The sequence below is a fragment of the Homo sapiens genome, chromosome 4, assembly GCF_000001405.40.
Source record: "Homo sapiens chromosome 4, GRCh38.p14 Primary Assembly".
Lineage (NCBI taxonomy): Eukaryota > Metazoa > Chordata > Mammalia > Primates > Hominidae > Homo > Homo sapiens.
The window spans coordinates 163,094,245-163,238,423 of NC_000004.12; the positions used below are offsets into that span (position 1 = coordinate 163,094,245).

Below are 144,179 nucleotides of genomic sequence, written 5' to 3' on the forward strand. Positions count from 1 at the left end.
CTTCTCCTTCACCCTTAGTGGCAAGTCCCGCTTTTCTAGGGGGCAAGAACCCCCAAACCCCTTCCCTCTGTGTCTCTACGCTCTCTTTTCTCTGGGTTTGCTTCCTTCACTATGGGCAACCTTCCACCCTCCATTCCTCCTTGTTCTCCCTTAGCCTGTGTGCTCAAGAATTTAAAACCTCTTCAACTTACACCTGACCTAAAACCTAAACGCCTTATTTTCTTCTGCAACACTGCTTGGCCCCAATACAAACTCGACAGTAGTTCCAAATAGCTGGAAAATGGCACTTTCAATTTTTCCATCCTACAAGATCTAAATAATTCTTGTCGTAAAAGGGGCAAATGGTCTGAGGTGCCTGACGTCCAGGCATTCTTTTACACATCAGTCCCTTCCTAGTCTCTGTGCCCAGTGCAACTCCTCCCAAATCTTCCTTCTTTCCCTCCCGCCTGTCCCCTCAGTCCCAACCCCAAGCGTCGCTGAGTCTTTCTAATCTTCCTTTTCTACAGACCCATCTGACCTCTCCCCTCCTCGCCAGCCCAAGCTAGGTCCCAATTCTTCCTCAGCCTCCACTCCTCCACCCTGTAATCTTTTTATCGCCTCCCCTCCTCACACCTGGTCTGGCTTACAGTTTCGTTCTGTGACTAGCCCTCCCCTACCTGCCCAGCAATTTATTCTTAAAAAGGTGGCTGGAGCTAAAGGCATAGTCAAGGTTAATGCTCCTTTTTCTTTATCCCAAATCAGATAGCGTTTAGGCTTTTTCATCAAATATAAAAACCCAGCCCAGTTCATGGCTCGTTCGGCAGCAACCCTGAGACGCTTTACAGCCCTAGACCCTAAAAGGTCAAAAGGCCATCTTATTCTCAATATACATTTTATTACCCAATCTGCTCCCGACATTAAATAAAACTCCAAAAATTAAATTCCGGCCCTCAAACCCCACAACAGGATTTAATTAACCTTGCCTACAAGGTGTACAATAATAGAAAAAAGTTGCAATTCCTTGCCTCCACTGTGAGACAAACCCCAGCCACATCTCCAGCACACAAGAACTTCCAAACGCCTGAACCACAGCGGCCAGGTGTTCCTCCAGAACCTCCTCCCCCAGGAGCTTGCTACAAGTGCCAGAAATCTGACCACCAGGCCAAGGAATGCCCGCAGCCCAGGATTCCTCCTAAGCCGTGTCCCATCTGTGCGGGACCCCACTGGAAATTGGACTGTTCAACTCACCTGGCAGCCACTCCCAGAGCCCCTGGAACTCTGGGCCAAGGCTCTCTGACTGACTCCTTCTCGGCTTAGCAGCTGAAGACTGATGCTGCCCGATCACCTCGGAAGCCCTGTAGACCATCACGGACTTTGGGTAACTCTCACAGTGGAAGGTAAACCCATCCCCTTCTTAATCAATACGGAGGCTACCCACTCCACATTACCTTCTTTTCAAGGGCCTGTTTCCCTTGCCTCCATAACTGTTGTGGGTATTGACAGCCAGGCTTCTAAACCTCTTAAAACTGCCCAACTCTGGTGCCAACTTAGACAATACTCTTTTAAGCACTCCTTTTTAGTTATCCCCACCTGCCCAGTTCCGTTATTAGGCTGAGACACTTTAACCAAATTATCTGCTTCCCTGACTATTCCTGGACTACAGCTGCATCTCATTGCTGCCCTTCTTCCCAGTCCAAAGCCTCCTTTGCGTCCTCCTCTTGTATTCCCCCACCTTAACCCACAAGTATAAGAGACCTCTACTCCCTCCTTGGCGACTGATCACGCACCCCTTACCATCTCATTAAAACCTAATCACCCTTACCCCGCTCAACGCCAATATCCTATCCCACAGCACGCTTTAAAAGGATTAAAGCCTGTTATCACTCGCCTGCTACAGCACGGGCTTCTAAAACCTATAAACTCTCCTTACCATGCCCCCATTTTACCTGTCCTAAAACCAGACAAGGCTTACAGGTTAGTTCAGATTCTGTGCCTTATCAACCAAATTGTTTTGCCTATCCACCCCATGGTGCCAAACCCATATACTCTCCTATCCTCAATACCTGCCTCTACAACCCATTATTCTGTTCTAGATCTCAAACATGCTTTGCTATTCCTTTGCACCCTTCATCGCAGCCTCTCTTTGCCTTCACTTAGACTGACCCTGACACCCATCAAGCTCAGCAAATTACCTGGGCTGTACTGCCGCAAGGCTTCACAGACAGCCCCCATTACTTCAGTCAAGCCCAGATTTCTTCCTCATCTGTTACCTATCTCAGCATAATTCTCATAAAAACACACGTGCTCTCCCTGCTGATCGTCTCTGATTAATCTCCCAAACCTCAATCCCTTACAAAAGAACAACTCCTTTCCTTCCTAGGCATAGTTAGTGCGGTCAGAATTCTTACTCAAGAGCCAGGACCACACCCTGTAGCCTTTCTGTCCAAACAACTTGACCTTACTGTTTTAGCCTAGCCCTCATGTCTGCGTGCAGTGGCTGCCACTGCTTTAATACTGTTAGAGGCCCTAAAAATCACAAAGTATGCTCAGCTCACTCTCTACATTTCTCATAACTTCCAAAATCTATTTTCTTCCTCATACCTGACGCATATACTTTCTGCTCCCCGGCTCCTTCAGCTGTACTCACTCTTTAAGTCCCACAATTACCATTGTTCCTGGCCCGGACTTCAATCCGGCCTCCCACATTATTCCTGATACCACACCTGACCCCCATGACTGTATCTCTCTGATCCACCTGATATTCACCCCCATTTCCCCATATTTCCTTCTTTCCTGTTCCTCACCCTGATCATGCTTGCCTCGTGCTATCCCCAAACTGCCATTCTTAACTCTTGAAGTAAATAAATAATCTTTGCTGGCAGGGCTATGCTGAATCTCCTTAGGCACTCTCTAATCAGATGTCCTGAGTAGTCCCAATTCTTAGACCTTTTATACCTGTTTTTCTCCTCCTCTTATTCCATTTAGTTTTTCAATTCATGCAAAACCGTATCCAGGCCATCACCAATCATTCTACACAACAAATGTTTCTTCTAACAACCCCACAATATCACCCCTTACCACAAAATCTTCCTTCAGCTTAATCTCTCCCACTTTAGGTTCCCACGCCGCCCCTAATCCCGCTCGAAGCAGCCCTGAGAAACATCGCCCATTCTCTCTCCACAACAACCCCCCAAAATTTTCGCCGCCCCTAGACTTCAACATTATTTTATTTTTCTTATTAATATAAGAAGGCAGGAATGTCAGGCCTCTGAGCCCAAGCCAAGCCATCGCATCCCCTGTGACTTGCACATATACATCCAGATGGCCTGAAGTAACTGAAGATCCACAAAAGAAGTAAAAATAGCCTTAACTGATGACATTCCACCATTGTGATTTGTTCCTGCCCCATCCTAACTAATCAATGTACTTAGTAATCTCCCCACCCTTAAGAAGGTTCTTTGTAATTCTCCCCACCCTTGAGAATGTACTTTGTGAGATCCACCCCTGCCCGCAAAACATTGCTCTTAACTTCATCGCCTATCCCAAAACCTATAAGAACTAATAATAATCCACCACTCTTTGCTGACTCTCTTTTCGGACTCAGCCCGCCTGCACCCAGGTGAAATAAACAGCTTTATTGCTCACACAAAGCCTGTTTGGTGGTCTCTTCACAGGGACGCACATGAAACTGATGGCTTCTGTACACTTAGTGAGAACTCAGGAAGAAGAAAATAATTTCCCTTTTATGGATTCATCTGAGCTGAGCACCAGATCCAGGACCTTCTAGTGAGCTTCAACAGTTTCATAACAAAATACATAAATGTGCTAACAATACTTGCCTCCTTTTCCTTTCGATCATTCTAAGACTTACTGGTGATCAAAGATAATTTTATATATATATATATTTTTTAAATGGCCCTTTTAGAGTTTTCCCGTAGTTCATTCAAATTGCTCTTATTGGCTTAACTATTCCCTGCATCAATGTATGATGATCGATCCTCTCATTTACCTAATATAGGAAGTCAAGGACCTAAATGAAAAATATTTATCTTACTGTTACAGTAAAACGGAATGACTTTCATTCCAAGTTCTACTTTGCTTTCTATACGTACGTGTTATTACATCTTGCGATTCCTTTTTTTATTCACCTGTGAAAAGTGAATCACATAAATATGTTATTTTTATTCATCTAGGAAAGTTAAATGTATTATTCACAGATAAGATTATGCAGCAAGACAATGGCCACACTGTCAGACTTGAGAGAAAATTTTAAAAATTAATGATTTTTCCCAACAGTATATCAACAACCAATTTTGAAGTACTTCGTTCATAGAAATTTTTATAGTGTAGAGAAAGAATCATTAAAATTTAGCTAGAGTCAGAAGGAAGAGGAGAGCAAGTCAGAAGATACGATGTAGAGAAAATCCTCCTACTGGGTGTTATGGGGAAGAGGGAGAGAGAGGTGGTACATGGTCGAATGTGTGCAAATTAATTTTAGGTTCTCTAGGCTCTATGTGTTTTGGGAGATGAGGGGTGGCGAGTGAGAGAAAGATACTTAGATACTATATGAGATAAGACCAAGGTGGGTTGGGCTGGGGGATCCAGGAGAAAGCAGCTCCCCAGCTGCCCCCTATCCACCTACTGGGGCACAGCCCCTGCAGAATAAACCTGGCAGCCTGAAGTTGAGCTTTCTTGAGTCATTCTGTACCATCTTTCAAGAGGTTTTGCCAAGAAAAATTTGGAACTTGGAAAAATTTTGGTACAACCAACGTGTGCCACCCATCAGCTGACAGAGGTACATTGGTCCCAGCCCCAGGAGTAGGGCAATGCCTATTTATTCTACTGAATGGTTTGTTTGAGTGAAAGTTAAGCAGGCTCTCTTCATTTTTCAAAACTAAACCTTTACTAAGGGCAACTTAAACATTCAACAGTTAAGTTTACTTTCTTATAGAAGAAGTCTTTCAAGTTAAACAAAAACTTAAATCAAAATCAATGCACTTATCACTTAACTTTTGTTTATGGTTCTTATTATTCATCACTTCTCTTTCTCGCTGCAGAGAAACACTCTTAATTTCTTTCAGATGCTTCAGTTCTGAGATATCAGGACTTTAACAGTACTGATCTCAGAGATTTCTTTTGGAGTAAACAACTAAGAAATTTCTTTTTGCTGCAGGCTGTGACTTCAAATTCAGTTTCTTTCTCTTTCATCTATCATAGGGTGAACTACCAAAAGAAAAAAGAAAACAGCCCGTTTTTTCTGATTGTTTCTCCCTGTTTTTATCTTCAACATAAGAAGCAGAAATAGGGCTGAAGGTAAAGAGAAAAAAAGAGGCTACATGTCTGTGTTTCAATGCTGAAAAGTCAAAAAAATGCCCAAGCCTAATCTCGTATAATATAAAATGACAAACTCACCGGGAGTTTACATTTTTTTTTATTCTACACTCCTGCTCACTTGAGTGTTTGTTGACTATTTATTATTAAAACAATGACAACAGAACTGATTAATTTTTATTGAACAAATTGTGATTGGTAAAGTTTTTATGTATGGACTTGAAATTTTTCTTTTTTCTTAGCTGTTTGTTTACAACTAAATTGTAAGCTTGTTGCAGACAGGGAATATATCTTCTATTTGCTTGTTCAAACTACTCTGTTTACCACAGTACAGGGTCTGCACTGGGTAATTTCAAGAGCTCCTTAGGCATATATATATATGTGTGACGTGCATCCGTGTGAAGAGACCACCAAACAGGCTTTATGTGAGCAACAAGGCTGTTTATTTCACCTGGGTGCAGGCGGGCTGAGTCCAAAAAGAGAGTCAGAGAAGGGAGATAGGGGTGGGGCCGTTTTATAGGATTTGGGTGGGTAGTGGAAAATTACAGTCAAAGGGGGTTGTTCTCTTGCGGGCAGGGGCGGAGGTCACAAGGTGCTCAGTGGGGGAGCTTCTGAGCCAGGAGAAGGAATTTCACAAGGTTAATCACTCAGTTAAGGTGGGACAGAAACAAATCACAATGGTGGAATGTCATCAGTTAAGGCAGGAACCGGCCATTTTCACTTCTTTTGTGATTCTTCACTTGCTTCAGGCCATCTGGATGTATACGTGTGGGTCGCAGGGGATATGATGGCTTAGCTTGGGCTCAGAGGCCTGACATTCCTGTCTTCTTATATTAACAAGAAAAATAACATAAAATAATATTTACGTGTTGGGGCAGCGAAAATTTTTTGGGGGTGGTATGGAGAGATAATGGGCGATGTTTCTCAGGGCTGCTTCGAGCGGGATTAGGGGCAGCGTGGGAACCTAGAGTGGGAGAGATTAAGCTGAAGGAAGATTTTGTGGTAAGGAGTGATATTGTGGGGTTGTTAGAAGCAGCATTTGTCATATACAATGATTGGTGATGGCCTGGATACGGTTTTGGATGGATTGAGAAACTAAATGGAAGACATAAGGTCGGAATAAGAGAAGGAGAAAAACAGATTAAAGGACTAAGAATTGGGAGAACACAGGACATCCAATTAGAGTGCCCAAGGGGGTTCAGTGTAATTACTTGCTTGGTTGGCAAGTTTAGGCTCTATCCTTGAGTTTTTTTTATGTTGTCATATACTAGGCCAGATTGATTTAGGTAAAAACAACACTTTTCATTTAAAAATATACAAAATATACAGAGTCCTTTTTTTTTTTTCTAGCAGTGAGTAAGTTGAGGCTTCCGAGATTTTGGAGGAAAGAGAAATACAAAGCCAACAATTGTCTGTTAAAGAAGGATTAGAAACCGCTAGGAGAGAGTGAGATTGATAGTGTGGAGATAGCTGGGGAGAGGTAGAGGGTGCCATAAGAACAGGAACAAGAATAAGAGTGAGTGTAAAAGTAAAGAATAGGACCTCATCAGGGTGAAAGTATTGGAGTGTACCCTGTTACCAAAGATCATCTATCCACTCTAAGAGGGAGTTAAGAGTGGCAGTTTGGGGATAGCACCAGGAAATACCAGCTGTGATGGCTTGGAGAAACAGTGTAAACTGGCAATGTAAACAAGAGCAGGACATTTATGAATAGTTGAGAACAGTGAATAGGAGCATGACTAGACAGAAGATAGTAGGGATGACAAGTTTTTGGGGTGCAGTCCAAGTTGGGCTGGTGTCTGGAATGAAACTGGGGCCAAATAGAAAGGAGTGTCCATACAGGAGCTCAAATGGGCTGTACCCTGTAGCATCCTGTGGACAGACTCGAATTCTTAGAAGGGCAAGTGGTAAAAGTATTGTCCAGTCCTTTTTAAGTTGGAGGCTGAACTTGGTGAGGTGTGTGTTTAAAAGACCATTAGTCCGTTTTACCTTTCCTGAAGATTGAGGATGGTAAGGGGTCTGAAGGTTCCACTGAATACCAAGAGCCTGAGAAACTGCTTGGGTGATTTGATTAGTAAAGGCCTGTCTGTTATCAGACTGTATGGAGGTGGGAAGGCTGAACCGAGGAATTACGTCTGACAGAAGGGAAGAAATGACCATGGTGGCCTTCTCAGACCCTGTGGAAAAGGCCTCTACCCAGCCAGTGAAAGTGTCTACCCAGACCAAGAGGTATTTTAGTTTCCTGACTCAGGGCATGTGAGTAAAATTAATTTGCCAGTCCTGCGCAGGGCCAAATCCCCAGGCTTGATGTGTAGGGAAGGGAGGGGGCCTGAACAATCCCTGAGGAGGAGTAGAATAGCAGATGGAACACTGAGAAGTGATTTCCTTGAGGAGAGATTTCCATGATGGAAAGGAAATGAGAGGTTCTAAGAGATGGGCTAGCGGCTTGTAACCTACATGGAAGAGGCTATGAAATGATGACAGAATAGAATGGGCCTGTGAGGCTGGAAGGAGATATTTTCCTTGGTCTAAGAATCATTTGCCTTGTGTGGGAAGAGATTGATAGGTGGAAGTTTCAGTGGGGGAGTAGGTGGGAGTGACCAATGAGAAGGAGAAAAACCAGCCGTGAGGGACAGAAGTTGGAATGCTACCTGCTTCTTTAGTTACCTTGTCAGCATAAGTGTTGCCCTGAACAATGGGATCTGACGCCTTTTGATGGCCCTTGCAGTGAATGACTCCAGCTTCCTTTGGAAGTAAAGCAGCCATGAGAAGAGTTTTTATTAAAGAGGCCTTAATGATGGAGGACCCTTGCGTAGTGAGGAAACCTCTTTTTGCCTATGTAACAGCATGGTGGTGTAGGATATGGAAGGCATATTTAGAGTCATTATAAATATTGACACATACTCCTTTTGCAAGAGTGAGGGCTTGAGTTAAGGCAATGAGTTTGGCTTGCTGAGAGATAGTGGAGGGGGGCAGAAAGTATATGCATCAGGTGTGAGGAAGAAAATAGATTTTGCAAGTTATAAGAACTGTAGAGAGTGAGTTGAGCATAGTTTGTGATTTTGAGGGCCTCTAAGTATCAGGGCGGTGGCAGCCACCGCACAGAGACATGATGGCCAGCCTAAAACAGTAAGGTCAAGTTGTTTGGACAAAAAGGCTACAGGGCGTGGTCTGGCTCTTGTGTAAGGATTTTGACTGCACAGCCCTGCACTTCCGCTGTGTGTAATCAAAAAAGGGTTGGGATGAGTTAGGGAGAGCTATTGTGGGAGCAGCTTTTAGGGCTATTTTTTAAGGAATGGAAAGGGGAGTGGGGAAAGGATTTAGGATTTATGGGGTCAGCTAGGTTTTTTGTGTGTGTGTGAGTTTATATAATGGTTTTGTAAGGATGGCAAAACCAGGTATCCAAAGGTCAAAGTATCCAACCATGCCCAGGAAGGAAAGGAGTTGTTTTGTAGAAGGGGTTGGGGTTTGAGAGATCAATTGGACACAATTGGCAGGGAGAGCACGTGTTTTCATCAAGAATTATGCCAAGATAGGTAATGGATGAGGAAGAAATTTGGGCTTGACTGAAGCAATGGGGGCTGTCTGCGAAGCCTTGCGGAAGTACAGCCCAGGTAAATTGCTGAGTCTGATGGGTGTCAGGGTCAGTCCAAGTGAAAGCGAAGAGAGGCTGGGATGAAGGGTGCAAAGGAATAGTAAAGAAATCATGTTTGAGATCCAGAACAGAATAATGGGTTGTGGAGGGGTTGCGGAGGGAGGTATTGGGGATAGGAAAGTATATGGGTTTGGCACCACAGGGTGGTTAGGCAAAACAATTTGGTTGATAAGGCACAGATCCTGAACTAACTTGTAAGACTTGTCTGGTTTTTGGACAGGTAAAATGGTGGAATTGTAAGGAGAGTTTATAGGCTTTAAAAGGCCATGCTGTAACAGGGGAGTGATAACAGGCTTTAATCCTTTTAAAGTGTGCTGTGGGATGGGATATTGTCATTGAGCAGGGTAAGGGTGATTAGGTTTTAATGGGATGGTAAGGGGTGCATGATCAGTCGCCAAGGAGGGAATAGAGGTTTCCCATACCTGTGGATTAAGGTGGGGAGATACAAGGGGAGGATGCGAAGGAGGCTGTGAACTGGGGAAAAGGGTGGCAACGAGGTGTGGCTGTAGCCTAGGAACAGTCAGGGAAGCAAAGGATTGATCTCCCAAGGGAGGTCCCCCAATCCGAGTCACGGCACCAAATGTCATGCACACCCGTGTAAAGAGACCACCAAACAGGCTTTGTGTAAGCAATAAAGCTTTTTAATCACCTGGGTGCAGGCGGGCTTCCACACCAAATGTCATGCGCGTCCGTGTGAAGAGACCACCCAACAGGCTATGTGTGAGCAATAAAGCTGTTTATTTCACCAGGGTGCAGGCGGACTGAGTCCAAAAAGAGAGTCAGAGAAGGGAGATAGGGGTGGGGCTGTTTTACAGGATTTGGGTGGGTAGTGGAAAATTACAGTCAAAGGGGGTTGTTCTCTTGCGGGTAGGGGTGGGGGTCCCAAGGTGCTCAGTGGGGGAGGTTCTGAGCCAGGAGAAGGAATTTCACAAGGTTAATCGCTCAGTTAAGGTGGGGCAGAAACAAATCACAATGGCGCAATGTCATCAGTTAAGGCAGGAACCGGCCGTTTCCACTTCTTTTGTGATTCTTCACTTGCTTCAGGCCATCTGGATGTATACATGCAGGTCACAGGGGATTATGATGGTTTAGCTTGGGCTCAGAGGCCTGACAATAAGCATGTAGTTAAGGCTGTAGTTCTATTAATGCCATATTTGGTGTACTTCGCAATTCATAAAAATAGGTTTTCAATAAATTTGAACATACATACTCACTGAAAAAAGATACTTTGTAAAAATGGCTATAAAAATATGGTTAATGTTGGGTTAATATTGGATTCTGATATATTTCATACCTATGATCTCATTTTGTTTCTAGTTTTACTGATATAACCAACCTTGGACACCCAAAGATGTTGTTTTTATTTCTGAAATTACTCAGCTATAGTAAAGTATCAAGAATAGATATTTATATTTAAGAAGACTCACCCATCCCAGACACTGAACTCACTAATTAGCCGGTCAGAAAGATCACTAAGGAACAATTTACAATGCAATAAAAGTGATACGCTTTACTTTCTGAGTAACAGCAGAGCAAGAGGTTCCATAAGAATCCTGGCAAAGCAATCTTTCCACTTTCAATGTTGATCACTTAGATCTTGTGAAATTCGTGGTGATTTTTAGTATAAATGACTAGGAAAGCTATTATTTGTGCATAAGAGAAACCTAACTTAATTATATCCATAACTCAACAATTTGCTCAGTGCTTTTTTGTGCATTGGGAAATTATGTTTCAGAAAACCAAACCAAAACAAAACCAGTCGTTGAAATTTTCTTTATTAGACTCAGTACAAATCTTTCTTCATCCTTTATTAAGTGTTATTCTTGCAGTATATAAGAAGGGATCAGCAGCCCTCTACTATTTAATCATTAGTTTGAAGTTTCTATTGTTGTTCCTGGTGTGTATTGTTATATGCTGGAAAATTCTTAAGATGCAGTTGGTGCAGAGGTTAAGATATCAGCCATGGGCTCTGGGTTAAGGCAGAGCCTGATGCAAATCTCAGCTCTGCAATTTGCTGGCTGTGTGAGCTTTGGTAAGTTAATCACTGTGAACTGCAGTTTACTTCATGATATAATTCAGATAATAACAGCTCTAATAGCATTATTATAAACATTAAGTAAGATAACATCTATCGAATTACCACTTAACACAATGCCTGGTGTATAGTTCAAAATGCTTAATAAATGTTACCTGTAAATAGTTCCTAAAGTAAAAACTGGAGGCAAATAGAATAATCACAAGCTGAAACATCACTTTTGAAGCTGTTATCTGTGACCCTTAACTAAAAATGCGTCAGCTATTTAATATTAAACCAATTAATATGAATATCCTATCTCATGCTGTCTCTAAACTTTAGAAGACAGTCTTTTATTATTGCATAAAAATCTGTTGGAAATAATTTCTTAAGATCATAAAGAGTGCATTACATTTTCATTATATTATAAGCAAAATTTCATCCCTACAAAATAGAATGCCTATTTAACTCAAATAAATTTGATATACTTCCTTTTGGTTAAACAAGTATATTGCATTTTATAAGTAAATTATTTGGACTTGTCTGGCTTGTATCTGTCTTAAATCTTTTAGCAGATGTGGAAAACATGTTTATTTTTGCAGTGTTCAATAATTGTCTGCTAGGTTTTGTCACTGAATGCAAGCTCTAATTCAACTTCTGCTGAGAATTAGGCTTAAGTTATGATTGAGAATAAGAAAATTATGAGCAAGTTGCCAATTATATCTTGAAAAATGTTTACTTCTAAACATTTTGTTCTAAGTTGCATATTTCATTTAAACATGTCAATATTCTTTAATATTAGTCTAATCATTTAAAGGATGTTAGTTTTTTTGTGTAAGAAACACACAATTAATCAATGCATTTTCATTAACCACACCTGTGGGAGGCCTCATTTGGATTTGAACCAGGAGACCACTATTGACAGTTATCCCAAACAAAGACATAATATTAACCTAGGAGCCCCAAATATGTGTAGTGAGGAAAACTCACAATGGTTTGCCAGTGTTCTTATTACATTATTTCAAACTAAGGAATTTGATTTTGTAAATTAAAGTATGCCAAACATCCTCAGAATCTAAGTGTTGCACTGACCAATATGGTAATGCACTAGCCCCAAGTGACTATATGCTAAATTTAATTAAAATTAAATGAAATTTAAATTTAATACTTCAGTCCCACTGCTATACTTCAAGAACTTAATCCCAAATAGCTAGCACTTTCATATTAGAAAGTGCCTATATAGTTCCTGTCCATCACAGCAGGGTATTTCATTGGACAACACTAGTCTAGCGTTTCCATTTTCTATAGTAATGAAAACTAAAGTGAAAAAGAACTACTGAAATAATATGAATAGTAAATAGTCATTTTTTTATTTCTGTATTTTTCTCTGCCCACTTGTTTCTTATATTAATACAGAATCATCCAATAAGATTTCAGCCTAAAAATGGAATAATTTATTTTAATTAATAAATAATTCAGAAAAACAATCAAGAGTTAATCTTATGTTTTCTGAGGTATGTTTTCTGAGAATATAGAAAAAAAACCTGAGTGTTAGATGAATATTAACTTATACAGAGAAATCTAAAATAAAGATCTATTTATCAGTGGCAAATTAGGCAAAACTAGTAGACAAAATTCACTTCAATTTATAGTACCACACATTTGAGAGAATCCTCCATTCTTTTCTCATATTTTCAAAGAATGATACATTTCAGGGTTATTTCTCCACGCCTACCTTTCTTAGAAAAAGTGGCTAATTTGAGGCTTTCTTTTTTTTTTTTGAGATGGAGTCTCGCTCTGTCAGCCAGGCTGGAGTGCAGTGGTGCAATCTCGGCTCACTGCAACCTCCGCCTCCTGGGTTCAAGTGATTCTCCTGCCTTAGCCTCCCGAGTAGCTGGGATTACAGGCACCTGCCACCACACCTGGCTAATTTTTGTACTTTTAGTACAGGCGGGGTTTCACCGTGTTGGCCAGGCTGGTCTTAAGCTCTGGACTTCAAGTGATCCGCCCGCCTTGGCCTCCCAAAGGGTTGGGATTACAGGCATGAGCCACTGTGCCTAGCACTTTGAGACTCTTGCTACTTACGTCATTTTGCTAGTAAAGGGGATCATTGGGCCCAAAAGCAAGTCTCTATGTGTACTTGCTGAGAGCAGCCTGTGCTCAGATACAGCAGGCTCCTTCAGCCTGCTCTTTCACTCTGTGTCCAGGTACACTGTGCTCTCGCTGTGCAATTTTCTCTCCAGGACAGAGCTTTCCCTCTTTCTGTTTCAGGTTTAGATCGTCTTGTAGGAATGACTTGACTACAATTCAAACAATATGGACCTCACTTCAGTCCCAGATCTAAGCACAGTCTGTAAAGAAGCTTTTACCTGAGAGTCCTACATTGCTCGACTATTTTAAAAAAATGGTTCCCATAGGACTATTAGTTCTCTATTATTTGTTCCATTAGCCTGAACCTGGGGAGAATAAGATTTTTTTAATAAATGGAAAGCACAATGTACAATAGTGTTTCTTAAGCTTTTTTGGTTATCCCCTCCACCCTGCTTGCCAAGGAGCCTTTTTAGATATTTTTTCCCTAATCCCCCACTATGAAATTATAATACCCCAGATATGCTGTATCTGTAATTACTGTATGTATGTCTGTGCTTAATATTGTACATTAAAAAGATAAGAACTTTCCACCTTCCAATAATGAAGTTTTATCCCCTTGGGGGCGATATTGCCCTCTTTGATAATGTTTGACATACAGGAATTGAAACATCAGAAATAGATACTACTTTCAATATTGCAGAACATTGTCAAGTATATTTCAAACCATTTAGCTTGCTAGAGTGTGGAAATTAAGAAAATTTTTTTTTCTTCCTGCATGCAACATAATTTGCATATATCAACAGCGATGTAAGTAAGGAAATAACTTATTTGGGCTTTCTGAAAAGTCATAGTATCTGAAATCACCTGGCCCTTGACCTTAAAAGATCTTATGTCATTCTACTCCAGCATTTTTCACTGTAATTGCTTATAGGCAGGGAAGGATTGTGGAAGAATGAGAGACAAGGATATGGAGAAAGAACAGAGAAATGGCTGTAGGTACCTAGATCATGGCATATGGTACATCTTTAACTTTCCAATAACCATTAATTCAAGCCCATTAGCCAATAGCTTGCTCATGTTTCTTTTGAAGCCTCCTAAAACAATAGTTGACACCTGGAGAACATCTCTTACTCCCCAACTTCAATTATGAAAAGAAAATAATATTCAAATGTTAAGCACTGAATTCAATAAGAGAAAGCCAGTCACAGATTAAAGAAATAATTGCTAAGATTTACACTAACCTGTTTTTTCACTTAGTCAAAAATGTCCTCCATATTGGTTGATAAATCAAGAAATCTTTACAATTAAAATAAATGGTGCTTCACTGATATTTTCTTCCATTATGCTTTATAAAACTAATAGAATATGGGTTTTCAAAGAGTAACATATTATTCTTAAAATGTATTCAATTAAAGTTAACACAGGCAAAAATACACTCTCTAATGTATTCTATCATGCATTCCCTCATTCAGTGAATACTCTCTGTGGGCCTACTATGTGCCAGGCATTATGCACCAGACGAAAACATATCTTCTTGAGAAGCCAGTGCTAAGTCACTGTTCTTGTTCATATTTGGATCCCTTCCCTTTTCAGGTGAGTTTCTTACAAGAAAAGGGCTTAGTGTCTTTTCCCTTTGTTAAGTTTCTTAATGAAATTAGGCTTAGGAAGACTGAGTTCCCTATTCCGTCCTTTCTCTTCCTAAATCTTTACTGTATGTTGAGAGTAAATATTAAAAACTTTCTGACTGTACTTATCATATTCCAAGGCATTTCAGTGAGGAGCAGAAACAAGCTTTTTATTAAATCATCTCCAGTCATGTAAGGTTTTGGTGCTCTCCTTTTCACCCTTTTTTTTTTTTTTTTCACATGGAAACTTAATCTTGGAGGGGCTAAGTGAATACAACTTCGATTAAATTACTACTTTCACAAACAACTCAAGAATACTTAGTTCTTCTCCCTCTTCATTAGCTTCTATCTTCGTATTTCTTATCAAATATAAAATTTATAGAGAATTTATACCATAAATTCTCTCAAATGATGCACTTAAAATAATTTCATGATTAAAAACTAATATTATCTACCTATGCTAATCTGAAACATTAGCCTACAATTGTTATTTATTCACTTTGGGGAAAGAAGAAAAAAGTTTTGAGTAGTTACACTCCATTTATTAAAAATCCTTTATTTTCTAGTGTCTAAAATATTTCAATGTCTAGGAAGAAAAAAAATCCTCTTGTGAGGTTAATAATGTATTCAAAGCATTTTTCTATTAGTTAGTGAATTTAAAAAGCACATACAGAAAGAACACAAGTGGTAACAGAAAAGTGAGGATGATCTAACCCTACCTCACAGCCTAAAAAAAGAATGCTATGACTTGTTTCTGTGAGGTCCCCAAGTGGCAAGGAGAGAGTGCTCCATGGGGAGCTAACACCTGACATTTTGCACAGAAAGGTGTCTCCTAGAATTACCTCACACTCTGCATAGATATAGAGATTACTGTCATCTTCAGTGAGTTTGAGAGGGGCCTATAAATAGGATCAGGTGAGGTCTGAATAAGCAATGATGTGTGTCTGATCTTCTGATCCAGAATGAAATGAAAACATAATTAGTTAACACGGAATGTGCTTTTAAAATGCAGATATGTAATCCTTATCTTACTTTTGTATGTCTCTCATTTTTACCTTTGTTTACTGCAAATGATATGTGAGGTAGCATCCTGCCCTATTAAGTATGCAGATATGGAGAACATTCAGTAAGATAGCTTTTCATTATTTATTTAGGCAGAACATACAGTACTTGAAATCTGTGGGTTGCCATGAGGTTCCCATGGCAACTCTTCTATGGATAAGAATGCTTGACTAGGCTGGTAGACTTGCTGTTACCATCACCAGCCATACCATCATTTGAGGATACAGTACTCTCCCCTCATCTGTGCTGTCACTTTTCGTGGTTTCAGTTACCTTCAGTCAACCATGGTCTGAAAATAGGTGAGGTAAAATCAGATATTTTGAGAGAGAAAGAATACATTCACATAACTGTTACTACAAAATATTGTTATAATTGTCCTATTGTATTATTAGTTGTTGTTAATCTCTTACTGTGCCTATTTCCTAAATTAATCTTTATCATAGGTATGTAAGTATAGGAAAAATCATGGTATATATAGGGTTCGCTACTATTTGTGATTTCAGGCATCCGCTGGTCTTGGAACATATCCCCCAAGGCTCAGGGGGAGCTACTGTATCATCATCTTAACTTTGAAAGTTAACTTGTAAATGAATTTTGCATATTCTCTTACTGATCTGGAAATCTAAGGTCAAGCAAAAGTGATGTTTATTTGCTTCAATACATTTCCACTGAAAGAGGACAGGAACTAGAGACAGATTTTAAGCTTTCAGTTTTGTTTTTGGTTTTCCTATTTTTGTTTCCATCAAGTTAAATTCTACTATGGATTTTTTTAACTCAAAATTGATGAGCTCTAGCACTTTGTAGCGTAGTTATTTACATATTTAGTCTTAGGAACCTGGAACTGTAATCTCTAGGGATTTATTTATATTTTTTAAAAATGGATTAAGGCCTACATCAAAACTGAGATAGAGCTGCTTGAGTTTTGTTTCTCCCTCTATAATAACTAGAAATTGTATTCCTTTTCACATATTAAACACCGGAAACATTTTAAAAAAGGTAAACCCCAAAAATTGCTTTTTGAAGGTTCCTCAGAAAACTCCTTACTAATTTATATCTCGCAAAAAAACTTTTTTGTAGATTTCTGGACATAACTTCAACTATTGCATAACTACCTTTTGTTTTTTTCAGAAGTGACAAGTGTTGAATATATACTTCTAGATACAAAGCTGAAGGACTGATTTGGTGTTAAAAAAATAGGTGAATATGAGTCAAGTTAGGAAGTAATTGAATACCAGAGGAGAGGGAGGAAGTAGTGGGAAAATGTCTTTGGTAGTTGTCAACCCATTTGAAACATTTAAATTCAGAGTGCTATCCCTAGAAAATTGGAAAGCAGGTTAATTCTTTAACCACCATTATTCCCTCCCCATCTCTGAGCATAAAGTAAAAGTAATATACAATCCTTATTGTTCTTCTATTTTGTTTTGAAACACAAAATAAAATGAAATAGAATGAGCTTGATCAACTGGAAGGATGGAGTTGTCATAAACTGAGGGAGCAGAAATGTCCAGTGGCGCAAGTTTGGGGTGAATTTAGAATTCATTTTGGACGTTAACATACCTATTAGTCATTTAAATAAAGATGTCAGGGAGTTTGTGCATTTCTGAGTCCAAGTGTCTGGAAGAGAAATGTGTACATAAAAAACATAAATGGATCAAGCATGAACTCTGTGACCCTCCTACCTTAAGAGACAGGGAAAAGAGAATCAATTAGAAAAGGGGACTGAGAAAGTAGAGCCACCGCTAGTGTTTTGTTCTAGGTAAATGGCATTTCTTCGAATTGTGCACTAGGTGGCCCATCTGAGAGTGAGCCGTGAACTAGGAGGAGAAAAAAGTAAAAGAGTTTGATGTCCTGGAAGCCAAGTGGGAAACATTTTAAGGAGTAGAAAATTTTATCAATCACGCAAAAAACGTTAAGTATGATGAAGACTGAGGTCAGACCATCATAGTTTGCACTGTAAAAGCCATTGATGACTTTGAAAAGGGCAGTTTCCACTAATGGAGGGGGAAGCCTGATTAGAATAAGCTACAGAGGAAATGGGAGAAGAGGAATTGGGAGTCTGAGATTATTAATAATTTTGCAAAAGAAAGCAGAACAGCTCAGTAGCTGGTGAAATGGGCCAAAGCAAGGATAAAAAAAATAAGATGAGAGAGATAATAGCGATTTTACAAAATGGAAAAAATGATTGGGGGGGGAGAAAAATTGCTAGAGTTCTCTCTCTCAGTAAGCAAAGACAGTACACAAATAAAGTGATTAGCTTTAAGTAAAAGTACTCTGTAAAGAAGGCAGTCATAGAATATTGAGGAAAAAAGTAGGTTGGTAGGTGAACATGGTGATGGAAATCTGAATGTATTTGAGCTATCACAGGTTGGATTCACTGGAAGCAAATACTGAGATGGAAATTGGAATACTGAACATGTGTTAGGGATCAACACTTAGGGAAGGGAGAGAGAGGAAACACATGGATGGAGGAGAAATTCAAACTGCAGTACATGCTTGGCAAAGCTTAACCAACCCAAAGAGAGCTCTGGATTTGTTCCTCCAGCCTTTATGCTGCCCTCAACCACTCCTTCTGGAAATGGACATTGGATTTGGGCTCCCCCTAGAAAGGTGCACTTAGGGCTCTCCATAAGTGAGATGGACTTTATAGTTGCTGAATGCTGGAAGATATCTGCTAACCCCAGCAGCTGGGGTATAAGGCTCTTTTTGTGAAGAGGGATGTGGATGATACAGCTCTATGTCCACCCAATAAAACTGTTTCCATTTTCTCAGTACAAAGAGGAAAACAAAACTGCTACTGAGGAGGGATAGTGAAATCAGGGAACAGAAGGCTTGAAGGTTGTAGAGGAGAGTTATGAAATTGTCACCTTGGTGAGTGACAAGTGAATGGACTAGGAAAAAAATATTGCAGCTTTAAGGCTCCCTTTTAGGTTTGGTAGTTATGAATCTCAAGTGATACCAGACAGCATGAGTGTTGGGTTTTCTCCGATCACGTTCAACTCTATATGTGTAGATGCAGGAGCAAAGGGAGACAAGAAGAAAAATTGAGACATCAAACCATTAGTAGGAGGCCAGATTATTTAGAGACTTGTCAGCCATTTAAGAATCTTGTCTTTTGTTTCCCAGTTAGATGGCAAGCACTTCAGGGTTCCTTTTAATCCTTTTGGTTTTGAGAAATAATACATATATAGATAGTTCCAGAATATAAGTGTACAGCTCAAAAAACTATCACAAAGCGATCCCCCTTGTTACCTTAGTCAATCCAAGGAAGAGAGTATGGCCAGCATGGAAACGGTCCCCTCTGGTCCTCTCCCAATTATTATTCACTTCTCCACTTTCATAATTCCTCTCCTAACATCTATGGTAATCCCTTGTTTTTATTTTTTTAATAGTTATGCCATCAAAACTTGTAAGGTTAGTTTTAATTTTTTCATCTTTTCAAAAATGCAATTAGACCGTATATCCTTTTTGTATCTGGAAGTTTTGCTCTCCATCATGTTTTTGAGATGCATCCACAATGCTGCATTTGTAAGTTCAGCCGCCCACAGGATCAGACTTCAAGCTTGGTTTTCAGAAATTTTAACCCTGCAGCTACAGGAGATATTTCTCTGTGTCTGTGTTTTCCAGGACAATTATAGAAGTTTCCTGGATCCCTACCCAGGTTGTGGATTAGGATTTAAAGCCATGAACTCATCTTTTCCTTCTTCCGTATCCTCCAGTACACTTAGTAGAAATCAAATCAATGCAAAAGCCTTTATTCTTTATTCCCACAATAATGTTTATTGCAGCAACTACTTGATCACTTAAAGTTATCTTCTCCAGACCATAGCTACCTGTTTAGTTATTGCATGCCATGGACTACTTGTGTTTTATTTACCATGGCAATGAGGTCACTAATGCCTTTAAATCTAGTAGGATTCTCATCCTTAAAATTCTATTGCTTCTACTCTAATTCACTTCTATTACCAAAAACTGTATTAGCCAAGATTCGGTCAGAAAAACAAAGCCACTACAAATATCATGTGAAAAGGAGGTTTACCACAGGAATTAGAGCATACACCAATGTGTGGGAAACTGGAAAAGGAAAGACTGGAAGAGAATGGAGAAATAACAGCATCACTAATATGACAGTTGTGGGTATGTAGGAGCATGAGGTAAAATTCAGGAAACTGCATGTATCTAGCCACTGAAGTAGAACCACAGAGGGGATTTGTGGAGAGGTCTGTGGAATCTACTGCCTCTGAGGAAATGGCAATAAAGCACTTAGTAGTCAGCAGGTCCAGAAGCTGGGCAGAGCTAGAAGCTAGAGCTACCTGTGTCTGTCACTAAGTCTGGGACCAGGAGCTTCCTCCTGGTATTTACCCCTCCTTTGCTTCTACCTGTCCAATCTTGTGAGTGCCTTCCTTGATCAACTCGAATCCAGAATTATGCTGAACACAGGATTCCAGAAAATTTATTTTCAAGGCTTACACAGGAGTGGGAGTGCCAAGTTGATAAATTCAGAACATTCTGTTCATGTGATGAATAATGATGGATAATCACGTGTTAAACCAATCTCGTATTCCTGGAATAAGTCCCACTTGGTAGTGTATCTTCTTTTTATATTTGCTGTTTCCATGTTGTTAATTCACTCTGTGAGTAGTATTTTTATATCTACATTTGTGAGATCTGCTTGCAATTTTTCTTCTTTATAATGTCCTTGTCAGATTTTGGCATCAAGTTTATGTTGTCCTCACAAATGGGTGACATTGTCTCTTATTTTTCTACTTTCTGGTAAAGTTTACGTAAAATTACATATTTTGTCCTAAAATATTTAGTAAAATTCACTGGTAAAGGTATCTGGACCTGGGGTATTTGCTGTGGGAAGATTCTTTTATTTTTCCATATGGTTTCTACTTAATAGAGGACTACTCTGATAATTTATTCCTTTTTGTATCCATTTTCATAAGTTTTTCTAGAAATTTGACTATTTCACTTACATTTTTACATTTTATTGGCATAAAGTTATTCATAATATCATCCTATTTCCTATGACGGTTATCTTAACTATAAAAATGTGACAGTCAATTAGACTTTCTTCATAATGTCATCATAAATAAATTTCAAAACGTAGGATCATTAGGACCACAGGCATGAAAGACTCTACATTTTTTCTGTTATTCTCAATAAAGTTTGATACTATTGGCGATATAGGACAATAATTTTTTTATTTATTTTTTTTTTTTTTTGAGACAGAGTCTCGCTCTGTCGCCCAGGCTGGAGTGCAGTGGCGCCATCTCGGCTCACTGCAAGCTCCGCCTCCCAGGTTCACGCCATTCTCCTGCCTCAGCCTCCCGAGTAGCTGGGACTACAGGCGCCCACCACCGCGCCAGGCTAATTTTTTGTATTTTTAGTAGAGACGGGGTTTCACCGTGGTCTCGATCTCCTGACCTCGTGATCCACCCGCCTCGGCCTCCCAAAGTGCTGGGATTACAGGCGTGAGCCACCACACCCAGCCAGGACAATAATTTTTTTGAAGCCGTTGCCATACTCAGTATGATAATCATGTTTCTATTTATTTTTTGCCAATCTGATACACTCAAAATAGTATTCTTAATTTTATTTTTATTTCTTTAATTAAGTTTATTTGGAAGGTTGGGCAGTATTTTTGCAAATTTTTATTGGTAGTTTTTTTGTGACTGGGCTGACACATCCTGTGGGTTACATTTTGATTTAAATGAGTAAACAGGAAAAATCTACAAACAGAAAAGAAGTCAAGTTCTTTCAATATGACCACTGACCAGTGTTACTAATAGGAAATTACTACTGAAAATACAAGTTGTACCCTTTATAATGTGTACAAATGCAACAAAATCTTGCAGCTGTTTTGCATAATTCTTCCCTATCAGTTTTATTTGTAGAGATCTATTTCTATGCACAATTTTAAAAGTAAAACAAAAAACTACATTTGCCAAATTATCATGTATACTAATATCATCATGACACTAAATTGCCTCTTGAAGCAAAATTGATTTAATAAACCAATAAAGATGCAACAGATGCATTCAATTCAACAGATTTTAGAAGTCTAAGTTCTTGCTAAACTTATTCTAAATAAATTCCTAAAACTGACACAATATGGCAATCTGATGACACATCATCAGTTTTTGATTGATATTGAGTTAATGCTAATAAACAACAATCCAGTTTCCAACTAATTAATAGGTCCAAAAATGTTATGAAGTTTTAACCCAGTGGTGTATACATAAGTGAAACCCTTGAAAATGTGTAGTTTAATTATGAAACTGCTACCACAAGTGTCCTTATTATGGAATTTTGAGAAAATTATAATTGGATGAATAGAAAAGTGTTATCACTGAGTTAACCTTGAATTATTTTTGTTCGTGTGTGTGTGTATGTCTGTGTGTGTGTGAGAGAGAGATCTGTATTAAGGCATATATGGGTATTAAATATATGCAGTTAGTTTCTAGCAGAATTTCTTAGCACTAATGTCTCCTTAAATATAAATTTAACAGTTTTTTTCCTTAGTCTTTGTTATAATATTTCTTCTTCTCTTCCTCAATTCCAACTTTGAAAATCTTGTGGTTTACTAGTGCCTTTGAGGAATCCTACAATAGTGGCTACAAGCTCAGATCCTGGGATCAGACAACTCCTGTGTTCCACATGATTTCATCAAGTACTAGCTGCAAGAAATCAAACAAAATCTTTAACCTATACAAGTCTTCACTTTTCTTCCTTATAAAATGTTAATGTTTACTACCTCACAAAATTGTTGTGAAGATGTAAACACATAAAAGATGCAAAATATATCCCTTTTTTCAGGGACGACCACCCTACCTAGCCATTCAAACCATCAATAAAGCCAAGAGTCATTCCAGACATCTTCCTTCTGCAGCACAATCCCTAACATTGCAGAGTCCTGTCAATTCATGTCCCATTACTTCCAGGATAAAATCCAAACTCCTCAGTAAGGCCCCAAAGGTCTCCTGTCACCTGACTTATGGTTACTTTCTAGCTCTAGGAATTGTTTTCTTCTATTCCATCCTTGTACACTCTTCATACCCGTCATACCTATCTACCTGCTGGTTTCAAAACATGCTGAGCTGTTTTACAGTTCTACGGCTTTTCTCAGGTTTATCTTTTATTTTTTAAGATTCAGCCCTAAGATCATGTTCTCTGTGAATTATTCCCTACCTTCCTCCTCTTCCCATCTGTACCCAAGGTGGAATAGACTTTTCTCACCTCTATGTTCCCACCATACCTTGTACAAACATATACTTGTATTATAGCACCTAGTGTCTTTATTCATCCATTTTCTAATATTGCACTTAGGATTGCATTCCCAGCATCAAATGACTGACCAATAATAAGCACAAAACAAATGTTCATTGAATAAATGAATATATTAAATTTCAATGGCTCTCTAATTTCACTAGGTTGGTTCATTAACGGAAATATTAACAGCAACTTATATGTACTTCTCCACTTGTTGCTCCAAGAGATTTACAGGTTTGTGCTTCTATTTTTTTTTTTCATACTTTCAAGTAAATCTAAGTACATGGCCTCAGATGGCTTTCTCATCCTGAACTATTTTACAAAGTAGAGAAAACCAGAAAGGGAAAGCAAATGTCTCCTAGGATACTAAGTCTTCTCTTATTATTTTTAAACTCCCTGGAAGCAATACACACACACACACACACACACACACACACACACACACGCATGAATACATCATCCATTATTCGTTGCTATCTGTAAAGGTCAGCACTCTGGTATGTTTATGGATAGAACAGCATGGATACACTCTTACTGAATGATCATATAAAGATCAACCCAAAAACCTTGCAGATTGATTAGCCTTAATCATTTGGTAGCCAAATTTTGGTGTCATCTGAAGTTGAATTTTTTTAAGCAAATTTTATTATCCTAGGGAAAAAATAATAATTTTTCTAAAATGCTATGATTTCCAAATTAGAGGTGATAGGGTCCTCTCAAAACCAGTTCCAAGAAAAAGAGAATTCATGTTCCATTTATCTTTCAGAGCCATTTTTGATGAACAACTGACCTGGAAATCTGTGCTAAAATAGGTTTATGATACCTTGTGAAATACTTTCAAGTCATTAAAAAAAAAGAATCCTCACTAATGCTTGTCACAATAATCTTGAATCCACACATATAAACCACTATACTCTAGAAACACAAAGGAGAATCCCAGGGGTGATGAATCAGAAAGCGGTATCTAGAAACAAGGTTTCAGTTACTGTCTCTCAAGTAGCTTCTCTGTACTAGAGTAGGGACAGGTGTAATAAAACAGTGCTGGCCCTCAGACAATACTTAAACAGAAAAGATGATTTAAGCAATCAATTACAATAAAATGTCATGAATATTATGACAAGTAGAGCACTGTATGAGAACTGAAGTCTATTCTCATATCTCATGTTACATTCACAGACAGAAATAAAACCTATTTTTGGCCAGGCACGGTGGCTCACGCCTGTAATCCCAGCACTTTGGGATGCCAAGGCAGGTGGATCACCCAAGGTCAGGAGTTTGAGACCAGCCTGGCCAACATGGCGAAACCCCGTCTCTACTAAAAACACAAAAATTAGCCGGGCGTGGTGGCACATGCCTGTAGTCCCAGCTACTTGGGAGGATGAGGCACAAGAATCACTTAAACCCGGGAGGTAGAGGCTGCAGTGAGCCAATATCGCACCATTGCACTCCAGGCTGGGCGACAGAGAGAGACGCTGTCTCAAAAAAAGAAAAAAAAAAGAAATAAAACTTATTTTATATGAGCATTTGTAACGGTCATTGCTACTTGCCCACATTAGGAACTGTCATGACATATCTATCCAGTCCAGCCAGCTATGTGAAAAAGTACCTGGATGGGTCCTTTGACTAGAACTCTATGAGAACTAACAAAATATTAACTAGCATGACTGAATCTACTTTTTTATAAGGGCAATTTATATATTTTGCTTTTCTATAACAAAAACAAATTATGCAACTATAAGACTTATATATAAACTTTCAGGTCCTCTAAGTAAATGGAGAGACACCTTAGCCTATTAGGCCTATGAGAATGGTCTCATTCTGGTCTTCATTTCTCTCCTTCCAGAAACCTCTCTGAATGATTTTCTACATTCCATTTGTATCTTATCCTTTTCTGTTGTTGTTGCGTATGGGCATTTTTTAACTATTTGTAGAATGTCCTTAGAATTTGTGTGGACTTGCTCAGATTTCACTGTTTATCACAATATGCCTGGAATCAGCTTCATAAAATAGGGACAGACCATTAAATTTGTTAAGCTGAATATAGTGCCCCTTCTTTTAATGTAAGAATGATTTCCTATTTATATCCTAAATGACGGACTCTTTGTCTCCAGCCTCTTTTTCTGTCTTCAGATACTACTTTGAAAACAAGATGAAAGCCATGGAATCTCCCGAGAAAAATGTACATCTTACAGACTTTCAGTGAGTTCTGGAATACCAGGAACCAGAGCCCACACTAATGAACAGCAGTTTCCTAACCTAATGCGAGAGATTTGAGATTTCTTCTGGCTCCCATGATCTTCTAATTGTCTTCTTAGCAAGACTAAACACATCTCCAAGAAATGTGCACTGCCATGAATGTCTTCCAGCTATCTTCTATGACAGCACTTCCCAGTGTGTTCTGTGGAATAATGGTACAGGGTGATATTCTATGAAGAAAAATACGGAAAGTAATATACTCCACAGTCCGTATATTAGATCGGACTAATAAAAATAAATATGGAAAGTAATATATTCCACAGTCATATATTAGATCGCCTACACAACAGCAATTTGATATAGTTTAATAGGATTTGAATGAATAAAATTAATGCCCACAGCTACTTTCTTCTGCCGGTAAATATTTTTCTGCCCATAATCTTGCTAAACAGAATTCATCTGAACTTACGTTGTTGCCAACAAATATACGAACAATTATACCTAATCAAAAACAAAAACCAAACTGATGTTAAAGAAAATTAATCATTTGCTTTGAATAAATCAACTATTAAGAAAGCTTATATAATTGAGCCTAACAGTGCCAAATCATGTCTGAGATGAAATGCTGCATGATACATAATCAAACAGACATTTGCAAGAGCTGTGGGTTGGGGGAGAGTGCAAATGTTTCCCAGCACTCCTGTATGTCATGGGAGCACACAATAAAACACTTGAAAAGCTGCAATAATAAAAGGTTTAAAGAGCTGCAATAATAGGTTTTGCACACTGTAGTGGCTACTGACACTGAGAACATTTTAGAAGTTCATCTCTATCATCCAAACACTACACACCACCATATCTATCTATTACGTTTTAATAGGAATTCTATACTAATATTTTATCCCTTTGCATCTGCTCTATTTTACTATTTGGGTCATATCTCTTGTTAGAAACAATGTTTGGCCCATCTATCCTCAATATAAATAAAAAGCTTTTACCACATAAACAAGGTCAGTTTGTTCTGTTTGAAAGATGGAGTAATGGAACTAACTGTAAGATATGCAATGTAAAATTTATTCCCATTTCACCTTTATATGAGTAGAAATGAAAGGGTACTCAACTAAAATATGCGTAACAATTAGGCTTTCTGTACTAGCCTTCAAATAAATATGTGTGTACTTATACAGATAATAGTGTAAATGTATGCTTTCTATAGAATGCACAGAAGAAAATATTTGATGTTTTTCTTCATGGCTTATTTTCATTATTAAGTATTTTACCATTTGATACATGAATCTGTACTTTGTTTTCAGGTAATTGCATATATCTAGTCTGCCAATGACAGCAATTTATCATTGCACAGAGTCAAAAATGAGATGTAATTTTATTGCTGCTAGTAGCTCAAAACAAGTCCTTTGGTCTGATTTATTTATTTTTTTTGAGACGGAGTCTCGCTTTGTCAACCAGGCTAGAGTGTAGTGGAGCGATCTAGGCTCACTGCAACCTCCGCCTCTCGGGTTCAAGCAATTCTCCTGCCTCAGACTCCCGAGTAGCTGGAATTACAGGGATGCACCACCACACCCAGCTAATTTTTGTGTTTTAGTAGAGATGGGATTTCACCATGTTGGCCAGGCTGGTCTCGAACTCCTGACCTCAAGTGATCTGCCTGCCTCAGCCTCCCAAAGTGTTGGGATTACAGGTGTGAGCCACCCCGCCCAGCCTGATAGGTAATATTAAGGGAATATTTCTCAACTTTAATTTCAGCCACACTATAGAAAATAGTCCCTTGGTTTCTGGAACATAATTGCATGTAGTCCATTTCCATACAGGATATTATCCATATCCTAATTTATATCCATATAAATTTAGGATTGGACTGGGTTACAAAATGAGAAGTAAAAAAAAACTTTTGAAATACTGGCAATTTATCTGCAGAAAAGGACACAAATATGTGCATTTTTTTCTTTTGTATCCCGAATGCACTAAATCATGAACAGTGTAGCTGCAACATTACCTGAAAATGAATTCTTGTGAATAATACTGTTCTTTATTTTTTATATTTTCCAGCTTGCATTACTAAAATTACCTACTTTTTAAACATTTAGACCTCAGAGATTATTATTGGTGTTAAACATGAAACGTCAGACTGAATATTTTATGAATGCATATTGTGTGAACATGAATTCATTCTACAAATTAGTTTTTAATTCTTTTTTTAAGATCTAATATTTAATAATACACTAATTTACTTTCCTTAGCACTTATAGAAGTACATGACTGCTTATTTCAAAAAATTCTAAATACCCTGAGCAGGTTAAGATAGTGTCCTAAGTAAAGAATTTCCTCAAGTCTGCTTTATGTGCCTCAGCCAGATTGGGAAAGACTGAGAAGTAAAGACACAGAAAGAATTGTTTATCTTCTTTTGCTTATATTTCCTGATTTGAGTCATCCAGAGGTGAAAGAGATTGCCTTTTCTGCAACAGAAAATAACTCAATAATGGCAAGTTGTGTAAAAGAACTAGTACGAAGCATTGAGCCAGTTTAACATACTGCCTAAAAACTTTTAAGTTAATAAAATCAAATCCAAATGCCAAACATTATCGTTGAAAGAAAATACATACAAATGACACATTATATTTGAGACTCTATGTCTCCCTAATTCAATGATTAGGACTTTAAGAAACTGTTCCTTAAAACATACAGTAAGATTTCCAATACCTGAGAATTTTAAATACCACTTCTTTATATTTAATAAATAGCTTAAAATTATAGCAAACTGGAATTCAGATTCTCATTTCTTTACCAAATTGGCCTCAATTTTTTTTAAATATAGTTGCTGTTCACCAGCTCTAAACAATCAACAAAAAATGCAGAACAAAAAGAAGTGGAGAGGAGTGACAAATCACAATTTGGTGGGAAAAGAGGAAAAGAATGAGAAAGCATTCGATATTCATTGCCCCAAAACAATGGAGACCTGTACACAGGCACCATGGTAATTACTTACATCTTCCCTATGTCCCACTAGTACATATTAATAATTTAGTTTCTATTACTAGTCACTTACCTACACAGAAGAAACTGATACATTTTGGAATTTATATGACTTAACTACATGGCTTTTAAGAAGTATCCTACTATAGTTTGACTGTCTGTCCCCTCCAAAACTCATGTTGCAATTTAGTTGCCACTGTAACAGTATTAAGAGATGGGACCTTTAACAGGTGAGTAGACCATGAGGGCTCCCCCCTCACTGGGGGACTTCTACCATTATAAGGGTGAGTTCAGCCACTCCTGTCCTCTCTTACCCTCCTGCCTTCACCATGTGATGACATAGCAAGAAGGCCTTCACAAGATGCCATGCCTTGATATTGGACTTCCCAGACTCCAGAAGTGTGAGCCAATAAATTTCTGTTCATTATACATTACCCAGTCTGTGATATTCTGATAAAAAAGCACAAAACAGAACATGTCCTTTGGTAAGTTATGAAACTGCACTCTATTCCAGGTTTCCCCTAGACAGTCTGTAATAGTCTGTTTTATATTGCTATAAAGAAATGCCTGAAGCTGAGTAATTTATTAAGAAAAGAGGTTTATTTAGCTCACAGTTCTACAGGTTGTAAAAGGAACATGACACCAACATCTGCCTCTGGTTAGAGCCTCAGGAAGCTTTCAATCACAGGGAAGGTGAAGTGGGAGCAGTTATGTCACACGGTGAGTGTGAGCAAGAGAGGTGCCATGCTCTTTTAAACAACAGCTCTTGTGTGAACTAACAGAGTGAGAACTCACACATTACCATGGGGACAGCACCAAACCATTCATAAGGGTTCCATCCCATGACCGAAACACCTCCACGAGGATCACATTTCAACACAAGATTTGGAGGGGACAAAGGTCCAAACTGTAGCACAGTCTCAACCCAGTTATTTCAATTATCTATTTCTAATAAGTAAACAAGTCACCCAATTACCATGGTGTGATCATAGCTCATTGGAGCCTCAACCTCCTGGGTTCAAGTGATCTTCCTGCCTCAGCCACTTGAGTAGCTGAGACTACAGGCATGCGTAACCATGCTCGGCTAATTTTTGTATTTTTTGTAGACAAGGTTTCACCATGTTGCCCAGGTTGGTGGTCTTGAACTCCTGGGCTCTAGCAATCCTCCTGCCTCAGCCTCCCAAAGTGTTGGGATTACAGGCATGAACCACCCTACCCGGCCTACAGCTACTCACCTTAATAAAACAAATATATTAGCTTAGGCAATGATTTTAATTTCATTCTATATTTGCAACTGTAGACATGCAAAGGGGTTATCCATACACAATCATGTGAATGTCAGCCTACCTTATTATATAGTAAAAGGCTAATATAAAGAATTCTCCATAGAAAGTGAGAAACTGTGTGAGTGGAACATTTTAAGTATTTGCCTTTACATCAGTTTAAAGATCTAGGGACACAATTTTAAAGAAGCACTGTAAGATTAAGGTGAGGATAATGACAACTGCATTATTTCTCTCTCCCCAATAAGAGACAGTTGGTGACTTAGTCCTTTTGTGCTGCTGTAACAAAATACCACAGGCTGAGTAATTTATAAAAACAATAGAAATTTATGCTGGGCATGGTGGCTTGCGCCTGTAATCTCAGCTACTCAAAAGGCTGAGACAAAGGGATTGCTTGAGGCCAGGTGTCCGAGGGCAGCTAAGACAACATAGCAAGACCCTGTCTCTAAAATAAATAAGTACGCCTTACAGTTCTGGATGCTGGGAAGTCAAGATGAAGGCATTAGCAGGTTTAGTGTCCGGTGATGGTTGCTCTCTGCTTACAAGATGGCACCCTGTTGCCACATCCTCCAGAGGGAGGAATACTGAGTCTTCTTCACATGGTGGATGAGACTGAAGAGCAAAATGGATCTAAGCCAGTTCCTTCCAGCCCCTTTTATAAGGCACTAATCCATACATAAGTGCAGAGCCCTCATGACTTAATCACTTCCCAATACTTTAAACAATTTCTTTAGATTATTTATAATGCCTAATACAACGTAAACCTTATATAAATAGTTATACTTTATTGTTTAGGGAATAATTACAAGAAAAAAAAAGTCTACCATGTTCAGTACAGGTGCAACCACACATTTTATTTTTTCTATATGTTTTCGATCCACAATTGGTTGAACCCACAGATGCAGAACCCACAGACATAGAGGGCCAATTTGTATAGAGAGGAAGGCAACCAGACCTAAGTGGTTAAGACACCAACTTAATTTAAAGCAAAGATCAAATGGTATAATTCAGATGTTTCTGTAGATAGTAAACATCCAGTCAGATAATACTACAGGCATACACTGTTTTATTGTACTTCATTGTACTATACTTCATATATATTGCATTTTTTACAAATCGAAGGTTTGTAGCAATCCCACACCTAGCAAGTGTATCAACTCCATTTTCCCAACAGCATATGCTCACTTCATGTATTCTGTCGCATTCTGGTAATTCTCCCAATATTCTGAACTTTTTCTTAACTGTTATTTGTGTTATAGCGATCTCAATCAGTGATCTTTGATGTTACTATTGTTTTGGAGGCACCATGAACTATGCCCATATAATATAGTGAACTTAATGGATACATGTGTATGTTCTGACTGCTCCACACATCTGCTGTTTCCTTTTCTCTCTCCTCAGGCCTTCCTATTTCGTGAAACAGCAACACTGAAATTAAACCAATCACTAGCCGTATAATGACCTCTAAGTATTCAAGTGAAAGGAAGAGTTGTACATCTCTCACTTTACATCAAAAGTTAGAAATGATTAAGCTTATTGAGGACAGCATGTTGACAGCTGAGGCAAACTAAAAGCTAGGCCTCTTGTGCCAAACAGCCAAGTTGCGAATGCAAAGAAAAAGTTCTTAAAAGAAACTAAAAGTACTACTCCAGTGAACACAGGAATAAGAAAGCAAAACAGCTTTACAGCAGATATGGAGTAAGTTTAAATGGTCTGGATAAAAGATCAAACCAGTTACAACATTCCCTTAAGCCAAAGCCTAATCCAGAGCGGGCCCTAACTCTCTTCGATTCTACGAAGGCTGAGAGAAACCGCAGAGGGAAACTGCAGTGGGAAACTGCAGTGGGAAGGTAGCAGAGGTTGGCTCATGAGGTTTAAGGAAAGAAGCCATCTCCATAACATAAAAGTGCAAGATGAAGCTGTAAGTTATCCAGAAGATCTAGATAAGATGGATGCACTAAACACTAAACAACAGATTTTCAGTGTACATAAAATAGCCTTATATTCAAAGAAGATGCCATCTAGGATTTTCATAGCTGTAGAACGGGAATCAATGCCTGGCTTCCAAGCTTCAAAGGACAGGCTATCTTGTTAGGGGTACTGCAGCTGGTGACTTAAAGTTGAAGCCAATGCTCATTTACAATTCCAAAAATCCTAGGGTCCTTAAGAATTTTGCTAAATGTACTCTGCCTGTGCTCTATAGACTCTATAGATAGAAAAACTATGCCTGGATGACAGCACATCTTTTAAAATCATGGTTTACTGAAGACGTTAAGTCCACCATTCAGTAAAAGATTTCTTTTGAAATGCTACTGATCATTAACAATGTACCTGGTCACCCAAGAACTCCAATGGAGATGTACAAGGAGTTGAATTTTTTTAATGCCTGCTAACACATCCATTCCATAGCCCATGGATCAAGGAATAGTTTTGACTTTCAAGTCTTATTATGCAAGAATATTTTTTGCAAGGCTATAGCTGTCACAGTGATTCCTCTGATGGATTTGGGCAAAGTAAACTGGAAACCTTCTGGAAAGGATTCACCATTTAAGATGTCATTAAGAACATTGATGATTTATGAGGGGGGTCAAAATACCAATATTAACAGGAGTTTGGGAGAAGTTGATTCCAACCCTCATTAATAATTTTGAGGTGTTTAAGACTTCACTGGAGGAAATAACTGAATATGTGGTAGAAATAGGAAGAGAACTAGAATTAGAAGTGGAACCTAAAGATGTGACTGAATTGCTGCAATCTCACGAAAAAACTTGAACAGATGAGGAGTTACTTCTTATGCATAAGCAAAAATGAGGTTTCTCAAGTAAAAGCTACTCATGGTGAAGACGCTATGAACACTGTTGAAATGATAACAAAGGACTTAGAATGCTACCTTCTTAGTTGATAAGGCAGTGGCAGGGTTTGAGAGGACTTGATCCCAAATTTCAAAGTTTTACAGAGAATAAAATGCTATCAAGTAGCATCACATGCTACACAGAAATCTTTGGTGAAAGGAAGAGCCAATTAATGTAGCACACTTCACTGCTATCTATTAGGAGAAACTGCCACTTTTAGCAACAACTACCCTGATTAGTCAGCGGCCAACAGCACTTGAGTCCAGACCTTCCAACAGCTAAAAGACTGTAACTCACTGCAGGCTCAAAGGGTCATTATTATTTTTTGAACAGTAAAGTATTCTCCAATTGAGATATGCACATTGGTTTTTTTAGACACAATGCTATTGCATACTTAATAAACTAAAGTAGCATGTAAACGTAACTTTTATATGCATTTGGAAACCAAAAAGTTTGTGTGACTCACTTGACTGCAATGGTCTGGATCCGAGGCCACAATATCTGTGAGATATACCTGTACCTGGGGTAAAGAAATGGACAGATTTTTACTTTGAGATGGAGTCTTGCTCTGCCACCCAGGCTGGAGTGCAATGGTGTGATCTCAGCTCATTGCAACCTCTGCCTCCCAGGTTCAAATAATTCTCCTGCCTCAGCCTCCCGAGTAGCTGGGATTACAGGCACGTGCCACCACGCTCGGCTAATTTTTGTATTTTTACTAGAGGCAGGGTTTCGTTATGTTGGCCAGGCTGGTCTCGAACTCCTGACCTCAGGTGATCCACCCACCTCAGCCTCCCAAAGCGCTGGGATTACAGGCATGAGCCACTGCACCCGGCCGAAATGGACAGGTTTTTAAATGCCATGATGATCAGAACAGCTTGATGACTAATAATAACATGTTACTGTTCCCATTCTTGTGGAAAAGGATTTGGGTTTTTCTTTTAGTGCTTTTAGATATAATCTCATGAACTCTTACAATATTCTAACAATCATAAAAAGACTGTGCTATAACCTGTGAAGGTAACTTCTAAAGAGAAGTTGCAAAAATATTTTTAAAAATAATGAAGAAAGTACTCATATGATAAAGTTAAGGTATACCAAGGCAGAGCCTCTCAACTTGTGTACTAGGAATGCTGCAAAGAGTCCCCTCAGCTCATGGGGAAGAAAAGTGGGGCCTTAGTGCAACCAGAGCGCATGGGCTTGTGCTAAGTGGTCTCCAGATTACTCCAATGTGCCATACAAATACTGTTTCCTAAGTGTGTAAAGGAATGTAAGATTGGGAAACATCTACTTAGTGGAAACTGCTAATAAGAAAACCAGAAGAACTAGGTTCAACTCCTTGTCAACTCACTAGCTGAGTGATCTTAGTTAAATTATTTTAACCTCTTTGGAACACTTAGGCTCCTCATTTACTAAATGAAAACTGGAGTATTTCAATGGTCTCTTCTAGTTCTAAAACTCATAATTTCCCTTACATTGACACTTCATAATATAAAGCAGTAGTCATTACTCATTTAATTAAAAACTCTTAATTCAGATATTCAATAACTATTTGTTATTTATGGAACCTAGTCTGCATGTGAGGATCTGGAAAACAAATATGGAAGACAAAATCCCTAAATAGATCTTATTGTGAATAATCTTTGCATCCCTTTTAGGAGGTTAAATAGTAAAGCCTTCTGAACAGTGCCCAAATAAAGGAATTATTTTGCACAGATAATGGAAGCTTGCCTATGCATAATAAATATTTTTTACTTTAGCTATAATCAGAGCTTCTACCAATATATAAGAATTTTCTCCTCTATATCCCTCAACTGCTTTAAAAAGAAAAATTATGGTCATTTAAACTTACTCACAAATTACATTTATAATTAAAATTGATTTCCAAAGTATAAATTTATAAAAATAGTTTAAAGACTCTCAAAAGGACTTCATCTTATATTCAGATTATAGCAAGAAAATCAATGTGCTCCATATATTTTACCCATGATGAAACTTGTCCCATATCCATTACTATATATATATATATATAGTTTAACTGGGTGGGGTTGGGAGGGAGAAGGCATGAATTCAAAATTTTAATTAAATATTACATAATTTAATGTTCTCCCAAGAATTTGAGCTGACATTTTCATATGAATACAATTTCACAAAGGTTACAAATATATATCAACTTACAACAGAAGGAATCATTTAGTATTTTACAGTGTTTTTAAAAATCTAGCTCCATAATCACTCTTGAAAAAAAAAAATCCTTACCACATAATATGAAAAGTCCACATTTCTCTGGAAATGCATAGTCACCTAATAGTAAGGTCCAAAATGAGAATTACTATCTCCAGAAGAGGGTGGAGGAGGCAGTGGTGGAGGGGGAGGGGGTGGGGGTAGGGAGTATGGTAAGTTAAGTAATGGATGAGCAGCCATGTTTGGTGTAGCCCAACCCATGTTTACAGGTGGGGGTGGTGGTGGGGGTGGAGGGCGGAGGGGAAAATTATGCATGTCAAACACTGGAAGAGGAAAGGGGTATTGTGGCATAATGGGATTATTTTGTCTCTGAGAAGGAAATCCTGAAGTCTCCTGAGATACCATATGTTCTGAGTTATAGAAATGCTGAGGTGGAGGCCTGCCATGGCAAGATCGAGGGTATCTGGCCCTGGAAAATCCTCGTGTGAATTCTCTGTTACGATATCCTTTTGCATGCTCTGAAGCAGAGCTATGAGCATTCCAATTCTGATGTACTTCAGTAAAATCTTCACCTTTGAGTGAGGGGAGGGAAAACATAAAAAGGAAAATAAGTTTAATATATCAAAAAGCATTGTTTGAAATTTCAATTATGATTTTTATTATCCAGTATATCTTGTGGCAGTTAAAAAAGTGTAAGACATAAAATGGTAAATTTGAAATGAACTGAAAAGACAAAACTTAATGCCAAAGAAAGAGAACCCAGCAAGTCAGAAAACACTTAGATGATAACCATTCTACTCTAGCCAAACACCACAGAAGAAAATGTGGCACCATCCCTACACACTCTCAAAGGCTGAGTACAGATCCTAGACTTCTATCCTTGACAGGCAGTAATGAGGTACTCCAACCCTTCCACCACAGTAGCATCAGGAACAGGCTGAACAGGGTGCCAGTAACAAGCCTCCCTGCAAACAATGAACATCACATGGGGAACCTGAACTTCCACCTCCACTGGCGGCAACCCAGTGTTCTTCCCTCTTTTACACTGGGGCAATGTCAGAGAAGATGGAGTAGAGTTAGGATTTTTGTCCCCAACCAGTGATAACAAGGCCATCCTCCACTGGTGTCAGTGCATACCATATGGGGAGGAGTGACAAAGTACTCCTGTCCCTACCAGGCATAAGACCTCGTGGGATGTCAGAACTTCTACCCTCATCCAGCAGTAACAAGGCACCCCTTGGCCAAAGGTGTCAACAGAGGCTAAGAGGAATACCTAGACTTCAATCTACCCTGTTCCTTTCGCTGCCAGAGTAGCATTTTTAAAAAGACAAAGAAACAATCACAACAAACCCAGCTAAATCAGAAGATTTACATAAGATCCATGGTCTTGTAATATAATACTCAATATACCCAGGTTGCAATAAAAGAAAATTGCTCATCACAAAAAGAACCAGGAAGACTTCAAATTCAATGAAAAAAATAAATCAAGCAAGGGTGTCACAAAGATGTTAGAATTATGAAAGGTATTAAAGCAGTCATAAAAATGCTTCAACAAGATATTATGAACATTCTAAAAAATTAAAATTACAAAGTTTTAGGAAAAAAAGAAGATATAAAATAAAGAACAAATTGCAATTTTAGAACTGAACATTACAATAACCAAAATTAAAAACTCAATGGAACAATATTGAAGGAGAAGAACAAAGCTGGAGGACGGAAACTACCCAACTTCAAGACGTATTATAAAGTTTAAGTAATCACAGCAGTGTGGTACTGGTGAAAGGACACACAAATAAATCAATGGGACAAAATAGAAGGTACAAAAATAGACCCACATAAACATACAAAAATAGACCCACATAAACATAATAAACGGATATTTAACGAAGGAGCAAAAGCAATACAACAGAGCATAAGTAGTGTTTTCAACAAATGGGGCTGGAACACCTGGACATCCACATGCAAAAAGAATAAATCTAGACAATAACCTTACACCGTTCACAAGAATTAATTCAAAATGGACCACAGACCTCAATGTAAAATGCAGAATTACAAAATTCCTAAAAGATAACATAGAAGAAAATTTAGACAACCTTGGGTTGATAATGACTCTTTTTTTAGAGACGGAGTCTCGCTCTGTAGCCCTGGCTGGAGTGCAGTGGCACGATCTCAGCTCACTGCAACCTCCGCTGCCCGGGTCCCAGCTGACGCAATTCTCCTGCCTCAGCCTCCCAAGTAGGAATGCGCCACCATGCCCAGCTAATTTTTGTATTTTTAGTAGAGATGGGGTTTCACCATGTTGACCAGGCTGGTCTTGAACTCCTGACTTCCTGATCTGCCTGCCTCGGCCTCCCAAAGTGCTGGGATTACAGGCATTGGGCCACTGCGCTCGGCCAATAATGACTTTTTAGATAATGACTTCTTAGATAGGACATCAAAGGCATGACCCATGAAAGAAATAATCAATATGCTGAATTTCATTAAACTTAACAATTTCTGCTCCACGAAAGATACTATCAGGAGAATGAAAGAAAAAAGCTCAGAAGTTCAAGGTTACAGTGAGCTATGATTGTACCACTGCATTCTAGCCTGGGCAACAGAGCAAGAATATCTCAAAAAACAGACAAAAACAAAAACAAAAACAAAAAAACCTCAGCAAGACATTTGTTGATGTAGAGAAGATTCTAAAATTTATACTGAAAGGTAAAGGACCTAGAATACCGATTATAATTTTGAAAAAGAGAAATAAAGTAGGAGTTATCACTCCACGCAATTTTAAGACTAACCTCACATTCTATACAAAATTTAACTCAAAATGAATCACAAGTGTACAATTTAAAACAGAAGACTACAAAACTTTTAGGGAAAAAATAGAAGAAAATCATTAGGATCTAAAGCTAAGCAGGAAGTTCTCAGATTCCATAAACAAAATTGATAAATTAGTTTTCCTCAAAACTAAAAACTTTAGTATTGCAAAAGGCCATCTTAAAAGAAGGAAAAGACTACAGACTAGAACAAATCATGAACGAACCAAATATTTGACAGAAAGCTAGTATCTAAAATATACATTTTTAAATTCTCGTAACTCGACAGTAAAAATCCAGCAATACAATTTAAAAGTTGGCAAAAGATAATGAACTGACATATCACTGAAGATACCGATAGTAAATGAACACATGGAAAGATGTTCAATGCCATTAGCCATTAGGAAAATGCAAATTAAAACCACAATTATATTAGCACTACAAACCTAGCAGAATGGCCAAAATTAAAAACAGTGATAACACCAAATGCTGGAGAAAATGCAAAGAAATTGTCACTCATACATCGCTGATAAAAATGTAAAATGGTATAGCCATGCTGAAGAACAGTATGGTAGTTTCTTAGGAAACTAAACATGTAATGCAACTATTATACAACCAAGCAATTATACTCTTGGGCATTTATTCCAGAAAAATGAAAACCTCTTTTCACAAAAAACCTGTATATAAATATTTATAGCTGCTTTATTCCTAATAACCCCAAAATGGAAACAACCTAGATGTCCTTCAATGGATGAATGGTTAGGTAATCTGGTAAATTCATGCCATGAAATGTTACTCTGTAATGAAGAGGAACAAACTATTATTGATACATGCAATAATGTGGGTGGATGCACAGATACTACGCTCAGTGGCAAAAGCCTTTCCCTAATCGTACTACAGTGTATAACTTCACTTATATAACTTTCTGGATATGACAAAATATATGAAAATGGAGAACACATTAATGGTTGCCATGAGTGAAGGAGGGGCTGAGAGGTAAGGACGTGGCTGTGACTATAAAGAGGCAACTGGGTAGCTCTCTGGTGATGGAAATGTTGTATAGCTTCATTGTATAACTGTCAATATCCTGGCTGGGACAGTGTTCCATATATAGTTATGCAAGATGTTGCAACTGGGGGAAACTGAATAAAGGGCATACAGCACCTCTCCTATTATTTTTACAACTGTATGTGAATCTATGGTTATCTCAGAAAGTTTAATTTTCAAAAAAGGTAAAGGGAATGCATGTTTAAAAATAAGACACTGTGATTTAGGGGTTCATCAAGTACTTGATCATAAAATCCTAAAAATGGAAGCAAATAGGTATCTTAAGAAAAAAGTGCTGACAAGCACGAGTAACAAGGTTTAGTCTCTCTGTTACCCCAGGAAGCCATTTTTACTGCTTAAGCTCATAAAACTACCACACCTCCTGCTATGTAATGGCTCTAAATGTTAGCAGGATGCTAGGAGGTAAACAGAGAGAACCCAGATGTTTCCTTCAGTTTTATTATTGATAAACTTATATAGATGTAAATGAAGATAAAGAACGAGTATATATATTGTATTCACTCACCAGGCTCATTAAATTCAGATTTGAGTTTTTTCCGGCCTTGAATCTGAGATTTTTTCCTCTGTTTGGCTTCCTTCTCTTTTTCATCATCACTAAAATCTAAGGCCTTGCAGAGAAAAGTATATAATAGGTTTATGTTACATGAATTTGCCAATTCAATAGTACATACTTGGAGGTGAAGAAAATAAGCCTATTATGCATCAATGACTCTAAAAAAAGTTGTCTTTTTGATACTTAATATTTTCTATATCTGAATTAGACATGGTATAAAAATAAAGCATTTTTTGATAAATGCTTAATGACTTTAATTAACACAGGCCAGTAATCAGCCTTCAGATATGAGTCTGACTTCCAGTTTAGACTTAAAATTCATCATAGTATCAGATGCAAAAGGGTGCCAAAGGTAAGAGTATCAAGGACTAAGCAAATTATATATATTATCAGAGCCAATAAAAAACAGAAGACAATGTTCCATAATTCATTCATTCAAAATACACACCCAAGCACTGTTCTAAACATTTCACAGGTTCATTCTTTACAGGTTTACCATCTTATTTTTTAAATATAATTTTAGGTACAGAGCAAGAGTTATAAATAAATAAGGCAAAATAAGGGTATACAAATCATGGGGAAGCTATTTAGATAAAACCATAGGCAAAAGCTTTTTTGTGTGTGTGTGTGCAGTGGTGCAATCTCAGCTCACTGCAACCTCTGCCTCCCAAGTTCAAGCGATTCTCCTGCCTTAGCCTCCTGAGTAGCTGGGATTACAGGCGCACGCCACCATGCCCAACTAATTTTTGTATTTTTAGTTTGAGGCCAGCCTGATCAACATGGCAAAGGCTTTTATAAGCAGATACATGAATGATCCAACTCCTAAGAGGAAATTATTTAAAAATTAAAGGTGGTAAAACTCACATTAACTAATTATTAGGATTCATTGTTATAGTCCACCAAGAAAACCAAGATTATGAGCTATATATATTATGACTGTCATCTATAGTTCAGGCATTTTATTATTCTATTAATTATTCTATTAATTTATTATTCTATTAATGCCAGAAAACGTCTATTATGTTTCATACAAAAAATATATGAAAGCAGGCCCACCATATATGGATGGATACACATTTAAAAAGAAGAAATAAAATGTATATGAAAGTCTTTGTATGTAATTTTCAGTATGGCTTCACTGGAATACATTCTAGATCAAATCCTCCATGAACCAGGAATCCATACACTTCAGATTCTGAAATCTAATTTGAAAACATGAACTAATTGTATGCCTTCCAATGCATAATTTCTTATTACTGATCTTAATACGATAAGATTTTAAAACTCAGGTTAAATCTGGTATCTGAAAGACACTAGAAAGTATGGAGATCAGATAGAAGACTCCTTTTTCTGAGAAAACAGATTAAATGTACAATGAACAAGTGCTACGACTTAATGCTATGTTATTATAGTGCTGGATAAAGAGAAAAAAGGAAAAGATAGACTTCTTGGTATGGATAACCCAACAGAAATACCTGAATGAGTTAGCTATGAAAATAAAGGGAATTTTCAGAAAATGTGAACAATACACACAGAGGCATGATAGAACAGTATATACAAAAAAGAAAAATGGTTCTGAAAGGCAAAGTGAAAGCTGCTGCTTCTTACATGGCAAAACCAGAAAAAATAAAATTGGAGAAGCTTACAAAGAACCTTATTGTGCCATTTTAAATAATTGAACATCATCTTAAGAGCAGGAGGGAGGAAGTAAGGATTTTAATTGGGAATAGTTTATTTCAGAGAGATTACTCTGGTAGTATTTTGCTATCACTCCTAAAATCAGAGAAAAATTCATGTTTCTTATATGCAAATTAATTCAAATTTCCATTCATTAAATACATTTATTCAACCATAAAGTATACGGTGGCATATTAAAAATGGCTATGAAGATGAACATGATACAACCGTAGGTAATTTTTAGGTCCTTTATGCAGCCCAACATTTCATAGCACATAATTTCTCTTATTTTCCTTTATGCAAGCTTTCTATTTTCACATCACGCAATGTTTCTCCTTTTTCTCTTTTTAAGTTTAAACCTCACAAATTTCTAATTTTAATCTATGATCAATACCAGGCAATAATTCTAGACTACAAAGTTTCACCAACAAATATTACAAAATTAAATCCCAAGATACTTAATGATCCAGTTCAAGCTACCTGGAAAAAACAAACACCATGAACTAGGTGAGATGTAATTTTGCAATTAACCTAGTCAAACCAATTTTACAAATAACTCGCATTGTTGTAATTGGTAACTTCAATGCTTAGGTCCGAAACAAGAGGGATTCATTAGAATATCTGGATTTTGGCCAGGTGCGGTGGCTCACGCCTGAAATCTCAGCACTTTGAGAGGCAGAGAGGGGTGGATTACTGGAGGTCAGGAGTTCAAGACTAGCCTGGACAACATTGTGAAACCCCGTCTCTAATAAAAATACAAAATTAGCTGGGCGTGGTGGCATGCGCCTGTAATCTCAGCTACTCAGGAGGCTGAGGCAGGAGAATTGCTTGAACCCGGAGGCAGAGTTTGCGGTGAGCTGAGACCGTGCCACTGCATTGCAGCCTGGGCAGAAAGAGCAAAACTCCATCCCCTACCCAAAAAAAGAAAAAAAGAATATCTGGATTTTAAAAGAAATATGATTTGAGATGTTTATGAATCTCTAAACACGTTTAAAACATGTAATTCCAGTAATAAGATGCTATAGATACTCTAAAACTTAATTCAGAACATTAAGTGAATATTCAGAGCCTTAACTGAAATCACATAAATACATAACATTAATTAGAAAACATAATTCCATTTCAATTCAGATACTAAGCAAGGATCATTCACTGGTTAAGTGATTCATACCTGTATAGAACCCTCCAAGTGGGCATAAACCTGATTCATACCTCAGTAAAATTAGAAACACAGATCATGATTTACGATTGCTTTAAACATCTAAAATGGCCAAGGTTAAATCGGTAAGTATCAAAAATCTGTAATACTGGCTGGGCAAGGGGCTCATGCCTGTAATCCCAGCACTTTGGGGAGCCAAGGCAGAAGCTTGCTTGAGGGCTGGAGAATCACTTGAGGCCAAGAGCTTGAGACCAGCCTGGGCAACACACTGAGACCCCCATGTCTATATTTGTTAAAAAAAAAAAAAACAAAAAAAAAACTGTAATACTGAGAAAACTTCATAAGAACTGCTGAGCAAGCTTTAAAAACTCTCATGTATAATTTTTACTTATAAAAATATTTATATACATTTTTATTTTATACTGTATAAATACATGCTATTTTTAAGAAATGAATATATTCATTGTTGTAATTCAAAAAAAAAACCCCTCAAGATAATCTGCTTAAACACTTTCATGGAATGTTAACCAAGTAATCCTATTAAATCATTAACTTATTTACATATTATTCCTAAATTTACTTCACATCTCTAGGAAGACTAGATTATCAAGTCACCTTGGGGCATAAAACTATTGTTTTGCTGACATAGATACAAAAAGAAAATCAAGGTCTCTTTTTAGAAAGGTAGTTATATCGTAAAAAGTAGAGAGGTAGGTAGCTTCCAATGATCTTGTGCTTCCAATGATTCTGTACTTCCAAAAGAAGGACAGCTATTAAAAGCACCATGTCTTCATGTCCCATATGGTGTATTTACTAAACTCAATTAAATTTTTAAAAAATAATGACAGCCTGCCTTTATCAGACATCAACAAAGTTGACAAAAATAGTAAACTACAATGTAAATGATAAGGTGATAATTATTAAAATACAACTAAATGTAACTGAAAAAAGTTTTTTTCCTAAATGATCAATCAAAACCTTTCACTGAAAGGTATGAAATAGTCATCTAGGACGGTGAGAGAATACATGCGCTAGGACAGGATAAGGCAGTATGGCTGCTAGCCAGTATTAATGACTTCCCTAACAGCAAGAATGATAAAATTTATAAGATTAAGTCCTGCCCTACTTTATAAAATGTTGCATAAAAAGACTTATACTTACCTCTGGTGGTGGTTCCTGATCATTCTTCCATGATGCATCTGATCCCTTATCCCTGAGTGGGGTGGGGATGGGAGTCAAAAAAGTATTCATCACAATTCTATTAAGTGCTCATAACTTAAAAGTACAGAAAATAATAAAGTAAAGGACATGAGTTCAACCTTTAATTTTGCAATACAGTTATGTGTCTTTTACCTTATTTCAAAAGATGTGGGAAGCTCCTAAGAAAAACACAAAAGTTGAGCAAGTAGAAATATTAGGATTAGGGAACTGGAATGAGAAGCCAAGGCTATGGTGTGCAGTGGAAAGCAGATGGACAGCTCTTTTGATTTTTGTTTTCATAATATTTGCAGTTTTCACAAAACTCAGTTTAAAAAAAATGCTTATTTCACGCCAACTGTAGATCAGAAGTTGTTCCATGTGCGAAGGACATAAAAATGACTATGAGGCATTCCCTTTTCACAGATTTTACAGGTTTAATGGCAGAGATATCAATATGAATTATTTTCTCCTCAGTTTACCTGAGGAATGTCAGCAATCCTCTATGAGTAACCAAGGCTTATTCCAACACTGATTCTCAAAGCAGTGAGGGTCAAACAAAGGCTAACTATGAATAGTTGGAGGAAGAGGAAGAGAAGCTGCTTTAAAGATTCTGAAGGACAATATAATGACTGGCATGTGTGAAATGTGTAATTGCAGCTGAAAATCAACAACTTTTGGTGGAGAGTTTTACACTTTACATCCAACAAAAGTACAGATATCTATTATGAGCAGTATAATTTGTGAAAGCTCATTTTTAATCTTTTTAATTTTGTTAATTTCATAGTTTCAGCTACTATTTTGTTATTCCATTATGTTAAAATATCACAAAGTAAAATATTACAAAGTATTAGGACTAGATGTCCTTATTGTTTTAAACTAGATCTCAAAAATAAATGAGATTCCCAGGAATTAAGGCCATTAAAATCAATGTACAGATGTCAGTTTGCTGGCACAACATGAAAGTTATTAAGTTTGCTTTAAATTTTTGATTCGGAACTTTGACATTATATATGAGCCATTATCAATGGCTTTTCCATCACTTAAAAGAAAAAAGCATTTCCTCAATTGTCATTTCACACATGGGCCTTAAATATATCTCTGGTATTCCTTTCTGCACATATGACATCTCATGATCTGGACTGCTGTTAGCCTGGAATCACAGACATAAATGGGAAAAATTCCCCAACTAGTGCGTCTATTACAAAAAATCAAAATCTACTAAAGGAAAGATCAAGCAACATTTCAAAAGGCACTTTTAACAAGACAGTAAGTACATGAGAAACTAAGATCAAAATAGCCTCATTAGAGAACAGTAAGCTGGAAAGGAGCTGAACTTCTCTACCTCAAAGACAAAGTACTCCACCAAGTTCCCATGACAGATGCCAAAATGAGGTCTAGAATACAACAGTTTTCCTGGGAGAGGGAGGTTTCTGCAATATAGGTCTAATTTCCCAATTCACTGATTTACTACTGCTTCTTAATAGAAGAACTGCAAATCAAAACCAAAGACTGAGTCTATTATCTAAAATCTATTTAAAAACCATCTTCAGAAAACCTCTTCAAATTTATCTGTTTTAAGCTAAAATACTCTATTTGTTAAAAAGCTAAATATATGGCATATCCACAGCAGTATCTTTATATTCAAAGCAGGATGAAATGCTAAATATTTAAAGCATTTTAGAACATATTAATATCTTGAAGACTTTATGTGTATTTAATTCATCTTTCTTGTCAGTGTTATTTAAGAAAATAACCTTATGCAATGTGAAGAATAACTTAGGCAAAATATTCCTCCAGATCTTTATGTAGATTCTTAAACATGAGTTAAATCAATTATCAGGATCAAAATTTTCATCTCTGAAATAAATGAAATTTGGTGACTTGAGACTTGATTTAACATGTAAGTGGTATAAGTAATCTTCTTATGCCATGCAACTGGGGTTGGTACCTTTGACATAATACCAAAGTTACTCAGTGACCAAAGTTCCTTTGTTTTCCTGCAAAAACAACATCTATAAAAATGTATCGCCTAGGTTTTAAGTCTCCAATAAAAGAAGAGCTAGAACTAAAAGGAACTTCTGTGTCAAACTGAGTGCAAAGTCTTTCTGGATTTAACCTTCCCCCAGTCTTTGGCAGTCTTTTCTTCCACTCCCAATTTGAAAATATTTTTAGTGGCTCATATTCATTACATCATTCGAAAGCATTCAAGTTATTTTTATTAAAAAAAAATCTTAAATTCATATGCTATTTGCTGATATAAAAAATTAAATAACATAATTATAACAAGTTTAGCTGATACAAACAGCTCTACAACTAACAGCTGGCAACAGCTAACATTTGAAAAATATTCAACCAATGGGAGCACAAATATAAAAAAATATTGCGGTCACATGCCACAGAAATCACTTAGCATTATTGATAGACAAAATGGAGAGCACTGGTTTGTTGGTTAGGTCAACTCCATACACCGTAACTTTCTACACAATTTTTCAGGGACACGTGTTAGTTGTCTCTTCTACAAACTTAAAATTTATAAGCAAAATAAAGAGATAACACTCATTTTTTTTCTCTTGAAAACTATTTTAAAGTTTTATTGAAGAGCAAGGCCCCTAAATAGAATCCAAAGAGAATTTTACTTAACTGAAAAAAAAGTTATTAAGAAATGATAATAATATTAGTACTAATACTAAAATAGTAAGTACATTAAAGAATGTACATAATGGAAAAAACACTGAACTAGAATCAGAAAGTGTACATGGCTCAAATGTGCTCTTAATGGCTGATCATCTCATTTTTTACAAAAGATATGAATTCTACGTACAAAATCTGAAAATAAATTGTAGGCTTCAAAGATATTATTAGGAAGATAAATGAACTCTTTGCAAGACACACACAATATAACTGTAAGAAATTACATCACTGAGAATTATTCTTAAAATATAAACGTTAGGTAAGTGAAGAACAACATGCCGGTAAAGTACTTACTGTTTTAGTTTTTCTGTGAATATATATTGAGTGAAATCTTTCATTGATGGAGCAAAATACATAGTCTCCTTTATTTTAATACCTTTACTCTCAATGTGATCTGAAGAATTAAACCGTAACACATAAAATGGATGTGCAACAGGTCCAAATATCTCGAATATCTGTAATAGAAACATAAAGGCCTCTTTTAACATGTAAAATAACTATTTGAAAAGTCAGCAGTGTTTTCTTTTAAAAATCCCACTGATAATTGCCAGAACAAGGTAATTTTGTCAGTGTTAGGGCAATAAAATAATTTTTTAGTTATATTTATGTCATTTTTACATATTCAGTCTTCATATATTGATTAAAATGCACTCGCTCATTCCAGATTTCCCTTCTATGAATGTGAAACAATAGTAACAAGTTTGTTCCTCACCAAATTCAAATCATTTTGATGGTACCAACTCGATGCAAATTATGATTTTTTTAAATTATTGCTCATTTAACTTGTAAAGTACACAGAAAAGGATTATAATTGGTAACTTTTGAGAAAACTGTATACATTTGGAATCATCAGATGGGAAATATAAAAGCAAGCTTCTGACTTCAATAGGAGTTAAATCACTTTTGCTGTTTCCACAGTGTTAGGAATTTTGTAAAATTACAGACTTTTTCTAATTTAACAACTAATAAAGTAGAAGTTATTTATGTTTAAAAAACACAAAGATGGTGCAGCCTTTAACATTTAACTAAAAGAACTGCTTTTAGCAGAACCACATATTTTACTTCTGAAAACGTTTTAAGAATAATGAAAGGAAACTTCTTGGTTTCAAATTGTACTTTCTTCTCAAAATACGTGAATTAAAAAATATATTTTCTGGCTGGGCGCAGTGGCTCACGCCTGTAATCCCAGCACTTTAGGAGGTGAGGCGGGCGGATCACCTGAGGTCAGGGGTTCAAGACCAGCCTGGCCAACATAGTGAAACTCTGTCTCTACTAAAAATACAAAAATTAGCCGGGTGTGGTGGCAGGCACCTGTAATCCCAGCCACTCAGGGGCTGAGGCAAGAGAATCACTTCAACCCAGGAGGCAGAGGTTGCAGTGAACCGAGATTGTGCCATCGCACTACAGCCTGGGGGACAAAAGCGAGATAATATATGTATATTATAGAGATAAGACCATGATCAATGCCAGTATAGATTTTTCCAGTCTTTTTTCTATAATACGTTATTTTTTTCTTTAAGACCATACTGTAGTTTTGTATACTGCCCCCTTTTAAAAACCTAAAGTTGTTCCATGTTATATTCTTTGTAAGTATAATTTTAGCTATCATAAAACACCCCTTTACAGACTCAGGACAACTTACTTAACTTCTTTCTTATTGTAGGACATTTAGGCAGCTTCCAATTTGTTCAACATAATACATGATGCCATGATAAACATATATAAATCACTATACTTCAGACTTCCTAAAAATTGATTTGTAAGGAGTGGAGGTATTGAAGCTGAAAGTACGATAATTAACACTAAGGCATAAAAGTTTTAATGGAAATTACTAAATAGCTTTCTAAATAGCTTGGACCAATTTATACCAACTGCATTGAACATGGCTGTTTTATCACATCCTCAGTTCTTGATTTTTGATAGTAAATGCTCTTCACATTTTATGATTTCAGTACAGCACTGAATCTTTCATTAATTTTCATTAAGGCGTAAAACAGCTCACCTATCAGGGCACCACCATTCTGAAGATATGTGTACTCTAAAAAGAAGTAGTGACATTAAAAACTATTAAAATGCCAATGTATTATGAAATAACACTAATAGCATCACAAATTTAAAGCTTTAAAAAAGTGTAAAAGCAAAAAACTTTAAGAAAATAGCAAGACATCTGCTTTGAAAAGGTTTAGATAAATCCAGTAGACCTCGTCCAGTAAGAACTGTGAAGGACAGAAGAGGTGCACTCAGCACCACTCTTACTGGCCTACATGACATATATTATTGTAGTCTTACTTTCACTTAAAATTGTCTTAAAAACAATTCACAAGTTTAATTCTCTCACATATACACAAACCCAATTCTTCATTTGGTCAGAGATTTAAAAATATCTTTTAAGTTTCCTGTGTATCCATTAATACAAGGTAAAATAATCATCGTTTGCAACCTGGTACACAGACTGTTTCCCAGGGATTTGTTTCCTAGATAGCATGAATCCATTTCCTAAGTGTGAAAAACAATTTCAGTGGAAAAATTCCTTGCCAACTTCAGGTCTGTGCAGTATGGTTTGAACTAAAATATAAGTGACATTCAAAATTCTTGGACAAAAGCAAAGCATAGTATTTTAGTTGACTGTTCCTAGGTTCTGAAGTGTTTATGAGCCACAACTATAATGAAATCATTATAAAGTTTTAAGTAAAACAACATCACAGGCAGTAGATAACAGGAAGCCATACAATAGACAGTATGTGGCATGAGCCAATACTAATAGGTATGTTACAGGAAAACTTGACCAAGTTCACATAAGCAATTTGGCTAATCCAGAGTAGAAAAGAGGAATTTAACAATATTTTAAATAACCATTAGCCTCTGAGTGTAGAGTTTAGATTGACTAACACCTGAGAGCTAAACTGTAAAGAGCAACTTAAGACACAGCAAGGCTCAGGCCGGCCCACTTCTCCTCATACAGCTCCATAGGAGGCACCCATATCCCTTCTTGGTCATTCCACCCAACTTAGGGGATTCTGGAACTTCCATACTACCTGATTCAAGATAAAAGCAAAGGAAGTAATAGATTGTAAGGAGAGTATAAGAAACTGAATTTGGAAAAGTAGCACCTGAGACCTTTACTATGAGGTGGGCAAGCAGCTTTCTTTATATCTTTAAAACTAGTATATATTCTGTAGGTGTTCATATAAAAATTTAATCCAACTGATGCTTTATACTTGCCCTGTCATTGAGAAGTGGTTTTCTAGGTATCCTTTCACTTGGCTCTAGGTGATAATACTCACCATTTTTTACTCAAAGTCATTATATTTTTGCTACAAGATCTCCAAGGATTCCTATCACACACAGAGGTTAACACACACTGTAACAACAACGTGGTACAGCTATAATGTAGGATCTGCTGGGAAAAATAACTGACAAGCAGAGAAGATATAGAGTGCATGCAGTTCCCCAAATTCCATCCCAGCGTAGGCTGGGCTTAAATGTTCTGTGTGCACCATGGCAAAAGTTTCAGCGGCGTAGAAGGCCTGTTTGAGCCAGCAGGCTGGAGGTGCACAGACAATACAGCAAAAGGGAGAATGAGCTGTACTCTCCTCCCCCTCTCCACACACATACCATGTCACAAACTTACTAAGTTATCTAGAGGGGGCTAGGTAACTCCCAGTTTTTCTATTATCTAGGAGGGGACTAGGTAAATCCTAGTTTCTCTAAGTAACAATAAATATATCAAGGATCTCCAGGCCTAGGAACAATGCTGGCAGGCTGTGCCTGTGAAGGGCCAAGGTCTGCATGCTGCCACCTGGGAACAGCCTTCAAACAATGTCTCTCTAGGTGAGCCAGCTTTGGGCTAAACTGCCAAAGGAGAAAGGAAATGAGGAAATGAACCTTTACAACTATTCAACATTGTCTTTTATCAATCACTTTGTGCTTTTTTCAATTCCCATCAACAAAAATGAAGAAAATACAGACGAATAGAGTATTCTAATCTATTAGTTAGGCAAACTGATCATTTCAATCACTGTGTGTATTACTGTATCATAAGTTACCTTGAAATATGTCATGAGAACTGAGGGGGTGGGGAACAACACTCCATCAATATAATACAGAGTCCTCTAGAAAATCATCACATCCTACCAAACAAGACAGTAATATAATCGTTTAAAAAGGAATCAGTAAAAATTTCCTACCCACTGATATATGAGAAGGAAACAGATTTCACTAGTTCATCAAGGGAACTAGCAATTCTTAGGATTAAAGGGCAAAGGTAGGAATAAAAATCTGAGACTGTCCTCCCTTAATCAGTGGGGAAGGCAAAGGGAGGTGGAAGGGAAATGAACCTGGGCTGTAAACTCATCCATTTCAGCTTTGTGACTTTTTAGCAAGGTTTCTCAAGTTTTAAAATAGAGGTAATTTTACTTCCTTGCAGGGTTTCAGTGAACTTAAAAAGATAACATAAATATCACTGTAGCTGATTACTATCGTGTTACTGAAGAAAAGAGGGAAAAGATGTTCGATGGCTTGCTACTGAAGGTAAAACTAATTTAGTATTTAGATAAGACATGCTAATAATCTAAAAGGTACTCAGTTTCATATTCTGGTTATTGGTTTGTTTAACAAATACTTTCTAATCTCTACTCCCACTACTATTTTGGAGAATCATTTCAAGGCACTTAGATTTATAATCAAGTATTTTTTAAAAACTTGTCACAAAGTCTTTCAAAAGCATTTATAAAGCATTCTATGTAAAATTTAGAAATAGATTTAATTTTTGCCAACAGGCTTATGCCATATAACTAAAGTTAGAGGTGTAAATGTTATATTTTATCTGACTCCTTTCAAATCTAAATGACAGCTGAATATTAATATTAGTCACATTTACAGGTCTAGAAATTCAAATGTAGTGGGAAATACAAAAAAAATGTCTGTTTAGAGGTTTTAATTTAGCAAAGTGTTGAGTATTTTCAGATTAAAATTGTCTAAGTTAGGTACTAAGAAAAAAAGACAACTGTCATGAAAATCACAAATAGCTCCTTTCTTATTTGTTTGTATTCAACTCAATACACATTTACTTGGCACAAATAATTTACAAAGAACTGTACTAGATACAATGGGGAATATCAAGGTGAATAAAACTGTCCCTATTGCCAGGAAATAAATACTTACTTAGTATTTACATTCTTGATTTTAGAATGTTTATGTCTTCTGCCAACCAGTCAGAATTGCCTAGTTGCTGAGTAAAGTGCACAGTTTTCTACATTAAGGTGGACATGCAGGGTTGTTCCATTAGAAAGATGTTAAAAGGGACCAAATCTTATAGTAATTACTTGAATGCACATATTTGTAATTCCCCAGGATGTGCCTACAGTGACAATTCATTGCTGTCAGTGAAATATTTTTCCACTTGGAAAAGATTCCACACCGAGCTTCCACCTGAGGAAGTCAAAGTCTGAAAAGTCTGAGAGCCACTATTCAAAGGAGCTCACAAAACAAAAATGCTTAAGAGCTACTATACTATGGGAAGTCTTCTTCACTCAGCTGAGTATCTGGACGGTAGGAAACGATGTGTTATGCATTACGTAGACTCACTGCCTAGCAAGTTATCTGACAAACACTAGGAAAGAATTCTATATATGTGTATTTAATAACTCATGTGGCAAAGAGTAATAATCAGTATTAAACCAATTTACAGACAGATATGAAGTACTAAAGGAAATCAAGAACGTACTGAAATTAGAGAGCTCTAGATTGTCCATCAATTAAAATAAATAAACTCTTCTGAGAACTGATGGGGAAAGTCAGAAAAAAACAATAAATAAATAGAATAATTTGTAAGATTTGAAATGTTTTACAAACCTTTCCTGCTGCTTGTCGATCACTTTTAAAAATTACAGTCTCCTCATTAACTGGAGGTAGGTTAGTCATAGATTCAATTATTACTGAAAAATAAAATAGATTACTTCAAGATTTACTTATAAGAGAATGTAGAATTTTAATGAAAATCTAAGCTTTAATTCCAACATAATTTAAAAAAAAATTGAAGGTGGGATTATTACCTCATTAACCATTTTCTCTTCAGTAAACAAAGTCTACTTATTACCAAATAGCACTGGGAAATGTTTTTATACCTATTTTTAATACAAAAAGCTATAATTCTAAGGGAAAAAAATTAAAATGCAAATCCCACAGAAAATCTGAATCATCCATTAAAGATTCAACAAATTCAAGCTATGTACATATTCTCAAGTAATTTTTACCAAAAATAGTGTAATCACGTTTAGTTGTAAAACTGTTTTAGAAGAAATTAGTCTTCTTTCTCACTCTTAAAAATTCTTTTCTACAAAGCACTGTTTAGTTACTGGTATATGAAAAAGTTAAATAAAAGGCTTCACAAAAGCATCTTCCTATGAACAGAAGAAGTAAAAGTGCTAGAGCTCACAGTAATTTTTATCATTACATGAAAATTCCCTCCTCAAAAAGCAAAAACATAATCTCCAAATCTCCAGTTCTTTTAAATGACACAAATATTAAAGAACTGATCTACCATAACAAAGAGAAAACACACGCACACACAAACACACTCTCAATAAGTTTTTAGAACATCAGAGCCACAAGTAAGAACACTGTTACATTACATAGATAATACCATGTCAACTAAGGGAATAAAATATATTACCTCAGATTATCAAAATTAATTCAAACAATTTCTTTTGTATCTCAATTAATTTTAACAGTGGATACTTCAGGCTGGGCACGGTGGCTCACGCCTGCAGCACTCTGGGAGGCTGGCGAGGAAGGACGGCTTGAGCCCAGGAGTTTGAGACCAGCCTGGGCAACGTAGCAAGACCTTGTCTCTATTAAAAATCTCTATTAAAAATCTGCAACAGTAGCATGTGCTGATTTTGACCCATTTACTCTTTATTCCCATTAGGTTGAGAATTTTTTCAGTCTATGTTAGTCAAAATAGTATTGTTAAAAATGCAAAAATGACATGCATTATTCCATGTACGTCAGAGTTTACATTTATTTTTTTGAGGATCAACATTATGACCTAAAATTTTTCTGTATACATCAAGTCTAATAAATGTTTAAATCATACCACATAATCAAGAAATTAGTTGCCTGTTTGATTTATCTATATATATTATTAAATACCATAACTCTAAAACTAGTAAATGTAATGATTCCAGAATCACGGAAAGAATTTTAATTATTATTTTTGAAAAGAAGGTTCATTTTAATCTACATTTTTATTAATAAACTGAAAAAGTACAAAATTATGTAAGTGTTAATTTTTAAAAATATCAATATAGACACTGTTAGAAAAAAGTCAAAAGAAAAAGGTCCTATTTCTACCACTGACTCACTATACAACTGGTCCTAAGAGCAACTGACTTGAATTTTTCTGTTTCCTCAGGTCCTGTGGAGGCTGGTGGGCAATCTAGGTCCTCTTCACAGTTCCAAAATCCTATTACTTTGTCAGTGCTGAGTTCTATTCTCCAGCATATCCTACTACGAGTTAATAGTACCTATATTAACAAGAATCTCACAGAACAAACTCACATGTTGGGGCTAAAGAAGTCTAAAATATTAAGTTCTCTTATAACTCAGCAACTTCATATTTCATGCCATTAATAACAGTATTAAATTACAAAACTTTCTCACATGTTTTTAAGACAAAATCAAAGGTGGTGAGCAGAATGGCTCCCCAAGAGATATCCACACTCTAAATACCTGAATCTGTAAATACATTACATTTTTAAGAGCCTTTGCAGATGTGATTAAAGTTAAGGACCACGAGATAGGGGAGATTATCCTGGATTATGCAGGTAAACTCAATCTAAAAAGTCTTTAAAAGCAGAGAACCTTTCCACATGTGGTTAGAGTGAGGTGAGATAATGGAAGAAGGCTCAGAGACAGACGTTACATTACTGGCCTTCAGGATGAAGAAAGAGAGCCAAAAGTCAAGGAATGTGGGCAGGCTCTAGAACCCAAAAAGAGCAAGGAAGTAAGATTCTCCCCTAGTACCTACAGAAAATAACTCAGCCCTGTTAACACCTTTGATTTTAAGCCCACTGAGACCCACATGAGAACTGTATGATAAAATTGTGCTGCTGTAAGTCACTAAGTTTGCAGTAATTTGGTATAGCAACATTAGAAAACTAATAAACCAAATCAAAGGAAATTCCGGAGGAAGTATGTCAGTAAAAGCAGACATTTAAATTTCTATAAATAAACTGTATTTATATATAATTTTAGTATATGAAAACTGAATTTTATCCCTTCAAACTTAATGACTATAAAATAAAGTGTTAATTACGTATGTCAAAGAAAATTTACTAGTCATAAAAGTCATTGATTCAATTATTAGTGTGTGTTTGGAAACAATTTTTATTAATAGAATTCTTAACATACCTAGTTGTTCAATAATACTTGAAACCATCCCAAGAGGCTTTAACTCAATATCTTCAGGCAGAATAATAGTGAGTTCTTCAACAGAAGGCAGTTCCTATAATTTAAAACAAAACAAAACATTAAACTTCCTCCAGCTTCAACAACTTAAAAAAAATAAATTTTCCATTTTAAGTGCTACACATCTCTGAAAATGCTTTAAGTGCTTAGAGCATCTCTTTAATGTTATCATTTTAGTGGTTGCAGACTTGTGATAGCACTTCTCTCCCTCCAACATTTCTCCACCTAAGTGACTCAACAGGTCTCAAGTATACACCCCAAATTCAGTTAGACTAAGAACACAGACATAAGTACTATTCTACATTCTTTCAGTCACACTTGAACAAGAGACTACCTACTTCCTGTAAAAAAGGCTATTATCAGGCAGAGACATTCCATTTGAAAAGAAATAATTCTACTAGTAACTATAATTTCTCCACATAAGTTCTTTTAGCTGTCTTGTTAAATTGGTTAGTTAATTAGTTTGACTGTGATTAAACAGAACACAGAAGCAGCAATCTTTTCTGCGACTGTGTCAAGAAGAGTTGAATGGCCTCTTCAGGAAAAAGGAAATGACACCTATCAGTGAAACATTGAAGTCCTGAAAAAAGAATATAGGCTTTAGCCTATAAAAACTATGAAGGTGTTGCCTGATACCTTCTCTCTCTAGGTTAAAAAATAAGTTTCTTTACACCTAAAGATTTCTCTTTTCTTACCCACCTGCAAACTGCATCTCAGTTGCTATGGAAACTAGATATTGAAGTACAGATGAATCTGAAGAGAAATCTAAGAATAAATCTGACCTTAGCCTTTAGATTAAAAACACAGCTTTCTGTTCTTGACCCTTGCCAAATGATCTAACTCTCAGAAGGAAGCTTTTCCTCAAGATGGCTTGAAGTGCAAAGACCCTACCAATGGCATTTTAGCAGTTAAACTGGGAGAAGGATAACTTTTGGAGAAATGTTGGAAAAGGTGGGAAAACCTACATAACATGAAGTATACTGCAGACGAATGCATCCTGAGTAATCATATTACCCCTACGGAAACTTAAACTAGGTTCTTAAAATCATTCAACCAGAGTTGATAAGCAGACATCTAAAATACACTTTGTTTCTGGGATATGCTATTTTCTGATACAGGATTACTTATGGAGAGCAACACTACGGGTCTCAACCAACTGATGCAGAAGGAAGTCAGCAACATGCCTTTGTATGGTTAGTCTGCCTGGTGTTAGAGGAAATTATTTTGTTTTATCCATCAGAATTCTTATGAGTACTTTCAAAGAGAGAATAACCACTTGCCCTTTCATCATATTAAACGTGGAAAGCCTTATCTTGGGAAGACCATGGTTTGAAAATGGTTCATGTGTGTATCAGAATGCAGAAGGGAGTTTAGTTGTTAGAACAAACTGTGACATTAAATAGCCTTTTTACAGAAGTTCTTAGCTAAAGCAATCTCAAACCTTGTTAAATACAAGACTGGATAACTATAATTTTGGGGGACTGCAGAGAAGAGGGCTTTAATGATATTTCAGAGGGCAATTGTGAGGGGAGTTTCACATTGACTCGGGTTCTGGGAGTGGCTCCTCTTGTTAAGTGGCAAATGTCATTTGCTAATCCAGAAGTACAGTGATAAAATCTGTCCCATTACCTAGCCAAATTATAAGATCTAAAACAAAAATTTGAGTACTTTTGGATTGGGATAAAGCCTACTGGTTAAATATTCTCAAATAAACAAGTGCTATTTAACCAGCAGGAAAGGCCCCTGGTTTTGTATTTTCTATTATGAGAAATAAAGGCCCATGTAATATAATAGTTATGCTTTGATATAAATCTAAACTGATACTGTTTTGCTTTTGTTGTTTGTTTAAAGTAAAAAAGTAAAACATGTTCCTATTTTTACAAAAGGAAAAATTCAAGCAGTTATGGAAGGATACAAAGTAAAAAGTGAAAATTCCCCTACTTTATTCCTTTCAACCACCCAGTGCCAAGCCCCATAGACAGCTAATGTTAACATGTATCTTTCAAATACCTTTACTATGCAGATATAAACTTTAATTCTAACTTCAAAATATTTTTTACTTAAATAAAATATCCATATTTTAATACAAGGTACCCTTTTTACTGATCATACCCTGCATATCTTTCTATAACAAACAAAAACATATATCTAATTTTACTTAAACACTTAGGATATTCCACTTTTATCAGTGGTACTATAATACACGAGCTGCCTGACACAACATATATCCTTAAACACTTAGGATATTCCACTTTTATCAGTGGTACTATAATACACTAGCTGCCTGACACAACATATATCTGCCCTTTCAAAACTTTTGCCACTACACACAATGATACAACATTCTTTTACATATATCTTTGTGTAACCCCTGTGATAAATTATTTTAAGTGGTCCTGATAGACTAAAACACATGCATATTTAAAATTTTGACAGTTACTGCTAAATTTCTTCTTAAAAAGTCACGTCAATTCACATTTCCACAATGTATGAGAGATTTCCCCACAACCTTGCCATTACTGATAAGTAAATTTTAAATCTTTGCCAGTCTTATGAATATAAAATAGTATCTTGCTTTAATTTGAATTTCTTCATTCATAAAGAAGAGTGAACATCCTTGCATGTATCCTGGCCATTTTTATGTGTGTTATGAATTGTTTCTTGTATAACTTTACATATTTTTTAAGGGCTTATCTTTTATTAATTTATAAAAAAAAAACCTTTGGATTTTCAAGGACATTTGTCTTTTATCAAATATGTAGCAAATATCCACTCCCTTACCCCACAGCATGTTTTTTAGCTAAAGAAACTAAACAATTTCAGTCATTTAGTTAACCTTTAGCATTTTAATTTTTATGTAGTCAAGTATATATACATATTTGGCTTTTGAAACTTGTGTCACATTTAGAAAGGTCCTCCCTATCCCAAAATCACTGAAAATTCACTATTGTTTTCTTTATTTCTCTAGTTTTTTTTTTTTAATATTTGTGTATTTGGTCCATTCACAATTTTATTCTTGTATAAAAGTGCAGCAGTGATTGGCTTTATCTTTATCCAAACTACTAGCCAGTTATCCTGACATGCTGTAGAATAATCCATCTTTTCTCTCACTGATTTGAAAAACAAACTTTAACATATACTAAGTACACTTATATATTTGGGTTTTTTACTGAATCTCCATTCAATTTCACTGATCTAGTTCAGTGTCAGTACTAAACTATTTTAACAACTGTGGTTTTCATAAAACATTTCAATATTTGAGATGACGGGCTAGTTCCTTTACCCAATCCATAAATATTTTTCCCCTTGGAATTTTTTTTAACTGTTCTCACATATTTATCTCACTACACTTCAGAACTATTTTGTCATATTAGTGTTATCAGTATTGATTGAGATCACATTTAATTACAGTTGTCTTCATAAAGGGTCCTATACAAATGCTTAGGCTTATTCCAAGCTATTTTATATATTACTTGCTATTATAAATTCCTATCTAATATATTTTATTGCTATTACAAATAGACCCTTTATAGGGTATTGCTTGAACATAAGAAAGCATCATGCTGAAATTTACTTTTAGTAATTTTCTTGTATATTTATTATACAACCATATTTTCAAAGAGTAAGTTGTCCTTCTTTTCAATATTAGTACATGGCTTTCATTTTTCAGATGATACTGGTTGACAATTCCAAATTCCAGAATCTCAAATATGAAACAATTGTGATGACAGTGGACATTGCTAATAGGAATGTTCCAAATCCTAAGCATAATGATGCATTTTTATCGGAATTTCTTTTTAATGGGTTAAGAAAGTATCCATCTATTCCAATTTTAATAAAATTTTTAAAATCAGAAATAAGTGTTGAGTTTCATCAAATATTCTTTTATCATTTTGAGATCATTATAACGTAATTTCCTGTAAGTTGAGCAGTTCAGTCTACAAGGTCTGATGAAGTCCTGATGTTCTGCTCTAAAGAGTACTAGGAGACATCCAGTATGACCAAGATAAGGGAAAATATATAAAGCCAGATTATTTGTAGTGAGTCAGGGTCTCACAATTTTGGTCAAAAACAGTGTCTGGCAGGCCCTCTTAGTTCCTGTTGCTGTTCCATGTTTCCAACCTATGTACTGGAAGAATGAAAAGTTTTGCCCACAAAGGTGAAGGTTCTCTGATTTTGCGTAGAACCAAACTTTGGGGAAAACAGACATAGACACTGTTATCTGAAATCACCACCATATTTCCAATACCAGTTCAGTGATCCTACTGAGAGGTGACAGCGTGCTGGCAGTCCTCACAGCCCTGGCTCACTCTCCGCGCCTCCTCTGCCTATGCTCCCACTTTGGCGGCACTTGAGGAGCCCTTCAGCCCACCGCTGCACTGTGGGAGCCCCTTTCTGGGCAGGCCAAGGCCAGAGCCGGCTCCCTCAGCTTGCAGAGAGGTGTGGAGGGAGAGGCGCGAGCGGGAACCGGGGCTGCGCGCGGCGCTTGCGGGCCAGCTGGAGTTCCGGGTGGGCATGGGCTTGGAGGGCCCCGCACTCAGAGCAGCCGGCCAGCCCTGCTGGCCCCCAGCAGTGAGGGGCTTAGCACCCGGGCCAGCAGCTGAGGAGGGTGAACTGGGTCCCCCAGCAGTGCCAGCCCAGCAGCACTGCGCTCGATTTCTCGCCGAGCCTTAGCTGCCTTCCTGCGGGGCAGGGCTCGGGACCTGCAGCCCGCCATGCCTGAGCCTTCCCCCGCCTCCGTGGGTTCCTGTGCAGCCCGAGCCTCCCGGACGAATACCACCCCCTGCTCCACGGCGCCGAGTCCCATCGACCACCCAAGGGCTGAGGAGTACGAGCGCATGGCGTGGGACTGGCAGGCAGCTCCACCTGCAGCCCCGGTGCAGTGCGGGATCCACTGGGTGAAGCCAGCTGGGCTCCTGAGTCTGGTGGGGATGTGGAGAGTCTCTATATCTAGCTCTGGGATTGTAAACACGCCAATCAGCACCCTGTGTTTAGCTCAAGGTTTGTAAGTGCACCAATCGACACTCTGTATCTAGCTGCTCTGGTGGGGCCTTGGAGAACCTTTATGTCTAGCTCAGGGATTGTAAATACACCAATCGGCACTCTGTATCTAGCTCAAGGTTTGTAAACACACCAATCAGCACCCTGTGTTTAGCTCAAGGTTTGTGAATGCACCAATCGACACTCTGTATCTAGCTGCTCTGGTGGGGCCTTGGAGAACTGGTGTGTCAAAACTCTGTATCTAACTAATCTGATGGGGACATGGAGAACCTTTGTATCTAGCTCAGGGATTGTAAACCCACCAATCAGCGCCCTGACAAAACAGGCCACTCGGCTCTACCAATCAGCAGGATGTGGGTGGGGCCAGATAAGAGAATAAAAGCAGGCTGCCCCAGCCAGCATTGGCAACCCGCTCGGGTCCCCTTCCACACCGTGGAAGCTTTGTTCTTTCGCTCTTTGCAATAAATCTTGCTACTGCTCACTCTTTGGGTCCACACTGCTTTTATGAGCCATAACACTCACCGCGAAGATCTGCAGCTTCACTCCTGAAGCCAGCGAGACCACGAGCCCACTGGGAGGAACAAACAACTCCAGACATGCCGCCTTAAGAGCTGTAACACTCACCGCGAAGGTCTGCAGCTTCACTCCTGAGCCAGCAAGACCACGAACCCACCAGAAGGAAGAAACTCCGAACACATCTGAACATCAGAAGGAACAAACTCCAGACGCACCACCTTAAGAGCTGTAACACTCACCGCGAAGGTCTGCGGCTTCATTCTTGAAGTCAGTGAGACCAAGAACCTACCAATTCCGGACACACTAGTACTCTGTAATATAGGAACGTACAGTTTCCTGTGCATTCCTAAAAAAGGCCAGTGATGGCATTAAGTTGCCTCTTGATAGTAACAACTCTACCTATAAAAGTGATGCACATGAAGTCTCGCCCCAAATACTCCACAAAACATAAAAGGTATATAAAAACTAAATAGTATATACAAAATATGTAAGAGGTAAGTGAAACCATCCTTGTATAATTCCAGGTTAAGATCCTGTTATAGAGTCTGCCTTTGAAAGTACAGTTAAATGAAGCAGTATATATTAATTTTGAAAAAGGCACATATGTGGAGGTCTGAATTAAGGGAAAACAGATCTATTTGTTTCTTTTAAATGAGCATGCTAAGAGAGGAGGACAGGCCAGGAATGGTGGCTCATGCCTGTAATCCCAGCACTTTGGGAGGCCAAGGCAGGCGGATCCTGAGGTCAGGAGTCTGAGACCAGCCTGGCCAACATGATGAAATCCCATCTCTACTAAAAATACAAAAATTAGCCAGGCATGGTGGCAGGCACCTGTAATCCCAGCTACTCAGGAGGCTGAGGCAGGAGAATCACTTGAACCTGGGAGATGGAGGTTGCAGTGAGCAGAGATCGCACCATTGCACTCCAGCCTGGGCGACAGAGCAAAAGACTCCATCTCAGAAAACAAAACAAAAACAAAAAAAAAAAAACAGAGCGAGAGAGGAGAACAAAGAGGAAAAATAACTCAAACGCCAACAGGAAGGCACCCAAGAGATGTGCTTTCCATGAAAATTTTTGGCAGGTTCAGAGAGAACTTTAGAAGGTTCAAAGGGGATAGATCTCTGAAAGGTACAAAAAGCGATTTCCTTTGGCAGCCATGTCAGACAAGGTAATATAAGATTTTTGTTTTGATGTATGAATGCCAAATGTCACCATCTCTTTTTCAACTAGCAAATTTAATCTACTGTATCACTACCAAGCCTAGTCATTCTTTATCAAACTATCCTGCTGCTTTGCTTTTTTCTAAACACATTGTTGTCCAATATTTCTGTATTTACTTAATGTCTATTTCTCTAACTACACAATAAATCCAACCATAACTAAGACCTTTTTAGTCCCAATCATAACGAGGACCCAGTCTTGCTCATTGCTATAGCACCCAAAAAGATGGCTAGCACATAGTAGGTATTTAGTATTAATATATATCTATTAGATGAACTAACCTACCTCTTCAGTCCAAGCTTAGCAAAAATCTCAAAAGTCAGTCTTTGTCTGAGCAGAAATCAGATAATGAAAATATAACCCGATATAGAATCCTCAAAGAATGAAAAAGACTTGAACCTAATCTTCTCAAAAATAAAATTTAAAAGCCAGGCTTCCAAGGAAGCTTAACTGCCTAGGATTGATGCATAGGTACCTCTGGGTTGCAGTAGCAAACATTATTACAATTATTAGATTAACACTTGGCTCCCTGAAAACACACCTGCTGCCCCTCCTAAGATAATGAATAAATCTCCTCAGATATAAAATCTCCTTTAAGGAAATAAAAATCAATCACTTTGCTTTTCCACGTTTCAGGGAAGGGTGTATATGTGTGACAGAGAAGAGAAACACAGACACACTCCAATAAAGGGGAAAATACGGCCAGAAAACATACTGTGGGACATTACCACTCTGGCAGTGCACAGAAGATACAAAGAATTAGATGTAAAAGGCATACTAATAAACTAAAAAAATTGAAGGTAGAGGTGATAGGAAAGGCCTGGGATAGAAAGACCTTCTTCATCACACATAAGCAACAACCAAGGGTACTAAAAATAAAAGACAAGGTGATTTAGTGCAGATTAGAAAGATTAAAGTATCTGCCTGGATACCAACAACCCCTGTTAAAAGAATGATGAGTAGATAGGAAAGACTTTTTGTTTTATTTACTCAATATTAGATACAAATTTAAATTTAATTAAAATTAAATAAAATTTAAAATTTGGTCTCAGAAAACATACTGTGGGACATTACCACTCTGGCAGTGCACAGAAGATACAAAGAATTAGATGTAAAAGGCATACTAATAAACTAAAAAAATTGAAGGTAGAGGTGATAGGAAAGGCCTGGGATAGAAAGACCTTCTTCATCACACATAAGCAACAACCAAGGGTACTAAAAATAAAAGACAAGGTGATTTAGTGCAGATTAGAAAGATTAAAGTATCTGCCTGGATACCAACAACCCCTGTTAAAAGAATGATGAGTAGATAGGAAAGACTTTTTGTTTTGTTTACTCAATATTAGATACAAATTTAAATTTAATTAAAATTAAATAAAATTTAAAATTTGGTCTTCAGTCACACTGGCCACATTTCAAGTAAGACAGCACAATATGGACATCCCCAACACTGTAGAAAGCTCTATTACACAGCACTGCTTTACATTCTCACACATCAAAAAAGCCCTCCATTACAAAACATATTCCCAGGCATTAACAATATCAATTTATTTCTGGCCATTAACACAGGTATAATTTTAAGACCACATTTTAACAGCATGCACCATATTACTAATGAAGTCTTAATGCTAACCTGAATACTCTACTTGGAAATGGAGATTTGTGATAAATCTATATTTTAATTTCATTGTTTCCCAAAATTAAAATGCAACTAAAAGCCTGTTCTGGATGTACATTATCTGCCATTAGAAATAACTATTTTATCATACAAATGAAATTTTTGTAAATGTTTACTAACAAAAAATCAAAGAACAGCAAAAAGTTTTTCTGGACTCATTTATTCAATACTTCTACACATAACAAAGAGTAGGAAAGGAAAGGAAGAAAACTATTTCATTCACATCATTAGCAAATGAAAAGCTTGCATGGAAATAAACATCCCCAAACACCACAGCATTTCGCAAATGAACTACTAAAATTCAACATACTAAAGAAGCTCCACCATTTATTTCCCACACACTACACAGTTCCAAGTCAAAAGCTTTATTGAGAGGCAATATAATCCAAGCAAATACAATTTTAAAAAGCTTACATTAGATGATACATTCATCCTTCACTTTGAGAAAATATGCTACATGATTATTCAGAAACCAAATAATGAGAAAGTCCAAACGACCAGATTCCAACGTTGCTATGCAGGTCTCCACAAATACTAAAAACACAGCAGTTTGGAATGTATCTATTACCAGTTCAGATCTGCTCCTCCCCACTAATATGACTTCAGACAAGTCTCTTTCTTTCTGGTTTCATTTTTCTTACCTACGAATAGTAAGGAAACTGAGCACAAGTTCTAAACAGTTACACAAATGGCTAACGACAATTTAAATGTCCAACTGCATGTAATCAAAAAGACAACACATTAATACAGAAATTATATACTAGATCCCAATAAAAAAATTACTGTGCTTCTGTGATAACAGATACTCGTAACGATGGCATTAAAGAAATGCAAGATCCTAACCACACTTCTGGAATATCCATGAAAGAGCAATTATTGTCTGTTTTGTAAGATTATTATATTTTAATTTTCTAACATCTGTATGGTCTACAAGGTTATTCAGTTAAGCAAAATATTCAAAAGAGTACCACATAACATTAAAAATCCATCCTATTAAAAATGAGGTTATAGACATACCAGTCAAAAAATGGGTGCCTAAAACTTTCAATGCAAAAATGGAAGAAGCTAATATGTCAAAAGTGGCCCTCTGAAAAGGTAACATTTATAATTTACAACACTGTTGACTTTTCAAGCATTTGTGAAGGCTTATTGAGCAAAAAAGAGTATCAGTAAATTGATGACTTTCTAAAGTAAAATTATATAAAGAACTTTCAGTAGGATTTTCACTCACAAATATGGAAAAAGGACAACAGAGGTTGGTGGGAGAAGGAATCAAACATTCCAAATGAAAACTAAACCTTTTTGGTGTCAGTTTGGGGAGAATTGAGAAAAGTGAGGAAGGTGGGATGAAATTATCTAACCACTTTTCTCATATTACCCAACACAGGACATGCACGTGGCAGCCAATTACCTGATGCTATTAGGTGAGCCTTCACTTTTCAGATATGGTTGGAAAGTAGGATCCAATCCCTGGAGTACTGAGAGCCATGACTGAATTTTTTTTTTCTCTATAGCTGGTAAAACATATTGGAAAAAGAATGGATTAGGTCTGTACACTTTGTGTCAACTATGACCATACTTAACATGTATTCTAATTCATTAACTTCTTCAGGGGAAGTAATTTTACAAGTTTCCATGAAACTCAGCTATTTATCACCAGTAAGCATTAGTCCCCTCATTAATTACCCTATTGTGTATGACACTAAACTTAAGACTCAGACAAGTCAATTAAAAAATGAGGGTCAACATTTCTTTGAAGTGTCTTGATATTTTTCTTTTTTAAATGAATACATTATTATCCTGTTTTTCTCTAAAATTACTGTTAAGAGAAACAAAGTTCATAATACTTTCAAAATTTAATTTGCTTAAATATAAAACTATAGTCCATCTCAATAAGAAACCTCCAACAATGAATATAACTTTAAGCCTATCTTTCATGTTAATTGAGTGCATATTTCATCAACTTTAAGACACTGATTTTATATCACTAAGATAAAAAGACTGCCAAATAATTGTAAAATGCCACAGAGTATTAGCCTAAATTTTTCAGAAATCCTTATTACCTCCCCTTCCACTCAATCCTATCACTTCTTATGTGCAGTACACCATTCATCTGACATTCAACCATTAACTCTCTGGTGCTACTTTGCTTTCAGCTAAAGTGTATATGCTCATTCTCTAGTTCCATTGCTCTTTAACAGATATTTGTCTTTATCTTCTAAAGCAATCAGCAGAATTCACTTATTAGAAACTACTGAGGAATGGGGGAATCTAAACAATTGAATGTTTCTGTGTAATAATAATTATATATGTATATACACAGGACATAAATGGATACTCTACTGAATAAAACAGTATTTATTTCATGTTTATGAAATCATTCATGCCTCATGTAAGCTTTATTGAAATATTCTGTAAGATATAAAACTTTAATTTAAAAAACCCTGAGTATTAATTATTTTTGAAGAACACTAGTGAATATTAATGAAAAATGATCTTAAGTATACAAACCATTGCTTAAATAACAAGCACTTTGGGAAGAATGTTAATAAGTGCTATCAAAGTGTATTCTAAAATAGAATTTAATAGTTCCAAATATACATATAGTAATAAAAACCTAAGTTAAAAGAGGCCTGCATTCAGGACAAAATTTATAAACCAACTTATGCCTAGAAAACAATATATTCAATTGATAATTACTAAGTGTAGACCAAGATGCAATACAATTTCATATATGATGGGAGATCAAACAGGCATGAAATATTCTACTGCAACTTCCAACCACTTGAGTGGTCCAGATATTTCCATACATTCACGTTAGGACATTTTAGAATGTGTCCACACTGCCACAATCAGGAGAATAGAGTGTACTCAACCTAACTACCAAACGTACTTATTTTATAAAATAAGCAGTCACCAAAGTATGACAGCTAAATTTCCCCCAAAATTGCCAATAAGCATTAATTTTTTTCTTGGTCATGCTACATTATATGCCTAAAGACACATTATTATCCCTACTGAAGTATTATCCATTTCTTATCTCCATAAACATTGTGCTAATAATTTTTAAATGTTATGTGAAGCCTTTCAGGTTTTCAGAAAACAATGGGCACTAATTTATAAAACTCATTTCTGATTAAGACTTTAAAAATTATAATCCCAAATATTTTTATGACCCTACATTTTTAATTACACTTGATACATTTGAATGAAGAGTTCAGAGCATCAACTGCTGATAAAATTGTTTAAAAAGAATCTCAATTTTCCAATTCATCAAAACACTAAATACATCCTATGTGGCTCAACGTAGTTCCAAAGCTGTAATATGTATGCTGCTTACAGTGACTGTGTAGGTTATATATAAACCTTCTGAGCATTAAAAAAGAATTTATGTTTAAAAGAATAATTTTATCTAGTTAAACTTATTAATTGTGACATTATGAAGAGAGCCACTTAAGACTCTCCTTTTTCATTGCCACTATAGCTCGCTAATTCCTCTTTTATTCTCTTCCCCCTTAACGTACCCTCACATTAAAAAACAAAAACAAAAACAAAAACAAAAAACTGGGTTATAACCACATCTTGGGATGGCAAGATTTGGTTATAACCTAATTTTAAAAATTATATCTTTCTAAGGTTTAAGAACAATCATAAAGTTATTTCACTGTAGTTCTCATCTACCTAAAGATCTGCATTGTACATAGTTAGATCGCAGAGATCGAACAACCCACAATGGAAAGATTTAAAGGGATAGATCCAGAGAGGCGACATTCCTGCTTGAAGCACAGACTAAATGGAGGTAAAAATTAAGCTAAGCATGCCTGAGTGACAATAGGAAACTGCTAGAAAACTCTTTAGAAAGTGGTTGGACATAAAATTGGGTTAAACTGGGCTAAATTGGGCATGTCTATGTCCAGATCCCTGAAGGTCCAGCACAAATTCTAAAATTGGTTTTAACTGTTTGGCACACTTTAATTTGTGTATATCTTTTGGCAGAAAAGTTCATTAATTTTCTTCAGAATTTCATTAGATAGTTAATAGACCACATAGAGCTTGAAGCTCCATCTAGCTAAGATACACAACCTCTGCTGCCTAAAAGTCTAAGTGACATATCAAGAGGCCTGAACAAAATGGCACATACCACACAAGCTAGGAATAGTTGTGGAGAGGAGATGCTTCCCAGAAAGAATGGACTGTCATTTTCCAAAAAAAAAAAAAAAAAAAAAATCTAAGCTAAATAACAGAATTGTCCCAAAAGCAAGCAAGGAAATACAACACTAATTAGCCAGTTCATGGGACACTGAAAGCAAAAGATGCCATTTTTAGAGCCAGAGATACTGAAATCCATGTATAAGCTAGAATTAAAAAGATCAATCTGTCCAGGCACGGTGGCTCACGCCTGTAATCCCAGCACTTTGGGAGGCCGAGGCAGGTGGATCACCTGAGGTAAGAAGTTTGAGACAAGCCTGGCCAACATGGCAAAACCCTGTCTCTACTAAAAATAAAAAAATTAGCAAGGCGTGGTGGTGGGCGCTTGTAATTCCAGTTACTTGGGAGGCTGAGGCAGAAGAATAGCTTGAGCCCAGGAGGTGGAGGTTACAGTGAGTCGAGATCGGCCACTGGGCTCCGGCCTGGGCGACAAGAGCGAAACTCTGTCCCCCCTCACCAAAAAAAAAAACCAAAAAACAAATCTATAGATAAACAGAGGAAGCCAACCAATAATGAAAGAATAAAATGCCAGAGAACTGTGAGACTATCCAGAGGCATGTAAAAGAAACAGTGTGACTAGCCTTCACAGCTGCCTTAGTTCCCAGCTGCTTTCGAATAAACTTCCATTTCTCCTGAGGTAATATGAGTCTCTGCTCCTCCTAACAATGAGTCCAACATAAGTCGTACATGATATCACTTCCAAGTATTTCCCTTTCCCTCTAGTGAGTATAATCCGTTGTTACTGTCTGCCCAGCATCCCCTTTTGGAATGGATATAAGCTCCCTTTCCTGTGAAAGATAAACCATTCCATGTGGTTTATATAGGGCTGATATTACACCCAACATCCCACCCTCCTCACAATACATACACATTCACACTCCCTTTCTGTCAACTGGCTGTTACGCACTCCCACCCTCTCGCACTAGCCCATGTGCTCTTTCAAGTGTTCATTTTCCTACACATGCTCTCCTCACTCTCTCCTACACACTCGCCTACACAAACAGGAGTGACTATGTGACTCACAGCCAAGCAATCTGAATACCCATTCCACTAGCCTCAATGATCTGTTCAAGGCTGTGTTAACAGACCATAAGCCAGCAAAAGTCAACTCCAAGACTTTCATGCAAGAGTCTATCAGTGGTAAAACTGCCAGCCCTGAGAAACGGACAAAGAGGCAGACTCCTAAACACACTACATACCTGTAACTATACACTATCCTTAGTACTCAGGACAAAGTCATTCTTTTCCCCCAAACTTAAGATTTGAAACCCCGAAGAAGTCCTTATATCTTCTTTCAGACCTGTAAGCCAGAGATTTAGGGCAGACTGGGAAACTCATCAATTCCTCTACCTATCTCTAGCAGCACAGTGGTCTGAAGGACTTCTAATAAGTTTCCCAAATAAAGACTATAATTGCCTCTTCCATCATTCCCAAAGATCCATTGAAATGGTCACAGAGAGGAACAGACCAACCCATCATTCCAAGTTTGAAAATCTAATAACATTCAAATGGAATTTTGTCTTTCGAGGCAAACATACACTTACACAATTCAATAGCATTTTTAGCAATTAAATTTATTTGTCTCCACTTTATTTACTGTCTGTGTCTCTCCATTAGACACTATGAGAGCAGAAACTGGACTGGTCTTGTTTACAGCACCTGGCAAATGGCAGGTGTGCTATAATAATTTCTTAAAGAATTAATAAATATAAAATGCCTATTCACACACTCATTCTATAATCATGTATTACTTTGGCCTGAGAACCCATTATCTATAAAGCACTCCACTGGGGACTATGGGAATTACAAGGATCACATATGAACTCAGTCCTCAAAGAACTTGTTCTTGGACTCCTTGTGGCCACAAATCCTTTTTGATCTTCTGATGAAAACAGGGACATTCTGTTCAGAAAAATACCTAAACAAATATGCTAAGACTTTGCATTAAATTGGAAGAAATTCCCAAGGTAAGAATTGCAAATCTAGTAAGACAATGATATGTATGCATTTACAGAAGTACTGTGGTCTTTTCTTTGTTCGTTATTATATTCTAATAAGGAAATTATGTAGAAAAATGATCAAGAGACAAGCAAGAAAGACCAAACAAGTCTCCTACTTTCAGAAAATAGTTATGCTGGGAGCCTTTGTGTACAAAGACCACTAAGAAATATTAACATATCTGTAGCATGAAAATATGAGCCACTGATGAAGCTGCATACAAATCCAAAGGTCTTCAAGTTATAAAGCATAAGCGAGACGAGAATTTCTTGTTATGAGTAGAGAAAAAGAGAAATAATTCAGACTGGCAGAATCCATTCATGAAAAAGGCTCCTGAGTGCCTGTAGGCTTTAATTTATTTTTTCAAATCTTGCATTAAACTATCTCATCAATTTAAGTGTTATATAAGAATTATGATTAGTGACCATTAAATATTTTTAAAGCATTAATAATTAAAACTACATGCAGGGGTAGAAAAAAAACAATGTGATAATATGGCCTACATTCTGAAATTCTGAGAAGGCTTTCCTCTTGGGTCATAGGTTTCAATCAGACTAACATCATCCTCCTAAGGATGTTTACAGCATAAGAGGAAATAACCTTGCAAGAGTTAACTTTGCAAACCAAACCTATCGAGTGCCAATAAATACCATTCTACAATTAACAAGTTTTCTCCAACTGTAATAATAAAAACACTCCAAAAACTTCAATAGGAATCCTAACAAGTTCAACCCTCTGAATTTCATCTTCTACTTCTCTAAATGCAGTCAATTAAAAAGTCAATTGCTATTGAGCAAAATTTTCTGACGTGCAGACCAAAAAAATTGATTTCAATTGCTATTGAAATTTCAATTGCTATTGAGCAAAATTTTCTGACGTGCAGACCAAAAAAAAAAGCAAATCTACATAAGAAATATCTTCTTCTAGGGAATGTAAAAAATGTAAAGTTCAAAGCTGAAGTTGATGCCATAATCGGAACAATTATCAAAGGTCAGCAGAGTTAGAAGCAACCTAAGAAATTATCCAGATCACTACTCTCTTTTACATAAGAAAGCCAAGGCATACCAAAAGCATGCCTATTAGGCTGAGAATAAATTTCAAATTTATGGAGCAGATATAGGCAAAATTAGATCAATACTGGTACCAGAATACGTTTTAAAACATGCAAACTAAGCTTAATAAATCTAAGTACTTACATTAAGAAGTAATTCATCTTTTGTTTTAAGAGGAAAATTCTTATTTTCCTTCTCAATTTGTAAATCATCATCTCCATCTGACAGCACTGGAGGAAGTGATATACAAGAGGAAGAAGACGACGATGAGGAAGATGAAGAGGAAGACGATGAACTTGAACTATCTGAATCTGTTTCACTGTAGGGAAGAAAACAGTTAAAAAAATAGTCCAGTATTATTATACTAATATTAAAATAAGATTATTCAATTAAGAAATATCAACTTTAATACAAGTTTACTATTGCTTATTCTAATATTAAAATAAGATTATGCAATTAAGAAATATCAACTTTACTACATGTTTACTACTGCTGTTCTAATTCAAAACTAGCACTTCAAAACTGATATGGTATTGGGAAAGTAGTATTTAGTTTACCAATAACATTTTCAAACCTTTGCCATAACCCAGATCCTCTTATTACAATACTCTCACATATCATACACCTGTCTGAATATAAGCAAGCATGTGACAAACCACTAAAAAAAGGGAATTCTGGGCATGGCACCTCTCTTAGTCACAACCACCAGATCGCTTAATTGCCAGATTGCTTAATGAGTTTCTTCTCAGGCTACAGACAACTTGGGAAATCCTCAGTTACGAAAGTATGTAGACCATTCTACTTTCTGAAAACTCACTTGGTCCTTATCTTCCACAGAAATTATCGTTAACAGCAACCACTGTCTCAGTTTAAATTTTGTTTGTTGGCTCCCCACTTGAAGCCCTTTTATATACTATTTTTAAGGGTTCCATCCTCACTTTCTCTTCTTTCGCTACTACTTTCATGGATAATCCCATACACATTAATGATTTCAGTCATCATCCATGTGAATTAACGCCTAAATCTTCAGCTATGACATCTCTAAACTCCATGTCCAATCTCTGACGGCATACTGGCCACCTTTGTACGAATGGCCTATACACCCACACTCATAGCAAGTTAAAACAAGAAAAAGTGCATTATACTAACTAAACCTGCTTCTTCAGTTTCCATTTGATTTCACTGCTGTTAACTGGCAAAAAGTTGTACCCCTTTTGACTTCTTCAAATATTTGGTATCCTCTGCCATCACCCACAGAGTCAGAAGTAGTATCCTGACACTAAGTTGGCCTATTATGACGCCATATCCCTTCTGCTTTCAAAACGTATCCCCAAATCATCTACCATTTACTTTTCTTTGCTAGTAAAATGAGCTCTGAAATCCCACAAGATGATTATACTGCAATCTTAGTACTGCCAAGAAATCCAACCTTGTTTACAGTTGTTACTTCCCCCTCCCAGTACATTTCATACCCTCTCCTTCTACTCAAATCCTTCAGCCTTCTTCACTTCCACTCTCCGCTGATGACTTCCCTGAAAACTAAACTTCTCACCTCCTCAACACGTGTCTATCTTGTTAACCTGTTCAGTACCCCACTCAACACACTCAACTATTTGTAGACAATGTTCAGTGTGGTTTAGTAACATCCCACATGCTGGAGTCCTCTCCAGCCCAGAGATTTCATATTTAAAAGACAGGTGTGGGGGCAAGGGGGAAAGGCTCTCACAAAACGTAAGAAGCATAAGATACTACTAAATAACACTGTTTGGCTACTTTCATAAACACGTGTTCCCTGCAAGGATTCTATAAATTAACGTAATCATCAAGAGCCAGCTTTGAAACACAAAAAATAATACTTTTCCTGATCCCCAATGTATGTGGTTCAAAAAACAAAGCCTAGATGTGATGATAAAAAAAAATCAGATCTGACACAAAACTCAACTATAACCACAAAAGTACAGCCTAAACTGAGTAGTTACGGAAATAACCTAAGATCCTCGGGTTTTCTAAAGTCTAACAAAAAATGATACGATCTATACATAGAACCCTTCAGGCCACCAAATTTAGGAAATAAGTCAGTACTAAGCTCAGATTCACAACGCGACCTGCTTTGAGAGGCAGCGAATAAGGGGCAGTCGGAGCCAATACTTCAACACGTGAGCCCGGAGCACCAACGACCTGCCCACCCTCCAGGGCCCACACAAGCAACCTCTAGGCTCCTAGGCCCCAGCCACCCCCGCCCGTCATACAAGACCTCTCCCCACAGCTCCGGGTCCCTTAGGCACCCGACCTGTCCGAGTCCGAATCCGAGTCCGAGGTCTCCAAGGAGTCCGGCGCCCGCGCAGGCTCTGCGGCTCCTGGGGAGGTGACGCAGTCTCCGCAGGCCGGCGATTCAGCCGGTGGCTGTGGCTGCGGCGCCGGGGTCCCGGCCGCGACGGCGTTCAGAACGGGCTGCAGAGGCTGCTCCCCGGCAGGCTTAACCTCCACGGTCTGCCCAGCGTCCGGGGACCCCTCAAACGACTGTAGCGGCGGCTGTGTCCCTGGCACAGGGGCAGAGCCCGGAGACGGAGCCGCCGGACCTTCCCCAACTCCAAAGTCGGTGCCATTGAATTTCAGAGTTTCCAGCTGAGCGGCGGCGGCCTCCACTACCTCCATCGCACCGCGCCAGAAACCGGGTCGGCCTCAGGATTGGGGCCCCTGGACAAGCTCACGGCTCTCTCCAGAAATAGAAAAACAACTTAGGCAACCGCAGCAACACTGCCTGGGCCCAACTTCCCGCGTTTCTCAGGTAACTACACGCGGAGGAGCCAAAAGACACGCCCCCGCCATTTACGCAGCAACGCTTTCCGAAGAGCGTGTGACGTATGTGGCGCGACGGCGCGACGGCGCTCGCGGGGGCAGGATACATGCGTCATATCTTCGAAAATCAGGATTAGGGGGTCGGGCGCCGTGGCTCACGCTCGTAATCCCAGCACTTTGGGAGACCGAGGTGGGCGGATCACAAGGTCAGGAGTTCACAGACCAGCCTGCCCAACATGGTGAAACCCCATCTCTACTAAAAATACAAAAATTAGCTGGGCATGGTGGCGCGTGCCTGTAATTCCCACTACTTGGGAGGCTGAGGCAGGAGAATCGCTTGAACCCAGCAGGCGGAAGTTGGAGTGAGCCGAGACCGCGCCACTGCACTCCAGCCTGGCGAGAAAGCGAGACTCCGTCTCAAAAAAAAATAATCAGGACTAGGGAGGCCCTAAATCGACCGTTTTCACTGCGTCATGTGAACCATTCAAGGCCTGAATGTCGGATTTTCCTATTGCTGCATGTGAACCAATTCTGCTTGAAGCGCCAAAATGAAGCAGGGATTATACAACAGGGGGGTGCCTGAAGAATGCTAAGTTCTGTACATCAGAAACTTGAGCCAGGAAGTCTTGACAAGACGCTAGTAACTTCATGAAAGTTAAATGAAGTTTATCCATCAATAGATCCATCTGTCGATAGATAGGGTATTAACCATTTTTTCAAAAATGTAACTACAACTATTCCATTTTCCTTTCTCCAAAGTACCCTCAAAGAGAGCAGTAATGGACAAAATTTTGCTGTGTTGTTCATGTTATGGTGATGTCTATATCATACTTAGCACTGTTTCGTAGTAGAGAGATGAGACTATGAGACTGAAATGTACTCACTTATTGTTGGAAACCACTAGTCTAAATTGTGGAGAAAGCAAGCAGAGTTCTTAGGACTGAGGAAGAGATCAGAATTTTCTGGTTTCCTATTAGGTCTTCAGTTTGAGGCATCAGTCCCTGTGTAGTAATAATAATCATTGATACCATTTGTTAAACATGCATATGTGCCAAGGACTGTGCTAAAGATTTTATAAATTATTCACTGAGAATTTAGTGTGTCATCTACAACAGTAGATCTTCATAGAAATGCAAGGCAAGTGTAATAAGAGTAAGGTTTTAAGAAGCTTACAATCTACTTGAAGTAGAGAAGGGCAATGCACAGGAGATAACTAGAAAAATATTTGAAATATGAAATAGAAAATCCAAGTGCAGCAGAAATGGGAAGTAGGATTGGTAGGCTATTTCATGGAAATCCTCCAAAGTGAAGAAGGACTTTAAACTTGGGATACGAACTTACTAGCACAATGATTAAGCAGAGCTCAGAGTTTTCAACTAAAAAGACCTGTGTTCAGGCCTCAGCTCTACCATTTTGTGTTTGGTGTTACTGACTTTGGGCAGTTAATCTAAATCCTAATTTCCTTATCTGTAAAATGGAGATAAAAATACTATCTCATTTAGTTCATGTGAGCACTAAGTAAGGCTTTATATAAGGGAGTGGCATGTCATACATTCAGTGTGCAAAAATACTTGGAAAATGGAACAATGCATGAACTCACGAATAAAATATTTAATTAACAATGATCTTGCAAAGACATGCAGTACAGATTTGAGAAGGGAAGACGTTTGAGCCAGAATTATTCCCCAGCCAGCCACTTTGTTGCATTTTTCCAGGAATTAGGTGATAAAAGTCTGAACTAGGCTTACAGTCAATGAAATAGAGTAAAGGACATCCCCAGCATCAGGGGAAGAATAAAAGTACTCTAAAATTTCTGGTCAAGGAAATTAGAAAGAAGTTGGTATTACCAATAAAAACGGAGAAGTTGGCCAGTCGCAGGGCCTCACGCCTGTAATTCCAGCATTTTGGGAGGCTGAGGTAGGCAGATCACCTGAGGCCGGGAGTTTGAGACCAGCCTGGCCAACATGACGAAAACCCATCTCTTCTAAAAATACAAAAACTTAGCTGGGCATGGTGGTGGGCACCTGTAATCCCAGCTACTTGGGAGGCTGAGGCAGGAGAATCGCTTGAACTCAGGAGGCAAAGGCTGCAGTGAGCCAAGATTGCACCATTGCACTCCAGCCTAGGCAACAAGAGGGAAACTCCCTCTCAAATTAATTAATTAATTAATTAAACGGAGAAGTTGGAAAGAGATGTGGGTATGTGAAGTTGAGTCTGAAGAAAAACTAGACAATTAAAAATGTAAATAGGCATTTAAAAATAAGAAACTGGAATTTGACAGAAAGGTTAAGACCAGAAGCCTAAGTTATGGGATAATTGAAATACTCATTTGTTCATTCAGTAATCATTTTCTTAACATTACGATATGCTGTGCACTGCATTATAAACTATGCATACAGGAAGATAAACACAGTCCCTACCCTTATGGAGTTAACAGTTCAGTAGAACAGACAAGTTGAAAACAAGCAGAAGGTACTATAGTAGAGAAATGTACCATGTAAATGCAAGAATGTATGAAATGGGAAAACTAAAGACAGAGAAGATACTTGGAAAATTAAGGAAAATGTACTATAAGAGATATATCGTGGCTATAAGAGTAATTATAGCCATAAGGCTCACTCAAGTGTCTTGAGGGGCTGACACTAAATGTATTTATCAATATAATACTAACTGGCCCTGGAGATTTCCACCCCTGGCCCAGTGATTTCCAGGAGACCAGGCCACTTCAGCACAGATGCAACTTTCATGAACCTTAAAGCTTACCCTTGTAAGAATAGCTTCGACTCCATTTATGAGAGAAACATCTGATAACTGACCAAGCTGAATACAGGTTTTAAAAAGGGGGAAGAAACCCCCAACACTGAGAACAGTCTCTGGTTGGAGGCTCTCTTGATCATCCGAGCCCTGACTATCTGGTCTATACCCCCAGCCTCTTCCCACTATCTTTTAAGAGCGATGCCAGAATAAACTACTAAAGCATGAGACAGTCTCTAAGACTCATCTTTGACTTGAATAGAACTGAATGGGAGAAGTCACCTCTAGGAAAGCTGGTTAAACAGGACCACCCAACCACTGCCTCACTGACAATGACAAAAGGCTTTACAATGCGTGTGATACTTGAGCTGGACTTTTAAAGAGAACCATGAATTTGTTAATCTGAGAAAACAGGAGACCTTCACAGGGGATAATAAATAAGATCATTGTAATTTCCTGCTTAATTATTTATAAACTCTAAATATTTGTAAGCACACTTAGAATAAAATTCAGACTCCCTGCTTTGGCTTTCAACAGTCTACCTGATCTGGCCACTACTTACCTCTCCAGTTTCTATCTCCTACCGTCTTCCCCACCCTTGTTTCACATGAGCACTGGTCTTGATCTCCCTTCAACTCACCAAGTTAATTCTTCACGTGTGACATTTTCACTTTTCTGTTCTCTCTTCTCTTCATATTAACGTGGCCTTTTTACTCATTTATGGTTCTACTCAAACACTACACCTAAGAGAGAGCTTTCCAGACCACCCAATCTAAGTGCACCCCTCAATACCAATCACTTCCTAGCTTATAGCTCACTGTTTTTATTTAAATAGTATTTATCTTCACATGAAATTATATTTATTTACTTCTTTATTGTCTGTTTTTTCATAAAATTAAGTCTCAGGTGCCCAGGATCTTTGTCTAATTCACAGCTGTTTCTCTAAGTGCCTGGAAACAGAATAAATCCTATAAGGATTTTTGAATGGATGAATGAAAGAAAGAAAGAATAAAGCTCAATGGGACAATCAGAGTAAGGAATATGACTTAACAGATAATATCTGTTATTCTTTCAATTTAAATTAATCTGATGATATCTAAGAAAGGCTACTGTTTTTAAATAAAAGTCTTTTGTTTGTGTGGTGGAAATGTTTCTGTGTTTCAACATAATGATAGTGGTACCTATGCCTAGCTTTGAAGTAGGTCAGTGTTTCACAAATGGTAATTTTTCTAAGTGCTTGTTTCAGAATGTCCTGAATTTACCTACTTCCACAGCCTTCCTCTCAACCGCATTATTTCTAACAGTTGCTAAACTTAGCCTGAAGTCTTTAACCTAAGACTAAATCCAAAAAAACACCTTGGAAGACTGTGTAGCTTACAGGGTCACTATTAACGTTATGAGAGAATTTACCTTGAATTAAATTACAATTTAAATGGCATATTACATTTCAAAGGGAGCACGTAAAACTTAAATTATTTCTATAAATGTCACTGATTGATCTTAGTCTATTTCAATGTTTAAAAATACATGAATAGACACATTTACATTTCCAGAAACCTACAATGCACTTGCTAGATAAAAATGATGAGATTTTCTAATATATATCACAAAATGATTAAAAGCAGGTTATGTGACTGTTTGGGTGAGTTGCTATTCCTATTTATATATTGTAGCACTAATTTAAGTCAAGGTCATATGTTTGCATTGCCAACTAGTGTAGTAGGGAAAAGAGAGGTATAAGTGCTATTTTAACTCAAAATGGACTGAAACTCTACTGGACTCATTTGAGAGTATGGACAGAAATTATAGATTAGAGACTAGGCATCTCTTGCCACCTAGTCTCCTCTCACACTCAGCTTGTAAGAGAGTGACTTATCAGATAAGAGAGTGACATCTGACTGGTGATCTTGGGAAAAGGAACTGAGCATACTTGGTCCAGTATCTTTGTGTTATAGGAGATAGAAATTATTTAGGTAGAGAGTTAGGGTGAGTCCCAGGCAGAAAACTTTCCTTCTAACAAAAAGCAGCTCAGAAATAGCTCCCTTTTTAACCTCAATCAGTTCAAAGAAATCACTTCCTTTCTAACAAAGAGCAGCCTGGACGCTCAGGCTGTAAAACACATATAAGCAACTAAGGCACAGAGTGGGGAGTTTCCTGGGTAATCACCAAACTTCACATACATACAATGGGTCCCAGTAAAAACAGTGGGCCTTCATAAGCATATCTCTTTCTCTTTCTTTAGGCATACTAAGACAGGGAAGCTGGAAGTAGGCACAGGTGAGATACCTGCAGCTGCAAGAAGGTGCCTGGGAATAGGCACAGACACTCTTCCCTCCCTTTTAGCACACACAAACAGCACAGAGCAGCATAAACTAAGAGTGTACCCACATGATCAAAGAATGGGGTGGGGGCTGATAGAGACCCTGCTCTATGCAGATAGCACACCTGGTCCTAACCATTTGTTCGGGCCCTAGGAAGATAAGTCACACCCTCCTTACTAGCCCATTTATAAAAAACTGACATTTTTTACTACAACTTGGCAACCTGTTTGGGACCCCTCTCCGTGACCGAGAGCTGTTCTTTTCTTTTGCCGAATAAACTCCTGCTCCAGTCTCACTCTCTGTGGTTATGTGTTCATGTTCTTGATTTCCTCAGCTGTGAGACCAAGAACCTTGGTATTTACCCCAGACGATGAGGCCATTTTATACTTGGGGACCCATCCGGGATTTGAAGGTAAATTTATCGGCAGGATGAGTATAGGAGCGGACTCTATACTTTAATTTCCGAGGCTTCTCATCCTCAGTTTTTATTCTCTCAACTATCAAAAACCCAGGCATTTGACAGCTGATTAAGGAGCCACCAGGGCAAGTTGCTGCTCTTGAAGACTCAAAGGAGAGGCTTGCTGGGGAGGACTTAGTCAATCTCCCAGTGTCTTCGGGGTGCTGGGAATGTTGGCCCTGTTCCAAACCAGTTTCCTTTCATGGAGAACCTGGCCATCCTGTGGGGCTGGGAGAGGTCCTGGAGCAACTGAAAATTTCTGTCTGGTCAGGGCTATACCCTGGTGCTATCTAAAGGCTTCTGGACTGTCCCCAGCCCCCAACTGCCCAATCAGGTGTCAGCTACAGGATCTCCAAGCTTTCCTACTGCACATTATACTTTCCTCCTTTCCTTTCCACTGTCACCATGTCTCCCATTTCCTCTCTGTATGCAATGCAGCAGGAGTTTTTACAGCCCTGGAAAAAATTCAATTAGGCAGGCTTAGCAACCACCTTAGAAACCAGGAATGCAGATCAAAGGATTGCTCTTTTTGTGATTTTCTACAGACAGGGAGATTTTCCAGTTCTTTTCTGTTTTGCTTCCCTCTGCTAGAGACCAAACTTTTTGCCCCCTCTGCAAGCGGGAGAACTCTGCTTTCAGCAGTGAGGAGAAAAATGTCCTCCAAAACCACATTTTAATCTCAATACTCTCTCCATTAGCAGAAAGGCTACCATTTGACCTTTATGTTCTCTTAAGACACCTATTCTGCCTACAACTAGAATGGCATCTAAATAGAAAGGGGATTTTGTGTCTCGAAGTTAACTGGAACCACTACCTAAGAATAAATTCTCTAATCTGGTCCATAAGAGCAGATTATAAAGCTCAATCCAGTATACTCCCTCCATTAAGGGGTCTTGCCCAAATGCAATTGTTACATAGTCTCTCTCGAGACCCATCCATCAAGGAGTCATGCAGACCACACAAGTCTAGGAGGTCAAAGGGTAATCACCAAGCAGAGGACTAAGGTCACATGGGCTAGTAGTGTGACTAGCCCCATTGCTTAGTTCTGTGGTACCATGGTTTGAGGGTCATACCTGCAACTATGGGTGGCACTACAGTGCCAGGACCCAGGAACCAAGGAGGGAGAACAGTTGGGGTGATGCTCCCACTGTCTTTCCCCTCCACCCTGGGTCACACTGAAAAGAACAAGGAGACTGAGGGATGCCTCTTGTCTCTTTTCTAAATGGATAACAAGCCATCTTTGGCCTGCACTCCTCTGGAGTACATTCTGAAGCACTGGAACTCCTTTGACCTTGAGACTTTGAAGAAAAAGTGGCTCATTTTCCTTTGCACAAGGGCGTGGCCTTCTTACTATCTTGGAAATGAACAGACCTGGCCAGCTGAAGGAGCCTTGGTTTTAATCTTATCCAACAATTAGACCTTGTTTGTAGATGGGAGGGCAAGTGGCCCAAGCTCCTCTATGTACAGGCTTTCTTTGCCTTGAGAGACAACTCAGACCTTTGCAAGCATTGCACAATCGACTAAGCCCTCTTGATGGCCATATTGGGCAAGTCTGTAGAGAGTAGACTAAGTCAGAAAAGCAAGTTTTTAAGGAGCCATTGGAGGCAACTTCTAAGTGCCCCACCAGTTCTTCCTGTCCCCCTTATCCAGGATGCCCTGTGACTGTGCCATTGGCTCCTCTGGCTCCTCCAGCTCCCCCATCTCCAAAGCTCTCCACTGCCCCATCTTCACTCTGACCCCTACAAAAAATGCCAGATGGAATGGGCACCACTAGGGTGCAAGTTCCCTTCTCATTACAGGACCTTAGGCAAATAAAGGGAGACTTGGGCCAATTTTCTGATGACCCTGATAGGAATATAGAGGCCTTCTAAAATTTAACTCAAGTGTTTGACCTCACGTGGAGGGATGTTATGCTGTTTCTAAGCCAAACCCTCACTGCAGCTGAAAAAGTGGCACTCTGCAGGCAGCAGAGAAGTTCGGAGATGAAAAACATATCTCTTATAGTAGGCCAAAAAGGAAAAGGGGAGATATAGAAGGTGAGGAAATAACAGAACAACCATTCCCAATATGAAGAGAGGCTATACCTCTTGACGATCCTGATTGGACTCCCTGTGACCCCATAGACTAATGGAAAAGGAAACGCCTTTTAATGTGTGTGTTAGAGGGCCTTAGAAGAACTAGGGGCAAACCACTTAATTACTCTAAGTTGTCCACAATAGACCACAAGCCAGATGAGAATCCCTCAGCCCTCATGGAAAGGGTGAGAGAGGCACTAGTAAAACACACCTCTTTGTCCCCTGATTCAATTGAGGGATAGCTCATTCTAAAGGACAAGTTTATTATCCAGGCAGCTCCTGATATTAGAAGGAAACTACAGAAACTGCCATTACTGCTCAGAAGCCCTGGGTGATTCTGGAAATTGAAGGGAGGAGGGCGGACCTCCTCCTGGACACTGGAGCCAGTCTTTCTGTTCTCCTCTCCAATCCAGGCCTCCCCTCTTCCCATAGCACAATCATGGTGGGTGTTATAGGAAAGACTAACACGGTTTTTCTCTCAACCCCTTACTTGTAGTCAGGGGGACTTGTTATTTACACATGCCTTCTTGATCATGCCTGAAAGTCACATTCCTTTATTAGGTAGAGACATTTTAGCCTGCATAGGGACTAGCATCCTCATGGCCCTGGGACAGACTTTTTGTATTCCCCTAATGGAAGCCAATATTAATCCAGAAGTGTAGGCGGCTCAAGAAAGAATAGGTCGAGCTAAAACTGATAGGCCAGTTTAGATCCACCTTAAAAATCCCACTTCTTTTCCTAACCAGAGACTATATCCCCTAAAGCCAGAGGCTAGGAAAGGGCTAGAAACCATAATAATAACCTGAAAACGCAAAGCCTCCTCAAACCCTGTAACAGTCCTTGAAATACCCCGATACTAAGAGTGCAAAAATCCAATGGGGAATGGAGACTAGTTCAGGACCTCTGCCTCATTAATGAAGCCATAGTCCCAATTCATCTGATAATTCCTAATCCCTGCACCTTGGTAATCCAAATACCTGAGGGAACAGAATGGTTTATAGTCCTAGATTTAAAGGATGCCTTTTTCTGCACACTGTTACATCTTGACTCTCAATACCTATTTGCCTTTGAGGATCCCTCTGGCCAAACTTCCCAGTGAACCTGGATGGTGCTGCCTCAGGGATTTCGAGACAGTCCTCACTTGTTTGGACAGGCACTGTCTCATCCTCAGACCAGGTCTTGCAATATGTAGATGATCTTCTGTTCTGTGCCCCAAGTGAGGAAGATTCCCAGGAAGGCACTGAAGCTCTTCATAATTTCTTAGCTGACAGAGGATACAAGGTTTCAAAATCTAAGACCCAGCTTTGCCAGACTTTAGTAAAGTAACTGAGTTTACTGCTGTCTGAGGAAACCAGAGCATTAGAGAAAGAAAGGGTTAAGCCCATTTCTTCCTTCCCCCTCCCCAAGACCCTCAGGCAACTAAGAGGATTTTTAGGCATTACATGATATTGCAGACTGGATACCTGGGTATGGTGAGATAGCCCGACCTCTATGTCAGCTCATGAAGAAACTCAGGCAGCTAAAACTCACTTCCTGACCTGGGAAACTGAAGCCCCAAAGGGCTTTAACCAGTTAAAGCAAGCCCTACTTAAGGCACCAGCCCTCAGCCTTCCCCGACGAGGGCCCTCAATCTTTATGTATCTGGTAGCAGAAGCCACCAAATTAACCCTGGGAAATGGCTTAACTGTTTACACTCCACACAATGTAGAAGGATTGCTGTCCCCTAGGGGAAGCCTTTGGCTAACAGACAGCCGGCTCCTTAAATATCAGGCTCTGCTGTTAGCAGGGTCAGCAGTTCAGCTAAGAACTTGCTCTCACCCAAATCCAGCCATTTTCCTCCCCAAGGAAACTGGGGAATCTGAACATGACGGTGAACACATTGTGGTACAGACCTATGCAGCCAGGGAGGATCTCAAGGAGACTGCCCCAGAAAATCCGGACTGGACCCTCTTCATGGATGAGAGTTTCTTTGTAGAACAAGGAGTGAGTAGGCAGGATACACAGTAGTCACTCTGAATAATGTTATGGAAAGTGCACCTCTCTCCAGGCACAAGCGCTCAACTAGCTGAGCTGACAGCTCTTACAAGAGCACTTGAATTAAGCAAGGGAAACGTAACTAACATTTACACTGATTCTAAGTATCCTTTCTTAGTTCTCCATGCTGATGCTGCCATCTGGAAGGAGAGGCACTTTCTAACTGCTAATAGGTACCCTATAAAATACCATCAGGAAGTTAACAGGTTATTATCCTCGGTTTTCCTTTCTTGAGAGGTAGCAGTGATGCATTGTAAAGGCCATTAGAAGGAAATAGATGAAACAGCGGAAGGAAACAAGTTAGCTGATCAGGCAGCCAAGTCAGCAGCAAGAAAGCCTCAGGGCATCAACACACTTAAAGCCCCTCTAGTCTGGGAAGGCTCCGTAACAGCAATGAAGCCTCAGTACTCCTCTGAAGAGATAGAGTGGGCCACTTGGAGGTACATTTTCCAGCCTTTAGGATGGCTATAGCCAGAGAATGGCAAACTCCACTTGTCACCTCCTAGACAATGGAAAGTCCTTAAAATTCTTCACCAAACTTTTCACTTGGGAAAGGATAAAACTTATCAGTGTGCCCAGAGATTGTTTTCAGGAGATAACTTACTAAAAACAGTCAAATAGTGTGGCTTAAAAATAATTCCCTCAAGAAACGTCTCCTTCCTCCTCAAACCCAAAGAATAGAGAGCTATCCAGGGCAGGACTGGTAAATAGACTTCACCCACATGCCAAAGGCAAAGGTGGGACTTCTTTCACTAATGGGTAGAAGCATTTCCATGCTGTACAGAAAAAGCCTCTGAGGTAATAAAAGTTCTAGTTAATGAAATAACTCCCTGCTTTGGCCTACCTAAGCATCTCAAAACTGACAACAGCCCCTCATTTAAAACAGCTGTCACCCAGAGGGCCAAAGGCTCGAGGCATACAGTATCATCTCCATTGTGCTTGGATGCCCCAGTCCTCAGGGAAGGTAGAGAAAAAAACAACATTATCAAAAGACACCTCATAAAACTGTCCAGGGAAACTCACCTTCCTTGAGTCACTCTTCTTCCCATAGCTTTACTACAGGTAGGAAGTATCCCTTCAAAGTCAGACTTGAGCCTTTTCGATATGCTGTATGGACAGCCTTTCCTTACAAATGACTTCCTATTAGACCAAGAAACCTTGAATTGGTTAAGCATGTAACCTCCCTAGCTCACTTCCAACAGGAATTAACCAACTAGTGGAGGTGGCCCAACACTAGGAAACAGGACCACCTTTATTTAACCCAGGATATTTAGTACTGGTGAAGGCTCATTCCTCTCTCTCTCCATCTTTAAGCCCAAGTTGGGAGGGACCTTACACTGTTCTTGTTTCTACCCCCTCGGCAGTAAAAGTTACAGGAATCAACTCCTGGATACATCACAATCAAGTTAAGCCTTGAAGAACTGAAGGAGAAGTCCCTGACAGCTCGGAACACCCTCAATATCACTGTGAAGAAATGGGGGATCTCAAGCTGAGAATCACCAAAGATAAGTAAATGAGTGAGGACTATTCATTCTACTTAGTCCCACCTTCGTCCTACCAGATACTCTCAGTTATTTCCACCTTTCCCTTTGAGATTTGCCACCAGATATTAGAACTCCTCTTTGACGCATACTTGCAGGGAGACTGACTATCTGTGGGGTTACATTTGTAGCTTCATAGACTCACAGGGGGAAATTCTATATCCTGGTGAATAAAATTTTAAATAATTTACTGCATTACAGTTGGAGGAACTGCTATGCTCACTCCACTGTTTGCAGTTGGACTATATACTGTGGCAGCTGCACAGTGGAATTCTGGACAAACAATTCTAGTTGCTCTAATATTGTGCCTGATTATCACCTTTATAGCAGGCCTAATAATTACAGGAAAAAGACAAATATGAGGGCCTTGTTGCTAAAACTTCTCTTCCTCCTCTTAATAGTGCAGGTTAATCTCCTGAACCCAATAGCCGAACAGATCCAGTGCCTAGCCTGGGCAGTCAATCTAACTTCATGTTATATCTGTATTTCAGATTCGCCGTCAGCTGAAGTATTACCACGATCATTAGAAGATTTAGCTAACGTTAACACTAAAGTTACCCTAGTCACTCAGTCCAATGCAACTTATCCTGATGAGCAAGTAAAAAATGTATTTCTCCCAATCATATCACAAGTTATAGAGGATGGCCCAGACCTGAATTTTACAGAATCTTCACCTCTTGTAAGAGTCTTTTGCACTGTACTTCCAAGGTGCACATTATCCATTTGTTTCACATCTTTGAGAACAAAGGGAACTTACCTGGGAACCTTGTCCAGCTGCTCATATGAAGTATTTCTTAGTTGGACAACTCAGGAAAGGTAATACAACTCTTCAGAAAAGAGAGACAAATGGTATCTTAAAGTAAGAAAGCAACACCAGTTCCTTCTCTTTAAATACCCAAATTCAAGGTGACCTCAGTTTACTAGTAACACCAACACTTCCTGCATTTCTACGGGTTGGTACTCAGTGTTGAAAGATAACTCACCTTTACCCCTAGCCCGAATGTTAGCCTGGGGAATACAAAGAATGTTCTTAAAATTCCACCCCAATCACGTATTCCTTTCCAACATTCGGGCAGAATTTGCCTCAATATGGGAGGACCTCACTGGAAACTACCTAAGTGCATGGGACACCCCCTAACCCCCCCCTCCTGAAATTAGAGCTGGCCTTCTGGGGATATCAAGTATCTTTAGATCCCAAACAGGAACTGTTCTTCATATGAAGAAACACGGGATATGTGAGCCTGCCAAGTCAATGGAGGGAGCCTGTGGTGTTGCAGCAATACTTCCAAAAGTATCCTATGCCAATGCTCTACACAATTCCCATTCCTTATAAAACATACCCACGCTGTAGCAAAAAGGGCAGCTCATGTAATTCTACTCCCTTTAGCACCTGTTGTAACTGGACTTCTGGGAACAACCCTTGGGTCCATCTCTCTACATTTATCTTCTCAGCAAACCCAGGCCCTAGCTGAAATTATAGCTGCCACTCAGAAACAACAATGGCAAATAGACTCACTCACAGGTGTCACCTTGCAAAATTGAAGAGGACTGGACCTCCTAATGGCAAGTCAGGGAGGAATATGTGTTTTTCTTAAGAAAGAGTGTTGCTTCTATATTAATGCTTCTGGTAAAGTACAGCAACATCTAGTTGAGGCAACCAATATTATCACCCACTTGCAGCAGTACAACCCATCTAAATGGCTCACAGGTATCAAACAAACTCTGCTGTCATGGTTATGGCTTATAGTGACTCCACTGATAATGGTAGTCTTAATACTCATATTCGGACCCTATCTTCTAAACTTCCTTGTAAAGTTTATCTCTTCTCACCTAGAAATCATCAAGTTTCAGATGGTGCTGCAAATGGAGCCGAAATGAAACCACCCTTCTACTAGGAACCCTTAGATCCACCCAGAAGGAACCCTGGCTGCTGTTCCCATACAATGCCCCTCTCCAGCAGGAAGTAGCCAGAAGAAGTCGTTGCCCAATTCCCCCTAACAGCAGTTAGGGATTTCATTCCTGATGGGGGGAAATATGTTATAGGAGATAGAAAGAAATTATTTAGGTAGATAGATTAGGGTAGAGAGAGTTTCCAGCGAAAAACTTTCCTTCTAACAAAAAGCAGGTCAGAAATAGTTCCCTTTCTAACCTCAAGCAGTTCAAAGAAATCACTTCTCTTCTAACAAAGAGCAGCCTAGAAGGTCAGGCTGTAAAACACAGATAAGCAATTCGGGCACAGAGCAGGGTTTTCTGGGTAATCACCAAAATTCACATACATACAATGGGCCCTGATAAAAAGAGTGGGCCTTAATAAGCACTTTCGTTTACTGCAACTTGGCAACTCATTCAGCACCCTTTTCTGTGACAGATAGCTGTTCTTTCCTTTTGCCTATTAAACTCCTGCTCCAGTCTCAACATGTGTGTGCATCCACTTCCTTGATTTCTTCAGCTGTGAGACCAAGAACTTTGGTATTTATCCCAGACAACAAAGCCATTTTATTTTGGTTCTCCTTAAGCTCTACCTATCGGCAGAGAGGATGCATTTTGAGCTATTTTCCATTATGCAATAATAATGATAAATCCAAACATATAAATAGAATTGTAAATAATGATAAATCCAAACATATAAATAAACAGTCCCAGGGACTGTTCTAAGCACTATATAAATAAATTTACTTCTTTCCCCAAAACCTTGAGATATAATTATTCCCATTTTACAGATAAGGAAACTGAGGCTCAAAGAGATTTAGTGAATTCCCTGAGGTCCAACAGTTGATAAATGTTTCTGAATGCTCCTTCGGGGAGGGCTGAAGATTCTAGCTAACACAGTGACTGGGTAGTCAAGTCTGTCTCATTTTAGAAGTCCATTTTGCTGTAGATCTAAAACTATTAATATGTTGTCTAATTGGTTTTATCACTAATTAAAGCAATATTGTTATTTTCCAAATAATTGTCTCTTGAGTCTTATTTCTAAATTGCTCTATACTCAGAAGTACAGAGCCACAATAAGCCAGGCTTATTGACCACCCAAGTCTAACATTTAGAGGCCAGAGCTCCGGAAGAGCAACACACATAGAAAATGAGTTTTCAATGCTGAGTAGCAACACCTCACCCCTCCAGAAACAAAAGACCTACACAAATGTTGCACTTTCTGAAAAGGACATTTTAAACCAGTGATGTCCTTTTGAAATATCTGCAGTGATAGACACGTTCTACATCTGCGCTGTCTAATGCAGCAGCCACTAGCCACGTTTAGCTATTGAGCACATAAAATGTTGTTAAGGCAATTAAGAAACTAATTTTTACTTCAATGTTAATTAATTTAAATTTGAATGTTCCTCCTGAAGGGGCCTGAAGATAACTGCTAATACAGTGACTGGATGAACAAATCTGTCTAGACCCAAAAGTTCATTTTGCTGTAGTGCTACTATATTGAACAGCGCCATTTCATACCTTCATCATACTTCTCAAACTGCTTTTGATAATCCTTTTACTCTCATCAAATACACGTTAGATTATGAATTCCCTCATCTTTTTGCCTAGAGATTGATAAACCTCATTCATACCCATTTTTACTACCATCACTTTGATCTCAAAAACCGAGGGGTCTTTTCTAGTCTAAATCTAATTCTTTGGCTGTGCTATGGATTTCATTTTTGTGCCTTCTCAGAGACCTTCTTTATATTTTTTCCTCTCTCTCATCTCTGTGTTAGAGCTGATTTTAAGCAAAGGATAGAGACAGGAAAATGTTGGGCTAATTTGTCTTCTTTGGGGCTGGAAATTTTGTGATTTCTACGTTCAACATACTGTTCTCAGATATGTTAAAATACATATATGTGGGATGTTATCTAATACTGTGGGCTTTTGTTAAAAAACAAATATGTGGGATGTTATCTAATACTGTGGGCTCTTGAGAGGTAGAGTCATAGACTTTATCTTAAAATGCCCCGAAGACTCCATGTACATTATTGCTGACCCTTAAACATTATGATCTACCCATTGTTTTACATCATCCTCTGTTCCCACCGGTATAACCCTGTTTTTATGGCAGGTATTTTAAGGAACCTCTAGCCACATCAAATCTGAATTAAACTGCCAGCCAGTTGGTGTCAGTCTTTCAGGGAGTCTTCAATGCTCTTTTAGGGCAGATATGTTTTTCCACTGCCCACAGTTACTACAGCAAAAACCAGATAGATCATATGAACCAGATCCTTGAAGAATGTGTCCACGAAAACAAATCCTCCAGGGAGGATTACAGAGTTACTTCTTTCTCTGGGGCCAGAATTTATATATAACCAACACCCCATGAACATGGTTGTAACAGGATATTAAATGGAAACTTTTGAATGAAGCAACAGAATACATGAGGTGCTACAGTGAAGGAAGTTCTAGACCATATGCAGAATTTCATAGAAAACAGCCAAAACTCATTTATAAAAACCTCAAACTCCCACACTCACATCCGGGTTATGAACAAGTAGAAGAGTGGAGAGTCAGAGGATTTTGTGAAGAAGATCTTGGGAGACAATTTGGTGGATTGTGGTGACCTGCACATCTACCCTCAATCCCCCTTACCTCTTTCTCTGCCATCTCCCCTGCACACAGGAAGGACTGAAAACCCCAGAATGATAACAAGATGGAAAAGAAGGAAACAACAGGGCAAAAGAAAAGGAAGACCACATTCCCTTTCCCTCCGTCAGTAGCCAGCTAGATGAGGGCTTCCACTGACATAGGTGAGATGATTCTATGTTGAAGTCAAATTTAGAGCTGAGATTATTATCTAGGGCATATTACATTTCTGGCTTACGACTTTGCCACTTTAAAAAGTCAGAGAACTGCCCAGGCGCAGTGGCTCATGCCTATAATCTTAGCACTTTGAGAGGCCGAGATGGGAGGATCATTTGAGCTCAGGAGTTTGAGGCCAGCCTGGTCAACATAGGGAGACCCCATCTCTATAAAAGAAAAACATATTTTTAAATAGAAAAAAAGAAAAGAAAATTAAAGTGCTAAAACTTAAAAATAAAATAAGATAAAAGATCTGAGGACTTTTTTCTTATAGAAGAGTAACCAGACAGATGGTGTCATGAAAGCTGGGTTTCATCCAAACACTGTCAGATGTTTCTGTTAAGGTAACTGCCCTTCAGAGTTTGCTGTGAACAATCCTGTGGTCTACGATTACTATGTCTGTGGTCTCAGTGCAATCGAGGATTGCTCTGCCTTTCATTCTCAAGAGTATCTCATGTTGGACAATAAATTTTATAGCCAGTCTGTTTTCGGCATACGTCTTGTGGAAGCAGATGAATTTACAAAATGGCAAATTCATTGGAAACAATGGCCAAATCAACTTATCTTTTCCTTTTAATATTTCACTGGCTTTAATTTTATTTTCAAAACAGCAATATGTTGTACTTGCCAAAAGAGAAAAAAACACATAACCAGATAAGTCAGAGGGATTAAATTTCTACAGACAGGGGTAGGATTACTCCCACTGGGCTGGTTTAATAGGACAGCAGAAGACCAAAGTAAAGCTGTTTTTTAGATTATATGGTACGAATCCTCCATATTCAAAGTACCAGTTACATAGTCATAGTCCCCAGGCTTTCCCAGCCGCCATCCTGTCAAGACCTTGCCAAGTTCTCTGCTGCAGCATACTCTAGGCAAAACCCAGCATCGAATAAAGCCTCACAAAAAACCTGCTTCTCTGACAGCAGGAGATAATTCAAGTGAAGGTACAAAGTGCTACACATCAGAAGACTAGGTTCACACCAAATGTATGGTATTATTGATCTCATCACTTTCTTGCCTAAATTCACCCACTTTGTATGTTAACCTTGTTTTTCTTCACTGTTATCCTGTTTTGGATACCAGCTCATATGTTTCTGTAACAGACACAGCTTCAGTGCCTGGCTAGATTATGGGCTTGAGGATCATGGCAAGGGCCTGCTTCCCTCCTCAGACACACTCAAGATCAGTCACATTATGGTGGAGAGAGTAAGGACAAGAGAGTGATTGTGTCATTATGTCCTTCCTGGCAAGCCAATCTCCTGGAGCCTCTGGGCTCTAGGTTAAAAGGGGGTCTGTGTGATGTGTTAAACTGCTAGATTCAAATAATCTTTACAGCCATCTTTGCTTAACCCTTTATTCTTCTGGTAACCTCTTTGTAGTAATTTTCTAATCCAATCTCATCAGATTTTGCATTCATTATGTATCTGTTTACACTTTTGGCCCTATTAAATGTTGTCTTTTCATCCCACCTACGGATCTCAGAACTACCTTGGTTAATACTGCTTCAGAATCTCTACTAACTCTCAAATAACCTATAACCCAGGGATGCATTCCTATCATCGGGGCTGCCACACACTTTTCTCACCTATGCCTCAAGGACAAGATCTGAGCTGAGTCAGGCAGGCATGGCAGGCAGAGAGACGTAAGAGAAGATAGCTTCGAGAAACGTGAGCATTTTTGGAACTGCTGTAACATAGGGTGGATGCAAAGGTAACGCATTCAACATATTTTCCTCACTTGAATTTTGTTTATTTTCAGTTCTGTCTGAAGCCAGCGTTTATGTTCCCCTTTTTCTAAATTATAGTTTACAGGCCAGCTTTCAGTGGCCTTTCTATTTGTTGGCTATAATTCAATCCTGAAGTTACTAAAATTGATTTTCCTTTTCCAAGAAAAATATATTCTTTTTAATAAAGCAGTATGAAAGTTAAACAAAGGTCAACCAATAATTGAATGGTTGTATGAAATAACCAGTTAGAATGTAATGGCTGTCATCATTTCCAATTTGTGAAAGAAGCAATGAAAACAGATGTTTTGTGGTTTGTTTGCTGGATCAGAGAAAATTATTTTTACACTGCTTTGTTAAGAGTAATGATTGAGGGAAAGCACTTATAGGAAGTACTTTATTTTCCTCTAGATTCCAATTTCAAAGATATCAAGGTCATTCCTAGTTCAATTCTCTGAATTAAATGATGATGGTAATCAGTGGATTATTTATTGCTTGTATCATTGGAAATTTAATACTTGATTGCTAGAGTGAGGAAGATACTTTGGCCTCATTGGCCGGGAGTCTTTTTGTCAAAGACAATCTGGTGCTCTGATGGAATTAAACAAGAGCATTTCAGTATTTTTCAGGGATCACATGATTAACTCACTTTCCAGCAACAACAACAACAAATCTGAATTTGTTGAATGAATCCTGTCTACAGATAAAAATGGTGGTCCTGCTACCTCTATCCATTCTTTACCTGTCTCCTAGGAAGTGTCAATTTAAGGAAGGATTGCTGATTTGTTTGTGCATTGAAAGCGGCACAATTCAACTATGTAGCCAGCTTTTTCCTGAGTTGGTGAATTTAAAACCATACTAGAATATTTCTTTCTTTTTTTTTTTTTTTTTTTTTGAGATGAATTTTCGCTCTTGTTGCCCAGGATGGAGTGCAATGGTGCAATCTTGGCTCACCGCAACCTCCACCTTCCAGATTAAAGCAATTCTCCTGCCTCAGCCTCCTGAGTAGCTGGGATTACAGGCACGTGCCATCATGCCCGGCTAATTTTGTATTGTTAGTAGAGATGGGGTTTCTCCATGTTGGTCAGGCTGGTTGTGAACTCCCGACCTCAGGTGATCTGCTCGCCACTGCCTCCCAAAGTGCTGTGATTACAGGTGTAAGCCACCGCACCCAGCCTAGAATATTGCAAGCAAAGGATTAGATTATTTTCATCATGCAGTACAGCTGTCAAAAGAAACAGAGATGGAAACAGAGATGTTCAGCTAAGCTGTCTTGTTCCCTGCTTGCTTTGTTGGTATCACTGTCAAACCTCGGTTTCTTTGGAGTAATCTTTTAAAGCTATTTGGACATATTGTGAGAACTACTTTAGTTAAAACCAGGTTGTCAAAGCCTTAAATCCACTTGAGTCACCCTTAAACTTTAGTGTGTTGCAATATACTTCTGTGTCCTCTGTGCTGTGGAACCATCATTCTTCCCCCTAGAATACCTCTCTTATTATAGGAAAGCCTTAACGAACCTAACGGCAGAATCAGGGTACAGAGTCAATCCATATATTTAATGTTAGTAAATCTTCCCTCCTCCAAAAAAATCCTAATTAAAATATAAATATAAATAAAAATGGAAGTTCTAAAATTTCTTCTTACTCAGTGGCTTGTCACTGAGTGGATGTGTTTATTTGGATGAACATACCCGAAGTATTTGTGTTCTCTGAGCTTTCTGCTCTGTATCTGCAATTTGCTATCAGTACTTTTGGAAAGTTCTTGGCCATTATTACTTCAACTATTTCTTCTGCTTTATTCTTTCTTTCTTCTTCATCTGATATTCCAATTACACACATGGTATACCTTTTGAAATTGTTCCACAATTCTTGAATACTCTATTCCTTTTTTGTGTGGGAATTTTTTTCTTTCTTTCTCCACTTTGCATTTTATTTATGGAAATTTCTATCGATAGCTCTTCAGCTTATTTATTTTTCTTCTAATATCTAGTCTACTGATAAGCCTATCAAATACTTTTCATTTCTGTTACAGTGTTTTTTATTTCTAGCATCTTTTATATTCTTTGATTTTCCATCTTTCTTTTTACATTACCCATCTGTTCTTGCACGTTGCCTACTTTTTCCACTAGAACATTTAATATGTTAATCATAGTACTTTAAATTCCCTGTCTCATACTTTCAACAACTTTGTAATCTTCTTTGTAATCTCTAAATCTAGTCTGATGCTTGCTTTGTTTTTTCAGACTTTTTTTTCTTGACTTTTAGCATGCATTGTAATTTGTTGCTGCTGCTGTTGTTGTTAAAAACCAGTTAGACCTAAAGAAGACCTATTTTCCTGTTTTACTATTTGATACATTATCTGATACATAGTAAAACAAGTAAATAAGTCTTCAGGGTGAAGTTTCATGTTAATTTGATTAGGAATTTGGCTGTGTTTAATGTCTTCTGTAGCTGTAAGCACTAGAGCCTTCACATTACTCTCGTATCCTCTTTTTTGTTTCCAATGTTGGCTTTGGGGCTCTGTAAGGGTACTACCAAAATGGCCTCATTTTCTGGGGTAAATACCAAGGTTCTTGGTCTCAGGGTCAAGAAAATCAAGGATGTGGATGCACACATACAGTGAGATTGGAGCAGTCGTTTAATAGGCAAAAGGAAAGAACAGCTGTCACAGACAGGGGTCCTGAATGGGTTGCCAAGTTGTTCTAAAAATGTCAGGGTTTTTATAAATGGGCTAGTGAGGAGGGGGTGCCTTATCATCCTAGGGCCAAAGAACTGGTTAGGGCCAGGTGTGCTATCTGCATAGAGTCTTTATCAGCCCCCACCCCATTCTTTGATCATGTAAGCAGACTCTTAGTTTACACTGCTCTGCACTGCTTATCTACATGTGCTAAAAAGGGAGGGAGAGTTTCTGTGCCTATTCCCAGGCACCTTCTTGCAGCTGCAGTTATCTACCCCATGCACGCTTCCACCTTTCCTATCTTAGTGTGCCTACAGAAAGGGAAAAGGATGTGCTTATGAAGTCCCACTATTTTTACTGAGGCCCATCTTACGTATGTGAAGTTTGGTGATTACCCAGGAAACTCCCCGCTCTGTGCCTGAATTTCTTATCTGTGTTTTACAGCCTGATCTTCCAGGCTGCTCTTTGTTAGAAGAGAAGTGATTTCTCAAGGTCAAGAGATCAAGACCATCCTGGCCTTGATTTCACATGGTGAAACCCTTTCTCTACTAAAAATACAAAAAATTAGCCAGGCGTGGTGGCAGGCACCTGTAGTCCCAGCTACTCAGGAGGCTGAGGCAGGAGAATGGCGTGAACCCAGGAGGCGGAGCTTGCAGTGAGCCGAGATTGCGCCACTGCACTCCAGCCTGGGCGACAAAGCGAGACTCCATAAATAAATAAAAAAAAAGAAGTGATTTCTTTGAACTGTGTGTGGTTAGAAAGGGAGCAATTTCTGAGCTGCTTTTTGTTAGAAGGGAACTTTCCTGCTTGAGACTCTCTTCACCCTATCTATTTACCTAAATTATTTCTATCTCATATCCTATATCATATTTCCTCCCTCAGGAATGGAATCCATAACTGCTGTTAAGGGGAGTTGGGCTACGACTTCTGGCTACTTCCTGCTGGAGAGGCGCGTTATATTGGAACAGCAGCCAGGGCTACTCCTGGGGTTGATCTAAGGGTCCCTGGTAAAAAGGCATCTTCATTTTGGGTTCCATTTGCGACACCATGTGAAGCTTGATGGTTTCTAGGTGAGAAGAGATAAACTATACAAGGAGGTTTAGAAGATAGGGTTCAAATATGAGTACTGACTACCATTATCAGTGGGGGCACTAGAGGCCATAACTATGACAGCAGAGTTTGTTTGATACCAGTGAGCCATTTAGATGGGTGGTATTGTTGTAAGTGGGTGATAATATTGGTTGCCTCTACTAGATGTTGCTGTACTTTACCAGAAACATTAATATAAAAGTAACATTTTTCTTTGAGAAAACATACATTTTCCTTTGGACTTGTTACTAAGGAATAATTTTAGGTTTAGGCCATTTTTTATAATTTCTGATATGATTGGGAAAAGTATATCATTGGGAGGATAAAATAATTTTAGTGTTAATCTTGGCAATCCCTTCTCTTTAATGATTAAATTCTTTTATGACTTCCACAGACCATTTTACCACATCCTTGAACTTTCTGACTTGTCCTAAGCATTCTTCCTTTAAACAAGCAGTCATTTCCTTTTAGGATAAGAATTTGCCATACAAGATCCTTCCTTCTATATATAATCTCTTTCTTTATAACCTTCTCTTCATACTTAGAGTGCATCATACTAATAATTTTCAATAAAAAGTCATATCAAGCTTAGTGATAGTAACCTTTCTTTGTCTGTAACTATTGCCCCTGCTATGAGAATAATAAAACAACCTTGACTAAATCTTTCCTGTAATTATTAATCCTGTAATAAAGATGATAATTAGGCAAAATATTATAGCCATTAGAATTTTACAACCAGAATCCCACATTGTGGGTGCTACTGTGTCTGGAATCGGTGGGTTCTTGGTCTCACTGACTTCCAGAATGAAGCCGCGGACCCTCGCGGTGAGTGTTACAGCTCTTAAGGTGGCACGTCTGGAGTTGTTCGTTCCTCCCCGTGGGCTCGTGGGCTCGCTGGCTTTAGGAGTGAAGCTGCAGACCTTCGCGGTGAGTGTTACAGCTCTTAAAGCGGCGCGTCTGGAGTTGTTCGTTCCTCCCCGTGGGCTTGTGGTTTCGCTGGCTTCAGGAGTGAAGCTGCAGACTTTCGCGGTGAGTGTTACAGCTCATAAAAGCAGTGTGGTCCCAAAGAGTGAGCAGTAGCAAGATTTATTGCAAAGGGCGAAAGAACAAAGCTTCCGCACGGTGGAACGGAACCCGAGCGGGTTGCCAGTGCTGGCTGGGGCAGCCTGCTTTTATTCTCTTATCTGGCCCCAGGCACATCCTGCTGATTGGTAGAGCCGAGTGGTCTGTTTTAACAGGGCGCTGATTGGCGCGTTTACAATCCCTGAGCTAGACATAAAGGTTCTCCACGTCCCCACCAGACTCAGGAGCCCAGCTGGCTTCACCCAATGGATCTCGCACCCGGGCTGCAGGTGGTGCTGCCTGCCAGTCCCGGTGTCATGCGCCCACACTCCTCAGCCCTTGGGTGGTCGATGAGACTGGGCGCCCTGGAGCAGGGGGTGGCGCTCGTCGGGGAAGCTCGGGCGGCACAGGAGCCCATGGAGGGGGTGGGAGGCTCAGGCATGGCGGGCTGCAGGTCCCAAGCCCTGCCCCGCGGGAAGGCAGCTAAGGCCTGCTGAGAAATCGAGCGCAGCGTCGGTAGGCTGGCACTGCTGGGGTACCCAGTACACCCTCCGCAGCTGCTGGCCCGGGTGCTAAGCCCCTCATTGCCAGGGCCGGCGGGCTGCTCCGAGCGCGGGGCCCGCCAAGCCCACGCCCACCCAGAACTCCAGCTGGCCCGCAAGCGCGGCACGCAGCCCCGGTTCCCGCTGGCGCCTCTCCCTCCACACCTCCCTGCAAGCTGAGGGAGCCGGCTCTGGCCTTGGCCTGCCCAGAAAGGGGCTCCCACAGTGCAGCGGTGGGCTGAAGGGCTCCTCAAGTGCCGCCAAAGTGGGAGCCCAGGCAGAGGAGGCGCGGAGAGCCAGCGAGGGCTGTGAGGACTGCCATCACGCTGTCACCTCTCACCACAATGTATAGTTCTATTGCAAATAGTGGAGTGAGTATAACAATTCTTGCGAGAGTGGCGTGATAGATAATTTCCATTTAAAATTTTACTTGCCAAGATATAGTTTCCCTCTGGGGTCCTATGAAGTTATAAATGCAAGTGTATGAGTAATTAAAGTTTCCTTGCAAATATCTGTTAAAAAGAAGTTCTAATATTTGGTGGTGAATTTTGAGAGGGAAGGTAGAAACAACAAAAAGGATTTGGTGAGGTAAAGATGGGACTGAGTAAGGCGAGTAGCCCTCAGTTACTTATCTTTTATGATTTTCAGCTTAGTATCTTCTATTTCTTCACATTGATATTCAGGGTGTTCTCTGGGCTGTCGGGTTGCTCCCTCAGATTTTCAGGCTTTTACTTGAGTGTGATGTATTCAGAAGTTGATACCTGTAACTTTTATTGCCAAGTGGGAGAGAGCATTGAAAGAACAGTGTAGGGCCCTTCCCAGCTTGGGCTTAGGGAAGGAGAGCGAGGAAGAGAGAGTTTTTACTAAAACCAAATCTCCTGGGTTAAAAACAGGTGGTCCTATTTCTTGGTATTGGGCCTCTGCTAGTTGTGTTGATTCTTGTTGGAAATGAGCTAGAGAGGTTGCATGCTTAACTAATTTAGAAGTTTTCTGATCTAATAGGAAGTCATTTGTAATGAAAGGCCGTCCATACAGCATTTCGCAAGGACTCAGGCTTAACTTTCAAGGGGTATTTTTTTTTTCTGTAGTAAGGCCGTAGTAGTAAGGGAAGAAGAGTGACCCAAGGAGGTGAGTTTCCTAGAAGTTTTCTGAGGTGTATTTTGGTAATGTCATTTGTTTTCTGTACCTTCCCTGAGGACTGGGACCTCCAAGCACAATGGGGATGATACTATAAGCCTAGTGCCTTTGAGACTCCCTGGGTGACAGCTGCTTTGAATAAGGGGCCATTGTCACTTTGGAGATACTTAGGTAGACCAGAGCCAGGGGTTATTTCATTAACTAGCACTTTTATTACCTCACAGGCTTTTCTGTACAGCATTGAAATTCTTCTTTCCAGTTAGTGAAGAGAAATTCTTCTCTCCATGTCTTTGGCATGTGGGTGAAGTCCATTTGGTAGTCTTCCCTGGATAGCTTTCTATTCTTTGGGTTTGAGGAGGAAAGACCCGTTTGTTGAGGAAATTATTTTTAAGACAGACTTTTCAAGCATTAATAACCTATTTGGCTTTTTTTTTTTCTTTTTCTTTTTTTATCAAATAATCTCCTGAAAACAATCTCTGGGCACACTGGTAAGTTTTTTCCTTTTCCAGGTGAAAATTTTGGTGAAGGATTTTAAGGACTTTCCATTGTCTAGAGGCTGGCAAGTGGAGTTTGCCATTCTCTGACTGTAGCTGTCCTGAAGGCTAGAAAGTGTACCTCCAAGAAGTGGCCCACTCCATTTCTGCAGGGGATTACTGAGGCTTAATTGTTTTTATGGAGCCTTCCCAGGCTAGAGGGGCTTTAAGTGTGTTGAGGCCCTGAGGCTTTCTTGCTGCTGTCTTGGCTTCCTGATGAGCTAACTTGTTTCCTTCAGCTATTTCATGTGTTTCCTTTTGATGTTCCTTACAACGCATCACTGCTGCTTCTTGTGGAGGGAAAACTGAGGATAATAACCTGTTAACTTCCTGGTGATATTTTATAGTAGATCCACTAGTAGTAAGAAATATCTTTCATTTTAAATGGCAGCATGAGCATGGAGAACTAAGAAAGCATACTTGGAGTCAATGTAAATGTTGCCTACATTTCCCTTGCTTAATTCAAGTATTCTTGTAAAAGCTATTAGTTCAGCTAATTGAGTGCTTGTGTCTGGGGAGAGATGTAATTTAGGGTGACCACTGCTTATCCTGCGTTACGTGTCTCTTGCTTTACTGGCTGTTGGTTAGCTAAAGGCTCCCTCTAGAGGACAGTAATTCTGCCACATTATGTGGGGTATAAACAGTTAAGTTATTTTCCACGGTTAATTTGGAGGCTTCTTTGACTAGCAGAGCCACTGTGGCAGTGGCTTGCAGACATGTGTAAATAATAGGTCCTCCTAACTGCAACTAAGGGGTTGAGAAAGATACTGGATTAGAATTTTTCCTGAGATGCCCTTTATGGTCGTGCCTTGGGAAGAAGGGAGGCCTGGATTAGAGAGAAGAAAGATACTGGCTGCAGTCTTTAGAAGGAGGTCTATCTTCCTTCTTTCAATTCCTAGAATCATGTGAGGCTCTTGTGCTGTAATGGCAGTTTAAGCTGCTGGAGCCTGGGGTTTGAGCGCCAGGACCCATTAGTCCTGTTGGACCATTTGTGAGACTGCTTCTGAACCCAGTGACCTCTGTCTTTGGGGGCAGTTTGATCTCCAGTGGTCTCCACCACAGGCTGGACAGGGTTGAGATGGCTTCTTTTTGCTGTTTTGGAACTCCTTTTTAAAGTGCCCTGGCTGCCACACCGATAGCAATGAGCAGATGCACCTCAGGGATCCTGGACTTTGCAAGCCTGCAAAGCAGGTACTGGAGCCTCAGTCTTTCTTTTATGCTGTCTCTGTCTCTCTCGGGCCTCCTCGTGGTCCCTATTATAAAAGGCCTAAGTGGCCACCTTCAGGAGGTTCTTTAAGGTGCTAATTGGTCCTGTAGCTTGCTTTTGTAGTTTCCTTTTAATATTGGGAGCTGCCTGTGTAATAAACTTGTTCTTTAGAATGAACTGTCCCTCAACTAAATCAGGGGATAAGGAAGTGTGCTTTATTAGTGCCTCTCCGCCTTTCCATAAAGGCTGCAGGATTCTCATTTGGTTTTTGGTTTATCATGGACAGTTTAGAGTAATTAAGAGCTTTGGCCCTAGTTCTTCATAGGCCCTCTAAAATGCACATTAATGAGTGTTTTCTTTTCCATTCATCTGCAGAGCTATTGGGGTTCCAATCAGGGTTGTTAAGAGGAACTGTTTCCCTTCTTATTGGGAATGGTTATTCTATTTTTTTCTCACCTTCCTTATCTCCGCTTTTCCTTTTTGTTGTATTATAGGAGATAAGTTGCTCATCTCTGAAATTCTCTGCTGCCTGCAGAGCTGCCTGTTTTTTGGCTGAAGTGAGGGTTTGGCTTAGAAGCAGCATAACATCTGTTCATGTGAGGTGAAACACCCAGGTTAAATTTTGGAAAGCTTCTATATATCAGGGTCAACAGAAAATCAACCTAAGTCTTCCTTTACTTGCCTAAGGTCCTGTAATGAGAAGGGAACTTGAGATGACCTCAAATAAGGAGAATTCTCTGATGGTTCCCCCAGAAGTTGCTTTTCTAAATTCTGGGGAATTATTCTCAATAGGCTTGCCTGATATGACTGTTAAAAAAGCTGGGTTGATCTTAGAATGCTTGCAAAGGTTTAGTAAAAATGCCATGCTTTTGTGCCAAATAAAACAACTCACTTTTCTCTTCAAGTTCCTGGGGTCAAAGCAGTTTGAGTGTTTCAGAGTGCGCTCCAGAGGGGTGCAAGCTGAAGTTGGTCTGTTACGAATCTAGAAAAAGAGACCAGAGAAGAGGCATTCCTCAGTCTCCCTCTTCTTTCAGTATGACCCAGAGTGGAGAGGAAGATAGTGGGAGTGTCCCCCCCAAAAGTTTTCCCTCCTTGGTTCCCTAGGGTCCTGGCACTGTGTTAAATGTGTTACCCATGGTTGTGGGTGTGAGTCCCCAAGCCATGGAAACAGATGAACTAAGTGATGGGATTTAGTCACAATTTACCCACACAGTCTTAGTTATCTGCTTGTGATTCCCTTTTGACTTCCTAAACTTCTGTGACGTGTGCGACTCCTTGATGGATAGGTCTCAGGAGAGACTATGCAACAGTTGCATTTCAGCAATGCTTCTTAATAGAGGGAGTGTACTGGGCTGAGTTCTATATTCTGCTATTATGGCCCAGACTAGAGAATTCATTCTTAAATGGTAGTTTCTGTTAACTTCCAGACATAGAATTCACTTTCTATTTAAATGACATCCTAGTTGTAGGCAGAATAGGTGTCTCAAGAGAACATAAGGGTCAAATGGTGACCCTCCTGCTAATGGAGAGAGTATTGAGACTAAAATTTGGTTTTGGAGGACATTTTTCTGCTCACTGCTGAAAGCAGAGTTCTCCTGCTTGCAGAGGGGGAATAAAGTTTAGTCTCTAACAGAGGGATGCAAAAGGGAGAAGAACTGGAAAATCTGCCTGTCTGTAGGAAGTAACAAAAACAGCAATCCCTTGATCAGCATTCCTGGTTGCTAAGATTCTTGTTGCTAAGCCTGGCTAATTGAATTATTTTCCAAGACTGTAAAAACTCCTGTAGCAACACATACAGAGAGGGGATGGGAGACATTGTGAACACAGAGAGGAAAAGAGGAAAGTAAGATTTGCAATAGGAAAGCTTGTAGATGCTGTGGCCAACACCCCGTTGGGCAGTTGGAGGCTTGGGTCAGTCCAGAAGCTTTTGGATAACACCAGAGTGTAGCCCTGGCCAGAAATACTCAGTTGCTCCAGGACCTTTTCCAGCCCCATGCAACAGCAAGGTTCTCTGTGAAAAGAAACTAGTTTAGAACAGAGCCAACATTCCCAGCACCCTGAGGACACTGGAGGATTGACTAAGTCCTGCACAGCAAGCCTCTCCTCTGAGTCTTCAAGACTGGCAGCTTCTCCTGGTGGCTCCTTAACCAGCTGTCAGATGCCTGGGTTTTTGATAGTTCTTTGAGAGAATGAAAAATGAGGACAAGAAGCCTTGGAAGTGAAAGTATGGAGTCTGCTCCTATACTCACCCTTCCAATGAATTTACCTTCAAATCCTGGATGAGACCCCAAGTATAAAACAGCCTTGTTGTCTGGGGTAAATACCGAAGTTCTTGGTCTCATAGCCAAGGAAATCAAGGATGTGGATGAACACACAGAGTGAGATTAGAGCAGGAGTTTAATGGGCTTAAAGGAAAGAACATCTCTCTGTCACAGAGACAGGTCCCGAATACGTTTCCAAATTGTAGTAAAAATGTCAAGGTTTTTATAAATGGGCTAGTAAGGAGGGGGTGTCTTATCTCTGTGGGGCCCGAAGAACTGGTTAGGACCAGGTGTGCTATCTGCATAGAGCAGAGTCTCTATCAGCCCCCACTCCATTCTTTGACCTTGGAGGCCGACTCTTAGTTTATGCTCCTCCGTGCTGCTTATCTGCATGTGCTAAAAAGGGGAGGGAGAGTTTCTGTGCCTGTTCCCAGACACCTTCTTGCAGCTGCAGGTATCTATCCCTTGCATGCTTCCAGCTTTCCTATCTTAGTTTGACTAAAGAAAGGGAAAAGAATGTGCTTGTGAAGGCCCACTGTTTTTACCGGGGTCCATCATATGTATGTTAAGTTTGGTGATTACCCAGGAAACTCCTGGCTCTGTGCCTGAGTTGCTTATCTGTGTCTTACAGCCTGTTCTTCCAGGCTGCTCTTTGTAAGAAGAGAAATGCTTTCTTTCAACTGCATGTGGTTACAAAGGGAGAAATTTCTGAGCTGCTTTTTGTTAGAAGGAAAGTTTCTGCCTGGGACTCTCTTCACCCTAATGATCTACCTAAATGACTTTTTTCTATCTCCTGTATTACTACTTCTTAGAAAGAGTTTGCATCTCACAACTCTTTTAGCAGTAACTCACTGTTCCTATAGGGGAGCAGTGTAGGTAGGTAGTAGGTGTGGCAGAAGGGAATCATTCTATAATTTTATGAATAAATTTCAGTCTTTTAGTGGACATTTGTTTTTGGCTTTTATTTTCCCAAATGTTTCTTAGATTTTTTTCTTCTTCGTGTGAGACAAAAGTCTAGAAGGGACTAGAGTGAAATGTTGTTTCCCTCTTTGATATAAGGCTCTGCTAGTTTTTTTCACCTGGAGAGTACATCTTTGTTATGTACTGGGCTCTGGGCATTTTTTCCACAATTGTTACTCTACCCTTTTCCCTGATAGAGTCACAAGGGAATCTTTCTCAACTCTTCATCATGAAATCAGTTTTAAAAAATCTCAGGAATTATTACTTTAAATACTGCTTATATCCCACAGCCTCCCTCCTCTATTTCTAGGGCTTTAATTTCATATGTAATAGATCATTTTACTATGCACGTATATTTCCTGTGCTCTTTTGTGTGATTTCTATTTTTCTTTTGTCTTCATACTTCAGTCTGGACATTTTCTTTCTGTCCTATATTCTAATTTCATTCTTTTTTTTTCAGCTGGACTTTACCTGTTGTTAAACCCACCCATTTAGTTCCTTATCTTAGTTGTTGTATTTTTCAGTGCAAAATTTTCATTTGACTCTTGCTTTCAGTTTACTGTTCTCTGCCAAAATAGCTACACTGTCTTTTAATTCCTTGACCATATTAAGCATAGTTATTTCAAAACTCATGTCCAATAATTACATAATCTGAATCTTTTGATTATTATTCTCTCAGTATTTGGTCACGTATTGTTTTCTATGATGCCTAGTGATTTTTCTTTTAATGTCAGAAATTATATGTGGAAAATTATAGATGACTTGAATCTCTAGATGATGCTATTTTCCCACAGATAAATTGTACTATTACTTCTTTTCCTAAAGTGCTAGACACCTCAGATCATCTCATTCTAATCAGCAATTGAGATGATTCTAATTGAGATTTACTTTTGTTTCACCCTTGATACCTAGGGTGGGTCCCTTTATGGTGTTAGCATAAAACTTGCAGTGTTAATAGGCTCACTTCCTCCTTGTAGTCCCTAAAATCCAAGTTTTTATTACCTGAACTTCTCTCAAGTCTCTATTTAGCTTTCCAGCCTCAGAAGTTACTTTGGAATTGGCATATCCTGAGTTCACCTCTATGAACTTCCGTTCTCTCTGGGAACTTGGTGTTGCAAATCTACCATTTGGCAGCTTTCCTAGGGTTTTATTTTACTTTATTTTTGTCTATAACTTTTAGTCTTAAGTTAGAATTAGAATTACTGAGAATACTTTTTTTTTAATAGGACCATAGAGAGTAAAAATATTTGTTTAGTCTCTGTATCTTAGTGATCTAAAATTTCAGTCCCATAGCAATTGAAGTATCCAATAAGGTCTGGCAGAGAAATGGGATAACATGCTTTGGTTTTGGCAAAATACGAGGGCTCTAAATCAGCTAGTTTTTATACTGTATTTTAAAAAATTTCCCCAGAAATCCCTAGTTGATCTCATATATACAAAGTTTCTTTTTGCAGTTGTCCTTGGAAACACTAGTTCTGGATAAGGCAGCAAAATTTTATGGCATATAACAACTGCAAAGCAGCCTGTGAAATTAACTATAGCTATTTGGATATTCTGTGGTTAAGCAAGCTCCATAGGTAATAGTTTTCTCTTTAAGACCCTATAGCTGGTTTGTTCAATTTCATGATTACGGAAACTTAGGCAATAACCGTAATTTTACATATTTTAGAGACATCTTAAAAGAAAATGAGCAAGCTTTTCAAACTTACTTTAAATAAATTCTAAGCGCCTAGAAAAGATGCCTCCCCACCTTAACCAGTGCCTTTATGTTCTCTGGACCACACAAATGCTCAATGAGTATTTGATGTATGCATGAGTGAATGAATGAATAAAAACAAAAGGCATTTTCCATATTTTCAATGTTCTTTTGAAAATATGAAACCTCAAACTGAGCATAATATTCCATCTGTGTTCTTATCAACATCCAGTAGGCAAAGAAATTACCTCTGAAGTTCTGGAAAATTTCAATTGGAGAAAAATATTTAAAAGAATAGTATCAAAAATGTGAGTAATACCATCACTCAGTTAAAAAAAGAACTGGATTGCCTGTGGTTGAGGCCGTTATTTGCCTTTAGGGCTTAAAATAACTTCCAAAGATTTATATAGCTTAAATCTATTCATATTCTCATAATTAATAAATTATATTGAATAGGACTCTATTCGCTAGAATATGATACTGCTGATGTCATCTTCCTCTAAAATACATATACGGAAAATCCAAAGATACACTAATAAACCTGACTAAACTGGGAAAAATAGAAATTTGGAAAGCACTTAATGACTTCCAACTTGATCCTTCTTCAATGTAATAAAGTTATTTGTTAACCAACATGGTATCAATTCTCTACCAATTTATTTATTACATTCTACCTACTCTTTAAAGCTTTCTTTATAGTGATGAAAATAATAATGGACGATTAAAGAAGAATGTGTATCTTTGATTGTTTAATAGATGATACTTAGAGTGGCTGATTGTTTCTTTTTATTTAAACTTAGTGGTATTTATCTTAAAGCAGTTTTTCTTGTTTTATTGTATTCAATAGCAATTAGATTAAATATATAGAAAATATTATAAATAGTCCTCTTTTTAGTACAACAAATGGTGGTTCTATCCCCTGAAAAGAAATCCCTCAATTAGATATTTATAGAACATTTAATGTAAAAAAAAAAAAGTGTAGTTTTCTTAAACAACATCTTTAAAAGTGCAATATATGACATCATGTGGGATCTTTCAGTGTCCTCTCAGGAAGTTTTATGTGTAGAAAAGAAACTTTGGACATACACAAGAAAACTTCTAATCTATTAAATTTACAATTTTAAAACCCAGATATTTTCTTAAGCATTTAAGTTAATATCATAATCTTATTAGTTACTTTTAAGATTCATAAGCTTTAACCACTTTTAAGAGACCTTTGGATAATATTTGGAACTGTTCAAACAGTTAAAAACACCATCACCATTTCAAGTTGCATTTATAAGTCTAATGTACTTGATTTCCTTCTTGAGTACTTCAATTATCTTCAAATAGATCCTTCCTGATTACTAAAGTAACTCTTATAAACCTAGACCAGGCACAGTAGCTCACACCTATATTCCTAGCACTTTGGGAGGCCAAGGCTGGAGGATTGCTTGAGCCCAGGAGTTTGAGACCAGCCTGGCTAACAAAGTAAGACCGCCATCTCTATGAAAAAATTTTTAAAAATTAGCTGGTCATTGTGGCATATGCTTGTAGTCCCAGCTCCTCAGGAGGCTGAGGCAGGAGGATGGCTTGAGCTCAGGAGTTCAAGGCTATAGTGAGCTATGATCCCACCACTGCACTCCAGCCTGGGTAACAGAACAAGATTCTGTCTCAAAAAACAAACAAACAAACAAAAAACCTCTTATAAATGTAATAAATTAAATTAGTAAACATGCTAAACCTAAACTCTCAGATGTCCTAACGCTATGAAAACAGTAATATTTCTGCTTAAAAATCACAAGTCTAAATTAATTATCCAACTTCACATATTAAATTAAGTAATAAGACTTTCATTCTAATTAACCAAATTCTTGTTAAATGACTAATATTTAAGACTTTAATATGTACTTTTCTCCTAAACACAAAAATATACTAATATTCTGCTTAGAAGATTAATTAAATCATAAACCTTTAAATTCTTAATTTATTATATTCTTGTGGTTAAAAGATGCATACCTAAAAAAAACTATCCCCATTCACTCACATATTCATTCATTCAACATATATTTCCTGAATACCTATCATGTGCCAGGCATTGTTCTAGGCACTGTGTGTAAAACACAGTGAACAAAGCAGGAAAAAAAGCTTGCTGTCATGGAGCTTAACTTTTTGAGGAAGAGGACAAATAATAAATAAGACAAATAATTACAATTTATAGTATGTTAAAAGGTAATTCATGCTATGGAGAAAAAAAAAAAAAACTTGGAAAGGGGCCCAACACAATTTTAAATAGGGTCACCAGGGAACTGAGGTGACTTATGATTGTAGATTTGAGTAGGTCGGAAGATCTGGATCTGCAAACATTGAGAAATGTTGGTTCTATTGTCATCTGAGCCTTCATTTTTGGTCGCTAGATCACTGACTACAAAATTTGTGTAGGGATTGACCTCACAGCTCACCTTACCTAATTTTCTTTTCACTCACAAAAGTCTGTAACTCTACAGCAGATACCTCAGAGAAATTTGTATGTCTTTAACTTTTAAAATATATAAAGTTTTCCTTTTTCATGCTAAAGAATCTTGTCCGTATTTTTCAGGACCTCTAAACTTTTATGGATATTTAAAACATTACCTGATAGACTTTCGGATATTTCACAGGCTTTGTCTAATATTACAAAATATAATTACATTTATAAAATTATTCTACCTTCAAAAACATATACTTTTCTTTTTGAATGCACAAAATATAAATATTGCTTGAAATTGTATTAATAGATATTTTTCCTGAGAAAATCTATTACCTTTAGAAAATGATACTTGGAATATGTCTAAAATGCTAATAGCTCCCACAGGTAATTATGTTAGATTCGTATAAACAAAAGATTAAGAAATTTTGCCAATTTAAACATAAAAATTACAGTAACAGATTTTAAACCTGATCTGGTCAATTTCATTGAAATGAGAAATACCTGCTTCCACCAATGGAAACTTATATGAGAAACAGCAAAAATTTTCCATGCACAAATTCAACAAAAAGAGTAAGTGCCAATATTTTATATGCATTTTTAAATTTTGACAGTTGACTTGTGTGACTTTAAGAAGAATACCAGACACGCTTGATTAAAATTTGCTGACCACATTTTGAAAAGACATAATACAGAAACCAAATAAAAATCTATATTGTACATGAAATTGCACTGCTGTGTGCATGCAAGTGATATCATAAACTGACAAGCTTATTCCGTTTAAAGTGCAGACAGAACATTAACTCTCTAAAGCAGAATCACAGTTATTTCTCCTACTCCCACTCCAAGACCTAAACTGCTTCTAGTAGCCCGGAAAAGGAAGATGCTGGAGCTGGAAAAGCTTTCTTGAAGACTAGAGGATAAAAAAGTCATACATGTTTATGGGTAGTTGGAATGGGGAAGTGACAGGGCCTTCAGAGGGAATAGCTCCACAGTGTACCAAGAAAGGTTTGATTTAAAGCACAGGGGATCCCACCCTGAGCAGAGTCTCTCACACCAACATGACTTGGAAACAGCAAAACTTCTTGCCAAGGGTCCTTCATAGGAAAAGTTCAAATACCAGGCTACCCTATTCAAAACCTGATACCCAGCAACCATACTGGTCAAAAAAATGGCATGGTGTTTTTGCATGTAAACTTGTATTTAGATTTTAAGATTAGGAAACTAATTAATTTCACTCTAAACAACTTTTATATTGGATAATATATACTAAAGTAAGAAACACATTATTTAAAAATTCTCAGTGACTTGGTGATATTGCTAGCTTTTTTCACAGATTCTTTCTCTATTATCAAGCTCTTGTCAGTTCTCACCATATTCTTAACTACTTGCTCCAGCTACAGTTAAGGAGAAGAGGAGTGAAGGTCAAAATAGAGGAGATAAGAGGGAAGTGTGGCAAGTTACAAATAAAATAAGGGAAGTTAAAAAATATGCCCTTGGACAATGTGTAGTTATTCATATACCAATAGAAAAAGGGACTGATAATTCGAAAAGATGAATATGACTACTCTTACCCCTCTTCCACCTCAATAACTCTTTCAGTAACTAATTGCATGACAATTTGCTAGAAAAATATATACTCAAATAAATTTTTGGAAAGAGATATGGCATTTGAGGGTATGTTTAGTTCCCTGAGATCATATACTGTCAGATCATACTTACAAAAGAATAATAATAGCTAATTTAACAGTGTCTTCGTTGTACCTTGGCTTGGGAGTACATTTAAAAAGAGAGTTGTGAGTTTATTTCCTTTGTATTATTGTGTCATTAACATATTCTGAGTCACAAATAGGATCCACCTCTATATCCATATGCTGTCATGTATTTATGTAATCAGCAGATCATTCTTTTTTCCATTATTTGTTTAGCTCCAGCAATCACAAATTTGTGCATTGCATAAATTATTTCTAGAACCAGAAGATGCTTTTACCTGGTTGATAACTTAGATTATATACTAGACAAAAAAAGGAGAAAAGAAAAATAAGAAGAGAGAAGAGGGAAACCAGAAAGTAAAATATAATTCAGACAAGTTTTTTCTCAAGCAAAGACACATACTCAAATAAAGACACATACTCAAAAGAGTAGTTATTTGATAAAGTTGCACCAATGCATTTAGATTTCCCTTTGGTACAAATTATAAGAAATTGCTTAAAATAAAATTCAATTTCTTGTTCAGAATTATGTTTGTCACTTCTCTTAGCAGTAGTTGGAGAGTGTTAGAGCTTACGAAACTCCAAAAGTTAAAATACTTTTCATAAAAACTTAGAATATGTGATAAACTGAAAGTTAGTACATGAAAAGAAGTAAAATCATTAATAGAAAACAGTTATTCACTCCAGATTTCCATTTTATTCCACTTTGTCTTTTTCTAGTCTAACAGTGGAAATGAGCCCCCCAACTTTGTTCTCTAAAATATCATTGATCTGCTCAATATTTTCTAGGTAAATTTAATCTCTCCTGAAATCAATATCCTGAAGTTTAAAAATCTATATATGTATCTGAAACCACCATTTGGATTACTAAAACAAATAAACAACAAACAAAACCAATCAACCTGTCAGCAAAAATAGGCCATGATTCTACATAATAGAAGATAACGTGTAGTGCAGTGTTGAAGCACATAATAGCCATAATAAATCATGTAGCAATTCAAAAAAGATAGAAGTGAACATTAAATTGAGTTAAATTTAAATTAAGCTGAATATGGCACTTCAGCTGAGCCTGGAAGGATAGATAAAATTTTCATAATTAGTGGAAAAGGGAAGAACATTCAATACGAAGGAATGCCATTTAGGTTTTTATTTATTCAATGAATACTTTTTGAGTATTTACTGGGTGCCAGGAAGATTCTAAAAACTAGGAATATGGTGGTGAGACCAAGTCTTTGCCTTCAAAGAGCTTTTATTCTAGTAAAAATCAAGTAATTAGCCTATGTGAAGTAGCATTTGACAGAGTTCACTACCCCTTCCCACTTTCCTCCCTGCTTTCTATGAGGCCAGACTCACATTGTTCACCTTCTATCATAATGACCAATTTTTCTGTCTGGATGACTCTTTTTAATCTCATAGAACTCTAACTTTTGAGTACTGCAGCCCAGGGCTCAGTTATTTTACCTGTCTAGCTATATTCACTCTTTTGGCGGTCTAATCCAGGCTCACATTTAAATATCATCTGTGTGTACTTACCATTCAGATTGATTTCTCAAACTTTGAGTCGCCTCCATGAACTCTATTAGACATCAGATGTCTAATAGGCATCTCAAACTTAGCATATCCAGAAAGCACACTCTTAATTTCTCCTTCAAAATGTGTCCTCTTGCCACCTTTCTCTCTTCATAAATGACAACCAGACTCTGCAATTTCGTTGGCCCAAAGCCTTGGAATCTCTCATGTCATTTTCATTCTCTCATATCTTGCAGCCAATTCATCAGCAAATTCTATTTCTCTACCTTCAAAATATATCCAGAATCTCACTATTTCTCATGCTGTCTCTGGCAGGATCGTCGTTATCACCCCACAATTAGAGGATGCTTTTGCCTGGACCTCCTAGAGCTTATGATTGAATAGAAGACAGAAAAAATATTCTCTTAAAACTTAAGTCAGAATATGTTATTTCTCTGTTCAAAATGCTCTGCCTCATTTAGAGTTCCATGGGTGATGGTGACATGTACCAAAAGTTGAAAACTATTAAGACAAGGGGGCATTTATTTTCTTTTGGCTATTAATGTATTATTTAACCACTTAATAAGCATTAATGAGTAGGTTAAGGCTTGATCCCAGATGCTGTGGGGGCATAAAGATGAAAAAGATATCCTCTGTCCTCCATGAGTTTGCAGCCTAGTATCAGATACAGGCAAAGATTTTGCATGTGCTTTAGGCACTTTTCTGTATGTCCTATACTTCATTAAAACAATTATTGAAAAATAATTGTCTCTACCTTATGGATTTATATGAGGTCTAGGTGAGATGATGTAAATAAAGTGTTGAACACAAGGCGTGAGACATAATAAATACCAGCAAATGTTAAAAAAAAAAACAAAAAAAAAAAAACAAAATGCTCTGCCTATTTTCCATCTCACTCAATGTAAAGGCAGAGTACTTACATAGGCCTATAAGACTTTACACAATCTGTCCCCTTTCAAATCTGACCTCACAATTCTTTGTCTTCAGTGAGACTTTCTATGACAGATTATCTATTTTCCAAAATGGCACAATAATATTTCCAGTCCCACATGCTCTTCCAGAGCCTTGCTACTCCCAGGTGAAGAGGTAGAACCTATTTCCCAACCCTTGAAACTATGTATGCCTTTATAACTACCTGAACACATAGAAAGCAGCACAGCACTGCATGATTTTTGAGATTACACCACAAAGTGCTTCTGCTTGGATTTTTCTCTCTCTGGGAACTCAAGTCCATAGAACCCAGCTATTATTTTGTGAGGAAGCCCAAGCTGTGAGGAACGGCCGTGCTGTTTGTAAGTGTTTCATCATTAACTGCCATATTTCTATGTGAGCAAGCCTTCAGATGATGGTAGCCTCAGCCTTCAAGTCTTCCAGCTGAAGCCTCAGACATTGTGGAACAGAGACAAGCTGTCCCCACTATGCCCTGTCTAAATTTTTTACTCAGAGATCCTTGAGATAACAAGTGGTTGTTTTATACTACTATGTTGGGGTCATTTGTTACACAGTTATAGATAACTAGCAGGGCTGCCAGTAGAATATGTGGGACCCTAGGCAAATATTTACTGTGAGGCCCTTGTCTATATAAACTATATGATAAAAAATATATATTTAATATTATAAAAGTCATGGACCTATGTGAAGAAAAGAGATGTATTTGCAAAATATTTTGTTTATTGTCCAATCAGTGCACATGAAGATTCTTAGTCCTGTGTCTGACCTGTACTAGAGTTACATAAAATCAGCAGTCAGTACTATTCTAGTGGTTCAATCTCTCAAAATCCCAAGAAAGAAATAATGTGATGGCCAGCAGAAGTGATGCCATCTTTCTGGGGATCTGGGGTCTGGCCAGAGGACCCCAGTATGACCCCAAAGGGATGAGTCCCAGCGTTCTTCAGGGCATCCAGTGAACTCCAAGCATAAGGATGAAGGGCAGAGAATGCCACAAAGAAGAGAAATTGAACCAGGACTCCAATTGCCTTATGGCATACCTGGCCTTAGGCAGTCTCAAACACTAAAGTAGGATTTAGAATATTTGGAGAAAGGAGATCCAAAATAAGAGGACTCCTGAGACTCAGGGACTGGGGTAGGGGTTCTGTTCAACCCTACTTTCTAAATGTCATACTGACACTCAGAACACCTTCTGTAACCTCCTCATTTTAAATTTCTCCCTCTGATTCTAGCACTCCCTATACACTTTTTCTACACTGCTTTGTTTTTCTACATAGCACTTACAACCATTTCATATAATACCTATTTTAAAAAAGAATTAATGCTGGCTTCCTTCCTCTAAAATGTAAGCTCCAAGAAGAATAATTTTGTCTGTTTTGTTCACTCCTGTATCCCCATCACCTAGAATAATGCCTGCAGTATGGCAGATATTCATCATTCTCAGCAAACTATCGCAAGGATAAAAAACCAAACACTGCATGTTCTCACTCATAGGTGGGAATTGAACAATGAGAACACATGGACACAGGAAGGGGAACATCATTCACCGGGGCCTGTTGTGGGGTGGGGGGAGGGGGGAGGGATAGCATTAGGAGATATACCTAATGTTAAATGAAGAGTTAATGGGTGCAGCACACCAACATGGCACACGTATACATATGTAACAAACCTGCACGTTGTGCACATGTACCCTAAAACTTAAAGTATAATTAAAAAAAAAAAAAGAATACCAGGTAGAGATAACTGGTAAGAAGAAAATAGTAGGAATAAGGGGACAGAGAAAGGTTGAGACAGATAACTACTTTAGATAGGGTAGTCAGGGAAGGTCTCTCTCCGAATGATGCGACATTTGAAAAGAAGTCTGAAGGGAGGCAGAGATCCAAAGAAGTAGGGAGAAGAACATTCCAGAAAGAGGAGTATAACACAAAGACCCTGAAATGGGAATGTGCTTGGCCTGTTTGAGGAACTGATGAGGCAACTGTGATTAAAACAACAGAGGACAGTGGAAGGAAATGAGATTGTAAGATCATCAGGATGGAGAAAATGAAGAGCTTTTATAGCCAATTTAAGCAATTTATATTTTATTCTAAGCAACTGAAAGCCTTTGGAGAGTTGTGAGCAGGAAACAACATGAACAGAAGGTGACTAAGCAGGCAGGGAGAAGACTGGCCCAACCAGAAATAAAGGACTTCATAGGGAAAATATAACAGAAGCACTTTAATGGAGGCAGAGCAGTTAAATTTAGATGTGATTGAAGAAGAAAGTAATTCGACAAGCATTTTTCAATTACAATGTGTTTACAATGTGTTTCAATTACAATGTGAATCCTATGAATTATCCCAGAACCTCAGCCTTATGACCCTCATCTTGCTACTAGACCTCTAATACTGGATGGACTACTGGCCTGCATATCCAACCATCACTTTCTTGAAACCCAGCTGAACTTCTCTTGGCTGCTGCCAGGGAAGTTTAGGATTTTATGGAAAAAATAGTTTTAGTTAAGGTTTTATTTAGAGAAAAATTTATTTTTTTAATTAGGTTTAGAAATCATATATTAAGATTTCAAACTGCATTTTTTAAAATAAATTATTTATACACATTGTTATTAGAAAATTAATATGCTATCACATAGTTACATTTCTTTTTTTTTTCTTTTATTATTATACTTTAAGTTTTAGGGTACATGTGCACATTGTGCAGGTTAGTTACATATGTATACATGTGCCACGCTGGTGCGCTGCACCCACTAACTCATCATCTAGCATTAGGTATATCTCCCAATGCTATCCCTCCCCCCTCCCCCAACCCCACAACAGTCCCCAGAGTGTGATGTTCCCCTTCCTGTGTCCATGTGATCTCATTGTTCAATTCCCACCTATGAGTGAGAATATGCAGTGTTTGGTTTTTTGTTCTTGCGATAGTTTACTGAGAATGATGATTTCCAATTTCATCCATGTCCCTACAAAGGACATGAACTCATCATTCTTTATGGCTGCATAGTATTCCATGGTGTATATGTGCCACATTTTCTTAATCCAGTCTATCGTTGTTGGACATTTGGGTTGGTTCCAAGTCTTTGCTATTGTGAATAGTGCCGCAATAAACATACGTGTGCATGTGTCTTTATAGCAGCATGATTTATAGTCCTTTGAGTATATACCCAGTAATGGGATGGCTGGGTCAAATGGTATTTCTAGTTCTAGATCCCTGAGGAATCGCCACACTGACTTCCACAATGGTTGAACTAGTTTACAGTCCCACCAACAGTGTAAAAGTGTTCCTATTTCTCCACATCCTCTCCAGCACCTGTTGTTTCCTGACTTTTTAATGATTGCCATTCTAACTGGTGTGAGATGGTATCTCATTGTGGTTTTGATATGCATTTCTCTGATGGCCAGTGATGATGAGCATTTTGATGGGGTTGTTTGTTTTTTTCTTGTAAATTTGTTTGAGTTCATTGTAGATTCTGGATATTAGCCCTTTGTCAGATGAGTAGGTTGCAAAAATTTTCTCCCATTTTGTAGGTTGCCTGTTCACTCTGATGGTAGTTTCTTTTGCTGTACAGAAGCTCTTTAGTTTAATTAGATCCCATTTGTCAATTTTGTCTTTTGCTGCCATTGCTTTTGGTGTTTTAGACATGAAGTCCTTGCCCATGCCTATGTCCTGAATAGTATTGCCTAGGTTTTCTTCTAGGGTTTTTATGGTTTTAGGTCTAATGTTTAAGTCTTTAATGCATCTTGAATTGATTTTTGTATAAGGTGTAAGGAAGGGATCCAGTTTCAGCTTTCTACATATGGCTAGCCAGTTTTCCCAGCACCATTTATTAAATAGGGAATCCTTTCTCCATTTCCTGTTTTTGTCAGGTTTGTCAAAGATCAGATAGTTGTAGATATGTGGTGTTATTTCTGAGGGCTCTGTACTGTTCCATTGATCTATATCTCTGTTTTGGTACCAGTACCATGCTGTTTTGATTACTGTAGCCTTGTAGTATAGTTTGAAGTCAGGTAGCATGATGCCTCCGGCTTTGTTCTTTTGGCTTAGGATTGACTTGGTGATGCGGGCTCTTTTTTGGTGCCATATGAACTTTAAAGTAGTTTTTTCCAATTCTGTGAAGAAAGGCATTGGTAGCTTGATGGGGATGGCATCGAATCTGTAAATTACCTTGGGCAGTATGGCCATTTTCACGATATTGATTCTTCCTACCCATGAGCATGGAATGTTCTTCCATTTGTTTGTATCCTCTTTTATTTCATTGAGCAGTGGTTTGTAGTTCTCCTTGAAGGGTCCTTCACATCCCTTGTAAGTTGGATTCCTAGGTATTTTATTCTCTTTGAAGCAATTGTGAATGGGAGTTCACTCATGATTTGGCTCTCTGTTTGTGTGTTGTTGGTGTATAAGAATGCTTGTGATTTTTGTACATTGATTTTGTATCCTGAGACTTTGCTGAAGTTGCTTATCAGCTTAAGGAGATTTTGGGCTGAGACAATGGGGTTTTCTAGATATACAATCATGTCGTCTGCAAACAGGGACAATTTGACTTCCTCTTTTCCTAATTGAATACCCTTTATTTCCTTCTCCTGCCTAATTGCCATGGCCAGAACTTCCAACACTATGTTGAATAGGAGTGGTGAGAGAGGGCATCCCTGTCTTGTGCCAGTTTTCAAAGGGAATGCTTCCAGTTTTTGCCCATTCAGTAGGATATTGCCTGTGGGTTTGTCATAGATAGCTCTTATTATTTTGAGATACGTCCCATCAATACCTAATTTATTGAGAGTTTTTAGCATGAAGGGTTGTTGAATTTTGTCAAAGGCCTTTTCTGCATCTATTGAGATGATCATGTGGTTTTTGTCTTTGGCTCTGTTTATACGCTGGATTACATTTATTGATTTGCATATATTGAACCAGCCTTGCATCCCAGGGATGAAGCCCACTTGATCATGGTGGATAAGCTTTTGATGTGCTGCTGGATTTGTTTTACCAGTATTTTATTGAGGATTTTTGCATCAGTGTTCATCAAGGATATTGGTCTAAAATTCTCTTTTTTTGTTGTGTCTCTGCCAGGCTTTGGTATCAGAATGATGCTGGCCTCATAAAATGAGTTAGGGAGGATTCCCTCTTTTTCTATTGATTGGAATAGTTTCAGAAGGAATGGTACCAGTTCCTCCTTGTACCTCTGGTAGAATTCGGCTGTGAATCCATCTGGTCCTGGACTCTTTTTGGTTGGTAAGCTATTGATTATTGCCACAATTTCAGATCCTGTTATTGGTCTATTCAGAGATTCAACTTCTTCCTGGTTTAGTCTTGGGAGAGTGTATGTGTCGAGGAATTTATCCATTTCTTCTAGATTTTCTAGTTTATTTGCATAGAGGTGTTTGTAGTATTCTCTGATGGTAGTTTGTATTTCTGTGGGATCGGTGGTGATATCCCCTTTATAATTTTTTATTGCATCTATTTGATTCTTCTCTCTTTTTTTCTTTATTAGTCTTGCTAGTGGTCTATCTATTTTGTTGATCCTTTCAAAAAACCAGCTCCTGGATTCATTAATTTTTTGAAGGGTTTTTTGTGTCTCTATTTCCTTCAGTTCTGCTCTGATTTTAGTTATTTCTTGCCTTCTGCTAGCTTTTGAATGTGTTTGCTCTTGCTTCTCTAGTTCTTTTAATTGTGATGTTAGGGTGTCAATTCTGGATCTTTCCTGCTTTCTCTTGTGGGCATTTAGTGCTATAAATTTCCCTCTACACACTGCTTTGAATGCATCCCAGAGATTCTGGTATGTTGTGTCTTTGTTCTCGTTGGTTTCAGAGAACATCTTTATTTCTGCCTTCATTTCGTTATGTACCCAGTAGTCATTCAGGAGCAGGTTGTTCAGTTTCCATGTAGTTGAGTGGTTTTGAGTGAGATTCTTAATCCTGAGTTCTAGTTTGATTGCACTGTGGTCTGAGAGATAGTTTGTTATAATTTCTGTTCTTTTACATTTGCTGAGGAGAGCTTTACTTCCAATATGTGGTCAATTTTGGAATAAGTGCGACGTGGTGCTGAGAAGAATGATTATTCTGTTGATTTGGGGTGGAGAGTTCTGTAGATGTCTATTAGGTCCACTTGGTGCAGAGCTGAGTTCAATTCCTGGGTATCCTTGTTGACTTTCTGTCTTGTCGATCTGTCTAATGTTGACAGTGGGGTGTTAAAGTCTCCCATTATTAATGTGTGGGAGTCTAAGTCTCTTTGTAGGTCACTCAGGACTTGCTTTATGAATCTGGGTGCTCCTGTATTGGGTGCATATATATTTAGGATAGTTAGCTCTTCTTGTTGAATTGATCCCTTTACCATTATGTAATGGCCTTCTTTGTCTCTTTTGATCTTTGTTGGTTTAAAGTCTGTTTTATCAGAGACTAGGATTGCAACCCCTGCCTTTTTTGTTTTCCATTTGCTTGGTAGATCTTCCTCCATCCTTTTATTTTGAGCCTATGTGTGTCTCTGCACGTGAGATGGGTTTCCTGAATACAGCACACTGATGGGTCTTGACTCTTTATCCAATTTGCCAGTCTGTGTCTTTTAATTGGAGCATTTAGTCCATTTACATTTAAAGTTAATATTGTTATGTGTGAATCTGATCCTGTCATGATGATGTTAGCTGGTTATTTTGCTCGTTAGTTGATGCAGTTTCTTCCTAGTCTCGATGGTCTTTACATTTTGGCATGATTTTGCAGCGGCTGGTACCGGTTGTTCCTTTCCATGTTTAGCACTTCCTTCAGGAGTTCTTTTAGGGCAGGCCTGGTGGTGACAAAATCGCTCAGCATTTGCTTGTCTGTAAAGTATTTTAGTTCTCCTTCACTTATGAAGCTTAGTTTGGCTGGATATGAAATTCTGGGTTGAAAATTCTTTTCTTTAAGAATGTTGAATATTGGCCCCCACTCTCTTCTGGCTTGTAGGGTTTCTGCTGAGATATCTGCTGTTAGTCTGATGGGCTTCCCTTTGAGGGTAACCCGACCTTTCTCTCTGGCTGCCCTTAACATTTTTTCCTCCATTTCAACTTTGGTGAATCTGACAATTATGTGTCTTGGAGTTGCTCTTCTCGAGGAGTATCTTTGTGGCGTTCTCCGTATTTCCTGAATCTGAACATTGGCCTGCCTTGCTAGATTGGGGAAGTTCTCCTGGATAATATCCTGCAGAGTGTTTTCCAACTTGGTTCCATTCTCCCTGTCACTTTCAGGTACACCAATCAGACGTAGATTTGGTCTTTTCACATAGTCCCATATTTCTTGGAGGCTTTGCTCATTTCTTTTTATTCTTTTTTCTCTAAACTTCCCTTCTCGCTTCATTTCATTCATTTCATCTTCCATTGCTGATACCCTTTCTTCCAGTTGATCGCATCGGCTCCTGAGGCTTCTGCATTCTTCTCGTAGTTCTCGAGCCTTGGTTTTCAGCTCCATCAGCTCCTTTAAGCACTTCTCTGTATTGGTTATTCTAGTTATACATTCTTCTAAATTTTTTTCAAAGTTTTCAACTTCTTTGCCTTTGGTTTGAATGTCCTCCCGTAGCTCAGAGTAATTTGATCGTCTGAAGCCTTCTTCTCTCAGCTCGTCAAAGTCGTTCTCCATCCGTCCAGCTTTGTTCCATTGCTGGTGAGGAACTGCGTTCCTTTGGAGGAGGAGAGGCGCTCTGCTTTTTAGAGTTTCCAGTTTTTCTGTTCTGTTTTTTCCCCATCTTTGTGGTTTTATCTACTTTTGGTCTTTGATGATGGTGATGTACAGATGGGTTTTTGGTGTGGATGTCCTTTCTGTTTGTTAGTTTTCCTTCTAACAGACAGGACCCTCAGCTGCAGGTCTGTTGGAGTACCCTGCCGTGTGAGGTGTCAGTGTGCCCCTGCTGGGGGGTGCCTCCCAGTTAGGCTGCTCGGGGGTCAGGGGTCAGGGACCCACTTGAGGAGGCAGTCTGCCCGTTCTCAGATCTCCAGCTGCGTACTGGGAGAACCACTGCTCTCTTCAAAGCTGTCAGACAGGGACATTTAAGTCTGCAGAGGTTACTGCTTTCTTTTTGTTTGTCTGTGCCCTGCCCCCAGAGGTGGAGCCTACAGAGGCAGGCAGGCCTCCTTGAGCTGTGGTGGGCTCCACCCAGTTCCAGCTTCCTGGCTGCTTTGTTTACCTAAGCAAGCCTGGGCAATGGCGGGCGCCCCTCCCCCAGCCTCACTGCCGCCTTGCAGTTTGATCTCAGACTGCTGTGCTAGCAATCAGCAAGACTCCGTGGGCGCAGGACCCTCCGAGCCAGGTGCGGGATATAATCTCGTCGTGCGCCGTTTTTTAAGCCCATTGGAAAAGCGCAGTATTCGGGCGGGAGTGACCCGATTTTCCAGGTGCTGTCCATCACCCCTTTCTTTGACTAGGAAAGGGAACTCCCTGACCCCTTGCCCTTCCCGAGTGAGGCAATGCCTCACCCTGCTTCGGCTCGCGCACGGTGCGCGCACCCACTGACCTGCGCCCACTGTCTGGCACTCCCTAGTGAGATGAACCCGGTACCTCAGATGGAAATGCAGAAATCACCTGTATTCTGTGTCGCTCATGCTGGGAGCTGTAGATAGGAGCTGTTCCTATTCCGCCATCTTGGTTCCTCCCCCCACTTTTTTTTTGGGGGGGTCAGCGTCTCACACTGTCGCCTGGGATGGAGTGCAATGGCGCAACCTCAACTCACTGCAACCTCCACCTCCCGGGTTCATGTGATTCTCCTGCCTCAGCCTCCTGAGTAGCTGGGGTTACAGGTGCACACCACCACACCCGGCTAATTTTTTATATTTTTTAGTGGAGACAGGGTTTCACTGTGGTGGCCAGACTGGTCTCAAACTCCTGACCTTGTGATCCACCTGCCTCGGCCTCCCAAGGTGCTGGGATTACAGGCGTGCGCCACCACACCCAGCCTGATTTCTTTTGTATAATCGGTCAAAATCCCTATTTGATTCTCTTCCTCAAGAGTGCCACTCAAATAATAAGTGAGGTATTCGTATTTGTGTGGATCTTATTTTGTAGTTGTTATTCAGTTCCATTTCCATATGTATATTGTTATACCAACACCACATTATATTACTCTAGATTTATAAAAGTTATTGATAAATATGTGTGATCTATATATAATACATATATATGTATTATATATAATACACATAGATATATAGATACATATCTATCTCTACATATATCTGTGTATATATGCATATATATGTATGGATAGATATCTATATGTGTATATATAGGTATATATCTATATAAGTACACATGTGTATATATGTATAGATAGATATCTATATAATGTATATTATATCCATATAATACCCATAATATACATACATAAAGATATATATACACATGTATACATTTATATATGATACATACATATATATTATACAGAGATGATATATTTACATATATTTCTCTCTATATATATATACACACATATGTATTTTTATTTGAACTATTTTTTTTGTGGGTTTTTAGCTAAAAGTCTACTAGTTTGATTTTTTGTTTGTTTTGTTTGGAGATGGAGTCTTGCTCTGTCAACCACGTTGGAGTGCAGTGACATGATAACAGCTCACTGCAGCCTCCATCTCCAGAGCTCAAGGGATCCTTCCACCTCAGCCTCCTGAGTAGCTGGGACTACAGGTGTGCACCATCACATGCAGCTAATTTTTTAGTGTTGTGGAGAAAGGATCTCACTATGTTGCCCAGGCTGGTCTTGAAGTCCTTGCCTCAAATGATCCTCCTGCCTCAGCCTCTCAAAGTGCTGGGATTACAAGTCTGAGTCCCTGTGCCTAGTCCCTACTAGTCTGATTTTAATATAGCTACACAAACTTTCTTTTAGGTAATGTTTACATGGTATATCTTTTCGATCCTTTTTTCCTTATATTTTGAGTATTATATTTTATATGACTCTCTTATAAGCAGTATACAGTTGTCTTTGTTGTTGAGAAGTTGGTTCATGTTTATTTAATAACTGATATGTTTGGATTTAAATCTATCATTTTGCTATTTGTTAAGTATTCATTTTGTTTATTCTGAATTCCTTTTTCTCTCATTTAGGTCAGTCAGTTGCTCTAAATATACATGATTTAAGTTATCTTAGCAGGATCCCTTCACTAAAATACACATATTCTCAGAAGTATATAACTTTAGCAAATGTAAAACATAGCTTGAAAGAGGCAGCATGTAAAGTGAAAAGTTAAGGGTCTAAGGAAACCAGAATTGGAGAACCAAAGGGGTGCAGCTGTTAAGGAGAAAAATAAATCTTAAGAATAAGTTAGTGTCTATTTAATCCTAGTATTGGAGGGGAAGTTATAGCTGAAGAAGTGTTCAAGGATCATGGGTGTGAGGATTGAACACTGCGCATTCTCATTAGTTCCTACAGTCACCAGGTATTGGTATTAGTCAGTTTTGGCTGCACATGAAACAACCTTACAATCACCATATTAAATATAAGTATTTATTCTCACACTAAGACCATGTGGGTCAGCTTCTATGGCTCTACTTCTGAGGTGGCTCCACTCCATGAATGTTCATTCTGGAACTTAGAAACTAGGAGTAGTGGCTACTTTGGAAGAGATCCAAAACTTCCAGAGGAATAAGTGGAAATAGACAATGACATTTAAGATCTTAAGATCTGGAATAAAACATATTCACGGTCACTTTCACCCACATTCCAAGGACCCAAATCAGTCACCTGGAGAATGCTAACATCAAGGGGCAGGGAAGTAGGAGGTTAAGGAATAAATATTTAGTCTAATTGATCTCAGTGTCTAACTAGAAAATGCTTTTAAATCAACGGTAATTCTCTTCTGTGCTTTCAGCTCATGCTGCAAAAATGTCATCCTTGGGCTTCTGTACCTTCTTATTTTGATCTTAATGAATCTTTAAATGAAATCTGAAAAGCAGCTGGGTCCTTTCTTTATAAACTCAGCTTGCAATAGTCTATCATATATTTTAGAACTTGAAAAAGGTTTATATAAGATAGTTGACTTTTTCCCTCCTCTCTCAACAACAGATAGTTCTTATTGCATTTAAGATGCAGGAAATGTCTATTTCGATAGGCAATTTTAGCTAGGTTCCATCAAATGTAGAAATCTGCTCTTGGGCTTTAGGATATTTGCAATTATAGTCTGAAATTTTACTATTTTGAAATTGATTAATAGGTATTAGAAGAGTAGAAATTCAGAATATAAATCTAAGCATATTGCTTTTAGTCACTTAATTTTTTATAGTGAAATATATCATAGATAATAAGATGAAGGCATTTTCAAGAATATACTCAAATAATAAGGCATAATGGTTTCTGCTTCCTAAACATACAAATATAAAACCCATGCATAGAAGAAACTCCTGAATTAAAGATGAATACAGTGAGATACACATCCAAAAGACCATGAATAAAACAAAAAACTCCAGTCCACCGAATATATGCAGCAAAACAAAAGTATAGATTAAAGTGGCAGAGTATTGGAGCAGCTATTACCAGTGGTGAACATTTCATCATTACCTAATATCTTCAGATAAAAGGAGTTCAAAAGTAGGCACTTCAAAAAAATTTTAAAGAGTAACTGCAAAAAGGGATTTATTATAGTACTGGAAATGGAACTGTATTTTAAAAATTGTGAAGGAACAAAACAAATTCAGTGGGAATTTTAATAGGGTTTGGTTGACCCAGAATAGCAAAGCATCATTAATGCTGAGGAGTCAAAAGCAGCAAAGACAGAACACAGAACACAAATTAACCACCTAGGTGGAAGATAAGTTACAAAAGAAACTGAGAGCCTTAGGAAAAAAAAATGAGAAATCCAATCTGCAAAAATCAGAAGTTTCAGAAGAAATATATGGGAGAAAGGAAGGAAGGAAGGAAGGAAGGAAAAGAAGGAAGGAAGGAAGGAAAAGAAGGAAGGAAGGAAGGAAAAGAAGGAAGGAAGGAAGGAAGGAAGGGAGGAGAGAGGGAGGGAGGAGAGAGGGAAGGAATTGGCAAGATATACCCAAGGCAATTGGCAGCTTTAACTCTCATGTGCTCTATGAATTTTTGCTTTGTTACTGTTTTTATTCTATGAGAATTTTTCTTTTTTTTTTTTCTAAAAAGAATGTTTCAAAAATATATCCAGCAGTTTATATGTGCTATACTGAAAAGGTTTCTCTGAACATTTAAACTCTTTATTGCCAGAAATAAAAGTCTCTGCTTATGAAAATCTTTACCAAGTCTAAGGCAGAAATTAAACCCTCACATTACAATACCAGTTTCCAGTCTTCTTGGTGGTGGTGGTCTGAGATGCTCAGTTTTTTCAAATCAAAGAAGTTTTTTCTTTCAAGATAATTTACATACTTAAGTTTTACCAATATACTGTAATGCTAAAGAATTCCTGTTTTCTGTTTCTATGATAGCAACCATTTTTTGAGGTAAGATGTGCTCTGCTAACAGCCTAGACTGTCAGGAAGGGCCACAGGATACAATACAAGGAATTTTCAGAGGAGAATTATTTAGTCAATATTCAGATTTTATCCCACCCTGTTTAGTTTTGAAACACAAGTTTATGAGGGACAGTACTGAAAATGCAAAACATATAGTGCATGTCCCTTAAGATTAGGATACAGGGGTGAGTGAACTTTCTTCTTACTTCTACCTTCCTTCTTCTAAAACCATAGCTTCTCGGAAACATGTCTGTTTTAGTATACCACCCACCAAATTTCTTCATTTCTGTCATAAACCATTTTCTAGGTCATTCTCTTTAAGCTAAACAGAAGACTTGAAATCCTTGTCTTTCACAGAGATCATTTACAGTGTAAATGTGTTGGCTTTTCGGTTCTTTGATATCATTAGCTGCAATTTTCTCCCAGATCTTGCCAGCCATTTTTAGGGTTCCACTCTATCCTACACCCTATAATTACCAGTACCTGCACCATCACAGAAATTTCTGTTTCAAGCATCTTACACTCTGACCTATTAACTTAGTTCTAGTAGCTTCCATCAGTTCAATCACTGTATTTAACTCAATCTGCCTCAATTATTTGATCTCAGCCAATCTACCTTTCAGTATCACTGCTCCCTCCTTTCTTCAGTTTCCTCTTTACTCATGGCCAATGGCCATCATATCACTCTTAAATATTTTGCTTTCTCTCTCTTATATATACACTAGAAAAAAAATCCATTCTTTGTTGAACCCAGCTATCTTCACTACATTTGCATCACATAATTACAGAAGAAAAATATATATACTCACATATATTGTGATTGGATGATTTAATATGTTACAAAAACTACGACTAAAGCCTTCAAACTAGTATTCAAACGTGCCCAGAAATCCTTTCATGTTTGGTTAGAAGTGCCGCTTTCACTTTCTGAGATGACTATTTCATAACTTCTCTCTTCAAACTTCTCATGATCCTTTCTTCACTTCCTTTAGTGATAATCTCTCTTCAGTTTTTATCATAAGAATACTCAAAACCAGTCAAAATAAATCAACCCAGCCCCATCCATCCATATTCACAGGGTATGTGTCTTTCTTCCTGCCTCAAAAGAAGTAGGTGTTTCTGTTCCCTGAAATAGGGTAACCCTTCATAATGCTCTGGATTCTGTCTCAGCTTCCTTTCCCTCCTTCTCCTGAAGCAACTTCTTCCTGTCTACTGGATCCTTCTTATTCTCTTCAGCACATGTATGCTACCTCAACGTTATCTTTTCTTTTCAACTAGCCATCTCTGCCACATTTTCCACATCCTTCTTTGTCTTCCATCCTGTTTGTCTGCTCCCTTTTGCTTGATCTTTTTCATTTCTTCCCTTCCCATTTGTTATTGACCCTACTCAGATTGGGCTTCTGTTCCCATCAAATTTACTGACATTGTTTTGTCAAGGTCTCCAGCAGTTTTCAGTTATCAAATTCAATGGGCTATTCATTAGTCCCATCTTGAATGGGCTCTCAGCAGTATTGGATATCATTGAGCACTCTCTGCTTCTTGAAATAATGTATTCTCTGTTTCTAGGACACAACTGTCTTTCTAATTTCTTTCTGTTTTTTATTTCACAGGTGGTCTCAAGATCCGTTACAGATTTCAACTTCTTTAACCTCTAATACTGGAGTTCTCAAAGCTAAACTTTGATTGCAGTTCTCATCTCTAAATACCCATTCTTTTTCAGGAAAGTTTAGTTGCATGCCTTTAAAAACATTTTATATTTTAACTTCAACATTTAGATCTCTCCACTTGACCTGTCCTCTGAGCTCTAGGCTCATATCTAACTGCCTGGATGGAATCTCCTCTTGTGCAATGTATTATTTGGGGTGACATTAGCTGCTTTAACAAATGAACCTTCCAAATTTCTGTGGCTTAATATGATAATAAAAGTTCATTTCTCATTTACAGAAACAATGACTTTTTTTGGGGCGGGGGGAGGGTTCCAAATGTGTCCTTCTTCATGGTGGTGAGGTATGTCCTACACATCTTTCTTATGTTTTCTCCCCTATCTAGGGCCTGAGGATATTCTGCATTCAGTTGATGGACAATCAAGGTGCATAAAGCATGTGCATATCTCTGTCTCCTCTGCCTGGAATGATGCACAACATGTTCTCCATTTTTCCTTTGGTGAGAAATAGTCATATGGCCCCATAGCGATGCAGTACAAGCTGGGAAATATTGTCTCTGGCTGAAAAACTGCTCACCAGCAGTAGCTATACTCTACTAAGGGGAATATGAATCTTTGATGGACACCTAGCCATCTCTGTCACACTGCCTTTCTTGCCACCCAGTAGACATCCAAACTCTTTCTTGTTCTACACAAAATTCAATCTTCTGCTTTTTGAGTGAAACAACCGTAAGTGTCATACAGCTGCTGCATCCAGTGAAGAGTCAGAATCTCTAGGTGATGAATGGTTCACTCTAGCAGCAGTGAATATGGCTCCCTGTGCTCTGAAAATATATGAACTAAAAGAAAAGTTGTCTGTCTACTCCACCCTCCACCGCCAGCATCCAACACACAGAGGTAGAGCGGGGACAAAGAAGTACAATAAAAGCTCACATTCTAAAAAGAAAAGCAAGGGACATATGGCAGTCACTGGTCCACAGTAACGATGAAAACTTGAAGGGTAGGCACTGTGAGATTGTTTAATCAGGTAAGGGGAGAATTTCTTAATTCGTCTCTGATTCTACCTTCCAGGAAGAACTCATTTGTTCATTGTTCTATTTGGCCACTGTCTCCATGGATCAGAACTATCTTCTGGGATGTTCTGTCTTGTCTATTATATTGATGGCCACATCTGAAGTGGATTTTAGAATATGTGCCCCTACTTGGGGTGTACTTTCACAGTCTTTTTTCCTGTTTGTGCAAGTTTGAGAGCACAGTGACTGTTTGAAGGCTCAAAGATAAGCTACTAGTTTCCTTAGCAATATAATTTCTCAACACTTTGTAGGCTTCTCATCTATTTGTTTCTGTTTCCATGTACTATAACCCCATCCAAATTTCTTTTTAAGACAGTATTTCTCAGGTCAGCTTTTTAAAATCTTTTCCTGCCCATTGCTTCTCTCTTTTAACTTGATAGTGACTACTTTGAGGCAATCTGAAAAAATATGATTCAATAGCAAATCCATATCATTAATGAACCTCCATTGCTCAAGATTTATCAATCATAAGACTGTTTGGTGTCTGCAGCAGTAGTGGTTTTTTGTTTGTTTGTTTCCCCAATCCAGAAAGGTCCTAAATTTCTCCTGCTCACATTTAGTTTTGCTTGCAAAATGGTCAATTTTCATCTAAGCATATCTCTTTCTTTTACTACCCTGCTAAACACCACAATTAATAATCAACTAAAATTGCTAACACACCTTTCCAAATATTTTCCCCTAGAGCAGAGGTTCTTAACTTTTTTTCCCCATGAACCCCTTTGGTAGTCTACAGAATCCTATCAACTTGTTCTCAGAATTTAAGAAAATATATAAAGTAAAACACAGAAGATAAAATAGAAAAATAAATGATATAGAAATATGACTATAAGCATATTTAAAAATGCATAATATAATATACTTGCTACTTTATTACTACATCTAATAAAACAAAATACTTTTTAAAAAGGCAAGTTAAAGTAAATTTCTTTTCAATATATTCATGTAAGTTTTTCTTACTTGGCTTAGATAAGAGCATTAAACAGCAGGTTGGCTTCTGTTTCATCTCTTTCCACATATAGGAAACAATTTGTGGAAAACTGTATACTGCCTACATATGAAAAATCCTTCCAGGTTATCTGATTCTAGCCTTTCATTGTTTTTCAGTTATTTTATAATTCTTAAGTTACAGTAACTGATAAACATGTGTAAAATCTGTCCTAGACATTTAATTGACTTTTACAGCCTCCCTCCTCTCCCACAGAAAGCATTTTTGCTGTCATTTTCAATTTCCTTTTACTTCATACACATTGTGATTTTTGGACGTTTTATTTGAATTGATTATAACATCTGCACAGTTCCCCCATTGACTGCACAGCTCCTCCATTGAATAAGTATAATAAATTATTTACCAAGAGTTCAACTTTATATCTGTATGAGAGTCATAATTTTACCTTTTTCTGGAAAATTATCTTTGACACATATAATGGTCCAACAAATAATTATAGAGAGCAAACATTAGAAAGCAACATGGATATCTATGTCATAAATAAATATACACAGCTTACAAGGTAAAAAAAAAATGCCCTATGAGGCTACATGGGGTGCCAGAGAAAGAAAGACACTTGACCTGGAAGTGACACATACCACCGTATTGTACATTCCATTGGTCAGAGCTAATTATATGATCTCACCTAGATGAAACAGAGGTTAAGAAATGAAATCTCTGAGCGGGCAGCTACTTAGTAGCAACATCTCGTGATAGAAGGAGAGGAAGAGTATTTAGTGAGCAGTTAATGTCTTGACCAAGAATATGTAGCAGACACTTAGTGGTCTTTGCCGCATGTCATTAGCAAACATTTCAAACATAATGCAAGCCACCTGAGAGCTCATGGTGCTTGCATTCAGTAAGACAAATGCTGTTTCAAGGCTGGTAAATATTTTCTTAAAAGACCTCCTCATTTTCTCACTTTAAAAATTACTAATTTTGTCCAGCCTCAATCACTATCAAAGTATTAAAAGCTTTTTATTACATTTCAGTATAAAAGTTTACAGAAAGAAAGGCATATAGGTATGAACAATTCTTAATAAATTTGTGTTATAATTATAGAGTAAGCCATGACAACATAGCCAACTGTGAAATATGCATAATCTTTGCAGTTTTATTTTTAGAGAAATCTTTCAAACTATGAAAATGAGTAGCAATGAGTCCCAGGTTGCATCATCATTCAGAGCCATAACTAAAAATCATGTAAGAAAAATTTTCTTATCTAGATTGCTTTTAAAAAATATACTAAATATATTTTTCTTTAATTGTATATGCCTGCTTTGGAATATACTATTTCCCCTAGTTTAAAGTTGGTTTTCTGCCTTAAATGCCGTTCCCTAGCCCATAATATTGACTGTAAATAAAATTATATGTAATTGTGGCAATTATTTTTTGAATTTGAAGTTTGGAATTTTACTTTGAAAGTATTTATCATAAACTTGAATTTAAAGGGGTATATTTGTGTGTCTGGGTGAAACCGACCCAATTTTTCCATAAAACTGACATTTATAGTTTCTGTTGAATAAACATAGAAATTGACTTTTCCAGGCTTGAAACTTGAGAAATTTCATTTGTCTTATCTGAGTTACCTTCTCATGAAACCAACCATCAGGTCTCTCAGATAGTATCAAGGAATTGAAACTTACTAGAGCACCACAAACCGGACAATGAGACGTCAGACCTCTCGCCCATCATGATTGCCTTCTGCTTCCAGTTGACCAACTCCTCTTTCTTACTCCTCCTTAATTCTCATTTTCCTGCATGTAGTTACCTTTCTGCTATAAACTCCTAATTCTGGTAGGTCAAGGAGATGGATTTGAAACTTATCTCCCATCTCCTCAGCTGCAGCATCCTACTATAGCCTTCTTCTATGGCAATATGCATCATCTCAGTGACTAGCTTTCTGTGCTGTGAGCAGCAGGACGTAGACCAAACCCAAGCTGTTTTGGTAACGTGTAGCTTGCAAAAAATATATTACAGCTTTATTATTATTTTCATAAAATACACTTGTTTGACTGAATTTTTCTTTCAAATTGGATTATAATTTGGGATTATTTAAAAGGCTAAACCAGAATTTCCCAAACGTTTAATGGAACACTGGTTTCTCAAACAATGTTTCAAAAAAAATTATTACAGTAGAATAAATTTGGAAGTCATTGAGTTAAATAAAGTAAAATATGTTTATTTGCTAGAGAACTTCTTAGAGCCTTTAATATAAAAATGCTTAGTGTGAATTGATAAGAGGGTATATAACACTTTTTAAAGTTCTTTGACTATAGATATTTTTTTTTCTGGCACAACTAGAATTGTTAGCGATCGGAGAATACTTTAAGGAAACTGTTAGTTTATGAAGCTTGTTCGTAGGTTCCTCATGACTCCACCATTCAAATGTTCCTTGAAGATATCATAAAGGGCTGGGTGCAGTGGCTCACGCCTGTAATCCCAACACTTGGGAGGCCGAGGTGGGTGAATGATGAGGTCAGGAGTTCGAGACCAGCCTGGCCAGCATGGTGAGACCCCGTCTCTACTAAAAATACAAAAATTAGCCTGGTATAGTGGTGTGCACCTGTAATCCCAGCTACTAGAGAGGCTAAGGCAGGAGAATCAACTGAACCCAGGAGGCGGAGGTTGCAGTGAGCCCAGATCATGCCACTGCACTCCAGCCTGGGAGACAGAGCAAGACTCCATCTCAAAACAAACAAACAAACAAAAAACAACTACAAAAAAAAAAAAAACATAAAGAACCAAATCCAATCCAAGACCATTCAGATTCCAGATAAAAAAGCTGCAGGAAGGTGTCTTGTGTCTATGGTTTCTGGACAAAAATTCTCTGAAATGGAATTTGAAGAAAAGAGACATTATTCCAGTGAACAGCTTACAAGCCAAGAAGATGGAGCTATCAGTGAAAAAGAATAATGCAGTCCCTGGAAGTCCAAGCCAGAGCAATCAGACGAGAGAAAATACAGGGAATCCAAATCAGTAAAGAGGAAGATGAACTGTCTCTGTATGCCAGTGATATGATCGTATACCTAGAAAACCCTAACCACTCATCCAAAAAACTCCTGGAACTGATAGGTGAATTCAGTAAAGTTTCAAGATACAAAGTACACAAATCAGTAGCATTGCTATACACCAATAACGACCAAGCTGAGAATTAAATCAAGAACTCAATCTCTTTTACAATAACTGCAAAAAATAAATAAATGAAATACATAGGAATATACCTAAACAAAGAGATGAAAGACCTCTAAAAGGAAAACTACAAAACACTGCTGAAAGAAATCATAGACGACACAAACAAATGGAAATACATCCCATGCTCATGGATGGGTAGAATCGATATTGCGAAAATGACCATACTGCCAAAAGCAATCTACAAATTCAATGCAATTCCCAACAAAATACCACCATCATTCTTCACAGAACTAGAAAACAAAATCCTAAAATTCATATGAAACCAAAAAAGAGCCCACATAGCCAAAGCAACACTAAACAAAAAGAGCAAATCTGGAGGCATCACATTACTCACCTTCAAACTATACTACCAGGCTATGGTCACCTTGTATGCTCAAAACAGCGTGGTACTGGCATAAAAACAGACACATAGATCAATGGAACAGAATAGAGAACCCAGAAATAAACCTAAATACTTACAGCCAACTGATATTCAACAAAACAGACAAAAACAGAAAGTGGGGAAAGGATGCCCTGTTCAACAAATGGTACTAGGATAATTGGCAGGCCACATGTAGAAGAATGAAACTGGATCCTCATCTCTAACCTTATACGAAAATCAACTGAAGACAGATTAGATTTAAATCTAACATCTGAATCCATAAAAATTCTAGAAGATAACATTAGAAAAACCTTTCTAGACATTGGCTTAGGCAAAGATTGACTAAGAACCCAAAAGCAAATGTAACAAAAACAAAGATAAATAGACGGGACTTAATTAAACTAAAAAGCTTCTGCGTAGCAAAAGAAAAAACAGCAGAATAAACAGACGACCCACAGAGTTGGAGAAAATCTTTGCCAAGTATGCATCCGACAAAGGACTAATATCCAGAATCTACAATGAACTCAAACAAATCAGTAAGTAAAAAACAAACAATCCTATCAAAAAGTGGTCTAAGGAAATGAATAGACAATTCTCAAAAGAAAATATACAAATGACCAACACACATGTGAAAAAATGCTCAACATCACTAATGATCAAGGAAATGCAAGTCAAAACAACATTGTGATACCATTTTACTCCTGCAGGAATGACCATAATTTAAAAACTAAAAAAAAAGAATAGATATTGCTGTGGAGGTGGTGAAAAGGGAACACTTTTACACTGTTGGTGGAAATGTAAACTAGTACAACCACTATGGAAAGCAGTGTGGAGATTCCTTACAAAACTAAAAGTAGATTTACCATTTGATCCAGCAAACTCACTACTGGGTATCTATCTATCCAGAGGAAAATAACTAATTATATGAAAAAGACACTAACACATACATGTTTAAAGCAGCACAATTAGCAATTGCAAAAATATGGAACCAGCCCAATGCCCATCAATCAATGAGTGGATAAAGAAAATGTGATATACATACCATAGAATACTATTCATTCATAAAAAAATGAATTAATGGCATTCACAGCAACCTGGATAGAGTTGGAGACCATTACTCTTAGTGAACTAACTCAGGAATGGAAAACCAAACATCGTATGTGCTCACTTATAAATGGGAACTAAGCTTTGAGGACTCAAAGGAATAAGAATAATACAATGGACTTTGAGGACTCAGAGGGAATTGTGGGCAGGGTGAGGGATAAAAGACTAACATTGGATACAGTGTACACTACTTGGGTGATGGGTGCACCAAAATGTCAGAAATCATCACTAAATAACTTATGTAACCAAACACCACCTGGTCCCCCAAAACCTATTGAAATATAAAAATAAAAATAAAGAATAGTGAAATCCAGAGAACAAAAGGAAGTTTCAGCTTTTATAGAGAAAGTTCCCACCCAGCTTCCCAATCAGATTGAAAAATGAAAAATTCAAAGGTCCCATTTCTAATTGGTTGACACAGTTGAATTCTGATTACTCAATATAGTTGATCCCTGATTGGTTGTTATAGCTAAGAACTAAGCATTGGCTGGTTGATATAACTGACCCCTGATTGGCCAGAGCAGATGAGCGCTGATTGGTTGGTTCCTGTGACCTCTGAAAGTCCCAAAGTTAAACAGAGGTGTGGGTTTTGGGGGAATGCAGACTGTGTGACCCCTAGTAAGAAAATGGCCACTTGGCTCTATTTTACAAGGTGTTGTTCTGTCATCCAGGCCACAGTGCAATGGTGAGAATGTAGCTCACTGAAGCCTTAAACACCTGAGCTCAAGGTATCCTCCCACCTCAGCCTCTGGAGTAGTTAGGAATAAAGGCACACTCCACCAAACTCAGCTAATTTTACATTTTTTTGTAGAGACAGAGTCTTTTTATTCTGCCCATTCTGGTCTCAAACTGTTGGCCTCAAGCAATCCTCCTGCCTTGACTTCTCAAACCTCTAGGATTACAGGCATGAGCCACCACCAAGCCCAGCCTCTGTTTTAAATTTAGATACAGTTAGCCACTTGAAATCCTTCTTGAAGGATTGGCTCTTCCAGTTTCATATCTGCTCACAGGTTTATCAGTCATAATATATAAATTACAACAGAAAGTTCGTTTATTTTCCTTTTCCTCCTATCATGTGAAATAAGGCTGCTACTGATATAACCAGTTATGAATGTGTGTTGCAATATTGTCAAATTTGTTTCCTCCAAAAGAAAACATTTGCATTGACTAGTCACTTAAGGCTGTCAATGCCAATCTTAAGGATAATGAATATTTACTATCTTTCAGAAAACAGGAGTTTCCTTCTTTTTTTAATATTGTAAATTTCTTATTAAATCAGACCACTAAAGTACCTTAAAAATAATATTAATAGCTAACATTACTCTGAGCTAAGCACAGTTTAAATATATTTACTACTTTAAATGTATTAATCTATTTAATCCTTGTAACTACCCTGCAAGAAAGCACTTATATCGTTCCCATTTAATAAATTATAAAGAGAAGATACACAGATATTTTAAAACTTTTTTTTCTAGATTATGCCACACGTGGACACACAGGGACCAAATTTAAACCCAGGTTCCAGGTCATTCTTAATCAGTGAGGCATAATACTCTGAGAATGCACCATTTTTCTGGCTCAAATTCTTTCCTAAGGGGTCCCGAGAAGGTCATGCCTACAAACCATAACATTTTTGCTAAACAGGTCTTTTTGACTCAGTATATTGTGGCTTACTTTATGACCTGACTCTAGCATGGCATTGCACAGTAAGTAAGTAGTCAGACATGAGCAGGGCGGGAAGAGGGCTCCCCCACATCCACCAGGAATGTCAGGTGACCATCAGGTGATGGTCAGGCAGTTGTTAAACTCTTTCTAAAATAATAATTGGTCACAGCCAGCGCCAGGGAAAGGCAGTCTCCCAATAGATAGAAAACACCCAAAACTGGTGATTAGCAGTTTTTTAATAAGATCTGAGAAGTTGAGCGAGTGGGCTTAAGCATGCACACTAAGATGCAAAATGGTGGAGTTTAACTGGTATATAACCTTCTTCTGGGAACACTCAACTGGTAAGGGAAAGACACTGGAAGTGAGTATGTGTACAACTTCAGTAAACATACTGTCCATGTGGCCCCTCTTAAGTGTTGACAGGCCACAGTGTATGCAGACAGTAAACCCCAAGGGAAGAATCAGGACAGAAGAGGTGTAACCCCCTGGAAGCATGCCAACATATAAAACCTAAAGTCAAAGGTGAAACCACACACTTGAACCTCTCCAGTCGTCTGCTTGGCCCCCTTCCAATTGTGCTTTATTTCCTTTCATTTCTGCTCTAAAACTTTTGAATAAACTTTCACTCCTGCCTGAAAATGTACCTTGGTCTCTCCTTCAGCCTTCTGCCCCTTGGTCAAATTCTTTCTTTTTAAAAAATATTTTGTCACAGTGTGGTTTTCTTGTCATCAACTCCCATGGAGAAATAGCTTCTTAGATTCATTTGGAAACTACCTCAGAGAACTATGTCTAGAAAGATCTTATTTGATTCAAACTTTATAAATTGTCATTATTATGATATAAAAATGGCTGATAGTGGTAATTTCATGTTTGACCTCATAGCAAAGAAAAGTAGTATGATGCCAATGTAGTTGAGTATTTATTGAGCACATATCACATGTCAGAGTTCTTTTTTTTTTTTTTTTTTTTTTTGAGACAGAGTCTTGTTCTGTCGCCCAGGCTGGAGTGCAGTGGCGCAATCTTGGCTCATTACAAGCTCCGCCTCCCGGGTTCACACCATTCTCCTGCCTCAGCCTCCTGAGTAGCTGGGACTACATGCGCCTGCCACCACGCCCAGCTAATTTTTTGTATTTTTATTAGAGATGGGGTTTTACTGTGTTAGTCAGGATGGTCTCGATTTCCTGCCCTCGGGCGATCCACCTGCCTCGGCCTCCCACAGTGCTGGGATTACAGGCGTGAGCCATGGCACCCGACCGTCAGGCTTTTTTAAACTAGAAGTTGCAGATACACGAGTGAATAAAAAGTCTAGGATCTTACCAAAAAAATCAACTAAATTAGCAAAAAATTGAATGCCTAATTACAAACTGAATGACATGGTTTGTCTCTGTGTCCCCACCCAAATCTCATGCTGAATTATAATTCCCAGTGTTGGAAGAGTGGCCTCATTCCCAGTGTTGGAGGAGTGGTGATTGGATCATGAGGTCGGATTTCCCCCTAGTTGTTCTCATGATAGTGAGTTCTTATGAGATCTGGTTGTTTGAAAGTGTAGCACTTCCCCCTTCACTCTCTGTCTTTCTCTTGGTCCAGTCATGTAAGATGTGCCAGCTTCCCCTTCACCTTCCACCATGACTGTAAGTTTTCTGGGGCCTCCCCAGCCTTGCTTCCTGTATAGCTGGTGGAACTGTGAGCCAATTAAACCTCTTTTCTTTGTAAATTACTCAGTCTCAGGTAGTTCTTTATAGCCGTGTGAGAAGAGACTAATACATTGAACTAAATGCTAAGAAGCAAGAGAAGCTGAAACAGAGTTTTCAAAGGGACCTGACTGATTCTGGGGATGAGATTAAGAAAATTTGCCTGAGGGGGAGAAACTTGAGTTGAAACCTGAAGCTTGAATAAGAATGAATAAAGGAGAGGATAGAGAGGATGGAAAGGAAAGAAAGGGAAGGGAAAGGAAGAGAAAGGAAGTCTAGTTTTAAAAAAAAAGTAAGGGAGATAGTAAGGAATAAAAAGAATAGTTTTATTATTTATTTATTTATTTATTTATTTATTTATTTATTTATTTATTTTTTGAGCCAGAATCCTACTCTGTTGCCCAGGCTGGAGTGCAGTGGTGTGATCACAGCTCACTGCAGCCTCAACCTCTCAGGCTCAGGTGATCCTCCTTCCTCAGCCTCCAGACTATCTGGAACTACAGGGAAATGCCACTGGCAAGAAGCCCCAGCAGGATTGAAGCTGCTCCTTTGAATTTGCAATTCAACATGAAAAACATCACCTCAGGGCTGATAAAAAGCAGCTTTAACCTCTGTCTTTAAATTTACAGTTTAACCACACCTGGCTAATTTTTTGCATTTTGTACAGACAGGGTTTTACCATATTGCCCAGGCTGGTCTCGAACTCCTGAGTTCAAATGATCTACCTGCCTCAGCCTCCCAAAGTGCTAGGTATGAGCCACCATGCCCAGCCAAAATAGAGAGTTTTAGATAGTAAAGAAAGGCTTTCCAGGTGGAACCAATAACACCTGAAAAGATCTCAGTTCAGGAATATTCATGTTGTGTTTGTGAAACTGAAAAAAGAGCACCATTTCTGAAGTGTGGTAAACTTTCAGAAGAGGAAAAATGGGGCTAAAACCTGGGGTTCTATAATAAAAAGTAGTGGGAAACTCCTAAAAAGAGTTAGGGAATCGAGTGATATAATTAAATGCTTATTTTTGCCACATTATGTATGGATGGGTCTTATAAAGGAGATCCATCAGAGTATTACCATAAAGATTAATTCCATTCCTGAGCAAGGACTCATAGAAATGACTAAAACGGTATCTTTAACTAAAATTGGAATGCCCATAAATCTTTGAATTTGTTTTAGTAGTAAATTTGTTCCAGTTTCTATAAAATAAGCATGTATATGATACACAACGATCAAGGTATTACAAATTATATTAAAGAATAGATTTTTAGGCCAGGCACTGTGGCTCACACCTTTAATCCCAGAAGTTTTGGAGGCTGAGGCAGGCGGATCACCTAAGTTCAGGAATTCGAGACTAGCCTGGCCAACGTGGTGAAACTCCATCTCTACTAAAAATACAATTAGCCTGGCATGGTGGCGCACGCCTGTAGTCCAGCTACTTGGGAGACTGAGGCAGGAGAATCACTTGAACTTGGGAGGCGGGGGTTGCAGTGAGCTGAGATCGTGTCACTGCACTCTCACCTGAGTGACAGAGAGAGATTCTGAGAAAAAGAAAGGAAGAAAGAAAGAAAGAGGAGGGAGGGAGGAAGGAAGGAAGGAGACAGAGAGAAAGAAAGAAGAAAAAAATAGATTTTTTTAAAGGATAAAATTATGACTCTCATACAAATGTAACACGTCAAATATTTTAACCCGTTAACTGATGATAAAATTAGTAAGATGCTACAACCAGTTTTAAACATATATAGGCAAAGAAGAAATGCTGAAATTTACAAATAGAGGAACAATGGGTCTATTCACAAGCTATAATCAATTCCATTTTACCTATCAAATGTAAAAATATTTGCCCTTTGGGGTATACTGTATCTTGGCTAAGAAATCTTTCTCTAACCTGTAATGCTTTTATTATTTTTTTTAATGTTTCCTCCAATCTCTTATTTTTGTTTTTTATTTCCATAGGTTTTTAGGGAACTGGTGGTGTTTGGTTACGTAAGTAAGTTCTTTAGTGGTGATTTTTGAGATTTGGTGCACCCATCATCCAAGCAGTATACACTGTACATGATTTGTAGTCTTTTATCTACCCCTCTCCCCCGTGCCTCCCCCTACAAAGTCCCCAAAGTCCATTGTATCATTCTTATACCTTTATGTCCTCATAGCTTAGCTCCCATTTATGAGTGAGAACATACGATGTTTGGTTTTCCATTCCTGAGTTATTTCACTTAGAATAATAATCTCCAATTCCATCCAGGTTGCTGCAAATGCCATTATTTCATTCCTTTTTATGGCTGAGTAGTATTCCATGGTAATTTTTTTATCTACTTCTTGATCGAATGGGCACTTGGGCTGGTTCCATATTTTTTCAGTTGTGAATTGTGCTGCTATAACCATGTGTGTACAAGTATCTTTTTCATATAATGACTTCTTTTCCTCTGGGTAGATACCCAGTTGTTACTCCATCATGCTTTTAGAGTTAAATCAACACCAAATTGGTTAAACTGCTTTCAGGTACAAGTAAAGTGTTTCCTACATATAATGATTAATTTAATATACTCAAGTTTTAATAAATTAGTGCAAAATCTTTGATGTGTATGAAAAACAGTTTCCACTTTCACAAAGAAACTCATAACTAAAGAACATTTTATTAATTATACTGAGCCTGTTTTCTCCATTCATTTTTGATAAGTGACACCACTTCTCAGTCCTAACATATAAGGACTCCATTTTAAGACTAATGTTGGCTATAAGAAAAATGGAACATTTTCCTATTAGAATTTTAAAAATCTAGGCTATACAGAGAAATTTTATTCTCAATTCTCTAACAAGCCTCAAGTATACACTCATGATTCCTTAAGCCAGCCATTCATGCTATGTGGCTCCAGCTTATACTAAAATAAAAACAAAAGCTGACTTATACTTTAAAAATTATTCAGTAATATAGTCCTGAAATTATCTTTAAATAATCACTCGTAGGTGCACAGTACATAAGAAAGAAAACATAAAGTGGTGATTTCTGAATGAACTCTGACATTGGGCTCCATAATAATTTATTTCTTATTCATAAATACCTTAAAATCATGTCATTCTTAATTATATGGTACAGAAAGAATGGATATGTTTAAGAAAAAATTCTTATGCGTAGAGAGTGTGTCAACTTTCACTAGTAAAATGTTAATGTCATTTAAATATAACAATAAACTATTTAAGAGTTGTATAGTAATAATGAAGTATATGACCATTCCCAAAGATGTTTATTACATTAAAATATGAAGACTGTTCCTACTGTAGAACAAGGAGGAGAAGATAAATCTATAAACATAAAAGGAAGAAATGCTTGTATTTATTATACTTTCCATGTAAACATGTTAAAAGTTTTTATTTTCCTGTGAGACCATTTTACAATCTATAAGTCTTTCTTTGCATGAATGACAAATATTTTTTCTAAGTAATTGTTATTGTTTACCTAAAAGGAAGAAGCCGAGGCAAAATTAATAGTATAGCGTTTATTTGGGCCAAGGCTGAGGATCACAACCTGGAAGCATAGATTTAAGTTGCCCTTAATATACATTCTGGTTAGTAGCAGTTACAAGTAGATTTTTAAAAGCAAACAAAAGGAGGGGATGAGTAATGGGCTGATACAAAATTCTTTGTCAAAAATTTTCATTGGTTTATAGAAATAACATTGATTAGTGATTGGCCATCCATTGTTAACTTGCAGGGTGTGGGTTATAGTATCCCAGTGTGGCATTATTAGGTTACTTTATAGGTACTTGTAGCAATAGCAAGCCCTTTGGAAGGTGAATGCATAGCTCAGAGTGGGGAGTATGGTGTGATAACTGTCTCGTTTTAATGGGTCTCCGGGCCTAATAATTTGAAAGGGCTCACATTCCTCAGATGAAAGTTATTTTCTTTCCTCATTATTTTCTTGTTATGGTCTTACTTTAAATCTCTCTCTTGTTTGTTATTTCAAAAATATTTAGTTATATTTACTTATGTTTTGAGTCAATAATATATACTTTTCAAAATTCAAATGCTATAAAAGTGAATACAAGAAAAATATAGCTATAAGAACTAGAATATTACTTCTGTGTCTTAGACCTCAATTCTCTTCCCTGCAAGCAATGGAGTTTCATTTTCTTGTCTGTCTTTACAGAAATATTTTATGCATATGCAAGTAAATATGTACAAATTACATTTATAGATATGTATGTGTATATACATATGTGTATGCATACGTGTATATGGATATGTGTGTGTGTATTTATACTTTTACTCAGAAATGATCAGGCCATTTTTAACACTTACAGACATATCCCTTAAGATGAGAGTGCCTATCTGATTCATCTGTGTGATCTCCCAACAAGTATATATATATATATATATATATACGTTTGTATATATATATATACTTGTATAAATATATATATATATTCTGTACTATATTTTGTTTTGGGGTTTTGGTTTTACTTGTTACATAACAGCATTTCTTGTAGTAAATTCCACATCAGTACATAAAACACTTTCTTACCTTCTTTTATGGTGCTTTAAAATTTCTTCATATATATATGGCATAGTTTTTTCAACCAATCTTCTCTAGATACATATTTGTTTCTAATAGCTTGCTGTTACAATGTACATGTGACCATCAAAAATATTTCATAATCTTTCCTTCATTTATTAATAACTAACTTCAAATGAGTACTTAGTATAATTTCAGCCCCATGTTCAGAGCTTTATATACATTATCTCATTCAATTTTCAAACTAACCATGAGAGTTACTTTTTTTTATTTTAGTACTGTTTTTTTATTTAGTACTTTTTTTATTCTCTTTTTACGGATGAAGAAAATCTATTTGCCTAAATAGAAAAAATAAATATGTGGAAGATTCAGGATCTGATTTCTGGTCTGTATGTCTTTAAAACTCTTATAAAAGAAATGAATTACGTACGTATTTGTTGACAATCTATATAGATGTAATGTACTGGTGAGATCACAGATGAATCAGACACATACATTCACCTTAAGGAGCTTATTGTCTGCAAGTGTTAAAAGCTTACTCATTTCTGAGTAAGTCAATTAATTATAGCAGATTTCAATAAAGTGACTGACAGGTCAGTAACAAAGATATATTCTGTGTATACAAAAATTACAGTTAAAACCATATTCTCAAGTTCAAGTTTTATAATTTAACTAAAGAGTACCATATTTACAAAGAAGTAATTACCACACTTAATAAAACTCCAAATCTGCTTCCAGATGTGACCGCAGTAGGGTATAATTTTGAGAGCTAAATTTCAAAGATGACCACTTTTTAGAAATGAACTAGGAAACATTTCTCTATTATTAATTACAGCTAGAAATCTTTCAACAGAGGAGAATTTTAAATAAATGTTAATAGATACAATCAATGGCTTAGGAAGAATTCTGAAAATTGCTAGCTTGTTTCTAAGACAGCAGTTAAATTTGATTACTGGATTTTGAAAATTTCCATGTTTTTTCACTGCCAATTTCCATCAGGGACAAAAATGAAAAGTGTCAAAAATAACATGAAACAGACATTTCTTCCAAATGTTGGGGTTTGAGTAGGGATGGAAAATGTTATGAAGAAAACTGCTTTCAAATTTCTAGCCTAGTTTGGAATATTAAAAAAGAAAAAAACTGTAGTTGTAGTAAGAAAAGAAAACACAGTTTGTAGGGAGCCACTTATATCCAAAATGTAGTCTTGGAAGTTAAATTACTCCTCTCACTCTAGTTCTGAAGTTGCCCTTGAATTTGCTCAAGACTTCACAGTTTGGCCATCATATTCCTCATCTAATACTCCTGTAATTTGCCTACATTAAATAAAAAACTAAGATAGAATTAGCACACAGAAGTATTTTTAATTTTTGGCTTTGAACTGGCAACTGAATCAACAGATATGACTACTAAAATGCAGAGTTCTTAGCCTCAATCCTGACATTTTGAAACAAAGAACCCCCAAATCTACATTTCGGTAATTCTTATATACTCAAGTTTAGAACCACTGCAGTGACAGGAAGGAAGGTATAGGGATTATGTTATGACTTCTCTCTTTCTTCACAAGCTCAGAGACAAAAAAATGTGTTAGAAGGTATACTACTTTAAGACTCTGGAAAAGTGTGTTCTTATCTGGGCTTGCAACTTCCTAGCAGACTGACTGTATTAGTTCATTTTCACGCTGCTGATAAAGACATACCTGAAAGTGAGAAAAAGAGAGGTTTAATTGGACGTACAGTTCCACATGGCTGAGGAGGCCTCAAAATCATGGCAGGAGGCGAAAGGCATTTCTTACATGGAGGCAGCAAGAGAAAATGAGGAAGAAGCAAAAGCGGAAACCCTTGACAAACCCATCAGATCTCATGAGACTTATTCATTATCATGAGAATAACACAGGAAAGACTGGTCCCCATGATTCAATTACCTCCCCCTGGGTCCCTCCCACAACATGTGGAAATTCTGGGAAATACAATTCAATTTGAGATTTGGTGGGAACACAACCAGACCATATCATTCCACCCCTGGCCTCTCCAAATCTCATGTCCTCACATTTCAAAACCAACCATGCCTTTCCAATACTCCCCCAAAATCTTAACTCATTTCAGCATTAACCGAAAAGTTCACAGTCCAAAGTTTCATGTGAGGCAAGGCAAGTCCCTTCTGCCTATGCAAAAATCAAAAGCAAGCTAGTTACTTCCTAGATACAATGAGGGTACAGGTTTTGGGTATTTGGTAAATACAGCCATTCCAAATGGGAGAAATTGGCCAAAACAAAGAGATTACAGGGCCCATGCAAGTCTGAAATCCAGTGGGGCAGTCAAACTTTAAAGCTCCAGAATGATCTCCTTTGACTCCAGGCCTCACACCCAGGTCATGCTGATGCAAGAGGTGGGTTCCCATGGTTTTGGGCAGCTCTGCGTCTGTGGCTTTGCAGGGTACAGCCTCCCTCCCAGCTGCTTTCACAGGCTGTTGTTGAGTGTCTGCAGCTTTTCTAGGTGCATGGTTTAAACTGCTGGCAGATCTACCATTCTGGGGTCTGGAGGATGGTGGTCTGCTTCTCACAGCTCTACTAGTCAGCTCCCAAGGACTCTGCGTGGAGGCTCTGACCCCACATTTCCCTTCTGTACTACCCTAGCAGAGGTTCTCCATGAGCACCCCACCCCTGGAGCAAACTTTTACCTTGGCATTTAGGTGTTTCCATACATCTTCTGCAATCTAGACAGAGGTTCCCAAACCTCAGTTCTTGACTTCTGTGCACCTGAAGGTTCAACACCACATGGAAGCTGCCAAGGCTTGGGGCTTCCACCATCTAAAGCCACAGCCTGAGCCCTACGTTGGCCCCTTTCAGCCACAGCTGGAGTGGTTGGGACACAGAGTGCCAAGTCCCTAGGCTGTACAAACCACAGGGACCCTGGGCCTGGCCAATGAAGCCACTTTTTCCTCCTGGGCCTCCAAGCCTGTGATGGGAGAGGCTGCCATGAAGGTCTCTGACATGGCCTGGAAATATTTCCCCATGGTCTTGGGAATTAACATTAGACTCCTTGCTACTTATGCAAATTTCTGCAGCCAGCTTGAATTTCTCCACAGAAAATTGGTTTTTCTTTTCTATCACCTAGTCAGGCACCAGATTTTCTGAACTTTTATACTGTTTCCCTTTTAAAACTGAATGCCTTTAACAGTACCCAAGTCACCTCTTGAATGCTTTGCTGCTTAGAAATTGCTTTTGCCAGATACCCTAAATCATCTCTCTCAAGTTCAAATTTCAACAGATCTCTAGGGCAGTGGCAAAATGCCACAAGTGTCTTTGCTAAAACATAACAAGAGTCACGTTTGCTCCAGTTCCCAGCAAGTTCCTCATCTCCATCTGTGACCACCTCAGCCTGGATTTTATTGTCCATATCAGTATCAGCATTTTGGGTAAAGCCATTCAATAAGTCTCTAGGAAGTTCCAAACTTTCTCACATTTTCCTGTATTCTTGTGAGTCCTTCAAACTCTTCCAGTTTCTGCCTGTTACCCACTTCCAAAGTTGCTTCCACATTTTCAGGTATATTTTCAGCAACACCTCACTCCTGGTACCAATTTACTGTATTAGTCCGTTTTCATGCTGCTGATAAAGACATACCTGAAGGAAAAGAGGTTTAATTGGACTTACAGTTCCACATGGCTACCGAGAGGCCTCAGAATCATGGTGGGAGGCAAAAGGCACTTCTTACATGGTGGCAGCAAGAGAAAATGAGGAAGAAGCAAAAGTGGAAACCCCTGATAAACCCATCAGATCTCGTGAGACTTATTCACTATCATGAGAATAGCATGGGAAAGACTGGACCCCATAATTCAATTATCTCCTGCTGGGTCCCTTCCACAACACATGGGAATTCTGGGAAATATAATTCAAGTTGAGATCTGGTGAGCAAACAGCAATACCATGTCACTGATCTTATATAGGTCATTGACAGTCCTTGAATCCTGGGTTCTGCCTGTGCCATCAGGTTATTGTGGGGTTAAGATAACATATGCAGATTACTTATCTCCTGCCATAAAGATCCATGACATTAATAGTGTTGATCTCATACTCTCAGAGTAGGTTAGAGTATTCTATTTTAAAAAAACATATCAATTTCCATTTCCAACAGAAAGAGGAGTGAATAAAACCAAGGAAGGGAACAGACAATTACTATTTATAAATTTATGGCAGTATTAAATACCAATTTTTTCATAATTATTGTGATTCTTAATTTAAATAGTTATTGTGTTACTTTTTAAAGTGGAAACAAAATGTTCAAAAAACCTTTTTCAGCTTTGCTTTCATTGATTAAAAAAGGCACAAGTTTCATGATACAAAACATTGACTACTTTTTGATATAATTGAATTGCCATCAAGTCCTTGAAAATTTTTTTTTGTTATTGAAGCATGTATGCCTTGGAGATTATAGTAGCTCTTGCTTTTTGTTCTAGAAAAAAAGCATAACTTAATTTGAAATGTGTGACTAATATAATTAGGGAATTAATATAACTCCAACCCCTGGGGAATTAAGTGATTTTCTAGAGACATCCCTAAAGGATACTCACTGAAACAACTCCTGTCTGACATACAAATTACTCTATAAACCAAGGCTACAAACTGTCAGAGTGAACAAATAATAAGATGAGTATCTTTAGCTAGTTGCTTAAACTGGTCAAATCACTGAATTTGACAAGTCTGCGAATTGAATAAGCTTCTTACCATTTCGGGACCTCAAAGATCCTCATGAAAAACTAAGAAACAGGATCAGATGATGAAGGCACTGTCTAGATCAGGGTTCTGTGATGTGCCTGATATCAACATGACCTAAAAATATGGATACTTCAACCAACAATCAAGGGTTGAGAGGAAAAATAGAAAACTCTAGAACGATAAAGAAATGAAAGAAAATTGTGTAGCCAAAGTACTGCATATTGCTAAAACTGAAGAGAGAGAGAGAGAGAGAGAGAGAAATGTAGCATGCAGTGGGTATAGTATAAGGGCAGAGGAGCCTAGTGGTGGTGAAACATGATGGCTTCAGAGTCAGGTTGCCTCTATTAGAATCCAACTTTCATTCCTAGCCTTTTGGCCTTTGGCAAGTGACTTAACCACTCTGTGTTTCAGTTTTATTTTCTGTAAAATGGTAATGGCTCCAGACACTGCTTGCCACATAAAAGCACTCGAATGTTAATTATTGTTCATATTATTAAACGGATCATACAGCTGATGTTCAAAGTGATCCCTGACAGTATCCGACATAATGGGTACTTGACAAATAATCATTGAATTTAATTAGTGAGTGATTGAATGAATCAGTGTATCTACTACAAACTTTGAAAATAAATTTATATTTGAATTTTTAACACATCTATAATATGATAAAAGACAAAATGTATTTTC

The 144,179-nt window shown here is 38.1% G+C and overlaps 1 protein-coding gene and 2 long non-coding RNA genes across 12 annotated transcripts, besides 6 other annotated features; 2 read left to right on the forward strand and 1 right to left on the reverse strand.

The window, feature by feature from the left end:
• Positions 1–9,684: 9,684 nt before the first annotated feature.
• On the reverse strand, positions 9,685–72,646 carry NAF1 (nuclear assembly factor 1 ribonucleoprotein). 9 transcript variants are annotated; one of them, XR_938798.4, is made up of 11 exons: positions 72,119–72,646; positions 69,973–70,147; positions 54,097–54,190; positions 51,538–51,620; positions 45,979–46,139; positions 42,955–43,006; positions 38,910–39,012; positions 34,608–35,104; positions 32,818–32,871; positions 17,315–17,371; positions 9,685–16,046 (listed from the first exon to the last, which is right to left on the reverse strand). XR_938798.4 is itself a non-coding variant. In XM_011532410.4 (9 exons), the coding sequence occupies exons 1-8, from the start codon at positions 72,481–72,483 to the stop codon at positions 34,653–34,655; spliced, it is 1,485 nt and encodes a 494-aa protein (XP_011530712.1). In that variant the 5' UTR covers positions 72,484–72,646; the 3' UTR covers positions 30,333–32,871; positions 34,608–34,652. The 9 variants fall into 9 exon arrangements, 5 of the variants coding, with proteins under 5 accessions (XP_011530712.1, NP_001122403.1, NP_612395.2 ...); XR_001741349.3 differs by adding an exon at positions 25,286–25,427 and having other exon boundaries at positions 9,685–17,371; XR_938799.4 differs by lacking the exon at positions 17,315–17,371.
• LOC101928081 (uncharacterized) lies at positions 15,971–25,629 on the forward strand. The gene is made up of 3 exons (XR_244745.4): positions 15,971–16,056; positions 23,191–23,263; positions 25,141–25,629. It is a non-coding gene; the product is annotated as an uncharacterized LOC101928081 (long non-coding RNA).
• Positions 47,933–48,227: a silencer, noted in NCBI's record as "tiled region #7208; HepG2 Repressive non-DNase unmatched - State 16:ElonW". NCBI's record gives its function as "represses a minimal TATA promoter and a strong SV40 promoter by Sharpr-MPRA in HepG2 cells {active_cell/tissue: HepG2}" and the evidence as "EXISTENCE:reporter gene assay evidence [ECO:0000049][PMID:27701403]".
• Positions 71,791–72,658: an enhancer, noted in NCBI's record as "H3K27ac hESC enhancer chr4:164087187-164088054 (GRCh37/hg19 assembly coordinates)". NCBI's record gives its function as "activates a minimal SCP1, AML or CMV promoter by ChIP-STARR-seq in naive H9 embryonic stem cells {active_cell/tissue: H9 hESC(naive)}" and the evidence as "EXISTENCE:reporter gene assay evidence [ECO:0000049][PMID:30033119]".
• Positions 72,150–72,229: an enhancer, noted in NCBI's record as "active region_22097". NCBI's record gives its function as "activates an Ori minimal core promoter by ATAC-STARR-seq in GM12878 lymphoblastoid cells {active_cell/tissue: GM12878}" and the evidence as "EXISTENCE:reporter gene assay evidence [ECO:0000049][PMID:35858748]".
• Positions 72,260–72,379: an enhancer, noted in NCBI's record as "active region_22098". NCBI's record gives its function as "activates an Ori minimal core promoter by ATAC-STARR-seq in GM12878 lymphoblastoid cells {active_cell/tissue: GM12878}" and the evidence as "EXISTENCE:reporter gene assay evidence [ECO:0000049][PMID:35858748]".
• Positions 72,400–72,599: an enhancer, noted in NCBI's record as "active region_22099". NCBI's record gives its function as "activates an Ori minimal core promoter by ATAC-STARR-seq in GM12878 lymphoblastoid cells {active_cell/tissue: GM12878}" and the evidence as "EXISTENCE:reporter gene assay evidence [ECO:0000049][PMID:35858748]".
• LOC105377517 (uncharacterized) lies at positions 78,032–84,911 on the forward strand. 2 transcript variants are annotated; one of them, XR_939413.2, is made up of 3 exons: positions 78,032–78,114; positions 83,633–83,785; positions 84,301–84,911. It is a non-coding gene; the product is annotated as an uncharacterized LOC105377517 (long non-coding RNA). The 2 variants fall into 2 exon arrangements; XR_939414.2 differs by having other exon boundaries at positions 83,633–83,777.
• Positions 141,321–141,490: an enhancer, noted in NCBI's record as "experimental_75696 CRE fragment used in MPRA reporter constructs". NCBI's record gives its function as "activates a minimal promoter by MPRAs in K562 erythroleukemia cells, with activity observed for the non-introgressed 4:164156802 variant allele {active_cell/tissue: K562}" and the evidence as "EXISTENCE:reporter gene assay evidence [ECO:0000049][PMID:34662402]".

Excerpts from the sequence above, each read along its gene's own strand:
- NAF1 (XM_011532410.4), bottom strand. The coding sequence starts at position 72,483 with ATGGAGGTAGTGGAGGCCGCCGCCGCTCAGCTGGAAACTCTGAAATTC. Across the intron at positions 46,140-51,537 it reads ATCGACAAGCAGCAGGAAAG|ATATTCGAGATATTTGGACC; the intron begins GTTTGTAAAACA and ends TTTCTATTACAG. Across the intron at positions 35,105-38,909 it reads ATCTGAATTTAATGAGCCTG|GTGAAGATTTTACTGAAGTA; the intron begins GTGAGTGAATAC and ends CCTCACTCAAAG.